This window comes from Seriola aureovittata, chromosome 3 (genome assembly GCF_021018895.1).
Source record: "Seriola aureovittata isolate HTS-2021-v1 ecotype China chromosome 3, ASM2101889v1, whole genome shotgun sequence".
Lineage (NCBI taxonomy): Eukaryota > Metazoa > Chordata > Actinopteri > Carangiformes > Carangidae > Seriola > Seriola aureovittata.
This window is the reverse complement of record NC_079366.1, coordinates 18,086,708-18,204,895: the sequence shown is the minus strand read 5'-3', so window position 1 is coordinate 18,204,895 and position 118,188 is coordinate 18,086,708. Positions and strand designations below refer to the sequence as shown.

Genomic DNA, 118,188 nt, shown 5'->3' with positions numbered 1-118,188 from the left:
ACATTCTGCTCTGCTTGCTGGGCCTTGGCTAGCTTAGCACTGGCACAGAGTGAAAAGATAGGATGAGGAGGAAGATATATTTGACAATGAAAGGAAAAACACAATGAATGATGTGCGATGGTGTGTGTGATGCTTAATTGTATGGTATATGAGTAAATTAACTGCTTGTTTAGACCATCCTCATTAGAGCAGATTATGCTTTTTCATCCTCTCCTCTCCTCTCCTCTTCTCTCTCTTTGTCTGTTTTTACCGTGCATGTCTGTCCTGTGTTGTTTGTGTTGTGGAGGGTGAATGATGTAGGGAAGGTAGAGAGCTTGAGGCCTTTTCCACTTCAAAGCACCTCAGTGTGGATTTGTGTGTGTTTGTGCATGCATGCATGCATGCGACAAGCTTGAGCAAGACAAGCAGAGCCAGTACAGTGAAAACATGCACGTATTTTTCCTGTTAAACGTTAGTGGGGAGAGAGCAAGTAGCCAGGAAAGAGAAGGAAGTCATTAGGACACAATTAGGAAGGATAAAGCTGGGAAAATCTGAAGTAAAGGTAAGAAAAGTGGATGTCAGAAACAGCATTCATGGGGACCTGTTTATATGGACATGCAGCCAAAACCACACAAAATTAATATGCACTGTAGGATTGAACGACATGCAAAAAAAATATTATATAATACATATTGTGATTATTTTTGACAGATATTGTGATTGTGATATGAGTCACAACTTAAGTGAGAATTTCATTTTCACTGAAAAATTGTAAAAAAAAAAAAAAAAATGATGATGATGTGATTATTGCTGGGGTCTGAACCAAAACAAGCATGTTCACCTATGTCTGGAGAATATGATGTGTAGGCCGGTGCATCTCTGTAGCACCACAGTGCTTCATTTCTAATGGTATGTTGAGGCACATTTTACCTTCAGCAAAAAAGCAATTTGGATATTGCATTTGCCATGTTGTGATTTTGATAATATTTTGATTAATTGTTCAGCCCTAATGCACAGTAGCAAATTAAGATGTTAGCCAACAGAGCTGAACACACACACGGTTGTGTATATTTGTGCACATGAGGGGAAAAGTCTGTTATAACTGTGAGGGAGAGAGAGTAACAGAGGTGGAAAGAGATGGAAAGATAAATTGAAAAGTTGCTATTTTTAGCGTACACTCAGGAGGCCATTAGACCTATTGTTGAATTTTAGGTTTTCTGTGGTTTTCGGAAAAGTGGGAGGCTGGTTGCATGTGCAGTGAAGTGCACATCCAGTTATTTGATGTTTTGTAGTGCTGACAGATTCTGGCACTACAGTCAGTGTTGTGGTGTTAAGTTTGTTTGTTTGTAGAACTGTGTGTGTGTGTGCATGTGCGTGTGTGTGTGGATGTGCATATGTGTGCGTTTTGTGTTTTAGTGCGCTTCTGTGTTTGCGTGTATCTGTTGATTCCATTAAGGAATCAGACCGCAAGCACTTTTGTTGTCTTGACTGGTCTAGAGGGCCTGGCCCCATTAATGCAATGTTCTCATTATTCAGTTTCCACAGTCTGCACTGCTAGAAGGGAACCATCCTGAACAGAAAAAAAAAGTACCTTGCTATCTGGCTTTATCTTTGTTAAGTTTAAAAAATACAGGCTCTTTTCTTATTTAGATCTTGCAGTATTTAATGTGCGTAATTCCAAATCTGAAGAGAAGGTACATAAGGTGAGAAAGGGCAGCAATCAAGGACAAGAGGGAGAAACTCATTCGAGCTGAGAAAAAGCCAGAGCTGACCCTTTTCACCTTATAGAGCACAAAGGGCGAGACAGACAGACACTCCTGACAGTTAAAGTCATGCTTTTTGAAAAACTACTAGGCTCCTGTACACATAGATATCCAAAGATCCCCATTAAGATCTGCATAATCAGCTCAGGCTAGTCGAGTTGCGTGTTTTACTGTGAAAAGGTAATATGCAACCTTTCAAAGTATAAATTGAAGAGTATAGATTTTAGATTCAGCAACAGTTAATATGAAATGTTTGAGTCAAGTAACTGTATATGCAAGAAAAAAAAAGAAGAAAGCATGGTTCATTGTCATGAAAAGCAGCTCAGTAACTCTGTCATTGCATCTGTTTCCTTAGCGGGTGACAATACAGGAAACAAACATTACTGAATCTGCACCTCACATACATAACAAGTTCAAGGTCTAAATGTACTTCAGCTTCCTGAGGAAAAATTGACAGCTTGTTGAATAGACAAAAATTAATTAAAAAAACTTGTATACTGTGCAAGACTGCAATGAAGCAATGCAGGAAGATAACTAACCTATATAACCTAATTTCAACCAGCACTGAATCTTTCTAACACTTTGCAGACCTGAGGACAACACTTTAGTTTGCTCCAACATTTATACCAAAGACAATCTGAACTGTACTGAGCAGTATAGTATACTGTAGTATTGCATCTTTATAAATACGTAAACCCCTGTTTACTCACTTAGAACCTTTAACCTGCACAAATGCCCACACACACTTCCTGCCCTGCCAGTGCTGAAAAGTTGAACTTGGTACTGTCACCATCACTTTTTATGGTAGAACTGCAACTGTCATTGTATTACAGGATCCATGTTACGATTGTATCTCATACCTGATGAATTCCGTTTCGATTTACAAAAGTGAAACAAGCGACAACTAAAAGCACTGTTAGGGCAAAGACTGAGTTGTGATTTGAATGATTCACACCTCTATACGCCTGGCTGATTGTTTTTAAGTGTTCACTTGCAAAAGACCTTTTCAGAAGCACATTCAGCTTTGCGGTTCTTTATTTTCTAACTGCAAAACAAGTGACAACTGCTTTATAATTGTTGTTACTATGGCCTCCCTGTGTCGTGACTGATTCACAATTCATATCTGTTGTTTCTACCCACAGTGGCATATACTGTAGCATAAATAATAGAAATTATTGAACCGTACACCAAAGAAAACCAAAGGTAGATGAATTCAGAGCCTCTTGGACAGTGTTCCCACTGCTGCTTCTGAATTTTACCTTTAATTTGCATTTGATACATCCTGTTGGTGGAGATTTGCACAACATCAGAATGTGCAAATCTACAATACAGAGCCTTTATTGGGTGGATAAAACACTCATCTCTGTGCAGACTCACTATGGGATTTATCCTGAGAAGACTTTTTTTCTCCCCCTACTTCCCTCCTTTTTCCTATTTGTTCTGGCATATAGAACGGAATGAGTCAACACACACACACAGTGAATACACACACATACACACACACAGAGTGAATACACACACACACACACACACACACACACACACACAGAGTGAATACACACAAGACAGAGAGACAAATAAAGCTAGAGAGAGAGAAAGAGAATATCTTGTTTTCTGACTTACTATAAATGACTAGTTGCCAAAGCTATGTGTGTGAGCTTTCAATTAGAATTTTGATAATAATAATCTACTACTAAACCAGAAAATTGATAGTAATCAGTGAATTAGGCAAGTAGTTGTGTAAACTTCTTAATTCATTTTTAGGCAAAGTTATTGTACTGCTGACTAGTGTGGTAAGGTAACTTTGTTTTGTCATTTACTTCTAAAGCCAATTATCAGACTGTGGGGACAAAAGTCAGTTGACGCAGGTGTAATGTGGTGATTTGCCTCCAGCTGGGAACTAGGAAGAAAAAAAAACACGAGACCCAAAAGGTTAACCAAGATTAGGGTAAGACTTGGGGTTATAGGCAGGTTACGTGACTGCAAGTCAATGGTATACTTCTTAAGTGGCAAAAACAAGTGTGTGTGTGTGTGTGGTCATGAGTGAAAGTGAATGACAAAAAAGATGAGATAACAGATGAGATATAACAAGAGCAGGTTATCATTGTGATAGAATGAGGAAGAAGACTCTGCGGTGTCTTTCTAACCAGAGAAAGAAATAAGAGGAAAGCTGACGTGAGCTCTCTGAATTCAGACTGAGGGTAAAGCCACAGAGAAAAAGATGGGCGTGTCTCCATCTTGTCCTTCTATTAAAAGATGCCAAATCACTTGGCTCTAATGTATGCATTCCTTACTTAGATTGTGAGAATACATCCATATGCAAGGGACTGAATGGCTTGACTGTGGCAAGGAAGGTTTTAAAACAGTTCAGTTTCAAACCAATGAGGGAATAAAGGAAAGAGCATGGGCCACATTTCACTGCAAGTAATACACATTTTCCAGGAATATCCTGTATTAAGCCACAGTGTAGTTTTTCGATTAAATGCGTTTCTTATTTGGCTCTACAGTATATTTAAAGAAATATATCAATGTTGTGATGCACTGAAGAACTTATTCTCACTCTAAAGCAACTTCTTTGAGCTTTTGATAACTCGGGTTGACAAAGCTTGTCAACTGAACATGAGTTGTTTTAGTGTTAATGGGGAACAGACGCATCTTACAGTAAATTAGATTCCAAAACGTCATATTTATGTTTTTCTGCTCAACTGCACAAAACAGATTTTACTGGCTGATCATAATTTAAATCTTAAAAGGTTTTTGACAGACAGAAGCCTGACATTAAATCCTAGTTAACTTACACTGAAAGCTTTAAACCCTTCACTTAACTGTAAATAGCTAAAGACATTAATTTTTCTTTTTGAAAGCCTGTCACAGTCAGTAATTGAAATCCACTTCAAATTGCATTTTTTGGAACCTGAACCTAAACCTGAAAAGCATTTACTAAAAATTTAAATCTGTTCATCTGTTAAGAGAGCCTCCCTCTGTTGTATGTGCATATGCCATGTGTGATATATACACACAATTCCATTTGGTGGTATAAGGGATGAGCAGCACACGCACACACACACATACACACACACACACACACACACACACACACACACACATACACACACACACACACACACACACACACACACACATATATACACGCCTTGTCACACTTTTTTCACACTTTTTTGCACACGACAGCAGAGTTGCTGTCAACACATCAGCGTTGTCTGGACTAGATATATATGCATGCACCATGTGTTTGTAATTCAGTGTGTTGGTGTGTTTCCATCTGTTTATTTCATTATGCAAAGTTTCCACTCAAAAAGACAAACCTAATGAAAATGAATTTCTTGTTCTCTGTCTCCATAATGCTTTCTCCTAAAGGAAGTGGAGGTTTGTATGACTGCTTAATAGTCTTGTATCTGTCATATATTATTTACTCTAGGTATCAGGTGAACAGTGTTTTCATGATTTCATATATTGGTTAACCCTATTGTAGGAGCCTGGAACATGGACTCCATCCAAGCCCTTCGATCAAGGTGAGTGTGAGTGAGAGAGCTGGTTCTGTTGTGATTTAAAAACACACATACACACACACACACACACACACACACACACACACGCACACACACACACACACACACACACACACACACTAGAAAGGACAAAGAGAAGTTATATCACTTCCAAAGCTGAACAATTTCAATAGAAAATGTTTAGTTAAAATGTTTAATCTACATATGGGTATGTATCTGTATCAAAATATACACAGTGATGGTGATTGGCTGGCTGTGGTCATGATTTTTGGAGAATAGATCAGGGCTGGTTGAGCAAGAGCTGTACAAAGTTTCACAGTGAGTCACACTTATTGCCACTGAGCTATGGCCACTTGAATGTATTATGGTGCCCAAAATGCCGCCCACAGGTGAATTACCTTCAAATTTAGCAGGATTGCTCAAAGTCAGTATGTGCATGACACTACATTTGTTTTTTATTTGTATGATGCATTTAAGAATTATGGAAATTTATTTCAAATAGGTCATGCCAGGAAAAATTTGGCAACCAGTTATAGGAACAGAGTGTGACATATCAAAAAAAAAAAAAAAGTTTCTTCCAAATATGTTATGCACTAAATTCAGTTAAGAGTGGATGAAACAGAAGAGCAGCAGTTGAAACAAAATTTACAAATTTAATGTAAGAGTCATGAGCAAAAAAGTTAAGTGCTTGACGGATGCCACATGATCACGCCATCCACTCTAAAAATCAAATCACTTGTTTCTTGGTGCATGGCCTAACTCACCAAATTTTGTTAAGCATTTCTTTTTACATTAGATTTACTTTCCTCAAACAATCATGTGTCTCACTTAAATGTTGTCTATTCCCTGGAATTTAGATGCTTTAAAACATGTTTCTTGAAATGTGGTGACCAATTAGCATCAAGACTTAGCGGCATTGAGGAGTTCATGTCAAATACAGTACAACATTTTTTTTTTGTGCAAACATTTCACATTCAGACAACTTTACAAAATGTCGTATGTTTATGAACGTCTGTTATTTTGTAGCCATCACTGATTCTTTTCACTTCACCAAGCAGGCGATCTATGTAGCGAACATCAACAAGGCGATTTTCTATTCTTCGATCCGCTTCATTTCTCGTAGTATTACAGACTGTGATAAGCTCATACACACATCCAGACACACCAGGACATGAGCACATTCACTCTCCCTTATCGCTGTATCCTCGAACACACTCGCACATGCCTTCCACACACACACATGCACACACACAGACATGTCGGGGAAACAATAGCATTAGATAGTGCGTTGGAGGATGGAGGCAGGATAATCTGCCAAAGCTGCTCAGGGATTACAGTAAGGTTCTTTAGAGCAGAGGTCATACACAAACTGTTCTGAGATCAGCTGAGGTTCTTAGATCGTGCTCATAGGTGCCGGTCTGGATGCTGACGAGCGGTCAGTAACAGCTAGCTTGTCTTTGACAACAAAGATCACACCCACTGCCTCAGATTCAGATCTTAAATCCGCTCTTACCTTGAAAGCCCAATGTGCCTCTCAGCTGTGGGATCTGATACCAGATCAGTTTGAGGATCTCAGGACAAGAGCACACAGGGGGACTGACACTTAGCGCAGGCTGATGTAAGCTCAGAAGACACCTCTATAACCAGTTCCATCTGTTTTTAGCTGTGAGGATACTTAACGGTATTATGGCTTTGAGTTCAGCGTGAGAGAGACATTGGCAGTATAGTGTGAGAGATTGTGGCTAGACCTAACACACACACACACACACACACACACACACACACACAGATCTCTAACACATGTCCACATCACTTGGATCTGTTGAAATGAAAGGAAATACATGCTTTAACTAGGAATCATCTATCTAGAATTTCAAAGAACAAAAGCAAAATATAACCTGGGGACATTTCATCTCTGTCTGTGTTCATGGGCTCAGTCTTTCTAGGAAGCTCTTCAAATAGGGAGGCTACACCTTGGTCACGCACACATGAGCAGTACACATATATACACTTAAAAGAGTTCTCATACAATATGGATGTTTGGTGTTTTTAGGCCTTGATCCAGCCAAGGACCCATGTCTGAAGATCAAATGCAGCCGCCACAAGGTGTGCGTGGCTGAGGATTATAAGACTGCCAATTGTGTCAGCCAGAGGAGAGTTAGGTAAGAACACAATCACAATCTCACAATCACTTTCCACTTTTTTTTCTCCTCCCTCGTTTTTTCTCCCTCGTATTTTTTTTTGTTTTGTTTGTTTTGTTTTTTTTTTTTGCTCACTTCTCCAGGCAGCATGATAAGCAACAATACCAGAGAGATGGCTGTTTGTCTGTTTTTCCAGCTGGACTACTGGTTGCCCAGCTCTCTTGTGACTGTTGTGTGACATTACTGTTTAGTCCAATTACCCCAGCATTGGCACTGCCTTACAACGGACACAAAGTCCTGCCAAGTGATATGAATGGGCTTTGTATGCGTGTGTGTGTCTGTCTGGGACACTGCAGACTGGACAGAGGACAGTAACGCCATACTGACCTCATTTCCCATTCTTAGCAACAACACAATTATGGCTACACATTGCAAGCAAATCGGAAAATAATCACATATAAATCCTAAATCCTTGTCTCATTTCAGAAATTGATGTAAGAACAAGACAATAAATCACAGCTACAAAATGCTAGCAAAACGTTGGCTTTGAATGAAGCACGGAAGAATAAAGAGTGCATGTCGACGAAGGACACAGCTTCATTTGTAATTGTTCCATATGCATACAGTGAGATGTTTAGTGCTTGTGTGTGTGTGTTTTTGAATCTCCTCTCTAGTTTTAAAGATGCCAATTTGTACCAGAGTCCAGGGTCAAAGTGCAAACCCTGCCCCGTGGTTCACCCCTCTCCCGTTTGTGGAACCGACGGCCACACCTACTCCACCAAGGTACAGATGCTCGCACTATCACATCATCTCTTGCTCATAATAGAAACATCTGAGCCCACAAGTCCGATTTTTTTTTATATCTTGATGAGACACACATCCTGATTTTACTCTCACTTCTGCTTCATGCATTCTGTCTCTGTCTCTGTCGCTCCTGCTCAGTGTAAGTTAGACTACCAGGCGTGCATCACGGGAAAGAAGATCGCTGTAAAATGTTCTGGCATGTGTCCGTGCCCCTCTCAGCCTGAGCAGAGTTCCGCAGAAAAGAAAGGTACAACTCTCGGCACACGTGACTGAACACTGCAAGCAAGAGTACTTTGCAAAATAAACAGCAAATTCTTCTTAATTAAAAAGTCTTCAGTGACAAGTTCCAGGGCAGCCGTGCTGCGCTGTAGCTGACTCTGACTTCTCATCTACATAAGGGAGTAGAGGACAATAAAGCATCACTTTATCATCATTAATCATTACTGTTATTATTCCTCAGTGTGCAGTGAGTCGGACCTGAAGGAAGTGGTGAGTCGTCTGAGAGACTGGTTCAGAGTGCTGCATGAGAATGGCAACCACAAGAGAGTCAAGATCCAGAAGCCAGAGAAGAACAGTGAGTCACATGACATTAGCATAAGTCAAGAAAAAAACAAGAAGATAGACGCATTTCCTCATGCATCAACACACTCACACTTACTCTTCAGACCTTGCTACATTTACCTTCTCTTCTGTCTGCAGAGTTTGAGGTAGGGGCATCACCTATTTGTAAGGATCCTCTGGGCTGGATGTTCTCCCGCTTGGACACAAACTTCGACCTCCAGCTGGACCAATCAGAGATCAAGAGCCTTTACCTGGACAGGAACGAGCCATGCTCCGATGCGTTCTTCAAGTCCTGCGATACACATGCAGACAAAGTCATAACCAGCTCTGAGTGGTGCACATGCTTCCAGAGGTACACAGGTGCGGTATCCACATGCACTCACATGCAAATACACAAACACTTAAAATGCATTCACACCCGGAAATACACAATACATGCAAACACAGCTGCCGCCCAGCTTTCTGGTTTTATTTTGACCTACTATACGTACTATAGTTGTCGTCATAGATACAGTTTTCCTGTCATTATCAACATGAAGGGTTTTGCCTCCATATAAAGTGGTTTAGTTGTTTACAACCTGCCTGATCTTTTTGCCCTGTCAGACTTCACTGTTCCAATGTCACCATTTTCCCAGATTTCAGCAATTACTTTGAGCCCAGTGATGTCAATACCAATGGAAATCATGGCCAAAGTTGAAAAAAGACATCTCAAGTTGCGATACACCAGAACTTTTCTCTCATTTATAAACTTATAAACTTCTCCTGGCATAGAAATAATACCTATAATACCTTCCAGCCAACCAGCATGTCATATTCTCCCTTGACATGTACAGAATACATTACCCCAATCTGTAATATACAATAAAATGCAACACAATACAATAGAATGCACTGCATTGAAACACTATTGTGCGAGACCCAGGATGCGAAATTAGTTTTTTTTTGGTCCTGAAGAAACAGCATTTACTGATGAGTCACCGGCACTGCACTTGTAAAAGCAGAGACAGCAGGATAACAAACATCATGACAAAAGCAGAAAGTACACAAAAGAGGCAAAGTTCACACAAACAGATGCATTCGCAGAACAGCAGACTTCTGCAGTTTGTTACCAGAGTCCCTTGTCTCTTCTTTTCAGATTCCCCTTGTAAAGCAGAGCTGTCCAGTATCAACAAGAAGCAAGCAGGGAAGAAGCTCCTTGGTGAGACACACACAAACGCACGCACGCACGCACACACACACTCACACACTCAAATGGGCGTTACCCTGACTCACTGTGTGTGTGTCTGTGTGCTTTGGCTTGTATGTGTAGGCCAGTATTTGCCGTCCTGTGATGAGGAGGGCTACTACAGGTCCCACCAGTGTCACAGCAGTAGTGGACAGTGCTGGTGTGTGGATCGCTATGGCAATGAGGTGGCTGGTTCACGCACCCATGGCCCCGCAGACTGTGGTAGGTAAAACACTGTGGAGAACAGAGAGTCTATGTGAGAGTTTGTGTGTTTGTGTAAAAGAATAAAGAGATGCAGTGTGATTTGCAGTTAAAGCATCAAAGCATTATTAACTCTCTTTTTTGTTTTGCATGAAATCTCTTACTTACCACAATGTATTTGGATCATAAAACTATTAAATTTAGCTGTTTCCCTGATGCGTTAAGCTAAGCTTACCAGCTGATGGCCGTATTTACTGTACAGGCATTAGAGTGGTATTCATGCTCTCTTCCAACTCTCCGCAAGAAAGCGAGTAACTGCATTTCCCACAATGTCAAACTATTTCTTTAATCATAAGTTTTGGTTTCATTTCTGTCCCTAGGTGTGATTTTGGAGTCTTCTGGAGACCTCGGTAGCGGAGACTCGCTCTTTACTGATGATGATGAAGATTCGTTTGTCCTCAACGACCAGGCTGGGATGGACGATGAGGACGATGAAGATGAGGATGACGATGACGACAATGACGAGTACCTGTCATAATTTAAAAAAAAAGAAAACGAAAAAAAAGAAAAAAGAGAAAACTGTTTTTTTTTGGTCAAACTGCACGTTTCTAGGTGACTCCCCAGGCAGATACTTAATCGTACTAACAGCCTCTGGACTCCTCTCTGTGTATTGTTTGTTCATAATTTAAAAAAAAAAAAAAAAAAAAAAACAATACTCCTGGCAAATGTTTATGATTTCTCTTCCTGTCTAAGTATAAAATAGGATTGGTTAATGGCACTTGTTCACTTATGTGCCAGCCAACCAGAGAATATGACAAGGACTACCTTCGACAACCACTTCGGTGCTTTGGATTTGGTCACTTGTGCAAAGACCTCTCCCTTCATTGGACAGTCCATGTCTTCTAGTGTGTCCTGTCCTTGTGCAGCACTCCGATGCCTGAGTGTGTTGATGCCTGAGGCGCAATGTTAAAGAGATTTCCTCTCCTTCACCCCCCCCCCTCCCCCACTCTCCTTATCCTCCCTATAAAATGCTCCTGTGTATAGGTGGGATGCTGATGATGTAGATAAGAGAATATTGCACTCTTTAGGTTTCTTTTGATCTTGATTTGTAACTGTGACTGTAACTGTGTGGAAAAACAAGATAAGAGTTAGACATGCTTCATTAGGAGAATTAAGGAAAAAAAAAAAAAAGAGACACAGTGTGAGTTGGATAACAATCAGAACAGACATGCTAGCTGTTTTCACTGAGACACAGATCAAGTCAAATCATCTCAAAGGCCCAGCAACAAGGAAAGACAAATTACTGCTTGGTCGCTTGTGTTAGGGGGAAAAAATATTATTATTATCTATTTTTCTAATCCATCGTTGGATGAATACAGAAGATGAAACAGATTTGTCGTAGCATGTCTAATACTGTGTGATGTTGTTTCAGTCTGTAGAACCAGAGGCTAAACCTTTGTGGAACTCAAACAGAGGAACAGAACAGAGCTTGAGGTTGAGAAATTCCCCCAAGCGTGTACAGATGAAACTACGCTTATATAGTCATAAACTGCTTAAGCCACAAATCTGTGTGATAAAAATGTTTACTGACCTTTAATAGGTCAGTGAGCTCAAAGGAGAAAACGTGGTGTTTTTACATTTTCAGATATATAGTTAAGTCTTGGACCTGAGCGCGGTTTGAGCACACAGTAACAGAACAAATCTCTTGCACAGTTATAAAACCACAGAGCCATGCAGACCTGTTGATTATGTCTGGCAGGGGATAAAGGGGAAGGTGTGCCTTGTACTGGTGAGGACAGATGGCAGTAGTAGTTGGAGACACATGCTTACTGGACTGACTTAAGCTTGTCATGACAATGCATAAGAGTGGCTTTACTGTCAAGCTCAGATACTTGTTGGGTTTTGGTATGGCTTGTGTTTTGGGTCTCTCTTACAATGGTGTTACATAGGCCATATTTCAGATCAACATAGGATAGCTAGAATGTAGAGAAGCACAGAGATACTTAGCAGTTAAGTAAACACTTAGATTCTGCTGGATTTGAAAATGTTTTATATATTAGTACACTGGCTAGAGGAAGCTTTGGTTTAGACAGCTTTATATGAAAAAAGACGATCATACAGTGTTTTGCTTTTACTTTGTTTCAAAAGCTTGATTTGTACCTGATCTGCTCTAACTACTTATAGTGTATATCTGTCAGGGTTGAAAACTAAAACCCATCCAAGATTTGTGTATTCTTGATAAGTCCTGTGGCTGGTTATGCAGACCTGGGACCTGCTGTACTATATTAATTTTCAATTATTAATCTGCTGTCAGGCTTCATTTTGAATCAAACATCTGTTGAAATTCCATGTTAAGACCTGAAAAGTGCCATTTAACTGTCCAAAAGTCCTTTTATTATGATTATTATTATTATGATTATTATTTTTTATAATTTTATCCTCCCCCCATTCCTTTTAACTTGGAATTTCAATTCACTTTACGAACTGGAAAACATTTCAGTCTCAAAGTGTGCTGTTTCATGAGTGTGATGACATGCAAATCATTTTAATGACCTCAGACACTGTAGCCACTCTCAGCCAATCACACACTGTCATCACAGCTCTGATAGTGTTTAAAAGTTATGATACAGATGCATTTTTTACAGTGTATGTATGATTTGCTGAAATAAAAGCTATATTGACCAATGTCTGCTTGACTGTGTCATCATGCATGTTACTTAGAGGACAGAATACATGCAGACAGCTCTTGTTGCTGTGCGACCACACACTCCTGTTCTATATCTAATGTTTCAGTTCTCTGTAGCGTGCTTATATTTAGGGAAAGACAGAGAAGTTGCAGGGGGGTTTTCGTGTGATAAAAGTTGAGGTCCATACTTGTCTCTCACTTTAAGGTGGACAGCTGTTGTTGAGGTATATAGTTAGTTGACACAACATCTGCCATAAGTGGAAGTTGAAAGTATTTATGCATGACTTCAATTCAAAAGCAGAGATAGCTGACAGTGGTCAGGAGTGACAAACTCTGCTTGTTTTTTAGGCAATGAGTTCAGTGTGCAAGAACATTACTGCATTATGTAGGAGAAGAACAGGTGAATATTTTATGAGTCACAGCCACACCCACACAATACACCATACATGCATGCATACACACAGCACATGAGAGCTCACGTAAATACGTGTAGAGCAAAAGTCATACACTAAATAAATTAGTACAGGAAAAAGGTACATTCACTGACCTGGAAAAAAGTTTGTTGCCCTTTATTCGAGGTGAGAACTACAGTTTTTCTTTCTTAAATCCACTCCAGTGTAAGCAGGCTGCAGGAACTCACACAATGCGTAAATGTGTGTGTGTGTGTATGTTGGCAAAAGAACCTGTCAGCAGCTCCAGATAGGGAAGTCCCTGGGTAAATATCAAATCCTCCGCCTGTATGTGCTGACCATGAAAGAAATGTGGAGAGATACCATCTCACTGGCTAATTTCCACACACAGTGAAGCCTGTTGTTGGAGACAACCCAACAGTAAAAAGTGATCTGCCAGTGTGTGGGGAGACAGACTGACTGAGCACTGATGGGAAATGCCTCAAATTGCAGGAAGCACTTTTGATATTCGGAAATCAGGTTTCTTGGATAAGCAATGCTCTGTGACGCAGGTTCTTTTATCACTTCCACACTCTGGTGCAGGAGGTATTGTTGCTGTGTGAGGTGTAATCACCTACTGTATGTGTGTTATTAGACATAATATATTATATGATCATAATGATTATGATCCGTGTCATTGCTCTCTAGGGATTTATAACCTCTTTACTCTTTACTGTTTGCACTGGTGGCCGGTTTTCATTGTTCACGTCTTGCTTGTGCACTAAATGTAAACACCATTGAAAAGGTCTGAGCTGAGCGAGCTGCTGAAGAGGCAATATGGCTCACCTTAATGGTTAAGTCACTGTTGGTCAATACACACTCTGGCACAGACACACAGTGGGCTCATGTTACTGTGCCTGAGTCAGCACTAACAATAGACATCCCTATGCCTATAGCCGTGGGACAGGAACAGGTTTAATGGTTGTAAACTATTTAGACCTTCTGTCATGAAGCAAGTGATTATTTCATACACTTCCTGTGCTGAGAACACTGTAGGATGATATACAGTGTGCATTTTCCAAATGAATAAATAAAATGCACATACACTTCAGAATGTGTGGTTTAAAATATCAAAAAGGGCTCTTAAAACACACATTATATTCATTTAAAATTTATTCAGAGAAGCCACAATAAATTTTAAATTTCCCTGCAGATACTTTCTGTTGTAGATTAAAAACATATATATATATATATATATATATATATATAAAATTCTGAAAACCCCACAGAGTACAAAATATGGTGTAATTCAAAGAAATCTAATCTATATGGTATTATTTCAAAATACACAGATGGGGGAAAAATGAAAGGAAAAGAAACCAAAGTGTGTTAGCTGATGTGATTCAGTGCTCCTTGTCATAAATTCATAAAGTGCATTGAACTCTACTGGAGGGATGAACAGTGCTCTTACAGGACATGCCCTCATTTAGTGTTTTGCTGGTGGTAGTGGGAAAGGCTGTCAAGCACATCACCACAAAATCTCTTATAGGAACCTAGAGGACCCCTAAAATCCCCTCAAGACCAGAACATCCTGAAGGCCCACTAGAAACCTTCTGAAGGACTTCCATGACCTCTTTAAAAAACACTGAAACCTCAAAGACTCCTGGAGGAGTCATTGGCCACTAAACCGATCAAATCTACACGTAGAACTTTCTCAGTGATCATTAGAACCTTCAAAAGACCCCTAAAAACTCCTGCCGGACTTCTAGAGCCTCCTCATTGACCACTACAACCTCCTAAAGGACCACTAGATCCTTTTTAACGACTAAAACCCTCCATAGAGCCTCTTCAATGACCATTTAAACCTTCTAAATAACACAACCTAAAGGACCTCTAGAACTTTCCCATCGAACACTAAAACGTCTTAAACAATCCCAAGAACCTCCTCAATAACCACTAAAGCCTCATAAAGGACCCCTAGAACTTTCTTTAGATTCTGTAAATAATTCACTGATGTGGTGTCTTAGTAAGCCTCAAGCCAGGTTGTTCCTTTAATTTGTCACCTTTCTATGTGTAAAAAATGTTATAGAGGATGTGCCTTTCATAAGAAGTGAAAAGTGACTGATTTGGCTCATTAAACTCCAGCCATTAATTCGCAAATGTCTGAGTCTGGCCGCTTTGCTCACAATTTCTGAGTTTTATGGAGGCAGACAGCAGTGCGCAGAGAGAGCTTTCCCATCAATAACCTCTAACTGCTTAGTGGCTTGATTCTTTCCTGGTCAATAGTGGATTGGAAAGGAACAGGAGGGGTTGAGGCAGTAATCTGTACATTAGTAGATTGAGGAGTCACTCATGGGAAAACAGATTTATGTCAGGCCAGTCTAACTCTAACTTTATGTTGATCATAAACATATCTAATCTACAAGGTGACTTTAGTAATTTACCTGTAAATTTCATACATTCTAGATACTGTATTTATTTCAGAATGTGTTTACATACTCTTCAACAGCTACAAAAAAATCCCAATTGCGTATGTACATGGATTTAAAATATGTGGTGAAAAATAAATACCTAGATACCTACAAAAAGATTTGGGTCAGTTGTAACAATACACATACATTTCATCTACTTGTCAAAAGTTTTAGATGTTAATTTTTCCAGCTTCTACTTAAATATACATGATTCAATAACTCAGCGTTTATCAAATTAAAGCACTGAACAGATAAAACAAGATTTTAAGAACAAGGAATAATTTAAGGTTCTTATTGAACAAAATTTTTTATCAAATTTTTGACTCATCCAGCAGCTGAACACACTCATGGTGTTCTTTCTACAATTGAAATCAAATCTAAGTGAGTTCATCCAAAACCAGCTCCATGGGGTGAACTTAAAGGCTTCATTTTCTTCCACTCAAACTCAAACAAAAGTTAACTACCCGTGATGTCATTCAGGGTTTGTCTTTTGGAAATCAAATCAAAATCAAGTCATGAAATATGGAAAGATGTCTAAAAAGTGATGACAAATCAAAATGTCAACCCAATTTATTTCCCATAAGTGGATTCAGAGAACCCTGACCCTATAATTCCTGGTATGAGGTTATAATGTAATTTTGTTTTCATTGTTTTTGAAGGGCATGACATCTGTAGTGCATACACAGTGGAAATGTCAGTCATTTTATGAGATTTGCTGCCCTCAGGTGGTTGAAGTAACACCTTACAGCTGATTATTTGGAGCAAAGTTGCTCTTTTTGTTAATGCCAGCGCTTCATTGTGCAACAGTTTTTCTCAATGAATTTAGTCAGCAGACTGTAATCTCTAATGTTAATACGTTACACTTTGTGTTAGAGTTGAACTCAGCTTAGAATTAAAAAACAGTTAATTTTGCTGAACAGACTGAAATGTCTTGGGCTGCAGTTTAGGACTGTCAATTGTACTTTTTCACACAAGTTAAAAATCCTTACCATGGAATTCTATTTCAGCATATGTTAGTCTCCTACACAAGTGATATTATACAAGTATTATACAAGTATATTATATAATTTTACATTTTATGGCAGTTAACGCTGAGATTTTGGAGCAAGGACTCCTACAAACACTCTTTTGTAGAGTACGCTAAAATCAAAATATTTAATTGGGGTTCCATTTGTGTATCAATTATATGTTGCGCAATATTCTCACTTACTGTGCAGCTCCTTGCAATGAAGATAATGACAAATCTAACATTGTGATTATTTTTAAATGAACTTGCTTCCCCCTGCTGGCTAGAAGTGGGTGATGTAATATGGAGGGATTTCATAGTCACATCAAGGTAGAGATTCAAAGATACGACCTGCAGTAGACTGTGGCTGGAGAGGAAACACTAGATCGTGTTTGATCTATTCTCTACAGGGTTTTATCAATGTGAACAAAAGATCAAACAATAAAACGCTGTGTTTTATTTAAGTATAAAATTTAATAAGTAATAAACAACTTCAACAGCCTTAACAAAACATAGTTATCCATTTCAAAATGTACACTGAGCCATTCAAACTACAGCTAACACTGTTAAAAGAAGGAAACCAAACATGTTAAACCATGTTAAACCATTTATATTATTATTTAAAAGGGAAAACTCAATAAAAGGGAAAACTCAGGTAGGAAAAAGGTGAATCTGTTGCATCCATGTTATTAATGAAACAAAACAAAAACAAAGATAACCTATTGCTATACAACTATTAGTTTCTAACTTTAATTTGCAATCCCTTGCTCAAAAATAAACAATAAAACTTGATGCATCTTTCACAAAAGCTATGTAATGTTTCTATATAAAAAGGTATTGTTATTTTACTGATGTCCCTGGAGTGAAATGCTGGTAAACTCTGAGTTAAGCTTTATTTTTAGTGGTTTTGGCAATCTCTCTTGCACTTGGTCAAGCTACAGTCCCCCCACGTACCTGCAAGAGAAAAAAGAGAAGTATTTTAATCACTTTGTCGTCATCTGATTCTCATTCGCAACAAATGAATGTGGTAACACATCTGTATTTTCACTGCATTTCACAACTTTGTTCTTTATTTACAACTGAACCGACACAGCTTACATCCAGTATACTGATAACACCACAAAGATAGTCCAACTCACCATGGACTTCATTTCCCGTCCATCTCCATCATCTGGCTTGTGCCAACCCATTTTCTTACTGTTCTCAACAAATTCCTGGGAGGGAAAACAGAGTTATTTCACTTTCTCTTCTTGGATATTGTTCAAAAAAAAAAAAAAAAATCTGAAAGAGGCTTGAGGGAAAAATCCTCCTACAAGTTCACAAATGTCCAAGAAATGAAAATTTTTTCCTGAGTTGCCAAATTTTCATATGATTTTAATCAAAATGCCTGCCACGGTTACTGTACATGATTCACTGAGAGCCTATGACCACAACACAATTGTAAAATGCTAATGTTACGAAAACCACTGGGCCACAATAAATAAATAAAAACATCCAATATTCCAAAGGCACATAAGAAATGCTTTAAAAAAAAAACAAGCAATAACAAAAACCGCCCTATACATGATTTCCTCTCACCATTAAGGCCTTGTCCATGTAGTACTGCCGTCCAGGGCTGCCATCATTATACTTTGTGTCCACAGCAAAGCAGAGGAAGAGGACGTCAACCACATTCTCAAACACAGAAAGGAAGCAGTGGGCCACCAGGAAGGCAAACAGACAGACGATGAGGAGAGGCAGCACCCACACGGTGTAGTCCCTCTGGTAGTTCAGAGCCAGGACGCCAGCAAAAGCTGTACAGGAGACTATAAGCACCTGAGAGCGCAGATTAAAGGCTGGTTAGAAAACACTAAGGTGTGTTTGGTTTGAGGGAGTATCTCCTGTGAAAAACTCCAAAGTTGTTTCAATGCGCAGTTGCAGCAGAGTAAGTGTCTGCGTGGTACCTTTCCCATGAAGAGGACAAAGTCGCCCACAGTGTTTATGGCGGCCACTCGGAGGGCATTCTCCACCAGGATAAGGAAAGCGTCACGGGCTGAGGTGCAGAAGTTTGTGCTGTTGATGGCTGTCGCAGTGTAAGCATTCTGAAATGATATGATATGGCCATGTTTACAATAGATGCTTGGGATTTTATATATAGTGTATGCTGGATTTTCTTCTTTCCCCAACCTGAGATTACTTACTTGATTCAAGTATGCTAGACACTTCTCCAGACACCACAAACAGCACACACAAGCTTTCAGCATGCAACGAGCACAGGCATTTTCCTATGAGAAAAGGAGAAATTTACAGGTTATGTCAACAGCAGTATACACTTGTATACATGACAAATGGCAGAAATGTTCACTTACTGGCTTGATGTGAGTGTGATGGAGTTCCCTATTAACTCATAATAATGATTTCACAGCTCACCTTTCCTTTGAGTTGGCTATGGATGTATGTTAGGATGAGACGAGGGATCTTAACAAGTGTGATGATGAAAGAGCCTTTGGCCAGAGTACCCAGGTGGTAGCGGATGGTACGTGCCATAGATGACAGGATGGGAGTCACTGGCATCTGGGACTTATTTCTTCAGTTAATCAGATACAGGGAGATGACATAATTGAAATAAACTAAAAACTGAATTATCAGATTAATAAGACACTAAAACACGAATCATTTTCTGTTACTTTTTTTGTACCTTGTGAAATAGTAGGTGACCACAGCTCCAGCAATGGTCATCTGCTGGAAGGCAAGAATGAACTCACTGATCCAGATGAGACCCACAGCGTGGTACCACACCAAGTACTGAAGAGGTCCTTGCATGTGGTATTCAACCGCACCTGTAGAGTTGTTCTTTATAGGTGTCCCTGTGAGGAGAATACAAGTGTGAGTTTGAGCTTCTAAAATATGTCCCTCTGAATTTGCTTGATATTCTTAACCATTCTACCTGGAAACAAATGCAATAATTGTACTTGACTAACCTTTACTTGTAATTCATAAATATCTGCATCAAGCATCTCAGCTCACAACTGTTTCACCACTGTTTTTCATGAATTCAAAACTCTTCTCTGTCACTTGGTATTGTTGTGACCACTGACCGTCATTTCCTGCTGTTTCTCAACTGGCAACCCAACAACTCTATTAAAAGAATAAAATGCCCAGAAAGGTAACCCCCCCCCCCCCCCCCCCCCCCCAAAAAAAAAAAACCCCACCATAACCAAAATTAACTGGGCACAAATGGTCTGAGATGCACATCAAAATAAACCATATTTCATAGTAGTAGTCTTCATAATAACATTATGCAACAACTTCTTCTTCACACTTGTGAAGGGACGGAGTTTAAGAAAATATTTGATTTAACTCATCAAACCAACAGAAATGAATTGGGAAAGTTTTATTATATATTTATAATACAAAGCTCACTGTGAGTCTGTAATTTATAACTTCACTGCAGCTGAAGTTGTAAACATTAATGTTTACCTATTCCCATACTTACTACAATATAACAGGAAGAATAGTTAACATGGAGGAAGACAATGTGAGGTTTTGACTTCACTTGTGCTGGCCTGTTGTTTTAAATACCACTTAGACAGAAATAAAAATCAACTGTAGAAAAAAGAGAAGTGGGAGATGAAGAGAGAAGTTGTTCTTTGACTCCATCCTCCCACATCACGAGACCGGCACAAGATTCCAGATGTGGGAGTTTAGTCATGCCACAAAACAAAATGTCACAAGTAACAAACTTAATATTCTACTTGTTTAGGAAAGCCTATCACTAACACATCTAATGCTAGAGCAGTTTTGAATCTGACAAACATCTATATAAACAAGCCTCTGTCCTAACCTGCAGTCCCGAGGAAGAGAAGCACAGCGATCCAGTAGACCCAAAAGAGCATGAGGCAGATGAAGGTCCAGAATGGCTGCAGGACCAGCAGGGGAAGATGGATGAACACTTTACCCGCCACATGGAACAGGGAGATAGTGAGGGCCACACGCTTCCTCAGGAAGAACATCACCAGCAGGAGAACTACCTAAAAGATTATAACAAGGAGTTTCTAGTAATCTATTACAATCATTCAATGGAGCTGTGGAGTAAGATGATTACATTTTAACAAGTAGATATTTTCTGTCATATCAGGAAAGTCTTGTACAAGAAATCCCAAATATACGCACACACACAGTACCTGCGCACTCCTACATACCGTGAAAATTGTAGCACCGATCGCATACACAAGCAGGGCCTTGACATTGTCTGAGGCCACTTCTTTCCCGAATGCTGATGTGGTGTTATTTTCAAGGGCAATCCTGTGGTCAGCGTACAGCCACCAGAGGACACCTGTCCCACCTTCAAAAGATCAGAGCAGATACTGTTGTCTTGTATCACCATGATATAATTAAGAGTGTTTTAATAAAACCTGAACATATTCAGAAGATGCCAAAATGAATTACATGGCTACGAGTGCTAAAAACCATACAGACTTGTTGCTGTTGAAAGTTACCTATAGAGCCGATGATTACCAGAACTGTGAGAATCCACACCAGCACTTTAGAGATGTAACGAATGACAACCATCATGATCAGGGACAGAACTGCATCAGAGGAAAAAAACAAACAAAACACAGATCATCATATGGGTTTATCAAACACTGCTAACATGGAAAAAGTTGTATCAAGCTGCATCAACATGCTGATTCAATGGTATCTGTTCATTGTAAGGTTTGATAAAACAATGCTTTATATGCAACATATAAATAAAATTTATTCAAATAGTATAAGCAGTAGTGCTTCATTTAAATAGTACACCATGAAGTTCGGAATGAAAAGAGCCCTAACATCCCATGAAGGGAAAGACTGTCCTGTTATAAATAATGCAGCCTTGACAGATAACAAAGATAAAATATTTAGATCAAAGGTGTCTAAAACTGACATAAGATCACTTTTGTCTTTTTTGCTGTACCAATGGGAGTGGATAGAGCAGACCATAAATTAATGCCTGTGGTCTGAACTTCAGCCTATACAATGGTGTAACCACTCAGACATTTCCTGTTATTATTTTGACAAAAATAGCCTCTCTTCCGACAGTTGCCTTCCTACTGAGTCCTACTCAGCAATTACAGCAGTGCTCTGGGAGCAGCAGAAAAAATAACATAGCCGTATTTTCTCATAGGATAAAAGCAATTCATTATTCACAAAAGATAACCACATGCACATGGTAAGGCAGCTGTAACCATGAGTTGTACCTAAAGCCAGAAGACAAAGGCCCATGATGATCTCCTTGCTGGCCATCACCCCAGCAATGACCCGGCGCAGCACAGTGTTGTCACTGACAAATGTGATGAATCCCTGGGCAAATTCAGCATAGCAGCCGATATCCACAGGAATACAGCGGTGTAATAGCGGGATGGCCTTACTGCAAACATGAAAAACAGGGGTTCATTTATTTTTGCTGAACCGTTCTTGAAGCAGAAGTCTATTGACAGCAGCAAACTATCTATATACTGTATATTTTCGTTATGTATTTGGTCCTTTCTGGTCCTGGAACTTGTATAAATAATGACTGAATAAATAGACTTGAAGACTTGTAAGCAAAATGATAAAAATGGGAAATAAAGCAACGCTACAAGGATAGCAGTTTCCCCTATTAACACCAGAGACACGAACATCTCTGTCAGTTGCCGCCCTGGTTCAAACATATTGTACCCACATCAGCTTCACTAAACCCTTGACAAGCTCTTAACGGATGTTCCCCTTTCCAGGATATAACAAGGATAGCATTACAAACAGGGGAGAAAAACTGGTGAAGTAACTGTCTTGTGTATGAGCTAACATTTTATTAAAAGCTAAAGGATATTGTTGTTTACCTTTGTGAAACAGGAAGTTTGGGACATTTAGTATATCTCTCTGAATGGCTTGTGTATCTTGTAGGAGTAATATCATAGGAACAGAGATGAGAGCCTAAAAACAGGAGAACCAAAGATTAGATTAGATTTCATTGAAATATCCTAAAATCTATCTGCAAACAGTTATGATGTTAGTCAATGTATACCCCATTTATGTCCAACATTTATTATAAATACACAGAAATATGAGTAAACTTAAAGTCTCAGTTAATACACTGGACCAGGTTTTCTCTAAAATGTTTTTTTTCTCACCATTATTCAGAGCAAACTTCTTTAAGTCGTTGTAGGTCAGCAGTTCAGTAGCAGGGCATTTGGAGACACACAGGGCAATGGACTTGATCCTCCTGTTTATGAGGTCAAGGTTGCAAGGCTCTAGAAAAAAGACATACCTGAGAAGAAGAAAAATGTAATTTAAGGTTTATTAACTGTTCAGTATAAACGTGCTGCCACAAATGTCAGTATATCTTGTTATATTACTATGCCAGTTTGGGACTGTTCTGTCTGGCCAGAAAATGAAAGATGTTGACATTTGCTACCCTGTCACACAGATGCTCCTTTGTAGCCAAAACGCCTTTTATTCAAAGCCTCCACGGGCAATCAGCCCATCAATAAAGCATGACCCATTGTTTCAGTAAAACTGGGCTTGCAGGCTGCATGCTGATGGAAATCTACTGCCCAAAAAACGGGAATACAATCAAAGACTCCTCACATAAATAATGACAAGGAGAATTTGTGACATTTCTCTCCAGATGATGAGTGTATCACATTGACCTAGAGAGAAATTATAAAGAGAGAGATATGCTCTTAAACTGTGCTACTCATTCAAATATATAAGAACATAAGCAGCAGAACACAATGCACTGATGGATCAGTTTAGCTGCGTTGGTGATATGAATCTGCATCAACCTCCTGAGTGATAACATCTTATTGCCTTCAATTTATGAAAATTACGTTGCTCGAACAGACCGAGCATCAGACTCTCCCGGATGGAGAAAACACTGAGAATTTTTCCTGACATGTTACCACCCAACTTTTGTGTAAAAGTGAATTATTGTTCTGCTATTTGGCACATATAAGTTTCAGGTAAATACATGTAAATAGGTCATGGTCTGGACAGCTCAACCTTGTCAACCATGGAAGCCAGGAGGTAAACTTAATTGTTTACAAATGCAGCAACCACTTGTTTGTGGCAAATTAGATTAGGATTACCTGATGCAATCCTTGCATGCACACAAGTAATGTTGAATGGCCTCTTCTGTGCCACTAACACTCAACTACAGGGGGCAAAAGAAGTCTCAACGTGTCCACTTTAATGTACAGAATCAATAACTGAATAATCTGGCACTGTTATCAATTTAAACAGGAAATCAGAGCAGATTAAAGTATATAAGAGCCAGCAGGGATTTGATGCATTACATATTTTCTTATTCTATAATTAAGATTAATATGATGTAAATTAACCCCTATGTCACATATTAAGTCATTTGTAAATAATCTGACTAACTTTTTTTCTGTCATGTCCCGGCCACTGAGGGGTACACCTTCGATCTTGGTGTTATTGTGACCGCAGGTGTTGCCATAACTGTCATATCCTGAGATAAGTCTGGAGGCAGCTCCTGTGGCAATGGGGTAGCCACAAATACAGCCCTGCAGATGACACAGATCAGAGTAGATAATGTTAACTATCTGCATGAAATATAAAGATTAACTTCATTAGTAAGCAGACAGCACCATGAACTCACCTTTCATACATTTAATAGTTTTGATGACAAAATCTAAAATCAAATCCTGTTATTGTACACCTACAGTAACTAAAAATAATACAGTCTTGTCCAACAGTCCTGCAATAAATCCTACCTTTGCAATGGTTATAATGTTCAGTTATTGTTGAAATTGAATCAGAAATATGTTTATTCAACTTTGTAATCACTCTGAAGGTTGTACCTTGCAGTGCTACTGCACTGTATTGTGTTATTCTGAGTACAACACAGTGCAATTCACCAATACCGCAAACTACACACCCCAAAATGACCATGAAATTGAATCAGGATGTCTCTGAATCACTTTCAACCAAACCTGAATTTACTGCTGGACTGTTATGCAAAGGTTACCTATTTGCATTAAAGGGCCAATTCACTGATCTCTAACTTTATTGGTAAGCATTCATGGATTCATCAGTATCTACTATAAGCATGTAAGAGACAGACATGCATAAATACACACACTGCTCTTCAATCGAGAAACAGTCCTGCAATAAATCCTTGAAGTGTTGATTCTACTTTATGTTCATTTTGAAGACTGCAGTTTGTAGTGTTATTGAATTGTATTGGGTTATACTGAGTGTAATGTAATACAATTCAAGCCTCATTGATATAAATGGGGTGGGCTAAATGTTAGAAACACCTCAGTGAAAGGCAATACAATTCCACAGCTACACAGCATGCTCTAAAAATAACCATGAAGTTGAATCAACACCTCTCTAAAACAGTTTTAACATTAAACCGATCATTACAAATTTAATGCAGGGCTGATATATTAGCTTGCATCCAATATAAATACTCTTATTCAACTGAAGACTTACCATTCCTATACAAAACAGTATGAATATGATGAGCCATGGGATGTCCGTGCAGCTGCGATCCTCCAGGGGTTTCCAGTCACGTTTACTCTGCCAAGGCATAAATAACAGACAGGAGCGGTTACCCTTGATTCTGTTTATGTTGGGACTGCGCTGCAGTAGCGACTCTGCTGCTCCAACATCAGCTGACAAAAAACAAGCTATTGCGTTGTTGCTGTAAAACAGGCGGCTGCTCCTGCTGAAGCAGAAGTGACGTTAACGTTGCACACGATGAGTAAAGCCTTGTTTTGAAGTTTTAAAGTAGCCATAACTTCAATCGTGTTTCTTTTCTAACTTACCTCTCTGCTGCCACAACATCCCATTGTGAAGTACGAGAATACTACAACTTCAGCTAACCCGAAACAAAACTTTAAATGGCTTTTCTTCGGTCAAACTTTTTCAGCTCATGTCCTTTTTTCTTTTATCTTTCCCTTTATCTTCTTTGTTTTTCCCTATGACCGGTGCCAGAACACAAATATACAATTTTATTTGTGCTTCGTTTATTCCATCGAAAAACACCCATTTGCGAACGTCCCTGGTTAAGAGCTACAGGTAAACACGGAAGGAGTCAAATTTCCCATGCTGCCTTCATAGGTAATCAGAAAAATCCGTTTTAAGCGAAAAATCTGACTTGGGTGAAGAAACAGCATGACCCGAGCTGCAACTTTAGCAGATGTTGACTCATAATGGGGGAAAAAATATATATAATCGAAGTCTCTCTTCTCCATGATGCTTGGAACAACCTACCTATCAGGTACACTGAAACACGGTACGCAAGTGTACCTGGGAGAATTGGTGCTATTTTAAAAGCAAAAGGTGGTCAGGTGGTGTCATTGTTTGATTCAGAAAAAATGTTACATATAGTGAACATATAGGATTTAGAAAGTTACAATGTTTAGTGAAAGCAGCACAGCGCTAGGTTCACAGTTGGGACACACGTGAAGAATTTGGCGCCGTTTGCTGGAGTAAAGCAGTAACTGTACACTGTGAAGAATGTTGGATGAATACAATTAATAGTTGTTGGCAGGCTTGTCTCTTAATGGCATAAATCAAACTAAAAAGACTGTGAAAGCTTAATTGACTGAAATTAGCCGTTCAGGAGGAATTGACGGTTTGCTAACTGTGCCACCTTGCGGCTGCCATATTTAACCCACAAAGGTGAGTAATGAGACCTTTCAGACTCATACTCTGGTTAGTACAGAAACAGTTTGTTTACTGTTAACTATTCCCATTTCTTCATGTACAGTCTGGCTGTTCAGCTTTACGTGCTTCTCCTGGTCCATGCTGTGTTAGCAGTTAAATAAGTTTCACATTGAGGTGGCTGCATATCTTCTTAGTTTTCAACGTGTTAAAATGGCTGACAATATTCTCTATCTTTATATACAGTAACTCCCTACATTGATAAATATGAGATTTTGTCGCCCCTGTCAGTCTGTTTCAGGTTATTACAACTCGTTTCTTCCATCTAATGCTAACTTGTTTATACTGTATATTACAGGCAGTCCCATGTGGCCCTGCTGCCAGGGGACTACAGGACTTCAACTTGCCCAGACACACTTGAGTGGGGATGTATGCTGAAGGACCATCTCCTCAGTCATCCTTCAACTTAACTGCATGTGGTAGGAGCATCTCAGATTTAAAAGTCCAAGCAAAAGCAAAGAGTAGTTATTTAAATTTGCCCTGTTTCTATAGCGCAATTTCGTATCTCTGTAAAACTGGCCCCTTGTGCATTATTTGTATTTTAGGAATAGAGGTTTTTGCACTGATAGCCTCGACCTGAGTGTTTTCTTTTCAATTTGCAATTCATAGTTCATAACTTGACTCAAATGTTTGAGGTAGCATCTTTTCAAGGAGATATCACCCCTGCCTGTAGTTTTTCAAGAGGTTTCTGCTCCTCATAGTGAAGGTTTCCTGACCTGTAGACTTCCTGAGTGGGCTGGAATGCCTAACAGTTTCCTGCAGAAGAGGTGACTTGCTTTTTATTCTCCTCCAGCTCTTATTGCACTATAAATGTTTCTTCTGCATTGCATAGAAGACCAGGAAGGAAGGTAAATGTTTAACTGTAGTAAACTCATCCACTTTTTACTCTATGAAGGCACAGTTATATAGTTGTGCTTTTGAAGGTGCGGCCCGGACTGATGCATAATTTCTGCAGCTTTCAACCTTGTACATAACATTTTTTTAAACATTGTATTCCAGACAGACACACATGCACCTGATTAAAGCTATTATTGTGTCAGTATAGATTAAAAGCAAAACTTAGACGAAGGAAATACAGATCTTGCAGGACCAGAGCATATGATGAGCAGCTGATTGTGTCCGTATGTGAGAGAACAAGCACAGATGTTGGGAGGTTACATTTGGAACCAAAATGCAAACCAACATGGAGTGGAAACATAACTTGTTGAGAGGTCCCTCTCATCAAATGATGAAACAGTTCCTGGCCCTGCATCTCCTGACTCTTGGTCTCAAGTATGTCCTGCTGATGCTGCTGTGGCAACGGTGTCCAAGGACAACACATTTTCCTGGATCTCCACTGGAAGAGTCAATGCCAGCACAGCATATGTTCAGCAGAATCCTGGGTGGGGGGGTTATGTAGTACGTCACTATCTTGGCACTCACAGCGTCTGGTCCAAGCTCAAGAATCATTCCTCATAAACAAGACAAGAGGATAAATATTATGTGCCTATGTCCTCAGATACTTTCAAGATTCAAGCCGTTAGAAAATGTCAAGCATTGGAGGATGTGATGAATTCCAAAAAGCTCATATTTTGGGATTGTGATATTTTACTCACTTTTCAGTTTAACAGTAGGTTCTTTATGAATCACTCGACCTTTGTTGAAACAAACAAATCTTCCAAGACGAGCCATTGAAATCAAATACTGACATTTGTTCTCTCATCATGTGCTTATATGCTCAAGAAAAGTTGTGTAGATTTGTGTTGGTTAAATAACACTACAAATCTGAGTTTGAATTTTGTTATAAAAAAAAAAAAAAGGGTTCAATGTAAATACGTGAACATTCCTGTACACGTTTTAAGGTTACAGAAGTGTGAGAATTTGCTCAGGTGCGGTTGGTTATAGGGTTATGGGCCATGTGTTTAAGCCAGAGTACACAAATGGATTCCAGCTGTTGTTGCCATCTATCCATGCCATGATCCATATGGAACTGTCTGTTTGAGATGCAGGTAGATTGCGTGAGCAGAACATAGACTGCATTTACTTTTCACAGTGTATCCCTGACTCTAACACTTAAACTCTTTTAAGAAACAGATCCTTTTTTTCCTTAATGAGGTGTATTTCCTGCTGAAACAGGATTTTTAAACTGCAAGCCAATTGGATATCTTTTAAGGAATGATAGGCTGTTTGATTTGGAAGGAGAGTCAAGTCAAATCAAATTATTTATAAAGCCCAAAATTACAATCACAACACCCTCAATTCTTGAATCCTCGAATTGGATAAAGAATAACTTCCCTTAAAAAACCTTTTTAATGGGGGAAAAATGAAAGCCAGACAGAGGAAAGGGGTTCATCGTCCAGGATGCGTGTACAGAGGGGACATTAGACAATAGTAAAAATTACGGTTGTGAAATTACAATATTAAGCAGAATGGCTGTATTAGTTGGATAGATTCTAAATATATATGATGAATATGGATCTAGGAAGACAAAGTCAAACAACTTTCAGCTGCCACCAAAAATTTCAGGACCTGGATCACACCACTTTCTCTGGACTACAAAGACCTGATAGGAGAACACAGTACACATCACATACCATTCCCAGATGCCATTCATATAGAGGGAGAAACACAAGAGGTGAGGTTGAGTCTCCTGTGGGACAAAGACCCAGATCCAAGACGTCTGCAATAAGACCAAAGGGAGGAAGGAGGGAGGTGGAGAAAGAGGCGAGAGTTTTGTTAAAAGTTGTGATGGCTTTCTTAGTTGGAGGTTTTTGTTTATTCCTGCTTGTCCAGGGTGACTTCACCATAATAGATTCACTGTTCTTCAGGAGGGGAATTTTCTGGGAAATTGAAGTCTCCATTTCGTCAAGGTCTTGTTTGGAATAGGCTGTTTACATGTACATAAGTATCATATTTTCTAAAAGCCTGTATATAATAGGTGCACTGATTCAAGTTTCTCAAAAGCAGGATAAGTGCTTCTCCAAATATTATTACTTTCCAAATGGCATATCGTGTTTACAAAAATTGGCTTATTAGTAACCTGAATATTAATAGGATATATAATGAAGGTCTTCCCCAGGGAATGGTTCTGGTGGTTTTGTATTAACATTATTATATTTGCTGATGTGAAGTATCATCCCTGATAGGCTTGACTAAATACTATCCAACACAAATGCAGGGACTGTGAATGATGTTTATCTCAGGATGTTTGTTTTCTAGTAAGAGCAATGACTTCTAAAGTGGCTATGTGACGCTGCTGGTCATTCAGACCAATTAACCAGGACTTAAGACTTCTAAAAAACAGAAAACAGATGGTACACAGTGAACACTGATGGGACTTTCTCAGTGTGTGAGACAGTATTTTCCACTGTCGTCATAAAGATATAAGGTCCAGATGACACAAGTCTCTATCTTCTGATTTGAAAAACCAAACAACTTACACACACACACACACACACACACACACACACACACACACACACACACACACACACACACACACACACACACACACACTCACAAATATAATGTCCTCCCTTGTATCATGCACACACATACACACAGGGACCCTCTCACAAGAAGATTATTTTAGCCTGTTATGGTCTGTATCCTCAATAACTTGTACTTCCTGTTCCCACGGTAACAGTCACACTATAACCTATGATAAGTCGCCAAGGACCCCCTCAGTTTCTCCCACGACGACTTCTTGCGTTTAGACTCACACAAGCAAAGCGAGTTAAATCAACAGATGATTAATTTACTTACTTAATTTACTTTTTAATTAAGAGAGCAATGTAGCCCTCAACTGGCTTTTTACATGCATTTAAGCTGCATCATCTACCCTGGGATGTTTCATTCAAGAATATTGTGATTGCTCAAGTTCCCACCCAGGCCTCAAACACTGTTATTTAAACCGGCATGACTCTGGCCTTTTGAAAAAGGGAGTTAACCACAGGGCATAGCGAGTGACAGGAAAGGATTGCTAGGATCTTGGCGTGGTTTGTTGACGTTATTTTTAGAATGTCAGATGAGATTCTGGCATTTTGTTTAGTTTTCTTTTTAGTGTAAATGAACCCAAGATTCGTTTTTGTAAGTTCACATAACTACTAGGCAAGTACAGTAGAAAATAGTTATTTAAAGAAGCCTTAAAAAGGTTGCAACAAAATCTTCTCAAAGCAGTCTTTGTATATGCAAGGACTCAAAATGATTCAGTTATGGGAGGGACTGTTTTTTTTTTTTTGTTTTTTTTTCTCCAAGCGTCACCTACATTTTCCTACATGGGCAAACACTCTGTGTTCTTCAGTGCCCATGATTTAGGCTGGCTTATTTTTCCAATAATAAACTATATCAGTGAGGAATGTGAGGCTGTTTCCTTTGGGCCCTCACTGCTCCACTTAAGAAGCTTGAACAGTGGGGGATTATAGGGTGAATCATGAATAGGTCTTTCTTAACCATGTATGTGACCGCTCTAGACATGTGACCAATGATGCTGCATGCCTATGAGAATGTTCATGCTCGTCCTCTGTGATGTGGGACTTCGACAGAGTCTGGCCTGTAATGATGACTCTTAAGGGCAAATAAATATTCACATTGTAAGAAATAGCTATATACATTAGACATACACAGATTACAGAATAGACTGCACTGCATACCCATCCACACAAAGCACCACAAATGTTTTAGTTCATATTATCTCGGAGAGTTTTTGTGAAGTCATAGTCAAACGTGAGGCTTGCATAATAAGTGGAAAGTTATTCTAAGAGTGAATCATTTTTAGCCATGCTCATGGCCTGACTCTAGGGAAGGCTATGTTGGTCCATCTCTCAGTAGGCGGACCACCACGATGGCCAAGGCTGAAATACAGCATCTCAATAACTTTATACAGACATTCAGGATTTCCAGGTAATGTATCCTGATGACTTCAGTGACCCCCCTAAGTTTTCCTCAAGCACCAATATGAGGTTGACCTTTGTGATTTTGAGTGAAATGTCTCAGCTATTGGATGGATTGTTGTTGAGTTGGCATGAATTTTGATAAACAAATTTAGGCCCCCTCATGTTGAATTGTAATAACATTGTTGATCACCTTATCCTTCCTCTAGTGCCACCATCATTTTACAACCAAATAAATGCAGTTAAGTTTATACATCGTTATCAACCTGAGCTGTACTTTCTTTGTAATGCTAATTAACAAATATTAGCACATTAACTTAGCTTCGATGGAGAACATGATAATGTTTTACCTGCTAAAATAAGCAAGTTAGTATTGCCATTGTCAGCATGTTAGCATGCCTGTTTTAACTCAAAGTACTGCTGTGCCTAGCAGTGTAGCATTCCCGTAAACTCTTACTCTTTTTCAAGCTTAATTTTGTTTTAATGCTCCAATTTTGATGCTTCAGCTTGCAGCTCACACAAAGCCACACATAGAAAGACGTTGCTGATGGGCATCTAGTCTCACATATGCTGATTGAACATGTGTTTGCACAACGTCACTGATGGATCAGATAGTGACGTAGACCAGTTGCCCTGTGGCCGTGCAGGATGGTCTGATTGGCAGGGGGGAGGCCTGGTCTTTTAAATTATAGGCTTGTGTTGGATGTCCACAGGAGGTAATGAGTGGATAGCCTGAGTCATGCTCTGTGTCGGCCTCTGCACTTCAATCATCAGCCATATCCACATGGAAGCTACTGTGACTGAAAAGATCTGCAATTCGTTACACTGCACTCGGCATAACCACAGAGCGCATCATGTGACATGCTGCAGAGGAGTCTTGTTGAACTTGGCTCCTTCCCCTTTGAGTATGACCATCTGTGTCCCTGGAGAGCCAACATTGACAGCAGTACACAGTTTCCCAGCAAGGCCCCCAAGAAAAGACTTATCTAGAGCCTCGCCTCACATCTGGATGACCCAGAGGTTATAGGCCAGGGTTGCAGTGGTGGTTGAAGGGGGCTTCATTCCAGTTTTCTCTTGTGCTTGGATTGTCCCTGTTGTTTTAGTGTTTTGCTCATTTTGTGCAGCTGACCTAGTTGACAAAAAATCGTCTTGATAGATCTGGTCACAGCTTGAGTTTGTGTGAGGTAGGCTCCTTAACTATATGGAGTGCTTGGGTGACAAAAAAGAGAGTATATGAAGAGGTGTTACTGCCAGAGTGTGATTAATGTATGAAGTTCATTTTGGGTGGCTTGCAGGTCTTTGACTGGCAGGCTGTGCAAATGGAAATCTGTGGAAATATTCCGCTTGTTTTATAAACCCAGTCTCAATGGAAGTTTAAAGCCAAAATTTGCTGATTAACATTTGTCTTAAATGGTCTTGGTGACATCAAGTGTAAATATCTCTGGCTTTGCCTTTTCTTTCTGCTAGGTGCCTCTGACAAATGACTATATTAGGAAATGAATTGCTGGCATTTGGTTCCTTAAATGCTTTCGTCTCCTTTAAAACAAAGATATCAGATTCACAGCAAAGTTGTCTCCATTGTTAAACAACGTTTTCTCAGTGGTCATATTAGAAAAATGCACTCTTAAAGCATAGCTACAAAGATATCTCGCCTTGTATTTTCATTAGTGCCAGTGTGTTTGGTTAAGAATGCTTGTAGAGTTACAAGATGACAAATTATTTTTTTTTAAAAAGCATGCCTCAGATATAACTGCCTAAACATAAGAGCAATCTCTCTTGGCCCACAGCCAGAGGTCTTACGAAGCAGCCTGTCTGTTACTAATCAAAACCAACTGGTGGGAGCCTTGCCCAGCTTAGTGAAATAGCAAGCTGAGGAAAAATGAGGACAAAGTCCACCGAGAAGAGGAAAGAGACAAGTTTTGAAAGAAGAAGTCGAGAGAAGGTTTCTAAAATAGTGAAGAGAGAAAGTACATTGGAGGAGGGTGGGGTGAATAAATGCGTATAGTGTGTTGGGTGAGTTCTGAGACGGGGGATGGGGCTCCTAGGATGTGACTCAGACTCCCTGTCAAAACCAGCGGGGAGGGGAGCTGATGAGAAAAGGGATAGAACGGAGGAGAGAGGGGTGGAGTGGGGGAAAGAAAGCCCGGCCCCTCTTACACCACCCCGACTCTTTGGCATTCAGCGTCAGCAAAAACCCTAATGTGATCAAGATGGAAGTTGTCTATGGACTTTTCACTGCTCCCCGGCTTTCTGCCTGCCTTTGGCGGATTCACTGCCTGTCCGACAGTTTTACAGCGAAGATACTGACTAGAATCCAGAAAATGGCTTGCAGGAACCTAGACTAAGGACTGCTTACAAAATAAAGCATATGTCAAGTCACTTGGAAAGAGATGGATTCATGTTACCCAAACGTGGACGGATTGCTTTTGGTGGATGAATGAAAAGGCAACTTGCGAAACATCTCTGGATAACTGTACTCAATAGCAAAAGCTTGATCTGCAACCTATTTGTTGGATTATCACCTGGTGTTTATTTACTAAATATACATCTGCATGGATTATATAGTAAAAAAAAAACTGTGTCAACACTGGAGAATTTACAAGATTGCTTCTCCAACATGAAATATATGAAATGTATTGAGGTGTCAGTTTTTCTGTTGCTGGTTCGAGAGCAAGTTGAAGGAGCAACTGCTTTGGGACATTTTTTGTGACCTCCCTTACTGAACTAATAACCAGGTGCAAGTTCGTGCCAGAAGGTGCAGATGACAGTTGGTATCTCCCAGCTCTACCTCTGAGGAAACAAAAGGTGAAAAGGCAGAGAAAAACAAAGACAAAACACCTGTTTCAAATTTTAAAATTGCTTTTGTTCTTTAAGAAACTGTTAAGAAGCAATTCAGTGAAATAATGTGGAAAATACTTTTCTTTACCACTGACTGTAGTTACATATGAATGGAAATATTGATATTGTAATGAAATAATATGATATAAAAACAGGTTTGTAGTTTCCACTAACTCACTGTAAAATACAGTAGGCATATCCAGGATTTCCTATCAACCTTTGTACCTATGCTTCTATAATGATTTTGGAATATAGCAGATATTCAGGTTGAGTTGAGTGCATCCTGCTGTACATTCTGACCTAGAACAACAGGAAAAAAAAACATAGCCCGGTCTGGAGCTTCACCCTATTCCTGGGATCCACACAATGTATGATGATAATTTTGGATTGCAGAGAACCAGCTGTTCAGGGACACTGACTAACATTTCAGTTTTAGTTTCCTTTAGCTACATCATTCGTTCATTTATGGGCGCATGTGGAGGTGCAGAATTACAGTTAAAAGTTATAAGTTAACCAATACCCTCAATTCTTTCTGACTAGTTTTGCACAGTTAGAATTAATGTATATTGAAGGTTGGCAGTGTAAATTTGGCAAACTGGTATGGTTACAGTTCATTATGTAGAGATGTTAAAAAGTAAACAACATATACATTTATCTTGATGGCTATCTTGGTGTTTTAGAACCCACGCTGCATTTTTGTGCTTTGTTCCTGGACATTTCTTAACAAAGCCACATTAGGATCATTCAGTGTTGCTGGCATGCTCTAATGTGAACTTTGGGACAGCCCTGCAAGAGCCATGTTAGATTAGCATAACAGGGGTCCCTGTCATCTCATACAGACCCAGCTGAGTTTATACTTTCCAAAGAACTGTGAATGCAATACAATTACACCCCTCTTGAACTTCCACCCACTTCTACTAGCTATTTGCTTTAAAATTGAAATATTATTTACCATATTGTCATCTGCACATTCACTTTCTGTAGACGAGTAACTTGGAAACACAGGCTGGTTCTTATCCTCATTTCTCCTCTCGATTGCAGCAGATCGGGTTCTACCTTTTTGCCTGGGGTCAAAATCAGCTCTATGGGATAGCACTGGCTGTCCACCATGCTGGTAGCCATACGGAAAAGAAGCTGGGAGGAGCACGTGACTCACCCTTCAGGATTACAGTACAGCTATGATGATCTGGACTTAGTCTGTTGTCATGGAGTTGACAGTGAGGGGCCTTGGATGGGAGCAGGGGCTTCCAAACAAGGTCGACGGACAAGGTGTGCCTCTATGCCAGAGGGCTGCCATCAATTGTCCACAGAAGATCTGGGTCAGACACGTGAAGTTACAGCCTCTGTTGGGATTGATTATACTGAATCAGAACCGTTGAAGCTAAAGGAAAACAATGAAAAAGTTCTACTGGATTCACAGGAGGGGTCAGTTCATGGTCCTCATGAGTTGGTTGATGTTGACATTACCCAAAGTGTCTCTGAATCAGAGGATCTCCAAACTGCAAACATGGGGAATTCTGGAGAGTTTCACTGTAACTCAAACAGTGGGATGTGTAGTGCAAATATTTCTTGTCCAGCTGATAGCAGCAGTCACATTGAGAAAACTGTCAATAGTGAAGGTGAAGTTGCCACAGAGAGCAGCCAGAGCCACGACATCTGCAATGACGATAATGTCTTTAAAAGGCCACATATCTCTCGTGAAGAGCAACAATGCATCTCTATCTCTGCAAACAATGGGCTTCCACTGTCTGAATGTGCTGGTGAGCAGCCTGGCAAACTTCCAAATCATCAGGAAACAAAGGAGAGCCATACAGAGGGTTACAGCAGACCTCCTGAAATCTCTGAGGCCACACTAAACCGGTCCCCTGCTGCAGAACTGGAACCTCAAACTGACCTCCCAGATGTTGAGGAAGATAAGATTTCCACCTCTGAGCATGCTTGTGCAAATGTAAACCTACCTGTTGGTGTGCTTCACAGTTCAGTTGACATGATGGAGGGTGGTGATGTGATGTCACCGGCTGACAAAACTGTGGAACCAGTTTTGGCTTTAATGGTAGAAGACGAAAGGGACCAAGGAGTAAGTGAAAGCTGGAGCGCAATTTCTGCTGACAAGTCGGAGAGATTAAATGACCTAGAAACTCTAAATGAAAATACAGGACTTAAACATCACTCTGGAGACATTCGAGGAGGAGAGCAAGATCATCATGACTGCACTGGGGTATTGGATCAGCCTCATGGTTGTGAAATATCCTACCAGACTTTGTTGGAACAGCCTAATATTGAAATGACAGGGATGAACGGGCCTCATGGAGAGGAAAGTGCACAAGCAGGAAGCAGCAAGGAAACAGCAGAAGCCAGGTATGGGCCAATCACATCATCTGATATTTGTTTCAAAGGTCAATGTTGCTCTGTGACAGTTAACAGCAATGTGTCATGTGAGCAAGTGGATACTGGATATTCAGAAAAAGACCCCACACAGACAAACAGTACTCAGTGTGCAGACCAGTTTGTGGAAAGTCAACCAACAGAAGACATGGATGAAAGCTCAGTGTCCAAAGAGTTGGCTGTTTGTGAGGATCAAACCGCACCTCAGCAGTTGGAAACTAGTTGTTCAAAACTGGACACTATCCTAGAAGTTGGCTACATTGAGCCAGATGACACCCCAGTACTGGATCCTCAAAAGAACATTACCTTGAATGTCACCCAAAATCCAGATGTTCAGCACTCTCATACGGATGATAAACATGCAGTTGCTGAGCAGCACGCCCAAAACCTGCCATCTTCCTGTGCAGAGGTCAACCATGAGCTCTCACCGGAGAGAATCCATGGCAACCAAGCCTCTGGTCGTTACTTCAGTGAGTCACCTGCCTCTGAGGTGGCAGATGGTCAGAGGGAACACCACAGGCCGGGATCCACACTCTCTAGAATGGAGGAAACAAATGAAGCCGCACATACAGTCACTTACAGCGAAGCACACTTTGCCAGTCCAGTTTTAGATGGATCGAATGAGCCTGGAGATGTGAAAGAGGACAACGTGGTCAAAGTGCGCATGAGAAAGGTAAGGCTAAATATGATAGAGATGTAGAAAGGCTGCAGTGTGACATAACTAACATTTGTTGTGATTAGTTTTGTATTTGTTTCTGTGTAGTAATTGTGTTTCTGTTATATCAGCACCTCAAATGAAGTTCTTTCTTAAAGTGAACTCAGACTTACTGGGCATAAACAGCCTACAAATAATTTTTGTCCCACACTCTGGCAAGCGTCTAGGAAAACAATGACTTCACTCTCACATGCTTACAGATCTGTGAGTGGGGGGATCTGTGAAATGTTTTACTCTTTCTCAACCACTCATTGCAAAACAAGGTCCTATAAGGGCATGAGGACTATGAATGTAGAGGGGGTTGGAAGCTCAAGTAATCTCTAGGGTGGGGGTGGCTGAAACAGCTTTCTCCAGCAAATACTGTATTTTGTGCTATTTACACAGTGCTAGTCAGTGAGCTTGTAGGGTATAGTAAATTGCCAAAAACCTAATAAGCAGTCCATGAATTTGAGCTCAACGGAACAAAGCAAAGGCCAGAGAACTGACATAGAATTTATTAGTAGTTGCAGCGTTAGCCCTTTTGGAATGACAACAAGAAATCCATTATTTATGCCGCAGTATGCATTAAGCAGGCATGTTGTTTAGACAAGTACCATATTGTAGAAAGTTAAATTATGTTGATATGTTCTAGTTGAAGACGTTCACCCTCTTGTAAACAGTGACTCTTACAGATTTTAATATGAAAATCCTATGCTTGAGTTGTTTTCAGAGTTGTATCTTTGAACAGGTTTGGGGTCCTAGTTTTAGAGTGGGGTAACACCCTAATTTGTTTTGTGTTATATAAACATTTAATAAAAGCTGAATAACACTAAAGTAAAATAAAATATACAAATATAAGGAGATTTTTAAGTGTTTATAAATGTACAGTATTTGTCAACAATTAGTTCTCCGGTGAAGACATATTTTATATCATTAAAGCAGTTCTTTACATTATTGTCATTCATTCTCTGTTTATACACCAGCCTCTATATATTGATGTCCACCGGAGAAGTTATATTTGCGGACAAATATGTTAATAAACACTTATATCTGCTTACAACTACATTATAGTGTGTTATGGACCATTCATTATATGTTTATGGTGTGTACTGCTTATACATGCTACAATTGTTACTCAAATAAGTTGTTTGCTGAATATTGGTGATTTCACAAGAAGGTGAGACACTAAAGCACGCAGTTTTTAAAAAAAAAAATGTGACAGTGTGCTGCATGGTGATGACTGTGGTAGTGTTTGGTCATGTTCACTTGTAGAAAAAGTGTTTTGAACTCTAATGTTTATCAGTGTGGCAGATCTGTATGTATCTACACAGATTATCTGCTAATGCAGACCAGCACAACCCCCCTAAAAATGAGCGAGTAATGTATGCAGCCATTCACAGTATTTGCATAATACATTATACACTGACGCTCTGGTTATGTCGATGTTCCTAAAAAAAACGTATGAGTTGTGTAATAGAAATTTTCATGTATTATCATTACATTATTTCAGCATGAACTACGTGTTTGCATAGAGACTGTGGAGGTCTTCTTAGTCATGACCAATGTTGATGTCACTCATATCAGCTGCCAAAAACGAGAGAGCACAGTCCAGTGCAGGGACATGGAAAACCGGTGCTGCACTTTATTACCACTGGATTTAATTTCAGTTTTATGATGACTTTAAACCTTTGTCCAAAAAACCTGGCTCCTGGAACTTAAAAAGAGGAGTTCAGCCATGAAAGTAGAAGGCGCCAAGTCAATCCATCTAGCATATGGTTATGGCTTATCTTCTCTTTGACTGCACCACAGGGTGTATTTACATTCTGTGTGAAGCCAGTTTATGAAGAAAATGTGCTTCATGAGGACAGAAAAGAAATTAGGCAGTAAAAATTAATATTAGTGTATCCCAAGGGAGGTAACATACAATATTTAATGTAAAGAAAAGGGAAAAAATGCTCTTGAATATCATGAATAAAATTACCGAACTGAAGTTATTATCTGTTCTTTGACAATGGCAGCAGCAATTGGGAATTATCCCTGACAAGATATTGTACTAACTAATGAAGATGTTCCCAGTGGACCATGTTATTGTTGCAGATTCAGTTTGTAAAATGAACCCATCTGGTTTGCATAATGGCTTGAGATTATTCTGATATTGGGCTTTGTTACTGTGTTTATTTGTTTTAGCAACAAGGTCTTATCCTGACCTCAGGGCCAAACTGGCTCAACAGCCATTTATCTAACAGTAGACAACTTGGCAACATCACCGTCTCAGTGCTCTTTCTTTTTCTCTTTCTGTCCTTATTTATTCACTTTTGGCTACCGTTTTTTGAATGATATACCCACATTAAACAGAGTGCATGTGCAGTGTTTTGATGCATAATTGTCTGCATGTTATGTTTAGCACGGCAGAGAAAGAGACCCTCAGTTTAATGGACAGGTCTGAGAAATGGGATGCAGGCCACCGAGTGTGAGGGGGGGTTTGAAAAAGAGAGCAAGGAAAGGGGAAGGAGGGGTCTAAGAGTTCAAACAGTGTGGGAACTGTCTCCCATCTCAAAAAACAGGATGTTGAGAGGAATGCAACAGAAACCTCAAAAGATGGGAAAGAGAGAAAAGAAACCTTCTGAGAACACCCAAACCACCAGAATGCCCCCTAAAAAACTTTGCCTCTCTGAGGCGCCTGACATTGGACTGCACTTGTTTTTTACTCTGCTGTTTTGTGGTTGTTATTGCCATCTCGAGCCAGATGCTTTTGTTCATTCAGTGAGGCCTCGTAAAGATGTCATTGTTTTACCACAATACAATGTTTCATTGTGAAACTTTGCCAAAGAGACAGAACGTAACGATGTGTGCTGCTGCTAGCTAGGAATGCCAATGAAGGCATCAATGTGAGACATATTTCCATGACACACGTTGCCCTCGATGTCTATGTGCTCTCTCTGCAAACCCAATAGGAACTGCTTTTGACAGGCTAATTGGGCTCTAACTGGAAAATAAATGTAAGGGCATGTCATAAGACGTTATTAGGGATGCAGCTGGAAGCAAGTCGCAGGGCTGAGGCTGTAGCCTGTTTATCATGATGCAGATTTTTATCTGCGACCCATAAGCCTGTCAACAGCACACATTAGCATTAGTCACAACTCAGCTCTTATGAATGTTGTCATCTGTACACACCCATTGTAAACTTAACTCAAACAAGATTAAGCCACATTAGCAACTTCGCAGGACATGTGTATGATGTGTATTATTGTGTAAGTATTTTATTCATCCTTCTTAACCCGATGAGATTTCTCTTCATTGTATCACACAGTGGCAGCACATGAAAACAAGGCTCACATTCACATGTTAACATTCCTCTGTACCTTTACAGAAATGTACAGTCACAGTGGCTGTGTCCCATGAGCTCAGCCTCATGAAGTGTTTAAACAGGGTCTGTTAGAGCATATTGTAACAAAGTTCGTTTGTGACTAATGAGCGAGCCTTGTGATGTAATTTCTTGGGGGTCCTCTTGGGAGAGAAGCTCAGACAGAGAGCCACACCCGGAGCCAGGATAAAAGACATGCAGAAGGAAATGAAAACATTTACTGTGTTTAGAACTGCAGAGAGGGATTTTAAAAGTTTTTGAACTTGTAACAAGGGCTTATATCGTTTCAAACAAAACAGCACTGAGGGATAACAGAGGACCGAGTGATATGTGGGGTGTGAAGGTGGGCTGGAGGGTTTCTCATTTAGCTTGTTTTACTGGAAAAACACCACCTGAGGTCAGTATGAGACTTGTTATCGCAGTGCGTGGATGGATAGTTTAACAGTGCATATTGGAGGACTAATGGGAAAATATTTAAATTCTTGAAGTCATATGATGAAAGAATTGACCAGAGATGTTACAAAAGGTATGCACAGGATGCACCAAGAACTGTAGGATGGGTTGAGACAAGATTATAATGATGACATTCTTGTGTCTTGCTGCAAGCAGGTGATAATAATCTTTAAAATGTATGACTTCATTACTGATTAAATGATGGAGGTAGTCACCTGTAGTCACCTTCTACAAAATGTATATGTGAGAAAAATAGACTAGCAAAGCAGCTATCCCTAATGTTTAAAATGTAGCCTGAACTGGAATGACTGCAAATAGATGCAGTCTTAAATACTGATTTATTAGTGGTTAGATGACTGCACCACATGAAACACATTATCATCAGAAGAAGAACTTCAAATGGCCCTTGTTCAGATCAAGTAGGAAGTTGATTTTGGTATATTCAAGTTATTTAAGTTTTGCCATCTTCACTTATCTATAATGATATAATCTGCTACATTTATGAGGTCAGTCCAATGGTGATATTTTTTTTCTTTTATTTGTTTCTTTTTTCAGCGTGAGCATGCTCGACTGGACTCAATGGTGTTGCTGCTAATGAAGCTGGACCAGTTAGACCAGGAAATTGAGAATGCCCTCAGTGCCACTTCCTCCATGGGCAGCAACCCTGCCCTTCATCGACGACAACACCTGGTACACACCTGCATGTAGTTTCTACTGCACACCAGAAATTAACCTTCACTTATAGCTGTATGTTCTATGTACTGCATCTTTTGGATTCAGATAGAAACTTCAAGTATTCAAATATTCACAACAAGTATTCGTTCCTTCATTCATTCATTTTTTCCCCTCACCAAAGTAAACTTGTTTGTCCCCCAATGGCCACTAGGGAGCATCATTCATTTGCCTCTTTGCACCAACACTGATAAACTGTTTTGGGTATTTTGCATTTACAAAACTTTTCTTGATCATCTTTAAAGAAATACTGAAATGTTAGAGGAAAACATTATTTTTAGTGCAGCATGTAAGTCTTATATTACCATCTCTGTCTTTTACATGTGCAGGAGTTGGATTTAGGATCTGTACCAGCAGCATCACAAAACCCTCCACATCCACATGTTCCTGCTGCTTCCTCTTCAGGATCTGCACTTGCCCTTGGAGCAAAACCTAAGAGTGGGGTAAGTCCGGGGCAATGTATCATATCCTATCATATAATTAGCAAGACATGAGGTGAAAAAACATGGAAAAATTGCATTTGTTAGAATCTGGTGAGCTTGAAACAGTCATTAGCTTTTCATACCAAAATATCAAGAGCATTTGTTTAGAGACGCCTGAACTCGCTACACGCATGTACACATACACACACACACACACACACACACACACACACACACACACACACACACACACACACACACACACGATCTACCACCATTACCATACGTACCATTTCTCACTATCATTCTTTACTCCCTTTTTAGCTGCTCCTTCATGTTTCAATTTTTAACCTTTTGAAAACTGAAATTGTTTGGTTTGTGTCTCTACATCTTAAAAGCATGGAGGTTATTTATACAATATTCACAGCCTTTTCAAACTATCCTACATATTACAGGAGTTATCAACTGTGCTAAAACTAGACCTTCAAATTGATTTGGATGATTTTAAGACATTGAAATGTTGATTGTACATAGTTGTGGCAGTTTATAGTGGTTTCTGTTTTTTTTTTGTGTGTCCATGATAGACCAATTAAAATTGTTTTCATGGTTTTCAGATTTGCATAGAGCTACTGTTCAGCAACTTTTTAATGTGGCCTGTATAGTACTCTTTTCTCTTGGGATGTAGTTATTTAAACAAAAGTTTAAATAAAAACAGCAAACACAGAGGGCGCACACAGACACACATACTCAAAGTGAATTTCCCAATTGTAGGAATGTCCCCCAGCACTTAGGGTTTAGCCAAGCAGACGTTAAACCTCTATAATTAGCTGGTTCCAAACATCTAGACCCCTTCGCCCCAACAAAGGGGTCAGAAGGGGGGTCTGGGAGGTGAAAAGCCAGGGCAAGGGGGAGGGAGGGGGGACACGCTTTAAGTGAGACATGCGTCTTCATACCCCTTGCTTGCTCACTTAATGACTTTGTCAGCCTTGCTGTGCCATTGCCTTCAGAACGAGGGTAAAGTGAACAAGGCCGGTAGCCAGGGGACTGAGCACTCAAGCAACCTTTTACAATTCAATAGTTTGAATGGAATCGTAAAAAAATACCTGATGTTGAGACACTTTATCTCAAGATAAAGTGATGATAACACTAAATTTCAGATAGGATGTTTCTGTTGTATAACAGTCCTCTTATCTAGCTAGAACGAAACACTACAACCTGTGGAAACATGAGAATTCCTTGACAAAAAGGACATCTCACATTCCTGAATTATCTCTCTCAATTCCTTCTTGACATTGCTTTGTCTTGTTGCACGTCACAACTTTTCTGCCGTCACACAAAAGAGGAACATTTCTTGGTTAATTCAACTGGTACAGATCAACATGAACATACTCTATGATGTGTGATGTATTATGTCTGTGGCCAACTGTTTCCACAATCTCCATTCCTGCAGTAACCCAAGGTAACTCACTAAGCTTGGGTAAACACTGCTTTCACTGCACCTAATAGGAGCCTTTTACAGTGGAGGCCCCCAAGGGGTGATTGATTGAGGCCAAACAGATGATGACTTCATGAAGGGGATTCTCAGTGGTTAATAGTTGTAGGGGTCTGCTGAGTCCTTTCAGACTTAAAGTTTTGTGACGCCCACTTAATCTTTTTAGGTAGACAATGCAAATCCTTTAAATGATGTAAACACAAGGCAGATGTGAAGGCAGAAGAACCAGGGCTGAGGTTAAAGCTATAATTCAACCAGACATCACAGTTGTGTTTTGCATGACAAGAAGTTGATATTAAAAATACAACACGCATAATATGATAGTTTTTTCAAGCAAAGAATAAATACTATTGTTTGTTATTATATAAGAATACTACTCAGTTCTAAATAACAGGAAAGGCTGAGTATAGTGCCAGCATTTTATCATCTGTGTGTAACCTTTGGTTCCCTAAGATGTAAATGTAACCTCACATTATAATGTGAAATAATCTTGTCCTTTCTGTATTAGTATTAGCCATTATGCTGCACCCCGAATGTTAATTCTTTTGATTATTATAGATTATACATGGGTAGACTCAATTACCAGAACTGCTTAAAGTTGAACAATTACACCAACACAATCTTCAGCCTCAAAATTACTATCAAGTTTAATCAACACTTCTCTGACACAGAGTCGACAAATACAGAACATTAAGAATTTATTGAAGGCCTTTTGGATTATATTATTTTGGAAGGTGTCCTTTTTACTTTGGTCACCCCATATGCAGTGAATACACACATCGTAAAAGATTAAGTCATACATTTAAAACATACCTTGTGCTTTGTACAAGGTACTTTACAGGATAAGGTTGAGACTATACAATATATAGAGAGAAACCCAACAGTTTCCACAAAGCATTTGCATATGTTGTCTTGAACATGTCTTGACATCAATCTTAACAAGAAGGTATTTGCACAGGATAGCACACAACATATATCTTTTTGGCAAGCCAGTGATGACTAAAACTATTTTAAAGATATATTAACACAGAAATTGCTACAGACTCTGTAATTAATCAGTCAATGCAGTCAACATAAACAGAGTCATATGTGGAGCTATTACAACACGACCTTGATATTGTATATGTATAGTACCAAGATGAATATCTCCCTGCTCCCTGGAAGGTCAGTGAGACGTTCAAATTTTCTGGAAATACAGTCACTTTATTACACTATCAATTGATCCTGGCCAAATCATTTTGTGTTCACTAAGTCTTCATTGTTCCATTGAAAAGTAAGTCTGTCCTCTAGACTACCAAGAAATCAGTGAAAGATCTGTAAAACAAAACCAAGCAAATCTACCAGTGTGAATGGCTTCAGACTATCAGCTTGGCCAACAGTACCTATGGGGAAGTCACTGTCAGCGCTTGTAACGTTGGCCAGGGAAAGGAAAGATGCTTCCTGGGGTTGGGGGAGAGGGTAGTAATTGTGAAATGGAAGAAGTTTGGAATCATCAGGACTCATCCTTGAGTTGGCTGTCTGAGTAACCAGGCTAGAAGGGCTGTAGTCAAGGAGAACCCAATGGTCACTCACCAGAGCTTCAGAAGTCCTCTGCAGAGGCCTTTCAATCAGGCCTTTATGGTAGAGTGGCTAGACTCAGTCCAGGAGGAAAAAGATCTTCTGTTCTGATGAGACAAAAACTGAACCCTTTGGACAGAACTTTGACTATCTGGCAAACGGCAGGCACTTCTCAACTCCTGGCTAATACCATCCTCATGATGAAGGATGGTGAATGCAGCCAAATACAGAGAGGTCCTTAAAGAAAACTTGCTCCAGAGTGCATGAGACCTGAGACTGGGGCCATGGTTCACCTTTTAGTATGACAATCACCCGAGCATGCAGCCAGGAAAGTGCTGGACTGGCTTCAGGACAGGTCTCTGTCTGTCCTTGAGTGATACAGCCAAAGCCCAGACTTAAACCCCACAGGACATCTGTGGAGAAACAAGATAGCAGTTCACAGGCGCTTCCTGTGCAATCTGACAAAGCTTAAGACGATCTGCCAGGGAGGATGGGATGAACTGCCCAAATCCGGGAGTGCAAAGCTCGTGGAGACATACCCAAGAAGACTTGAAGCTGTAATTTTATTTTGTAAAAGCTGTTAAAGGGGCTTATACAAAATACTGAATAAGGGGTCTGAATACTTTTGTAAATTAGATATTTCAGCAAATCAGGAAAGATTTCTAAAAACAAGTTTTCACTTGGTCATTATGGATTATTGAGTGTAGATTTATGGGCAAAAATCCACATATCCATTTGAAATAAAAATATGCATCACAGTAAAGTGTACAAAAAGAAGAGATGTTTGAATACTTTCCACTATAGTTGTTGTTAAAATGATGCATGCGTGCGTGCGTGTGTGTGTACATATTTTGATATCAGTTATGATTGTAGAGCCTGTGTGAACTGTGAAGTGTTTATCATTGTGCATTTACATTCCTTCCATCTTGTGGTGGGTTATGCAAGAGGTATTTGTTATTACTGTGCACCTGACACCTTCTGGCATTTAGTGTCACACTTTGGTGTGATTGTTCCAAGCACATACTCATGCTGTCTTTTATGTAACCATCATAAATGTTGGTACGTGGCTGTGTACAATGGTGATGAGAAGACATTCACTTGGCATATACACTATCATTCACTCACTGCTGTGGATAAGACATTGGGTTCAAGTGAATAGATTGTTGGCTCCTTGTAGCTTAGTTGGTGGCTATTGTTAGCCTCCAGCAGGTGGCTGTTATTCTTGCATCGAATGTGGGGCTCATGTCTAGCGGATGTTGTGCCACAGCAGGTGTTTTTTTCTTATGGTGGAACTGCTATTCTTTGCCCACAGTGTTTTTGTTGGCAGGTTTCTATTACTTACTTAGTGTAGCAGGTGTCTCACAATGTTGTTTGGCTTACATTGTTGTGTTGCAACAGGTGGGTTTTATTTGGTTTATTGACTTATGTGTATCCACTGATTTGGCCATATATTATATTTAAGGCTGCAACTCACAATTGGGTTCATTATCTGCTGATTAATTTTTCAATTTTTTGACTCATTTGGTCTATAACATTTCCATCAATACGGCTCAAGGTGACGGCTTCAAATGTCTTTTTTTGTCAGATGAAGAAAAGTAGAAAATATTCGCACTGCTGAAACCAAATCTGAAACGAATGAATGATTGTTATAAATATTTAAAGAATTTTTATTATTGCAGTGTTAGCCTTAATAAGTGTTATCAGTATGACAAACTTAAGTTATGCATGGTGCGATAGCCCCTTGTTATGTGACTCCATTTTTAGAGCTCTGTGGCTGCAGAGGATGTGCCAAGCCACAGAGGCGGGTGGAGGCTGCTGACCCCTGACCACCTTCCTCTGAATGTTACAGTCGGAAACAACATATCAGTCACCTTCAGCTCTTAGCGTTCCCACCAGCAAGACATATACTCAGAATCCCCTAAAGACCTCAGTTTCTGTATGAGGCTCAGAGCATGGATTTCTGTTAAATTTAGCACAGGGGCGTTTTTACATGTCATGCATATGGTGACAGGGAGGTCTCTGCCCTATACCAGCCCTCGTCCTCTCAGTCTTTGGTAAACATTCCATAACAGGGCAACCTTTAACCCTTTGTTTGGATCTGTATTCTGTCTCCACGGCAACAGTGATACAAACACAACTTCTGTCATCTCTTTTGGTGGTTCAGCCGCAGTGTGACACTGAATTCAGAAGTGAATCTCTGAAGTTTCCATGTCTGGATTCTAGGGATTTTCTGGGAGATGATTGATTAAGAGGTATTTTTATTTTAGAAAGACGGAAAGACTTTATTCCCTGTCACTTGGTTATGTATGTACATAGCTCTTTATCTGTCTGTGCTTTGGTGGACAATAGAAGTGCTGTGGTTTGCGTGCTAAGGTCACTAGCAGATCTCTGCTCTGTCCTTCCTCTGTGTTCCGCTTTGGCAGCCTCACAGTCCCCCAACATCCTCTATCCAAACCACACCTTCCCAATGACCCACTCGGATAAAAGACTAAAAATTTTGCTACTTTTACTCCCTTTCGTTTATTTATACATTTGCGCCCACTCTCTCTCATTCCCATCCTTGGTCAATCATCAACACCATGTGCAGCAGGCATAATTATGTTTGCCTACATTCCACCCACATATTTGGCTTAAAGACTGTAGTAGGCCATAATGAGTCAGCGAGCTATGAAACCAACCGCCATTCAGTCTGACAAGGGTTGCCAGTAGTGGCTCTGGTCATGGCCACGCTAGCCGCTTTGTGTGGTGTCATTGTCCCCAAGGTCACTCCTCTGCTGAGCACAGCTGTAACAAGGAGACAAACACAGACCTGCTGTGATTTTAAAAAAGAGGGTAAGAAAAAAAGAAAAGGCTTGTGTTTGGAGCAGGATGTGGAAAATGAACTCCTCCTCCACCCCCTCAAGGAAATCTTGTTTTTCCTGTCAACTCAAGGCTATAGCCTTTGCATAAAGCACTCCAAGAACAGAGGAGAGAAGGATATACTGAATAAATATATTTCTCTTTTTTTGCTGTTGGCAGAGAATCAGCAGAAAACAAAATCAAAAACAAAGCAGAGCACACAGCCAAAACACGCTGTAATGAAATGTTTTGAAATTGTCCACATGTATCAGCGTGACTCATTGTGTGTACTGAACATTTTGTCAAAATGGATTTGGGCTCTGATATGCTTAATTGTTTTGCAGAATGAATTTTCTGTGTTAGCATCTTTGTGGAAGGCAAGTGTCACATTAATCTTCATGTCTACACCCTGTGCTCATTGGCAACTCTCTCTGTATTTGTTTTTATGACAACTTTCTGTGTCATGCCGCCTAAATCACATCAACTTAATCACCAGTGAGATTTATTGACTCCATATGGTTTTTGGTACTTTTTTTTTTTACTTAGATGAATCGCACTTTGTCATCCAGCTCGAAAACATCACTCCACTGTGTTTGTTGCTGGCGAGTATTAGTTGATACTATTATAGGCACGCACTGACTCAATGAAGCGAAACGCACACCTTTTATGCAAAGGAGAGAGTAAAAAAGTGCAGAGAATAGTTGTAGGATGATGGTACTTGTTAACTGTAAATCTTAGGGATGACTGAAAAATACAGGCATCTGGAAACACCCCTGCAGCCCGCTGATAATGAAGAGCCATAAATCACATAACAAACAAACTGGATGCACTTTGACAAACACACACACACACATATTCACAGATGCTGAAACATGTACACAGGAATGCATTGTAAAACCAGGTGCAACAATTATTCAGGCTTGTGGCTCAGGGTTTTAATTGTGTGTTTCCATCAATGTTTGCCTTGAAGTTACATTACCTCAGCCAAAATACACCTTGCGTGAGTGTCTTGCCCAATTAATCGTCAGTTTTAATGTCTAAGGAATGTGGCCTACTCCTTAAAGATGTTTGTTTTTCATTCTTTATTGTGGCATTTCAAAACCGTACCTGTGCATGATGTGTGTTTACTGTAAAGTTACCCAGAGTTCAATGCTCTGCTGACTCGGTTTAGTCAAATGCAATACTCTCCAAAGAAGATAGTCAAGACTATGCATTCCTCAGCAAATGATTCAAAACTATGACCCAGCAAGGTCTCGCCCACTGGTCCTTCTGGTAAGTCAATAAGCTGTGTGTCTGCCACAGGACCACTGTGGGGCCACCACAGTCTTCTACATGGGACAGTCTAATCCCTGAGGGTTGTTAACCCACTCTGCTTTCTCCCAAAAATGTCAGCAACTAATCCACAGGCGAGCATTGTTGATGCAGTTGGAATCATAGGGTTTATCCCTATTAACTTTGGTCCATAAGCCACAAAATCAACGTGATGAGCGAGAACAGGTGACACATTTTGTCTCTTAATCAGTCTAATAAGTGGGCAGCGGTGTTTTTGTTATTTGTTTCCAAACATGTTACTTTTAGCTACTTGCTAACATAATAAAGACAAGCCTGTTTTTGCCAGAATAATCTTTAATGGTCAATGTATTGATGAGTGGGTCAATATGTGTACTTTTTTGCTTATATGTTTGTGTGCAGAGAGAATCAAAAGAGGCAGGAAAAGAATCTTGAAACCAAGACACTTCGAATAGCAGATATATGATTGATGATGAGATGATGACTTTTTCCAACACCAGTACTTCTCTTGCGAGTATCGTGCTTCTTCTTTACTCATTTTAAAGTATATACAAAAATCCATTCATCATTTCATCCACACCTTGCAGTAGTTTGTTATTTTTTTGTTTGCTAGATAAACCAGTCTGCTTGCACTGTGCAGGCAAAGTACTATACATGTGAAACCAGCGACCAAAAATCTTTTTAAATTGGGATAAATGGTGTTACTGACAAGCAGGATAATCCCCTTTAAACTGAACCATAGTTGGTTTATTTCATTTTATTAAATCCACTGCAGTATGAGTAATCTGAATATTGCGGTGTCAATATTCTTATTCTTATTTCAACCTGCCAGATGTATGAGGAGGATTCTTTTGAATTTTTCAGTTTCCCCACTGTAATTGCAGATTGCATTTTGTTTTATTCATTAAAAGTGAAGCATTTGTCATGATTTATAAATCAAAACATAAAGTCCCACACAACATCCTCAGACTTTGGCTAAGGCTAATGTTTTCTAAAGACAAACTGTTTTCATGTATGCACAAGTATCATCAGTAGTACCAGGATAATCCACCTGTAAGAATGACCTGAGAAGTTGAATTTGGGGACCGTTTAATCTGCCTTTTGGGAGGAACAGTCAGACAAGTTAAGAGTTACTGTCTCATCCGGTGATGGATTCCAAGGGCCAGTCAACAATTCACAGTTTATGCTCCAGGGGCCCAGCACTAAATCCCACCAGACACTGCCTGAAACCAGAAGCCTGTTGCTTTGGCGTACTCTTGTAAACAAAGGAAAATGTGTGTATCTGTATGTGTGTGTGCATATCACCCCATACAGAACATGTCTCATGACTCAAGGCTGAATGAGAGAACGAGGCCTCAGCTATTTATCTGTGCGTATGTACAGTATGTGTGTGTGAGTGAGTGCACAGTGTGTATGGTAAAATCATTAAACTCCTTACACAACTGAAGACTGAAATTGCACCCATTCCCCTGGGCTTTTAGTGCTGTACAAGATGTCAGTGCATGTTACTGAGACGTTTTTTAGAGTGTCACCAATTTTGTTCAGAGCTGTTTTCTTTTCAAATAGCTGTTAAATCTGGCTGTTAAATAAACATCTGGACACTAATATACCTCCTATGCAGGAAATGTTCCAACGCATCATTACACCAAGTCCTCGCATCACTTCCTGTTGACACACTCCAAGTGTGACATATGGAAACTATTAAAATGTGGAAAGGGGATGTGGGGGAGAGAATATGAGGGGTAGTGGGGGTTAGACTGAAGGAGAAGGCTAAAATGAAATTGTTTCCCACGTTTCCCTGCATACGTGCACCCAGGGGTCGACAGAGCATGGAGAAAAAATTCCTTTACAAGTGCAGGGCAGAAAGAGCACATTCGTGCTAGTCAAAAAACAGAAATGAGCTCCAGATAACATCTCCAAAGGCCCTGGACAGGCATACACGTGCGCGCACACACACACACACACACACACACACAGTCTGTCTTCTCTCTATCACAAATAGCTACCTTATACATTTAGTGCTGGAGCCGCCAGCTTACATGACCATAAGCCATCTGCACCAATTTAGCCATTTGTGTTAAGTGGTGGAGAAAAAGGTTTGGGTTAGCTTGAGCCCCCTAATCCTTGGTCAGCACAGATCATGGGTGGTCACACACACACTCTCTCTCTCTCTCTCTCAAAAACACACATACTGCAGCTGCATTGCAGGAGGGGGCTGGGGTTGAGAGAGGCAAAGCGAACTGCTCAGGTTAGGTGTGCAAGCGCTACATGCCAGTGGCTTGCTTAACATCTCTAACTCACTCACACAGAAAAGCTTGTGCATATTGCCACACAAGCAGGATCCATTACTGTAAAACAACAACAATTCGTTACAACAGTTTTCAGTCAGAACGAACTTATGCTGTGCAGCAAAACATTGTTCAAACCCTCAGAACGGTTTAAATTTTAGAGGAGATCCCAAAGATAACTAAATTTGGCTGTAATGTGGCTAAAATGATGCCCAAGACATGAAGAATATTTCCATCTGAGGGAATGGTAAAGCTGAAATGAGGAAAAAGAGAGAGAGGAATATGACATTGCAATCAATAAAAAGGATTTTATAGTATATACAGTAGAAATTTCAAAGAATACCCAGCCCTACTTGTTAATTTCAACACTTCTCAAGATAGATAGATAGATAGATACTTTATTTATCCCCTAGGGGAAATTTGTTCAAACATCACAATAAGTGATCTGAATTATCATGGTGTGTCACTGATGTCCATTGTTAAAACCAGCCAAGTATTTTCACCAAGAAAAAGTCAACTTTTTCCTCAAAGATTTCTGAAACAACAACTCTTTCTGTTGGTAATAGTAAAATCCTCCTAAAACAGACACAGTTTGTGGGAAAACTTACTTGACTAAGCGTCTGGCTATAGTAATGACAATAATGACCCTACAGTGGCTAATCATGCAGGCACACATGCTTGTAGGCCCCTACACACATACACACATGTGTAAAGCAAACACATACCATACCCCCTGTGCCCCCACACAACCCACTTCCAGTAAATTAGTGGCAGTAAATGAGGCAGCTGATGCTTGTGTGCTGTGCAGACTCCAGCTCTCCAGTGGACACCTGACACGGCCCGTACAACCCCATACTGGGACAACCTGCACTGTGGCATGCCAGGGGGAACACAGGCAAACATGGGGAAAATATGTGACCGTGGTGCTATGAAAACACTGGTACTTACTGGTACCCATTCATTCACATTCTTGTTAGGCTCCGTGGTCTCACACTCACATTTATTCAACTGTAATTGCTATTATGAGGGAAAACACAGCATTGTGTGAAGGTGAGATTTACACTGCGTGTAAGTGACTTCATGGGTCATTGACAGGAACCCGTGGTGTGGTGTTTACACAATAGGAAGGGCGCACACTGGTGAACTGAAATGTCTTGTTAGTGGTAAGCAGACCTCCCATATTGATTCCGTTATTCAGGGCCATTCTCTCTGCGAGTAAATACAGAAAGTTATTTAACACCCCTGTGCTTCAATATAAAGTTAAAAATGTTTACCACATATTGTGTGATGCTATTTTTTAAAGTATCACAGCAGAATTAAAAGAAAAAGCTGGTGTTATTTTATATTTTTCTTTATGACAACAAATCCTATGAAAAGCCTTGATATTTTTCAACTTTCCTAATTTGTCTTTGACTCTCAGTCCCAAACCCATTGTTTCCAACGGAAGATGTAAATCTCTTGTCCCAGATGGATAGTTTCATTTTTTGCTGGACTGCAACATTAGAGCCAGCCCTATAAATGTGAATGTCACTGACTGATTGACTGAGTGATGAAGTTACAGAATTAGTCAGCCGCATGCCACATGACTGAGTGATAAGGTTATACCATCCACGAGTGTTGGAGTTTCCCCATTGGTCGTTGCTCTTTCAAAACGATTTAAGCAAACAAGCGGTGTTGACAACTTAGTGCTTTTGTCGCTAGATTTACTGACTTTTCAGACCCCTTGAGCAATGTTATTTTATTTCATTTTATTTTATTTTGTTTTATTTTTTCAAATCTAGCAATTTTTTGGACAAACCTTAGCTGCTTTTTCTTGAAGACAGTTGTCGAATGTGAGGTCGAACTTTCCTTCCACAGGGTGGACAGGGCATCACGGCAGCTGACGTGAATGGGCTTCTAAATTTCTCTCTGAGTGATCATTTTACAAGTAAATATAGCCGACTTGTATATTCAGTGATTTTGTCAGACAATGTTGCAGTTATAAAGTCAGGATTTTAGCAGTGCAGAGCAGCAGATTGGCTTGAAAGTCACTGCTGGTTAACATGTACGCTCAATGGGCCACATTTCAGTGACTATTTCATACTTGTTCTGTTGTCATAAATGAGAACAGCTTTATTGGGAATTTGCCTGTATTAAAACGCTGTATATGTGGGCACAGAGTGGGAGAGAAGCAAACATATAAAGGGCTGAAACCAGCTGACATTAGGCAGAATGCAAGTAGGACGCGGTCCAGCTTTATACTAGGTTTTGAACTAGTCTTGTTAAAAAAGTAATTTCTAAAAACAGGTGGGCACTGTAGTTATTAACAAATGTTATTCCATAGGAGTAAATAGTGGATTTGTTCAGGCAGTATGTTCACATGTGAAATACTACACTGAGCTATTGAGTATTTATGTAAACAGGGTGAAATAAAAACAAAATAGTGGAGGTCTTTCAATTTAAGTGCTTGTAAACAAAAACAAAAACAAAAACAAAACCGGCTGTTACTGTTGTCTTGGCTGAGTCTAACACCATGCACAGTTTTTCGCACACAGGGGCAACACAGCGACCACACTGCTGTGACTGAAAAAGCAGAGCTAATATTACTTGAGTCCAACAGCTGAAACAGCACTGAATATAAATCTATCTCTGATTTCACCTCACTGTTGTTGTTCTGTTTGTGCTGGTGATTTAGTGACAGTGGAGTGAGTGGGAGTCTTCGGCTGTGGCTTGTCCTTGGTGTCTTTCTGAGGTCATTAATGTGCAATAAATTGTAAAGCTATTAGTCCAGAGGGAATTTTACCCACTATGTGTTTGAAATGATTAAATGCTGCTTCAGCCCACACATTCATATTCACAACCACAATAATACCATAAGCACAAATACATGTTCACACACTTATACACACACATGTATGAAGGAATCCTCGGCAGACATGCCTTTAGTGATGGACTTGGATTTTAGATAAAGTATGTATGTGTAGACAGCTCAACCACTGGATACTAAAAAATCTGAGTAAGACAGATTGAGACCAAGACAACACTTTATCCAGCGTTAATCATCCAACATGCTAGCAAAAACAAACCCGCCTATGAGAGCAGGCATTGTATTCTCTCTCCAGACCAGACTGTGTCACACCTGTGGTGCTTCATCATAAATTATAACAGCTCCCTTGACGGACCTAAAGTGACATTTTTGCTTATAATGATTCATTCTGTTTCTTTCTCCTATTAGATCATGCTCTACTGATTGTGTACAAGTTCAAATGAATAAGAATGAAAGTCATGCTCTTATCTTATATTCTCTCCTGCTTATCTCCCACAGAAAATAAATCAAAGGAGAAATCCCCAAGAGCTGAGGAACTTCATCAGATTTGTAAAGTTTAGTGTGTAGTCACAGTGGATTCATTTGGGGAAATAAAGAAATTGCACAGTTACATATTTATAACACCTGTGAGTGTAAAGATCCTGTTATATACAAGGTGTGCTGAGAGGACTTTTTGGTTAGGTAAAAATTATATTATTCATCATGCCAAGTAACAGAAACATAAACATACCTTCAACCAATAGAAGTATGCAGATTATCTGTTAATGAAGAAGATCTGTGAGGCAGTGTACTGAACATTGGCATACAAGCATGTTTCCCAAGCTGAGGGATGAGAGGATAAGGTGATAGCTGGGTGATAGGTGATAGGTGATTTTGTCAGGAAAGAGATACAAGAGGAAGAGAGAATGGACAAGTTGTGTAGGCTTTAAGGGAAAAGTGAAATGTTTAGCTGCATTAAAGTAATGTTTTCCATTCTTTCTGCACCCTTTTTGTTATGCTCCATGATAGGGTGTGTAGAACAGTGTAAAGGAGCTCTGTCCTAAGTGCTTGTCGGATGGTCGGTTAGTTTCAGAATCCCTGTTTTGAAATTTGTTACACTAATGTATGTCATTTTTCCAGACCAAGTGCAACACAATGAAAATTTGACATGTTATCAGCATATGGAAACAATGTCACATCTCCCCCTTCTTTATGATATCCAGCTTTATATGCCACCTTTCAGTGTGGAAACAACATACCGTACAAAGTAGTTGTGATAGAATAGAACCAAAAATGTCACCAGTGCATGAAAAAATCTTAAGCTCGCCAGGAAGTTACTTCTCCCAGCCAGGAAATAGTTCGGCACATAACCCTCCATACAATCAAAGAGACAAGATATAATGTTTAAGTTAAAGTGAACTTCAGAGGTTCTTTTAGGCAGATTTTGTTGACTTTGGACAGAGCCAGGCTAGCCCCCCCCCTGTTTCCAGTCTTTGTGCTAAACTGAACTAAGCTACAGGAGGTAGCTTCATATTTACCATCCAGACATGAGACTGGTATTGATCTTTTCCTCTAACTCTTGACAAAGAAAGCAAATATCCCAAAAGGGTTTTGATTGTGCTTGTAAGTAGCTGCCAATGAGTAAACACGTTTTAAAATAGTCACAGCAGGACATGGCTAAGGATAAAAAATAAGTAACAAATAAGAAATTGCACACAGAAAGCAATGTAGACAAAGTGGAGATATTGTATTATGAAAGTACCCTGTCCTCCTTGCTGTGTCTGATCTGTTCCAGGGGAGTGTGGATTAAAACAGGTCAGGGTGTGGAGGTCAGCCAAGGAACCTGAGGTCAAAAGTCAGAGGCAAGAAAGACCTCTGCATTCCAACTGACTGCTGCCCACACACCCACACACACACACACACACACACACACACACAAACATACACAAACATACGCAAAAAACATACACACACACATATAACTGCTCTATTTTTACCAGAAAGCCTGTGTTGATGCAGAAGTATTTTCTAAAACCCACACCAAATCCAAAGAAGGAAATATTACATAGTCAGAATGATGAGAATCTACTGTGGCTACAAAATGTGTTTTAATTTTATCAGTAATGTCTCTCCAGACTAAACCTACAAGAGGGCTGAATCAACATTGAATCAGAGGAGAGTGATGTGATATTTGTCCAGAAGTCTCTGGTGGGATTGTTATCTGTTGTGACCATTTATTAAGACGTGTGCACATCAGAAAACTATGCATATGGTCTTTTAGCAAACACATTCCTGGTGTGTGTATGTGTGTGTGTGTGTGTGTGTGTGTGGGGGGGGGGGGGGGGGGGGGGGGGTTTCTATGATTGTCTTAATGGTGTTCCCCTTACAGCAGCTGTATGCTTTATTTTTGTTTGATTAAAACCAGGGTCCTTGAAGAGGCTGAACAGACTATGATGATATTATTGGTTGTTGTGCACAAACATGTCTTTGTCTGGAATGACATACAAGGATTATTGTAGCCACACACATGGGCCAACTGAACTGGACAAAGATGCACTCAACACACATACAGACAAGACGCTGCTTTATTCTTTGTTCTTGTGTAGATTCTGACTCATAAATCAGAGCATGCATGAGGAACCACAAGGAGAACATGCAAATGGGTTAAATCTGTAGCTATCACAATATAGCGACAATGAATAAGTGCTATTATTTTATGTTTCCCTTGTAATGTTTTCTTCATTATATTTCATCACACAGACATGTTACATTCTTAAATTGTATTTTGGAGTGTTTAAAGGGGGCAAGATTTCACAAGTGTTTATGAGTTTGAATCATTGAATGGCTTCAAATATCACAAAAAATGCACCATAACAAATCTATGTCAACTATAACATTTTTTTCTGTCTTTCCCAGAGCACCTCTGCTGTTCCTGAGAAAGAAAAAGCTGGTAAGTCTTCCCTGTTTTTTCATTCTCATGTGCTCAGTTCACTCACAGATTACGGCTGACTAGATGAGAATCCTGATACTTGAATTGAAAGTAGTAAGCGTTTGTCTGCAGTTGATCTGGTGTGGGCCTTGTCTGGAATCACGTGAAGAGGTTCTGCGATGCAATGTGTGATTGATAGCCTTGTCCGGTGTTCACAACATGGGGCATGGACAGGAAGGAGGGAAGGAGTATTTGAGTGGAGGAGGACAGGCTCTGGTTCGCTGGATGCCAGTCTAGATAAGATCCTAGACTCATCTACTAAACCATCAAGTCTGTTGCCTTTCCAAGATAAGAACCAGACTGGATGTCGAGTCTGATGCAAAAAAAAAAACAACTTTGATGTGTATTTACTTACCTTTCCCCTCATTTCTCACTCACCTTCATCACTTGTTGGGAATCTAAAAAAAAATTCCAGTATTCAATGCAACTCAAAATAAACTGCATATTTTGCAAATCTATCCAAATACACACCCTCACAGACTTGCACACACATGCATTTTTGTGACTGGACTTTATTAGTATTTGTTCAGCAATAGGCCTATCCTCCTGATGCATAGCCTTCTCTGTATTGACATGTTATGTCATTACTTTGCAATGCTTGCTGCAATGTGTCATCTACTTGGCACACTTTATTCTGAATCGATCTAAAGAACAAACTCAATCAGTAGTGACTACTCCCTCCATTCTGTCTCTGACCTCGCTGCCAGCAGTCTGCCGGTAATGCACAGGGTCATCAGGAAACTATGGATGGGCAGACCTACTTTCAGACAGCTGGCAGGGGAGCAGTGTTCATTAAACACCCCCCTGTGTCGTCAGTCCGCTGGTAAACAATACAAGAGAGGTAGTTCGACGTAGGGACGCGGCTTTCATATTGCCCCCCACTGTCTCAAAGCCTGCTGGGAGTCTTCACTCACTCTCGCTCTGTCTCTCCCTCTAATTACCGCCACTTGCTGAAAACCTTTCATGGGAAATGTGCAGAAGCTGTCAGTATGTTTGCTGCTGTGTGTGTGTGTGTGTGTGTGTGTGTGTGTGTGTGTGTGTGTGTGTGTGTGTGTGTGTGTGTGTGTGTGTGTGTGTGTGTGTGTGTGTGTGTGTGTGTGTGTGTGTGCGCATATGTCGGTGCTATCTTTTGGCAAAAGGCCCACTCCAAACATTTACAAGAAGCCTAAAATTTGCACCACATATCCACTAAAATGCACAGTGGCAACTTCAAAGAGGTCAAGCACGCTTGGTCATCTTTCTTCATTTAAATCAGTCTGACTTGCTGTAAGCAAGTTATGTAACCTCCATCTCTGGGTCTGTGTGATGGAACCCAGCACTCTAGAGGGGGGTTGGGGGCAGGATGGGAGTTTTGGGGGACTTGATGAAGCACAAAGCCCAGTGTTCATTGTGACACTTCAAACCCCCCTCTGTATCTCCACAATTTAAGCCCCTGGGAATGACACATTTGTGACAGTGTTACATCACACAATGCCCTAAAGGCTCCTGCTGCACTCCAGTGAAAGACAGCTCATTCATGGTTAATTTTACTATCTCTGTGACAACGGAAGCACACCAGTGATCAACACGAAGGTTGCATAGCCCGTGCTCTGTAATGGCACAGTTGATGGGCCTCCCTGCGGCGCTGGGTGTAACTGAGTGAGTGGTCAGTGTCACGGCTTTCCTGTGCACAAAGAGGATGTGTCTACATGCTGCAGAGTTACAACTGACAACCTGTTGTTTAGAGGAGTTCTTTTATGGGGCTCCTGTAATGCTGGTTACAGCCTGAGCTTCACAGGCGAATGCACTGGGATGGCAAGAAATTATATAACTCATACCATACTACATACCATCAAAAGATGACAAGGACATCATGCATCAACTTCTCATGACTGTCCTTATCACTGGTTGGATATGGTCTAAGGAGATGACGCATGTGATGTGATGAGATATGGTGTTATATAATTGAAATACAACTCAAGAAATGCTAAACAGGACATAAAGACAAACATAAAACAAGTCTATTTTCATGCTGTCAAGACACATTACAGCTAATTTCATACATTAAGCCTCGCAGTTAATACATCCAGGGGGGAAATCCTTCTGCTGTGTAAACCTCTCAAATGAACCATTATCGTATGGCTGACTGGATTTGTTAATGTACTTGTTTTGACAAACTCATAAAATATTTTTTTTAAATGATGAGTGGGCTTGACAATGTCAATGTGACTGTCAGAAATCAAACATATTTTTCCGAGCTAGGTGTCTCTCCTCAAGTGTATTTTGGGAAAATCATCGCTGTTCATATATTGAGAAAACAGATTCATCTGTACCATGGAGAAGTGGAAACTACAAACATCACACAGTCTCCTCTCTGGCCTACAGGGGGTGAGTGTTTCATACCAAAAAAGTGTAGTTAAAGTTGAACTCACAACTGACTGCACAAGAACAAATGTGAATGAAAGTAATTGCAGTGGTAGCTCTGCATGATAATGTCATCAATGTAAAGGGGAGATGGCTGAAAGTTTGAACTATTGAACTGTCTTTTACGCACCTGTTACATACACAATACATTCATTCTTCAGTTTAGTGGGCATAGCCACTGTTGTATTTAACCAGATTTATATGGAGGCACTTTGTGTTTTATGAAAAAGACAATACTCCAAATCAGTCAGTACTTATCTTCAGAGGCAGCTTGTTTAGCTGAGGGATCTCACATCCTCTTATCCAGGAGGTTGACAGGTTTACCTTGTGTGAGTGCAAAAACGGAGTAGGACAGATTAAGAGGCAGGAGAGCAAAGGAAGAAAAGAGTTCTGCTCTGTGGTGGATGAAATACTAGATTGAGTTTGTATGTGGCCTTCAAACATCACATATTTATTGCCGTTGGCAGTGCTGTCTACTTATTATTTTGATGAGGCATTAGTTCATCTGTAGGGTTGAGGTACCTTTATTATCAATTTCTCACTTGAACATCCAAGTCATAATTGCAACTAGGAAACAAATTTTCCTGAAACAACTTACCGTTAAATAAAGGGCCTGAAAAAGAAACCCAACATGGATGTGTCAACATAATTTTTTTTAGATTAAAATCGAGTATTCAATCCACTTATTGAATCTTAATCCCTTTAAATCCTGTATTGAATCTTATTAGGTTTACATTTAGATTAGCAAGTAAATGAATGTTAAAATAACTGCAACTTAAAGATGTCCAATCCCCTTTTGTTGGCTGCAAAGACAGACCACAGTTTTTAGTGGCCACTTCATAAATGTTCACAACCTGCAGCTACAACCTGAAAATGAGATGGGCAGCATACTAATTTATGAAATTTTAATTAAATGTTATCAGCTGTGGCCTACTGTACTTAACCAGCTACTTACTCCAAATAATAATATTCAGATTTGATTTGATTCAGATCAGATTAAAATGGTGAAATGATACAATTCAAAGTTTAACTGTGGGATTCCTAAATTGAAATGATGTGATCAGATTGATTATTTCTCTAGAGAAGAGACATCACTTTGTTGATCCCTGTTGAACTACAAAAACACTTAGTCAACTCATGGTCATATAGTGGTGTTACAGAGTAATGTGTTTTTCCACTCACAGAGCACATTAACCAGAGCAGTGACAGAAACTGCTACCTAGAGCTTATGTTTTGATCGTTATTTCCTGAATGTAACAAATCTGGGTATTTGATCAACCAGTTTGAAGTAATTGAAGGCAAATTATGGTGTTATATTGATCAAGCAATATAACAAGCAAGCAACACTTGCAAGTTGTAAACATGGGAATCTTGCTTGTGCCATGCTACCTTTCGTGCCACATAACGTAATTTTTTTTTCTCTAAAATAAATCAGTTCAGTGACTGACAGTTTACCTAGTTTTAAAAGTGATTACAGATCTGAACTTGAAAGCACATGGCACTGTTTTTACACAAGCTACAGGAAGTGATCTCTCTCTCTCTCTCTCTCTCTCTCTCTCTTTCATCAGAGCTTGTCAACACCACACTTTAGATACTCCTGGTTCTAAGAATGGTCTATCTTTTTTTCTTGATTGTAGCTGTGGTTAGTGGCACCATGCTGTGCCTTCCTGATCTAAATATAAACCAGTGGGAATATATAAACAGAACACAATGATGGGCATCCAACCAACAGCAGGGCTAAAGCCTGACCTTTTGCCTGGACTCACAGCCCCATAATCTAAAGCACGGAAAACTGAGGAAAAAGGAAGTGGTCTAGCACCCTGACTGGGGTCCTGTATGGGAGGGGTGCTCTGACATTAGGTAGTTGGAACTTCCTGTGAATAACTTGTCTCATCATTTCTGTCTGTCTGGTCTGTCTTTTTGCTTCCCTTTCTTCTTTTTCCCTTCCAGTCACTATTTGTCCTTTCTTGGAATTCCAGTGAGAAAGTCATTTTACTGTAAAGTACAGTTGTGTTTTTTTTTCCATTTTGATTCACAAAATTACGCCAGACCTGAGCGATATTATGTGGGAATCCCAGTATTAATCATCATATTGTTACACACTCCAAAACTCCCCTCCATTGGTGCTTTTGTCTGATCATTGTGTACCTTTCTTTGACCAGAGGAATTTGTTTGTTCATATATAGTAAAATGTAGAGATTTGTGCTTAAACCATTTAAAGAAACACTTCAGCATTTTGGAAAATATGCTTATTTGCTTTCTTGATGAAAATTTGATGAGAAGATCAACACCACTATAATGTGAACCAGCAGAGTTATTGTAGGTTAGAATAAAGACTGGATTACTAATAATCATGTTATATCTTATTTGTTTAATCTGTGGCAAGACATGGTGGTTTTAGACAGATTTCAGATTTTTTCTTTTATTTGAACAGAGTCATACTCACTTATTCCCCCTGCTTCCAGTATTTATGCTAAGCTAAGATAATCACCTGGTTCTAGCTTTATATGTAGCAATGAGAGTGGTATAACGCAAAGCATGTTTCCCAAAAGTTGAACTATTCCTTTAATAAAAAAATCAGCACAGATGGTGTCTGTTCATCTACAGATCTTGTGACTGAGCCTTTTGGCTCCAACACACCAGCACACCTGCTGTCCTCAAAATGGGAACATTTCCACACCAATTTTGACATAATTTGGAGAATGTCACAGTGTAATCAGGGAGCATTCGTTCTGAACAAGGCGCTTTCATTTGTGACCTGTACTACTTTCCTCTTGTTTACAGCCTGAAGCTGGATGCTTTGAGGATATTTTTGTCATCTGAGAAGGTACTTGGACAGATGTAATGAAGCTCCTTTTGCCTTGAGCCAAGTCTATAATAGCTCATGACTGATGTTTGTTTTTCTCTTACATGTTCCTGCTCTTTGATTGAGTCTGCCTTATTCCACTTTCTTTTCTCTTTTCTTTTCTTTTTTCTTTTTTTTTTTTGCCGTCCTCTCCATACACAGTGCACGAGTCGTTGTGTTTGTGTAAGGTCACATTCCGGTCCTCCCTTGTCAGTCTACACCAGCCTCAACACCTCCCCGCCAAACAGCTCATCCTCTCCCCTCCCATTTGACACTCTCTCTCCCTCACTTCCTGTGTGGAGACTGGTACTGTACTATAATATACTGGAGCTCATTCCATTTATATTTCACACGTCCACTTCAGTGGTGGATACATTTTCAAATGCAATCTTGACTTTTCCCCTTTCAAGCAAAGGATTCTACTTTTACATTTGCTATGATATTTTATTTGACACTTTTTTAATTGTTTTGTGTTAAAGTGGGCCAAGGTATGCTCAGGCTTCATCTTGAATGATCTTGAATTCCATAAATATACTTTCTAAAACTGGATTTAAGTGTAATTTCTCAACTCATTTGTGTCTCTTATTTTCATATGTCAAAGGTCAGAAAGCCCCTCATACCTCTGCAAGTTTTGAGAGCTCTGTCTTTGGGCATCCATATCCCTAGTTATGGTACTCTGAACAGGAAACCACTGTATGAAGGGAAATTTACAACAGGACGTCAACTTGTGAACCCCCAGACTTACAACAACAAAAGTCCCTCCTATACCAAAGACAGAAGCCTAATGAGCAGTTATATCATTATTCTTATTTTAGCTTTATTTTGCACACTGGTATTTCATCACCCACTGTGTATTACTTTTTATAGAAAATAGACCATCCTGATTTTCTTTGTATATGGTAAATATAGTCAATGAGTAACCGTATGGACGGTGAGAAACTGGGTGTCTGGGATTATTTTATAGTAGCAGTATACTTAATATAGTACAGTGCTTCAGATTTATCGCCAGACAAGAATTCTGATTCTGGATGTTTCTGCAAAACCTTTTTTTATGCCATTTGTTAAGTGCATTTAAACATTTTCAGGAATTCTTTTTTTCAACTATTTCTAAACATGACAACTACAGCCTAGTTAAAGTAAGGGAAGGATTACAGTTGTGGCAAAGAAACAATGGTTAAGGTATGGTTAGGCAACAAACACACTATGTTGAAGTTCGAGATCACGGTGAAAAAAAAAAATGCTAACCTTACTTTAATACCGGCTGTGTTATTTTTGGCAATGGCACGGAAGTAAATCGTGAGTGGTGGAAGTTTCCTATGTGGACACAATTCCTAGGGTTGGGGGCTTGAGGGATTTGTAGTCGAACATAATACAGTACAAGGAAAATACTAGTGTGGCTTGTACATACAAAGACTTCCCTCAAAGTGATCAATCCCGTCTAAAGGATATTCTTTTTCTGTATTTTGCCACAAATACCTTTTCTCTGAGTAAATCATATTCTCCAAATAAGAAAGAAGAGGGAGGTAACTAGCTAAACAAGTGGTGTTTTTCTGTACGGATCCCTCGCTCTCTCGTGATTATGATTTTCACTGAGGTTTGTTACTGCCACCAAACCTATGCTTCATCTGAAATGACCCATCAAGAATTTCCATCCATAACCAGGGGACGGTAAACCTCCCAGTGTTGATGGTGTGAGATGCACACGCTGTCCCCAGGCTAATGAATCAGTCCTGGCTCAGCAGGTTCTGTCTCTCCCTGGCTGGTTTATTCCCCTTGTCTGGATGTCAGGGCGAGAGATCGTCTAGAGCATGGAGGAGACTGAGATACAGACTGTTTGGATATTCTATATATGGGCTATTTTGTGTTTTGATCATTTAAGTTGTCTGGTTGTCTGAGATCTTGTTGTAAGCATAATTTTTATCCCTTGGATCAACTGGAGTAGAAACACACAGAAGGTGTGAAGGTATCAGATAGTGAGAATATGAGTTATATGAAAGTAGGGCAGACAGTAAGGGTAAGAGAGTGTATGTTTGATAGCAGACCAAGCCCTCGTGCAGATGGTCACATCAAAGGGACTCGCACACAATTACAATCACACTCGGGCACACCCACACATACATGCTTCAACATACCGACACATTTTTGGCTGTGCTGTAAAGAATAGAGTATAGTGCATTGTTTTTCGCGAACGTTTTGATGATAGACTCTAGCATACTGTTTATATACACTGTTTGAAGTCCTCCCAGAAACACCCCCCGCCCTCATTTTTCACCTCCCCTGTCTCCATTTCTGGGTCAGTATGTTGGCAGGTAACTGTGTTCTGTGGAATTAGACGTAGGTACACACTACTGGCACGCTTTACTCTTGTTTGACAGAGGGGGCATTTGGCAAGACTTTCCTTCCTGAGGTATGAGAACTCCATTGTTTTCCTTAGTCCAGCCTCTCTCACCCCCCTCTTGACATTTTCCCTCATATCCAGGTTACTGTCTGTGTATTGCCCCCTTATCACAGGTATACCAGAGAAGCAGAGAGGGAAAGTACACTGATATGTTGTTGTGATACGAGTACTGACCCAGATGGTTTGCATTTGGCTGTCTCTAAGTGTGCTCACATGCATGCATGAAAACGATAATTTGATTCATATGTCATGCGAGTCGAGCAGGTGTGTAAGGGAGGATATTAAAAATGTGATACTTTTATAGGATGTTTGTTTTTCTGCATCCTATCCTAATCCTTATTTACAACATTGTTAAAGAGGTCATCGACAATCACAGAAGCACAGACTATAGAGTTGTGGAAAAGCAAAGGCGTGGGAATCCAGCCTTATCAGTCTCAGCAAACCTTGAAAGACCATAAAGTCAATTGGCCGTGATGAGCACAATGCTATCAGCAGACTGCAATAAGACAATGCTGAGTACATTACCTTCACTTGCTGGAGCAATCAGCACGATTGACTGATTTTCTTAAGTGTGAGCTTAGTGTGGAATGTAATGGAGGGCAACCTGAACAACACATACTGCTCACAACTACACGCTACAAATATAGTCACACTCACGTAATGGCTAACTTAACCTATACAAAAAAATATGGAGATTGATCTAAAAGACACATAATCACATATAGAATTTTTAAGTTCAGTGAATTGTGAGTAATATATTTCAAACTAACTTAAATGCAGTTTTAATTGATTTTACAGACCTATTTATTCATCCAGCACACACTGACATTAGGAATCATTTGGAGTTTGAGTCACCGAGCGTTCTCCCTCCTTCTAGCTCTGTCTTTGGTCTACACCAACTCCTGAGGGAAATATCAGGCTGTTCAGCTGCTAAACGCTCCACTGTATTCATCAGCGAGTTGCTAACTTTGTCCATCTGCTGTTTGGTGCTGAGAAGGTGGTGTACAGTGAGTTTAACCTGTCAAATCTTTTCCTACTGAAGACAGCTTCCTGCTGTGGCCAAATACAGGGTGAATAAGAGAGATTTAAACAGTAAAGATGTGGGAAATAAAACACAGTTCATATGAGTACATAGGCCCCAGAGGTCCTTCATGTCTTTGACTTTATTTCATCTTATCTGCACATAGGTAGTTGATATTTGAAAGAGTAATAATAATCTTGCACTCCTCTTTCCAAAGTCTCAGAGGTAATTCATTTATCTTCTAAAAACCTACAGTGTAAAAGTTACCATCAGCTACAGATACTAGTGTTACAGTGATGCTACAGCTACTGTGAAGTTGCTGTTTTTTATTTTTCACCCAGTAAGTAGCCAACAATTAAGCTTCTTCACAAACCGCACAGCATTATGCTTGCTTAATAGAAGCTAAATCAGCATTATCCGATCAACTCAGCAGCAGTCTAAGTAATGGATTCCATTGTGTTGTTTTTGTCCATCTCAACAGCTTATGGTTTGTTACATAAGGTTTACAGTACATTCCTGTTTCTCGATGACTATCGGCATTCACTTGGGTTTGTGTTTGCATGTGTTTGTTCGTATGTGCGTACTGCTTATTGTTTTCCTGCCATAATGAAGTCATGTCATGAGTTGAACCATTTTCCATGGCTGAATGGCTGAGGAAAGTGATTATTGGCTGTGGGTAGTAGAGGTTTCTGTTGTTCATGAGTAGTTACAACACAGTGTTAAATCCCATATTTTTTCACCCATTACATCTCAGTGACCTTTTGGGAAATCCCACTTATCTTTTCCCTATCAATCATTTCTGGGAACTATTTAATTGTCTTGCAGCTTTATCTGAATGACTCAAATGTTGACTCCTTCATCATTTCACTTCCTGCCAGGACAGGTGGAACTTCATAAGAAGCACTCTGCCTGGGCAGTGGGTTATATAACTGGCATTGATGCGCTCTGTGTCTAGACAAAGTGGGGCAGGTATAAAGAGAGTGGATGAGAGGAAGAAGGTGATGGAGAAGAGCGGCAAAAAAAAGATGTGAGATTAAAAAAAAAAAGTGAGAGAGAAAGAGAGAGAGAGATGTGAGCCGTGACTTTGAACCACTCAGATATTCACGGAGAGCTCTGGAGCTTGTGTCAGAAAGCACTTACTCACACTTACACACATACACACGCACATACACTGGCAGAATAGAATATGAGAGCATTGCAGCATTGGTTGGATGTGTCCCAGCAGTTACCGCACTGATGCTTGCTGCAGCAGACGGGAGTGTACGGTCTTGCCAGGAGCAGGAGCAGAGTGAGATAGAGAGGGAGGCAGGAGACCAGACCAGCGCAGAGGACCAAACAGAGCCAAGCAAATGTAAAAACTAGTCAGATTCTGATTGAATTGTTGAACATAGATATCATCCAAGCTATTGGAAAGAGGCAGGATTGATAAGGCACACAAGCACAATAATCGACCTGATCAGGAACAGGAACAGGTGTTGGGACAAGGTCGGAGTCTGATGTAGATAAGTTGCAGTGGATGCTAACTGGGATGTCTCGCTCCATGAGGCTGCTGCTGCTGCAGAGGTCCTTCAGTGACCACATCAGGTCGTCTACCTCCAAAGCCCTAGATATGCTCAGCAAGACCGCTCGAGAGAGTCGACTGGCAGGTGAGTGACTAAGGCAGTGACTGGCACAGCAGGTGTATGTGTGTGTATATATATATATATATATATATATATATATATATATATGTAGCTGTTTGTGCAGTGTGTACATGTTTGTTGGCCTGTGTTTCGTTCTGTTTCTGAGTGCATATGCCCATGTTTTCTTCCGGAACACACAGTTGTAATTTAGCACAAGCATGTTACAGCAGGATGGGAAAACTGCATTGTCATTGTCTCAGAGAGAAGCCAGACTACACTGTGAGGCTTCTGTAAAGTGTCTCTGACGCATCAGATCAATAGACAGCATTTAATAGATGTGTGTGCATGCTGCAGCTGAGATGCAGATGTTTCTTGGGCCATTTTCATTTTTCACATTTAGCTTTCCTGCTGTATGTGACTGCAGCTGTATTTTTTGGTGGATGTCTGGGTAAATGGATGCATCTTGTTGTGTGTATTAGACTTGCAAATAGCACAGTTGGCATTTCTTCCCTTACCTGCTTCTACTACAGTTGCTTGGGTACTGGTTTGACCTCATGTATAACTAATGAGCTGGTTATGCACACGCTGGACTGAGTCCATTAGAATAGACTTCCAACTCCCTGGCTAGCTACTCCAGCAAGCTTGTCTCTAAATAATACAGATAACCCTCTATCTTATAAGAGCAGCAGCAAAGAAAATGGATCAACAGAGCTGCTCTTGAGGAATGTTGGCCACAGATGGCTGATATCATCCACAGGTTCAGGCCACTTCAAAGTGTTTTAAAGAGGTGTGATCATCTTTAATGGTTAAGATTGACATTGAAATCTTGACACCGTCCAAGTCAGTACAGGTGCTGGTGTGCTTCTTTTCAAAGAAGGTAACCCAGTTTTCCCACTGAACCCAGAGGTCAATGCCCTGTGGCCTAACCTCTCTATTGAAGTAAAAAGCACCAGGTAACAAATATCCACTGACAAACAGTGTCCAGGATGTTTCAGGCTGTTGACACATTGCTCACTGTCCCACATGAAAGAGGGAAGATTTAAAAAGTGGGTCAAAGAATTATGACAGGATCTAATTACAGCTCTCCAGGTATGTCACTAATTTGTCTTTTTTTCTCTTTCTCTTGCCCTCTTTCTTCAAGAAGTAGTCGAAATGGTGTGGCTTTAACAGGAAATGCATGTGCAATTACAGTTAACATTATGATTGTGTATGAACTCATGATGAGTGTGTGTTCCTGGCCATAAAGTGCAGGAACACATTGTACTGTACCAAGAGAGTTCTAGGCGATCTTAGTCAGCGTGTTTGTAATCACACAGGCTTGACCTGCCATCAACCTCTAATGAAACTCAATCATAAAAAGCTTTCAGTGTAGAGAAATTGTTTTAAATTGTGAATCAAAGTGTCCTCACTCCATAACCTTTTAAGATGTATTTTGTATATTACTTTTTACTATATTACTTTTATATTTTATGCAATTCGAGACTACACCAATTTATTATGAGTCATGGTCTTGAGCTGCATTGGAAACATCTATTAGGATCCTGTAACTTTATATCTATTTACTATAGCACATGAAGATGTCAGGATTCTGTGGCACATGTGCATTAGCTAATACACCACACATCATGCTCTCAAGGACTTCATGTCAGTTCTGTGCAGCATCACACATCCTGAAACCTAATAGCCGTGTTGACATTTCCCACCCTTGCCATGCCTATGATCACATCACATATTTAAGCATGTTTACAGCTGAAGGGGAAAACATGTACCACAGAATACTGAATTTGTACACTGACAAAAACCAGCTGTCACTCAGTCTTTGTGCTCACTGTCAATTGGAGACGTCATCAAAAAGATCACTGCCTTGTCGGGCTATTGTCTTCGGAAGCCCCCTTAGATCAACCCCTCTTTTACAGGACAGAGCGTCTTTAGGCAGTGAAGGTGTAATGAATGGAAGTTCAGGGGCCAGAGCTGCAAGCAGACGTCCTCTTTTTCTGATCTCTCCCTTTAGGCCAAAGGTATGAGATTCCAACAAGACAGTAACAGATACTGTAACATTGAGGCAGCACACAAGTGTGGATGACCAGCCTTTTCATCAGCTCATGATTAATAGTGAGAATTTCAGTTTACCGTAGAAAAGGTTTCTGTGGACTTGACTCGTTCTGTGATTAATTTAATGCTGCTAGATTCAATGCTTCACAACCTTGGAAAAGGAAGTATAAAGTGGCCTATTGATTTGTAGAAGGAAAATGTTTAATATTGATTTGATTAATTTGATAATATTGATATTTATCTCAGCACAGAAGAACAGAACAGAGCCTGGAATGAGTGGCATGCCTTCTGCTTTGTTTTAAATGGTTTTTGTGAGGTTCAAAAGGGTCAAAGGGCATCTGGAATCAGGGCAGATAGCACAAGAGCGAAGGAGTAATGACGGAATCAGTCATCATACCTGCCAGCAAAATATTTCCTTTAGTTCACTCAGTAATGACTCAAATCAAGCTCAAAAGTTTATTGTCATGCAGATTTGACATAAATCATATTCTATAGACATGTCACTTTGATACATGACCCAACAAAAATCACTTCATCATCTTTTTTTCGTCAGTGAATATGAAATACAAAAATTACCATTCCAACCGAGATCGTGATTCATATTGCGATCACAATATCTGCCAAAATAATTGCAATCTGATTTTTCTTTTTTTTTTTGCGTATCGTTCAGCCCGACTATGAAGCGATTTTGACCATTTCACAGCAATCTCTCGGTCCTGAAAGTCTTAAGTAAGTGGAGATCTTCATGTTATAAGATTGATAGGATTTTAATGAATGCCGAGGTGTCCAAGAGGCAGCTTTGATCAGTCAGAGAAAGCACAGCTCTCAGCAGCGATTGTACAGTAACTGCTCAGTGAATTATGTCAACAGCTCTCAGAATATGAAGTATTTTTCTCCTCCATTCCACTTATGGATGTGCTCACCATCCTGCACTTTAACGTCATGTTCACAGAAAATTTTCATTTTGTGAAGACTTTAATTTATAATGAAGGGCCACTTTGGTGTATTTGCAGTGTGATGTAATTGTGAATTGCATCAAACTGAAGGTTATTTCTGCTCTCCTTTTTAGACCACTTTTGGCTGCGTATCTTAGAGGCTTAATTAGTTTATTATGCCTATCATAATGCTACTGGCTGATGCTGTTGTATAACCACCAGAGCTTTGCCAATCAATCTGTTTTCCAAAGTCATGTGAAGGGAGGTAATCAGGACTGTTAGGTTGGGTAATTTCATCTCGGCTTGTCCGGATATTGCATAATACAATATATTCTAAGCTTTTGCTTTATGTAAGTGAAAATTTATGTTATTTTATTTTCTACTGTCTCATTCAATGACAAAAGCTGTTTTTTTTACAAAGATTCAGATACATCTCTGAGACTAAATACTTTGTTGAGAAAACGGAACTAGTTGTTTTGTTTAGAAATGTTCATTGGTTTAACGATTTGCACTTAATAAGAATGTGCATAAAACTTCTGCATTTATGTAATTAAACACTAATATTTGCACAAATAGTTTACACTTTTTGTCCTTTAGCATAAACACAGAAACCATTACAATAATAAGTGGATTTTCTCTTATTAGCAAGTCAAATGTTCACCCACACCTGCACCTTCAAATATCCGCTGTGTGCTGTACTATAATGAATGTGGGCACAGGCACAAACCTCAAGCAAACAGTTCTGTAGTGGTCTGTAAGTTCAGCTGGTTTCTCCTAAGAGGAAACTGTGGTGTTGTTGTGTGGTAGGTGGAGAGTTTGAGGTGCAACCATACCCTTTGTGTTTGTGAAATGCAGTGTTTTCTTTAAATACACCTAGCATGAAGTCCTACTTTCATAATGTGTTGCTGCCAGAGTAAAGCAGAATACTAACTACATGTAGACTGCAAGTGCAAGCTGAGTGAAATACACAGCTCCAAATGTAAACTGACCCTGAGTACAAATTCGTGGGAAAGATGTGAGTGAAGTGAACTGAAGATGGAAGTTTCAAATATCTTTTTTATGTATAAATAATGTGTCTGTACAAATCAGCCTACGTGTTCACTGAGAATTAGCATTTAATGGAATTTGTTAAGTTTATTGGCATCCTAGTGATCTAATTGTCTAGCATGCCCACAGCACTTCTAATTCAATTCTAGCCAGGTAATTCTTGTAAAATGCTTAGCCAAAAAATGTATTGTGATGTGCATGAACAGGTGAACTGCAATTTTTATGGAAGTCAAAGTCAACTTTCATTACAGGGGTTTGTGTGAATTTACAGAGGCCTGTATGTTTTCCTTCGTGTACTAAAGCCAAAAAGCCCACACTGACTACATTTGTGCTAATTCTTAGTGGAGCCACAATTTAATGCCAAAGTGAATACCAAAATTGCACTGCACTACCAAATCTGCATTACCACACCCTCAGCTATGCCGCTCCACCAATCTTGGCAGGCACAGGTGGATCCTTTTTAGACCACATAATGACTGCACAAGCACAGGCAGACGACAACCTGCCTTGAACCAGATGAAATTGGCAACGTGTCAGCAGGTAACCAGCCCAACCAAAGAGCTTTGGACCGAATGACCCCCATCCATAAAGCCTTGTGTGCTCCCAGTAAGGTGTTTGAAAACAGGAGTGCATGCACTGGTTTGGTCAAGGTTAAAGACTTCGCTATCAAAGCTGTACTGCAGCTGGAAGAGACATAGAAGGTCATAGTGCTCTTTTGCCCAAACACACTCGAATACAATACATAAAATGTTAGGTCTCTGTGTGGATTTAGGAAAATATATTTGAAATCCCTAAGTGCCAATGTGAGTGTGTATTTGTGTCCTTGTGCCCCTACTTGTGCATGAATGTGTTATTGTTAAGTGGCAACCAGGCTTTTGTTTGGGGCTCAAGGGTGAGCCAGTGGGAGGTCCATAGACATGTTCCGGTTTACTCTGGCCCTGCCTACTGTTAAACCACACAGATGTGCTGGGCCTATTGTAGCCCTACAGGGATCCAGAGGGACCCAGCAGGGCCATTTCACGCCTCAAGGACGCCCAAAGAGGAAGTCAGAAAGGGTGCACCACTGTGACATCAGCAGAGATCTTTTTCAATGGAAATGCAGCAGGCAACCATGTAACAAATTAGCTTCAACAAGATACTTTCACACAGGAATTGGCAGTGATTTCAAAGTTTAATGAGTGTTAAAGCTTGAAAATGTCAGTATTAACTACAGATGTACACACATTTGAAAAGTGGAAAATTTTGGTTAAATAAAATACAATTTCTGGGTATTTTCAATACAAAGAGCATTTTAACTGCTCAGATCAAACTATACAATACAGATCTTTGCTCATTTTGTGTCACCCCCACTTTAAGCACCCGTGACTGCCTTGCTTTGCTGTTGATCTTTAACTCATTACCCTTAGTTTTTTGGTTGGTTGCATAGTTACATTTGTGGTCCCAGCAACAATTTCAGTGTCTACATTTTGCTATCAACATGTGCTTCAAGCCTGGTTAGAACTCCTAAGTTCTCATACCACATTTCTGTCCCTTAAAAACAGAGATTTTCCATCTATATCTTTACGTCAAAGTTGTTTGAGACCACAGCCCCACATTAATTGTTGAATCATTTCTTGGTGTCTTTCATTTCCCACAACAGATCTGTTTACGATATTTTATCATGTGGTCATGGCAATTTGACCACATTAAGCTCATTCTGTCAAACAGCTTGTGCTGTTCCTTCTAGGCACCAATTCCCTTGTTGACACGTCACGTTTCAGTGTGCCTTCACATTTAGGTCAAGCTGCTCAATCTCAGTGTATAAATAGTGCCTCCTTATTATTTTATCAAGGCACATGAACTGCTCCACTGTTTGCTTTTATGCCTGCATCCCATCCTAGTCATGAGGATATGAAAAAGTAGGCCAAGAGCAGTTTCCTGTCTTCTCTGTTTGTGCTTGAGATTTTATTGAAGTCCATGTGCGTCTCATGAGAGAAGCGTGCTGTACTTGAACCACTGAAAAGAGCCATAAAAACACAGTGTTTGTGTGTGTGGGTGTGTAAGTGTGTGAGTAATTCAAAGCATACCTAAAAACATGCACAGACTTTTACTGCGTTAGCATGCATAGGTGTGCACTATAAGATTACAGTCAAACTCGACTAGACTTGACTATGGGACATGTGCCAGGGACGTACTGTATGTTCTCTGTGTATGTTTCTCTATTTGTTTTGCTTCTTTTTTATTAACCCAGCACTTGACTTCAAAAACATGCCAGTCAAAACTAAGTTTGTCTTGGTATAGTTCCCTCAGGAAGGAAGATATTAGAATTAAATATTATGCAATTGTGATTTAGAAAAGTCAGAATTAAAAAAAAAAAATCACTATGTGGAGTCATTGTATCTGGGCATGGAGGTTCAACTTGACCTTGGACATAGTACTTTGGCAAAATAATCATAACTCATGGTCACTTACTATTTTTTTCCAGAGATTTCAGCAGTATCACACGGTTTTCAAGCTCAGTAGCTGTTATGATTTCATCCATAGCACTTCCTCTTGCCTACATTGGCATCCTTGTCTTAACATTTATTAAGGTCACTGTATGAAAAATATTCGGGGCAGTGTATTCGTAGCGGTAGCTGTATTTGCTGCATCTTGGTTGTTATGTCAACAAAGTTTTTTGGATCTTTAATGAATTATTTCTTTAAAAAGAACACGTCTGTCTGTACTTAAGCTATGTTTTTTAACTTCTGTTTACCTAAACCAGTGTATGATATACATGGGATTTATGCACAATGTAATTAGATGTGATTTCTACTTTAACAACAACCTATACCAAGATATTGAATAATGCTATATGACCTTTTGACAAACATTAAGAAAATGTAGAATGCATCTGACTGTTTATAAGGTTTCCAATGTCTTCAAATTTCTTCAGTGCAATAAAATCCCACATTATTATTAGCATATCATTTCTGCTCCAGTTCGTTCAGGTCAATGAACCATATTTTCCTCTCTCAGTTTCTTTTAGGTTTGTTCAGATTTTCCTGCTGTTATATAGGTGACTGGTAGTCACTTAACTTGACATGTCGGTGTGTGAGGGTGAATACTCTTGAGATATTTATGATTGAATTAGTGTCCTTCAGCGCTGTGCCTGTTCAGTGATTTAAAGCCCCCTTGTTTCTGCCCCTGTGCACTCACAAGGCCGCTTGTTTCGAAGACTCTGGAATGTTTTGCTAAACCCAGTGACTCCAGAAAGCTCACGCCAAACTTGTTTACTTTGCTTCTTCTACCGCGCTACCTCTCCTTCAGTCTTTTCTCACTTTCTCTTTTTAACACATGAACTCACTCAATGCTTCTTTTGACTCTCTCATTACAAGATGCTTCTCTGTTTTATTGATCCAGCCATCTCTGATTTGTTCTGTCTTTAGTAGAAGCCTGAAAAATGAAGAGATGTTTGAACCAGGGAGCAGCCCTGGAGCTTGCAACATAAATGCCATCTAGACCATTTTTTGCATGAAATACAAACAAATAATGATCATCTCTTTTTTGTGTTATATTTGAATTAGTTTTTTTCTTTCTTTAAACCATTAGAAGAGAGAATGAGATGAACACACAGTGTAGGGCCTAAGACAAATCTGAGCCATCAGCGTTATGAGCACGTAGCTACAGCCTCGCTCTAATGATCCGTGAGCAGAATGCTGATCAGCGTATTCTTCTATTTCTGACTCTCTTTGCCTTAATCATCACTCAAGTGGGACGCCAAGCACCTCACTCGATGCACACTCTTGATTTCTCCTTGTTCCATTTGGCTGCAGCTGGTGGGTGATGTGATTTTTCAGCACAGAACCTGGGCAAACACAAGGCTCCTTCACAGACTCAAACATCCAGGTATGGCTGAGCTGGAACAATGAGCTCGCTATTTCAAGTGTCCACTGACATTGTACGGCAACTGGGTACAGATCCTTGCAGAGCCGACACTCACAGAACTCCTGATTTGGCAAAGCTTGGGATTCCCAAAGTGGTGTGCACAAATATTTGCACACACTGTGGAATTCACTCCTGCCTCGGCACTCGAGAATGTCTGATTTCACACCGCAGACTTTCAGGCCGGTCCACTCCTACACCTTTCCTCCCTCCGTCAGCAGAAATGGTGTGAGTGCTGTCGTGAGCGGTGCCGCTTTGTTGGCAGAGACAGAGCTTTCATTATTAGCTTTAGTCACTGTGTGCGGTGTGCCTTCCCAGCCTTAATCGAAACTGCAGGGTCGATTGGTGGTGCTGTGTTAGAAGAGAGCTATGTTCTGTCAATAAAAGCACTAGGGAGGGAGAAAAACAGATGAGGAAATGGAGTGGAGGGAGCTGAGGAGAAAATATGTTTCAATTGACCGTACATGGTTTAGAAACATCTACAAATAATGAGGGCTTTTGCACAATAAAATTATATACAAGCACAATTGGGTCTTCAGTCCATCCAAGGGCAGGGGTTTCCTCAGCACACAACACACCACATTGGTAGCCAGTACCCAGTGTAGATTGTGGCTTGATGGTGTGTGACTTTGTGGTTTGGTGATTTGTGGTTTGATGATTGCTCCAGACTGAATTAAGTACAGTTTCTCCACAAGTATGAGATGAAGGGAGGGAGTCAGGCCAGTCCTGAAAAATGGCAGTTACAAAAGGCTGCAAAGGACTCTGAGCATGGAGGAAAAGATTTGGTGTTCTGATAAGATGATGTGTGCACCTAATGGGTGTGCATTCATGTGTTTCAGGATCTTAAGTGAAAATGCTGAGAGCAAATACCAGTATATGATGAATATGTGCTGGATATTTTAGGATGATTAATTAACACAAAGTTAAACTTTGAGAGTGTATGAAGGAGGTGTGGGTACCTCCTCCGTGCACATCCATCTGTCTTCACCTGTGAGGTATGAGGGAAGATGGGGGGCAGAGGTCAAAATATGGCATCTGAGTAACAGTGAACTAAAGTAAATGTCTGTAAGGAGACGTTGAAGATGTTTATAGAATGACAGAAGGTAAAAGAATTTCTTTAATACTTGGTGTTCAAGGCCTTAAAAGGTCAGAGTTTTAGTACCTGTGACTGCTAGTTATGCAGTGTCTAACAAGACATGCGATGTTCGACGAGAGGAAGATGATGTGACGACTCGTCACTGGTCATTAGTTGTAAAACAGCCACATTCCGGAAGAATCTATTCCAGATGGGTACTTAGAACAAGTTTTGTTGCCCCATTAAAATGGTCTCATCCCCTGTGACTTAACTGCCTCTCGGGGTCCCTGATCTCATGGTATGTTGTTTGTTTACTCTCCAGTGGGCCTTCATTTCCTGTGTGTCTGCTGCTTTTTGCGGCTGTAGCATGTCTCAGTGGGTTGGCCATCTTTAATTTACTCAGTCAGTCCACAGGGGATTGTGATCTTATTGCTGTCAGTTTTTTTGACCCTTCAAATTGGGGCGTTCCCTTACATTTTCTTAGCAGTTAGTCATGACGAATTCTTCTATTTTGCCTGTTAATTGTAAAGAGACGAATAAGAAAATAGACATAAAGATTGCAGTTGTGTGAGAGTAAGTTCTGATACAAACAGCAAGGAATACAAATGAATTAACCTTGATACATGTCAGTTTAAAATAGTGCCATGTGATTCATAAACACAAGCAGATGTCCCTCAGCGTGAGTGTGTGTGTTTGTGTGTGTGTCTATTGGTCAGGGCACAATAAACTCAATTGTCAAAATATGTGAATCCCAAGAATCAAAGGAGAATTATCAAAGGCTAATTTAACAGACAGAGCAGTGTGATGCAAGCAGATATCACATTAAATAAAATTAAATGAAATACTCAGAAATGATCAGAGGTGAGGATGTTGTCCGAGACTTCACAGAAACACAAACACAACCATGAATCATTTTCTCACGTGTCACTCCAGTCCCGAGCACAAAACACCCTGTGATTATCATCATCCAGTTGTCCTTGCAGCATCCCACTGACCTGTTTGTTACATTTAAGCAAGATTGTATCATTTTGTGAGGGCATGTTCAGCACGTAAATAAAATGCCAGACAGCATACTTTACTGGGGGGGATGATCATCAGTTCGCACAGCTGATTCCAAATATTAATGGAGATTTTTATCTTGTACTCAGAATACATGTCTTTCTTTTCCATGCTGGTCACAGGACAGCACGAGTCACAGCAGCTGTTGCAAAATAAAGCTTACACACACATTTCAGCCTGGGTAAGGTGTTAGACTCATCAAAGTATCATGTTTTCAAAAAAATTATGTTAAAAAAGTGAAATATCTTAAAAGTGGATGTACCAAAAAAAAAAGAAAAAGAAAAAAAGGAAGGTATTTGACTAAAGATGGATTTCCAGAATCAAGAATGGCATTTGAGGAAGTTCAGTTGACAGGCCACCTCCGTCTCATGTGTGACCTCGTTCTTGACTCTTTATTTTCTCTGTGTCGGACAGTGGCTGGTATTTTTTATTTATTAGATAGGTTGACAGCAGCTGTGGGTCCTCGGGCTAAGATATTTTCCTTTTTCCATCTCCTCATACTTTCCATTCTGCATTTGTCACTGTGTTAGGAAGGACTTGAGGATCCCTGACAGTGGCAGTGGAAGGGTTGAAGACGATAATCTGATAAAGCGTGTCGTAAATGTTGTGGCTATGACACAACTAAACAATTTCCGCTTATTATAGTTGATATTTAACTAAATGTAAGCCTCAGTCATTCTGAGAACAGTCTGATCATCAGTCAGGAAGAATTTGGTTAGAGGTCTGGCAAAGCATCTAGAAAAATGCATTAACTCTTCTTATGAGCTTCTGAGCAAGGAGTTATGGATGCCTTTGGGCCCTTGCTGCACTTTCAAAGGCCTTTTCTCAGAATCTGAAGTTTGTGTTAGGGCAACATTGTGATCCATCACAAGTTGTTTTCTGGACAACCACCAAGTGGCATCAAGCTTTAAATGATCTGTGGATCTATTTTCTATTTCAAAGACTCCTGAGGTGAGTGACAGGTCTAACACTGACATGGCCAAGCTTCATTTTGTGTCACGTTCCCTACTTATCTCAGCAAAGACCTCCACAGCACTTCGACATAATCTCTCTTTAGAATGAGCAGCCATTTAATGTCCCTTTCTCCTTCTGATCGAGAGGTGTTGCCGGTGACCTTTCACCTTATAGTCACTTAGGGATCGTAACCCCTTTGCCACCCTGAATGGGTGAACACAAGGCCACTGGCTGAGTGTTGTCACCCTCTGTGTTCAGGCCAACCTCAACTTTAACTCCTTACAGCTGGTAATAATACAAGCACTGGAGCGCTTAGCTTTAGCATGTTGGCTAAGTGACACTTTGACAACTTAATGTCTTTTGTGTGTCTGTGCTTGAGGTCAGGGTCAGTGAGCATTATGTGTGTCCAGCATTTCTTGGGCTAAATACCCCAACAGGTCTCAAAGTTTCCCTCTGCTTCCTCGAACACAATCTTTTTTTCATTCACTGGTTGTAAAACAAAGCAGCAGGTCAGTAATGTTCTGAACCAGGCTTTCTGAAAAAGTTATCCAAAAGAGGGTTTGATTGATTTTACCTGAGGTGATGTTGGACCTGCAGTTTTTTGTTTTTTTCTTGCGTTAGTTTCTGCCCCTTTCTCAAATAGCTTTCATTTGAAACTTAATCAATGGTAAACATGTTGGGCCTTTTATTCTCTTTGCCTGTCTTTCTGCAGGGTCAATATAGCTGTCATGTGAACCACTTGAGTGGCTCTTACCACTATGCGCGCACTGAAACGTGAGCTAGAAAAGCCTGGCTCTCTGAAGCCTCATGAGCATGACAGTTTTGAAGATCGAGTTTAAAACCTGTGGTTGAATAAAGCCAGAACACAGTAACCCAGCTGCCTCTTCTCTTTATTTGCTTGTCCTTTGCTTGCCTCATTGCCTTAAAGCCCTTAGCACTAAAGGCGAGGAAGAAAAGGGCTATTTGTCTTGTTTTTTATGGTTTTTAAGGCCTGAAACATTTTTCTCTTCAGACAATGACGTAGTTTGATCCTGCTGCTGCCATACCATCACAACACAAGTATTATAAGCACTCTATTGTCCTCTGAGAAAACAGGGATCATTGTTTGTAGAAATTACAGTTGTTTGTGACTTGCATTAGCATCATGTGATTTTCATTCGAGTAAAATGCAAAAAAGTCGCTATTTGAATGAAGGAATGACTGTGTTTTTTTCATTTACAGAATCAGCAACAGTTACTTTTTTTTAAAAGAGATCAAAGGTCTAGTCCATAGCTTTACAGAGGGTGGAGTCTATCCCAGCATGCACTGGAAATGCCTTAAAGCACTCAGGTTGCTATCCTAAAGTTTTTATGATATAAACCCCTTTCAGCAGTGCTAGTTGCATGCTAGTTGCATGCTAGTGGCTTGGCTCTTAGATGGCAATGTTGATCAGTAAGTATGTTGGTTGGCCACTTTGGTCCGGACTGAAATATCTCAATAAGTATTAGATTGATTGTAATTCCTGATCCCCTGAACTTTTCTTTTAGCGCTACCACGAGTTTTGCAAATTTTTATTATGTTTTTTTTTTTTTTTTTTATGGATTCCCATGACATTTGGTACAGATAAATACGGTGCCCACAGGATGAGTCTTATGGATTTTGATGATAACTCACCATCTAGCGCTCCCAGCAACTTATCCTGCAAAATATCTCAACATCTACTGGATAGATTAGTAACAAATAAAGTTGACATTTGTTTTGAGTGTAATGTCATTTATAGCCCTAGGTACTTTGTGTTTAGTGCCAATTAGCAGTTTTTAGCATGCTAATGTACTTAAGTAAGATGGTTAACATGGAAGCGTTGTTGTTGTGAGCATACTGTTAGCTTGCTGATATTAGTATTCAGCTCAACGCACCACTGTGTCTAATTGCATCCTTACAGAACTATTAGCATAGCTGGAGACTCTTGATCTTGTTTTTATCTGGCACTAAATATTGTCATGTGTTGTTGTCCGTGTACATAACTCTCTGACTGCTGAAATCAATTCCCTTTTCAAAGTAGGGATCAAGTGTTTAGCCAGCTCCCTCTCAAAGTATTACAGCTGCAGTGCACTTCAAAATCATCGTGCTCTGGCCCATTGCTTTTCATCACACCTACTGCTAACATAATATTTAATTCTCATGCAGCTGCTATGTGGATTTGGACCATTAAACCGTTAATGGCAGTGTCATTCAGAGCGTTTTCTCGCCTCCCTGCCCCTGTCTCTCCTCAAGTTTCCTGTCCACTCCTTCATTTTCGGAAAGATGAGGGGACCGGGTAAATAGAGAGGGGTCAGCGATGAGAGCCATAGCTCAATCTGTTGGGCATATGGAGGTTCTGTTACTGCTGCCAACCTCCAGCTGGATGGTATTAGTCCCCCTCCATGCTCAGGAGTTGAGCTATCATCCCCAAGGGGCTGATGAGGAGCAGTGGGACGAGGGGGGGACGCAGGTCGGACTTCAGCTCCTGTTCATTAACGAAGCCCCCACCCTCCCCAAACACATCAGTGCTGTCCATTAGCTCCTAGAGTAAATAAACCAACTATGAGGAAGAGTGGGTGGATGAGGGCTCAGGCCATCAGGGCTAATCACATAAAGTGTTTAAGTGACCAGAGAAAATGTACCAGAGACTTAGGCATCAGGCATTTAAGGATATCTGCTATTATAATTGATGCTTGTGAAAGAAACACTGAAAAGAAAACAGACGATCCTGTATCAAAAACAGAATTTACCCCCAAAGCTGTTTAAATACTTCATACTCTTAGTTAATCATTTTTATTAGACCATTAAAGTGCTTGAGCCTGCGTCCTACTTGGCACATTTTCTCGAAGAAAACCAGGGTACCAGTCCATTCACAATGGCTTTCTGTCCACTGCATACCTACAGGGATGCTGCCTTCTCCCAGTGCAGCTAAACACATACACTAACTTGCTTCTGTGTATTTGTGTTTAGCTTAATACTTCAGATTCCTTAGATTCCTGTACACTGAAATTGGGTCAGCTATGCATAAAGACAAATATTTAGATTTTCCAGCTGAACTAAGGCCCTTCATAATAATATCAAAAACCTTCTTTGTTGGTCAGTGCTTACAGAGGGCTACCTTAAAATATGTCAAACATCCAAATAAACGTCTGCACATACGCAGGTTTGCGCAGGAGTTCACAGAAACTATTTCTGCCCAAATCTTCTTAATTCCTGCATGCCCAAGGCATTTGTTATATGACTCTCATGTCCATCTCTAGTTTAGTAGGTCAAGGTTGTCACATGAGAAATTAGTTAATATTCACTGGCTGATGTCCGCCTACATGGAGTGATTTGTCAGGCTGGAGCTGAAGGGCAGAAAATTACCATCACACAAAGCAAAATGAGAGGTGTAAAAAAGCCCTTTAATCTCAAGTGAAGAAGAAAAGACCAGCAATCATTGGAAGTAGCCCAGCACTGGGTATTTTTGTCAATATGCAAATTTCAGTGCCAGAAGTATTTCTCTTATTGTGTGAAACATAAAACATAGTAAGACATCTCTTGTCCTCAGTATCTTTATAAAAATAAAATCATGTGTCAACATACAATAGGCAAAAGTTACCAAATGTATCCTGTTTGGTTCGACAATCCTTTCCATGTCCACAAAGTTACAATAAAATATGACAGAACATGTGTTTTAATCACAAGTAGATTCTTGGCTTATTTTCAAAACTTCAGTAATGTTTCAATCATTATATCAGTTTCATAAAGTAATATTTTCTACCTAGATAAAGAGATGAGAAATTGATTTCAGGCACTTGTCATGTTTCTGGTCCTGGGTTATAGCATTTTGTCACGGAGTGTTTGACCTTTATCCCATCTCTCTTTTATCTGCATCGGAGCTCTCTCTCATCTTATCTTCTGAAAAATGACACAAGATTCAGGAGCTGTAAGAAGTCGGGAGCTGGCAGAAATCACTCTGAAATTCAAACCTGCTCAGTGCACTTTGTGCTAAAGGACCCTCTGGATCAGTGATAATCTCCCGTCTGAACCTGGTTTGCGTTTGTCATGACAGCCCAGATGTCTGTATGGTTTGTCACGTGGCGTGCAGGAGGTCAGGGTTCAAAGGAGGTCATGGGTCAGGACAGGGAAGACTAAAGCATCAACTTCCTGCGTTACTCACTGGCTGATTCTGCACAGAGAGAGAATGGACATATGTTACTGTGGAATTTCATGTCTACGATTCCACGGCAAAAGTCAAAAACAGGGGGCGTCGTGTAGCGTAGTGGTTTAAGCAGGCGCCCCATGTGTAAAGGCTACAGTCCTCGCTGCAGTCGGCCCCGGTTCGAATCCCGCATCGGACGGCCCTTCGCTGCATGTCATTCCCCCTCTCTCTGCCTCCCTGTTTCCTGTCACTCTCCACTGTGCTGTCCATTAAAGGCATAAAAGCCCAAAAAAAAAAAAAAAAAAAAAAGTCAAAAACAGGAAAGAAAATAGAACAGGGAAGAGAATCGTGCATTTTCTATTGTAAAAAGTGTTATTGGACACCTCTGTATGGACGTGCACATGCAGGACACACAGGCATATCTTTAAAATAATAACATACCACTAACACAAACAAAAAAACAGGCACACATCCACAAAAACACACAAGTGCACCCATATTTTCACCCTGACGTCGTATATCTTATGTCTCCCTGGTACATCGAACATCCATCCATGCCCACCTTGTTTCTCATTAAAGCACTCTTAACCCTCCAGGGCTCGACGTCTCATTTCAATTTAAATCTTGCACCCGGGGCCCCATCATTCACTGCTGCTGAAAATTAGCTGGCATACATTTGACACCCATGCCAACTACTCCGACTGTATGCCAACTGCACCGGCGTCCGGAACAGTTCATCATGATGTCAGACGATACCAGCAGGCTTTACATTCCTGTGGATCCCTGTCATTACATTTTAGTCTAAGAATAATTATTTTAATCCTGTCATCACTTGAATGAGCCAAATCCATGCAACAGCCTGCGGCCGTGCACAGATGACAGCCAGCAAAGCCGAGAGGATGTTGTACTTGTCATATAGGATGAATAAGGCATCAATGTGTTTGAATTATTTTGTTGTAATCGATGAACGGGTGTGTTCAGTGTAGAAAATCAGGGACTGTGGAGCTGAAAATAATTCCGAACAGTAATTATTATACCTCACTTGGTTTGGACAAGGAATTCTGGAAATTTCCAGGCATTACAGCACAGCTCAAAATGTTGCTATGTGCTCATTGCGCAGCCATATGGTTGGCATCATTAACCACTTTCCAAGTATTCATATTGGTTTCCTAAGCAGACCTCCACCTCTTTTAATTCTTAGAAAAATGTGGTCTCTCACACACACAGTGACTCTTTATGTGTTGAAATGCTATTTCTCTAAGGTTAGAGCCTGTAGAAATAAATCCAGCCAACTTGTTTCATTCACTTTAGGCCAATAACAACTGCACTTTACCAGAAATGTTGTTTTTAAGTCTTAGCAGAGAGTTTATAATAATCAACCAGCGTTCACAGAAAAAACGCTGCAGTTTTTACAACATCTTTAAGTTGGAGCAGAGGTATCCACTTATTTTACCTGTTACCTGTAACATGAATAACATTGAAGGATAAATAACAGCCCCTGATGTTTGTATCCTTTTCTCTTTACTCTCACCAATTTTTTTTTGCAATCTCATCTCAACCTGTTTAATGCAACTTTTAATCTCATCTTTTTTTTCCTTAATACCTCTCTCTCTTTTTCCAAAACCTCTGACAATTGCATCCTGGTTCTGCTCTTCCTCTTCCATCCCTCTCACAGCCTAAAGCAAACCATCACTAATCTGCTTTCCCCATGCATGTCTAATAAGAAAAAAATGAGCAATAATCTGAAGCTGTGTGTGTATATTTGTTTGTGTGTGTTCTTTTTCGGGCTTCTTTATCTCGATCAGGACATTACAGAGGGCTGTTGATGAGTGGATTTCCTGTAGATCCAGAGCTTCTTTTGTAAAGAAAATAAACGTGCTGAGACCATTTCGCTGAATTGCAGTTGTAACAGAGTGTATAGGTGTACATATGTGTGAGTAAATTCAAACTTAAACACTGTTTACTTTAGCATTTACACATTAGTGTTGGCCAGTACTTCTCCCTGCCATTGTCTAAAAGCCAAGGTTGAGCAGAAGTCACATATGGTAGTGCTTTACAGGGAAACAGTGATTTAACTCCTTTAAGATGTCAGTGGTGCTCAAAGCACAAGATTTACAGTCGGCTGAGTAAAAGAAATTTACCTTATCAGCAAACTCTGGGCACTAACGCACTACGGTCATTCTGTTGTTACAGTTTGTAAAAGTAAAACAGTAATTGGCAAAAAATACATGGGATGTGTATAATGGTGTCTGACACATGTATTGTAAAGTTAGCAATACGCTTTGTGTTGTTTTAAACCTCCAAAACATTCAGAGCAAAGTTTCATGTAGCACTGTCCAACAATGCTTCATATCTCAGCTCACTGAGTAAGCAGTATTTTCACATTTGAACAATGACAATCACTCCCAGTCTGAGTTTTTCTTGATAAAATGGAGATGAATCGAGCACAGATTCCGTCAATAATTCCTCAGTTTTGTATTAGAGCTGATAGATAGATCCACTCGTGTATCAGATGTGTTAACACACTGTCCCTAACCTAAATGATTCACAGGTTTGTGGTGTACATCACAGGTGTACATCTTATATACCTATTCATCTGTACTCTCTACTGTAAACTGTAAAATAAAGTCAGTTTTGTTTGGAGCAGGAAGCCATTATCCAGGCTATTTTGAACCTAGCACCTAGCTTAGCTTCATCAAATGTGAAAGTTAGTGCTTTTTTTCCCATCTTCTTTCAGTTTAGTCACATTCATTTAATTTGTGAGATGCTGTGCAGGCTTTAACTCTCCCTGAAATAATGTGTGCGAGTGTATGCATGTAAGTGGACATGCAGACAAAACCCCACACAATGCTCTATCACTTAAAAGCCTCTTATCCCTGCACAATTCAAATCTTCAGCAACCCTCCTTCAGTGGTTCATTTTTCCTGCTTTAGTGTTTAGAACTTCAATGATAATGGATGATCCAACATAAAGAACAACACCATCTGGATGAAAAATATATGGTAGTGCAATACTTATTCAATGTTTGTTTAAGTGTGTGTGTCAGCCTCCTGCCTCTATTGTGATCGTGGTCAGTCCATCAAAGTCCGGAGAGGGTGTCGGCGAGGCATTTGGCCCGCTGTCTGCTTCACACTTCCTTTGTTTGTGTGCGTGTTTGTGTGTGTGCTGGTCCAAGCCTCTGTCTCCCTGCATTTCCTCCCCACCATTGTGTGTGGAGGCACATGTTCTCTCTCTCTCTCTCTCTCTCCCCTTCTTTCTCTTTCTCTAATCAGTGTCTTATTGGGCTGATCCCCAAGACTATGGATGAGCTATTTATGGAGATTCCTGTTATGAAAAGATTATCCCCCACCCTCTCTCTCTCTATCTCTGTCTCTCTCTCTCTCTCTCTCTCTCTCTCTCTTTCTCCCAATCTCATACACACACACACACACACACATACACACACACACACACACAGCAGTTAAAGTCATTATCTCAGACTGCATCAGTGGAAGGCAGAGGACACACGCTTATCATCTGAGGCATTTAGATTCAAGTTTCAAGGACAGTGGCAGTTGTATAGATCCAAAATAGCAGTCACTATATGTCTATCTTGCCTCTGAATAAAAGACAATCACACACACACACACACACACACACACACACATAGAGTCAACTGACAATGTAGTGACGTAATAAATAAATGCTCCTCTCCTACCTTTTTTTAATTTCCTGTCGGTGGTGAAAAGCATCTTTATGGACTTTTTTTTATCAGAAACTCCATAAAAAAGTCAGTCAGATTACACGTGTTTATAAGCATTTGCACACACACACCTAACATATTCATCTTTATTTCAGGAGTACCACTATGACCTTTGCAGACCCATAATTTGGTTATCTCTTTTGTGAGTCTTTGTTGACACAGCCTTGGGTGTTTGTGTGTGAGTTGGACTGACACGTCCGTCCACTGACCCTCACCTGGCCCCGCTGTTTGGGGTTAGGAATGGTAGAAGAGGGAAGCGTAAACCCCAAGGCGAGCCCAGAGGACACCTCTCCATAATGGGGGAAAATCTTTCATCTTTGCTTTGCATCATATTTTTATTCTTTTCTGTTTCGGTTTTACCATTTTTTCACTGCCTTCTCTTCATTTCTCTCCATATCTGTCTTAGTAAAGGGTTTCTTTTATTATTTTTTTCTCTCTCACTTTCTCTGTCTTCCTCTTCCAGCCCCTCCCTGCGTCTCAGGGTCAGAGGTGACACTGTAAAGTTTACAACCTACAACAGTAGCTTCACCCAACAATCCAGCAGCAACAGGTTGATGGGGATTTACTAAAATAAAATGTCTGTGGTTTGTTTTATTTTTACACCTGGGCAGTCAGAGACAGTTAGAGACATGAGTAAAATTTACTATGAATCATGATATAATCCACTAAAACTTCCCTGCCTTAAATATAAGTAGTTTTTTTTTTCCTTTTCCAAGGAGAAGCTACATTTAATACCAGCTGTAATCCCTTGTGTCGGCCTATTATAACACTGATGCTTCTCCTCATTTCCTCTCTTTTGTCCAAAGCCCTTATTATGCTGGCGTGTATTTGATCTGTATCTATATCATAAGCCAAACAAGCGCCTAAGTCTGACGAGCTTTGATGAATGAAAATTGTAGACACTCTAAAGAGACACACTCATCTGCCCCTGAGCAACTGGCAGCAGCGGCAGTCTGCTTGTCTGATCTCTCTCGCTTTACCACACACATTCATCAACAACCGCTGGTATTATTGCGTGTTTATCACCACAAAACAACTTGATAGCGTGAACCCCCTCAATCTCTGCGCAGGGTTATTGACCCATCTCAGTCGAGGGTAGCTTTGGGTTGGGGGTTTTGGGTGCAGCCTCTGGGTGGTCGGGTTTTGTGGCTCGGGGATTTGGCCTTGTTTGGTAATCTCTCTTCATCTCTCCTTCCTCTCTTCGCTCTCTCTATCCTCCAATATCACTCCTGCTCTCTTTCTCACAAGCACATTAACAGTCCCTCATTATCTCTCTCCCTCCCTCCAGGTTACAGATTTAAGGATAGAAATCACAAGAGGTTTTCCATAATTTTATGAGCTCATAAGCTCACATGTTTTGTGTTTACTTGGATATTCATACACTGATGTTACTGCTGATCTGTTGACACAATGCTTACAGTATGCTTTAGCCTGGTGTACCTATTGGTAGGAAAACCTTAAAACCTTTTGAGTACGAGCTGATATGTGTCCCCAGCAGAACAGTGTGTTACCCTACATAGTGAAGTTACTCATGTTTGGGTCAGATGATGAACAAATTGTCAAATGCGTACCTTTAATAACAGAAATCCATTTGAGATTTGTGTTTTCTAGTGCCACATAAAAATTCTTGCCTCACCAATTACAGATATAGATAATAATCCACTTAACCAGTGTCTGAAACATGTTTATTAGCACTGCTCCTATAATGGGCAAAAGTATTTAGTACAGGCAAAAATTTCAAATGATTCTTCACCCCTCTCATGAATGCCTGTGCTGTAAAGACTCATGACTTTGCTGGCAGGATTTCTTTTGGGTGAATCACTTGTGACTCCTCTGTCAGCTGGGACCGGTATGGCAGCCAACAACAGACTGCACATTAGCCAGCCCTGATTTTCTGCATCATCCTTTCCCCACCCTGGCAGCCAAAGCTTTGGATTACATGTGTTTCTCTGCCACATGGTGACTCCTCTGGCTTTCCCCCTTTTTTTGCGCCACCTCAGCGCCTGTTAGTTGCCATGGCAATAACACAGAGCTGGCTGATGCCAAATGCTGACGTCGTTAAGGAGTTCTTGGAAAACTGTGGATGAAAAGTCCCTTAGGATCAAGAGATGGGGAAAATATGAAAGCTAGAGGGGCTGTTTTGAAGCAGAAACACATGGCACATGAATATGAGCACTGCATCATGTCTCTATCTGAATGAGAAAAGAAACACTGCTTCTAGTCTAACATTTAAAAAAACAGAAATTTAAAACTAGAAATCTTTGGTTTTAAATGAACAAGCATTGTATGCCCTGAGGGTATCAAGGAATTCAAACTTTATTTTGTCTTTTTGTTTCAGTGATTGCTGCCCTAAAATAATTGCATTTGTAGATGCTTAAAATTGTTATCAAAGTGTCTTGGTACTCTGACTTTCTAAAATCTGCCCTGCCTGTAGGATCTGGAATGTGTTGTTGCAGACACAACCTGAGCGTGGTGTACGTGCATCAGGGACAGAGGCATTACAATACCTGCAGCACTTTCTTTTCACTGCGCCACTTGCGCTTTTCAGACTAATCTTGCGTTACAATAGAGCGCCTCTCAGTCGTCTCCACTATTTTCTAATGATATGCAAACTGGCCTCCAATCTCGGAGTCAATTGCTGCCTGTTAGGGGAGGTGGTCGAGGTTCAGACGAGGCAGGAGCTTAAATGAAGAAAGGGGAATCCTGGTGAGCCAGTGAATCACTTTCCATTTTATATGGGTAATATTCTTAAAACTAAAACACATCTTAATGACAAGTAAAATCACTGGAACAATGGAGAAACAAACAAACATCACATTAACAGTAGTCACCAGAGTGCAGGGAGCAAATTAAAACAGCTGCTTCAGTGTCATTATCAGAGCGGTTTTTTGTTTTTGTTTTTGTTTTTTTCATAATCGTCACAAACTCCTTCCCTCCACATTATGAGATGAAGGGTTTGTCCTGAGTGGATCTGTGTATATCCTCCAGCTCCTTATCAGGTGGGGAGCAGCGGAGCGGGTGGGGGGGTGGAGCCACGGCAGAGCTGCCCATTCCTAAAGCTTGAATCACTATACTCTCCATTCACATTCCTGCTGAGGGACCGCTTCATTCAGTGACTCACGGTGGTGGAAGTAGTTGAATATCTTGGACTTCTGTTTAATACAAATCAAATTATAACCATGGATTTACTGTCTTGCGCAACGCTCAGAGGACATTTGCAGCCGACTGTATAGTTATTTTCTCTCCTCTGGATTTATCATGCGGGCTTCGTCCTAACAGTGGAGTAGACCTGACCGGACAGCCGCAGCCTGCCGGGGCGCAGCCGGGAGCAGGGGTTTATGCTGAAGCTGGTCGCGACCGAGACATTGAAAAATGATATTAACACGTAAGTCCGCCCCAGAATCATTACCTTCAGCGTTAGAAAAACGAATTACTGTTGCTGCTTTTTCTATTTAAAGTCATATTGTGTCCATACATTCGAGCGGTTTCCTGTTTGTCCAGGAAAACACAGCTTACTGGTGGGCATAATTAGTACTGTAGTGCACAGTGTTCACTCAAAGTAACTTTCAGTATTTAAGAGTCTGCAGGTTTGCTTGAATTTTACCTTCAAGTAAAACTCTCTTAAAGGCGTCTTTAAGGCGCAACGCTGCGGGCTGTCAGATAAGAAATCTCCACGCGTTGCGCTTATCTCAGCGCCTCCAAATGTCCTCACTCCTGCTCCGAACTCACTGAATGTCTCGTTTGAATACTCTGTGACTTTTCCCAAGTTACCCACGACCCTATGAAGGATGCTGTCCTGATCCTAAGACAAATCTTTGTCTAAATTATCGTCCTTTTGCGCTCAAAGCTCCAGCAGTCTTTTAGCAGACCAGGTTTCAATAGGGATTAATTGAACTTTGATCCGCGTGTGGAAACAGGGTCATGAACCTGCTTTAGTGGTATATGGTGTCTTTTTAAGATTTAAGATCAGGAGGTTTCGTACCAGTCTGCCACACTTCTGCCATTTCACTGCCCTCACAGTTTGTTTAACTGTCTGTGCCTTTTGCCTGACTGCCGACCTTTTGCTAACAGGGGAATTTGGGGGGACTTGTTGTGGCTGTATAAAATCCTGTTTTGTGTCCTGTACTGGCAGGTTTAAATTGATTTGTGGGCTTTGGCCCTTTGTCTTAACTGTTTTAACTATTTGTTCCAACACATGGTTCCTTATCAGCTGGAACAGATATGAGCACCATGAGGTTCAGTGGAGCCATAAAACCATTAAGAAAGATCTCAAAGATACTCATATCCAGCCATGATGTAAGGTGGATCTACAGTATTTACAGTAATTACTAATGTGGGGATATGACACTGACACTGTACTTCCACACCGTCCTAGTTAGTTCTCTCTCTGGGATAGGTGGTGTTGGTTTATGGTAACAGGTGGTGGAGCCGGGAGAGGAGTAAATGAACACAAACATGCTTCACCCGCACTCTTTGTGAAACAGGAAGTGAGTAGAGGCCTTATCTGAAAGATTTACATCCAGATGGTACACTGTTTCTTCATGTCCAGTGAGGAGACACGTATGTTCATTTTTGCTCTTATACCTCCCCTGTGTTGAAGGTACCAGGCTGTCCTGGGATCTGTTTATGAATGGATAGCCATTAAGAGGGAGCCCCGGCAGGTAAGCCATCGTCTGGCTGGTGGATAAGTTATCAGAGGTTTTGAATATGTCTGGTCACCTGATCCACGGCTAGGGCCCTCTGTGTGAGGATAAATATGTCACCAGGGTGCACAGAGGCCTTTGGGGTTAGCTCTGCGATGATCCATCTGGGCCAGCTGTGTGTTTGCATGTGGCTGCTGGTAGATAACTGGAATGGGCCATGGTAGTAACCTCATTATTCTATTGTGTGTGTGTGTGTGTGTGTGTGTGTGTGTGTGTATGTGTGTGTATGTGTCAACGGGGCATAGCTTGAGGCCAGCCAGATGGCGATATTCCTGGCACGATCTCAGTTAGCTAACAGCCAGGCCCTCTCAGCGAACAGCCAGCTGTCTCAGCCATGAAATCAGAAAACATGATACCCATCAGGAAAAACATCTGTTATCGTCTCTCTTTGCATTCCAGTAGAGTAGAGAGGGATTTTACATTGGTCACATAAAAAAAAGTTGTTATCTCCAGTTGTTCTCGAAATGTTCATACAGACACAATCTGTTAAGAACATTGTGATCATTCGTGAAATAGTTTCATAAAGTATTAGATCATGAATCAATCAGTAACATGTTCTTCAAGTTCATGAACACATCAGCAGTCCGTCCTTGTCACTGTTGAGGTGAAGGACAAACGCTGGCAGCATCCAGGCTCCTGGCTTTGCTTGTTGTAGATTACAACTGAGCCTCAGAGTCTGCCCTGGTTTATCACATCACCTGTCTAGACCCACTTTGCAGCTCCTTCAGAATGAGCCACTCAGACCTGCAGTTGATAAGAACTCTCTGCCTGCCTTTTGGGCTGTTTTACAGTCGGCACTTTGGGACCCAGCAATGATCGGGTAATTCCAGATAAGCCACCTCAATTCACAACAGTTGTTAGTCAAGCATTCTTCTCAATCTGCCTACTTCAAAGCCCCAGCTCCTGTGATAACTGTATTCAGGCTCTTGACCTCCAGTTTGCCGTTTGTATGTACCAGAGCCTTTGAGGTGGGGAGCAGCATCCTTTGTTTGCTAGCTGCTGACAAACTCCCACTGGAGCTGAGCATTCAGACTCGGCCAAGCCAGACCCCACTGCCTCCTGCGATGGAGGGAAACTTTGGCCGGCAATTGTGAGAATTTCCTGCCACAGGAAAGGAGAGAAGAGAAGGGGCGAGCAGACTTGAAATAAGCAGAAAGATCAGAGGAGACGAGGGTGAGAGCAGGGGAAAGGAAAGCAAAGAAAGGACCATGATGGATAATTTTAGAAGTCAAAACTGCCAGGCAGAGGGTGAAGCTTAACCCTGACAGGCCGCTCACCAGCTCAGCTTTGGCCAAATTCCAAAAGAAAAGCCACTCGTGATCCATATGAAATCTCTATTAGCATCTGCTTGGCTCTTATTAGTCATGTTATCTGCTGATAATCGCTCTCATCTCCACTGAGATGTAGGGTGTCTGACTGCATTGCTTTTGCTCATTCATATCAGCCACAACTAATGTGTGGCAAACTCTTTTATTCCAACTTAGAGGTTTTCTCTGCATTTCTGTCTGTATAAAATATATCAAAAAAATATAACATATATTCCATCTGTTGTCCTAATGAGGCCAGTACAGTTTTAGCCACATACCCACCTGCCTCAGACATCCTGTGTGGCTCCCTCAGCAGGTCACAAGTTTTGGGCTGGTCTGAACTCAGATTCCTTGACAACCAGACAAGCAGCGATGGTAATGAGATGACCAAACAGGAAACAGGTTTGGTTTATGTACTGGCAGAAGGTTACCTTTTGCAGTGAAGACACTGCTGCTGTAGCTCATCGTCACCGGTGTCAAAATGACAAAAGACTGACAAGGCTTTGGACTTGTGTGTATTTTAGAGTAACTACATTCATCTGTGCTTACTTTAATTCTTCTTAAAAAGTGAATGTGAAAACTAAACATGAAGAGGAATGTTCCAGAAATTACACTGCACATAAGGAAATATGTGGTCAGCTGTAGAATAATTAGTTTGCCGGGGCGTGCTGTATTTTCAGTGCTGTAGTTGGCTTTGGAAATCATGGTGCTGGTCTGACTCCTTCCACATTTCTAATCTGTTGTACTTAAGCCAACGTGCCACCTGTAGACCAAATCTCAGCATCATTATCAACTTCACTTTTCTACATAAGGGTAACTCAAGTAGAAAATAAAGTAAGTTATATCCAAGTGCTAAATGTTTGCTCTACGCCATGGGTCCAGTGTGGCTTTGAGGACGTTTGGTAAGTACACACAATCAACAGAGCCCATGTTTGTCTTGGCTGCCTCCCAGCCTATTATCTGGCCAGGAACAAACGAAGGCAGGGCCTTACAGCCGGGTGGTCGGCGGCCACTACAGCGCCGCTCGGCTCTCTTCCTGCGAGGGAAGCAGGAAGAGGAAGTGAGGTAGTTCCCTGGCGAGGGCTAAGGAATTAGGGTGGACAGTGGGGAAGACAAAAAATAAAATACACTCACGAAACTCAAGTTATCGGAGCAAACAAAAATGCAAAGGGTTGGGCGGAGTGTTATAGGATGACATTTTATGACCAGTGCCTGTGATATTCTTGTTTACCACTTTCACGGCTTTGTTGATCCAACTTTTTTTTTTAAATTCCAGATGCAGATGTGTTGCTGCTCTGTTAGGTTGTTTGTGCCAGATGTCCACATCCTGCAGCCAAACAAAAGATAGAAACATTTTCTAGCTTTACTCTGTGAATGAATGGAGACACAATGTGGTGCAGTGACAAATATTATTCAGTTTGGTGAATGTGGCTGTCATTATTTTATTTCCTCTGCACACTGTCCACATTATGTCACTGTAAAGTAGATTTGACACACATTCTAGCCCAACGGGGTGTGTCACTGGATAGCTTCCCTCCTAAGGCACTTATTGGATCCCCTAGCCCCTTTTGGGGGGTTTGGGGGTGGAAAGCTAACCATGTGTTTGTATATCTAATTTGCATTTCAATGGCTTTACTGTCTTTTGAGTGGTTTGTCTTTAAACATGAGGTTGGTCTTTGCAAACACACACAGAATTGCTTGTGCACACTCACACACACACACACACACACACACACACACACACACACATAGATGCGCAAGAAAACACAAGAATCACAAAGTGCTTGCATTCAAGAATAATAACCCCTTAGTTCCTACGCTCCTCTGGGTTCACTGCACTTCAAAAATACAAGGCTCAACCCACAAACTCAAGCACACAGAGTCTGAGACATGCCACTTCACATCCACAAGGAAAGACGGAGCTCAATTGTCAAATAAATAGTGTTAAAACATAGTTGTTAATGTGTTATTTGACACTTGGTTGCACGCTGGTGTCGCAGTGGTTGCCTGAGCAGTTCCTGGCCCCTGCAGTGGCAGAGGGGGAGACCCTGTCTTGGTCGTGTCACACCTTGTTGTTAGTGGGTTTGTCTGCCGTCTAGGCTTGTTGTTGGTATGTAAATGCTCATATATATTGTGGAGCCCAGACCCTTTGCAGCACTAGTCTTCTTCTGACCTCTCTCTCCGTCTGACAGTTACCTTTCTTTTTTAAGTTGATAATGTCTCACTTATGTCACCTATTTATCTCTGTATTTTCTCTGTAGGGACCAAAATACTATAAAGTCTTCACTTCAGTTTAGTCATGTTCTGTTCTTCTTTTATGTTTGTGTTCATGAGCTTGAGCTAAAAAAAAAAAAAAAAAAAAAGAGCAATTCCTTGGTTCAATTCAGCCTGGAAATGAGGCGGAACTGCTGGACTGGTCCTTCGAAGATAAATGAAACTACTCTGCATCACTTTGCCAGTGGTTATTTTGAATTCCCTGACACAGCCAAACACAGCACCCATACTAAAAGTGTAAGGGGCATTATGTCTGATTGCAAGGATTGTAGCATTAGAAATGGAAACCTTTAACTATCCTGCCTGAACTTCAGAAATCACACAGTTTTCGCACTGGTGACACGATTAGCAAGTATTTCACAGTCACTCTATATGTTGCTTGATGCTTTCATCTCTGGTTTACCAGTGTCTTTTCCTGCCTTTGTTCCACCGATTTCATTTACAAGTATTTCTCAAGGTTGTGCAACATTTGTACTTGCTGTCATTCTGCTAAAGGGGACATTGTAAAGTCGGCTTCTTAAGGTCTGTAGACATGTTTCTTTCTGTCTTCTCTCTTCAAACTGTCGACGGTGGGGGTGATGGAGCAATTGAGGACGCTGTGGTGTGGACAACCATTTGGCATATGTCATCTAAAGGCCATTCGCAGATAATTGGGAGACATCCCCATGGCTCCTCTGACACACGGCGGACCTCAGTCATAGTACTTAGCATAACAAGCCCAAATGTCACACCTTGTGTTTAAAGGGAGTTATGGAAGACTTTGTTAGGCAGTGTTGGAGAAGCGTTGTAAACATGATTCCTGACCAATAGAAGTTTGTGGTATTTTCTATATTGGCATCACAATGTAACAAAAATTATTTTCATCACAGTAAAATGCTTCAAAGAACGAGTCACGTAATGGCATACTTATGGGAACAGTCACATTATATGGGAAAAGCTCAACACTGACATTTTCTGTCTGAGATCTCTGTGTGAACAACGGAAAACCACCGCCTTACCTAGATAAGGAGCTTAAGTGGCACACACTTGGCGTGTGAGGGGGTTAACACAATTTGCACGAATGATGCTTTGAGCTGTAGCTTTAGGAGCATGTGAGAGGAGAGTGACCGAGTGTGAGATAACTAGTAGGGTCAAGGGGTTTTCATTTGATAAGCTGCTCGCATGTTGGAGCGCTCAGTTCCAGACATATGTGTAGTTGTGATTTTGTTCTGTAATTTTGTTTGTGAGGTACACATTTAATACATCTTGTGTTCAGGTGGGTTAAAGTGTCTCCCACAACACCTGACAAGCCTTTGTTTTGTTCCACTTTTTCTCATCTGCAGAGATTGAAGCCAAAGAGGCCTGTACCTGGCTCCGGGCAGCAGGGTTCCCACAGTACGCCCAGCTTTATGAAGGTAAGGACCACTCTCATTCATCAACTGGCAATACTAAGGACAGGAAGGGCAAAAAAGATTCAGTTCTTGTGGATGTTGGTATGAGAAAGCCACAGTTACAATGAGAATCAGGGTAATCAGAATGATTTTCCTGGGATGTGAGTTTTTTTTTTTTTTAATGCTGTTATTTTACCACACCAACTTCTGCAGCCTTAAAAAAAAAAATCATAATTGTGTATACACACCCCTTTGGTATGTAACAGCTAATGGTGTTAAGCTCATATAGAAAACCACGACGTCCGTTGTCAAGCACACAAGGCATCAACATGCACACTTGCGTCTGAGCATGCATATACACCACACACAACATTCCTGAGGAGTAAGGGGTGTATTTTTTTCTTTGCTCTACTTAAGTAAAGTCACACAAACCTAGGTACACCAAATATTAACTATAATGTGACCTCTATAGTTACTCTTTTGGGACCAAAGGTCTTTGCTAGCCTGTTAAAACAAACACAGAGCAGGTTTTCTATACCATCTAAAGATACTCTTACAATTGCAAATGGTTGATAAAGAATTCTCTCCCCAACCTTTGTATTTTAAATACACACTCACCAAAATACATCACACATTCTTTACAGTCCATATAGCTCCTCCAACTATACTAAGGCATACCATGGGCATACCAGCTGCCGTTATGTAACTACAGGACGATGACAGCAGAACTAAGCTACCATTGTCAACAGGTCATTGCTTCTTGCCACTTATCCGTGGTTGAGTTCCTATTTCAGTGGAAAACTCATTGTGTTTCAGCACAGGTGATGAGACTGTTTTCATACATTGCACAAAAGTGCAAACCACAATCAATCACTGAGCTCGCTGAGCCCCACTGGTTGGTCTCTTGCAGCCGTCTCCACTCTAGTAGGAATTTGTGCCAACGCATGACACATTTTTCCTTCCCTTGTATCCGTGGGACAATCACTATTGTCTGTGCTGTTAAGACTATTGCCCCACTAAAGATAAGCAGACTGATAGGCCTGTTTCAATACAGTGGGCTAGAGGTGCTGGCCTCTCCTGAGTAGCATTTTCTTATCATCATTGCCCCAGAGGATTTAAATGCAAGATTCCCGTTTTGGGTTGGGTCGACACATTCCAGAAAACATCTTAGTATCTGTGCATCCATCCCTACTCCAGAATATGTTGCTAAAAAAACCTTAATATGGCAAGCCACGCTTTACCGATGCTGTGACTTAGTCGATAAGTGATCCTGTTAATGAGGTAGACTAGAGAGAAAGAACGAGAAGTAGAAAAGGAAGTGGGACCTCTGAGCAGCGCTGGAGTACCTATTGTCATTCTTCAATCAATCCCCTGTTCTCTCCCTCTGTGCTCCACATCCCCCCTGCCTGCCCGGTCTGAAAGCTGCAGCTGTGTTTGTTTGGTCGGCTAAGATGCTACTTCCTCTTTTAGCTTTTCATCAAGGCTGTATGGGGTGGGGGAGAAGGTGGGACAGAAGGTCCTGGTGGGTGTTTGAGTGGGTGGGTGTTTCTCGAGGCTACGGGTTGTATCTTTAGTTTTATCTGAACACACTGATCCAATCAATGGCAGAGAGATGCCAACATTAATCTGACCCTCTCTCTCTTTAGATGCTCAGTTTCCCATTGACATCTCCTCAGTCACCAGAGACCATGACTTCCTCGATCGGGATTCGATTGAGGCTCTCTGCAGGTGAGATTATGAGACATACTGAACCTTCTGTACTTATTTCCTCTTTCTCATGCACCATTCTTCTTATTCCTCCTCCTCCTCTTTTCTGTACTATCTCTTGCCCCCCCCCCCACACACACACATGAAACCATGAGGGCATGACTTCAAAAGGACGCATGCTTTGGAAAGTTTCAGATGAGATGAAAGAATGACATGATAAGCACCCTGGAGCCATGCGCTGTACCTTTCACGTTTTCTATAACCATATCTTCTCCCTTTATTTTGTTCTTTCTCTGTGGCTGATAGTGTTTTCCTCAGTCATTACAGTCTGTTATATCACCCTGGCAAGCACATTATCTCAGTTCTACCTTTCACTGCTAGGTGCTGCAGTCACGCAATGCTCAGTGTTACTTTCCATGTTGTTGCGGACATAGGACATACTGTCCCATTTGCTAGCCACAGCTGAGGAATAAATGTTTTCAGAGCTTTGTTTGCGTGAAGTTTTGGAGCTGTCTTGCATTGGTTTGTATGTGTGAAAAAGAACTGAATGGCAGGAAAAATAAAGTAGCACTGGAGAAGATTGGGTTTGCATTCTAGTTGGTGCTCCAGTCATATTAATTAGGAGGTTAATGGCTCTTTAATGGAGTCGGTTCCATCATCAAATTCCAACTCTCAGTAATAAACCACAGCAGGTGTCCCTCCATACATCTGGAAGCTATCATCTCAGTGTCTCCTCTCTTGGCAGCCTTTCACCCCCTCCCCACAACCCCAACTATCCCTCAGTCCCATCCCTTCATCTCTCCATTGTTACATGATCTGCTCTAAGAGCTCTCCGGAGGGTGGACACCACCACCACCCTCACTCCTCTTCTCCAGGTGGCTGGGGGGATAAGCTTTCTGCCCCCTCCCCAAGTTTTCCTCGCCACTCCAGCAGATTTCATTCTCCTCGCTCTCTGCTTTTCTGTCTCCCTCTTATTCTCTTCACGCTCATGTGGGGATTATCATTCAGCAGCTCATTAGCCAGCGTTGGTGCACCCATGCCCCCTTTGTCTTTCTCTTCCCCTCATCTGTTTTTCATCTTGTTTCATCCTTTCTTCCATTAAACATCCTCTTGGATCATGAGAGGTTGGTGTTTTAGAGAAAATCAGAGAGCTCTATTATTTTAAAGCCCATTTTAAATGTAACCAGTTTTGCATGTGCTTTGTTTGCAGGAGACTGAACACGCTCAACAAGTGTGCTCTAATGAGACTGGAGATATCACCGCAAAGAAAACGAGTAAGTGCACATGCATACACATGAACTCCACTCCTTCCTGCATGTCTCCTCAACCACAATTGCATTTCCTCACCTCAACCATCAGTTCACTCTTGGCCACAGGGCAAAGCTGTGTTTTCTCTCATCCAATTTAATGAGAAGGCACCTGTTGGGTTTATTTCTATATCAAGTGGGCTGTGCAAACCCTAGGGGCAAGGAGGGTAGCTTTAATGTCTAAATGAAGGGGTTGCATTCACCAGGACCTCCCCCTACTCAAGGCGTGCTCCCCTTCTTTCTCAAACACTTCCTCATACTTCTGGCTCACCATATAAGAGTTTGCACGGTGCTTTGTAACACTCCTGCAGAATGAACCACCATACATCTTTTATCTGTGATCATACTCATAAGGGTCTGTGAGTGTGTGCATTGTACGTCTTTAAGAGAAACTTAACTCGAAACTTCAAAATCACACTCATAGATTTCTCTTTCAAGGAAACAGGCCTCCTGAAATGCTTTTTATCCTCTTCAAAGAAAGTTGGATAATTGTGTGAATATTCCAATTTTAAACCATGCTTCAAAGGAACTAGGAAGCCTAGAGTGACATACACTGTCACTTTGTGATGAGAATTACTCCTTTTTATACAAATTAACCTTAACTTCCTAATGGCCTCAAATGCTACATAGTAACATCCTTGTTCCGTGCGTGGTGGTATTCATTAGGATGACCCTTTCTGTGTCACCTTTCATTTCAGGAGTCAACAGAGAAGAGTAGAGGAGTCAAAGAGATTATTTACCATCTTTGTGGGACGACAACCCCACCCCCCCACCCCTTAGACAACTTAGGAATGCATTGATCTCCTCATGTCTTAACATTCCCTCTCTCTTAAATCTCCATCTCCCTGTCTCTCATTTTTTCTGGTTTGTTCCTTCTGTCTGTCTTATTGTAGTGATTAAATAGTTTTCATTCTGCAGACTCTTTGTGACATTCAAAGTGGCCACCACTGCAGTGAAAGCGGGGGTGGTTTGATGGCTTGAGGATAAGATATCTCCAGAATGTTGACAGAAGTCACCGTTCTCCATGCACAACAAATAGCACACCATGGTTATCTCACATTCCAACCAGCATAACTGGAGAAACAAGCCACAATGGCATCCAAAAGTGTCTCAAAAAGCTCCATTATCCTCTTTAAATCATCGACTTTAATAAAAGCCAGATATAGATCACACTCTTAGTTAATTTTTATTTGAAATTACGTCATTTTCCACTGCAAAACATATAAATAATGATGTCTGTATGTGGAGCCCATGTGACCAGTGGAAGTGGAACACTGGCACACAACTAGTGGAACATGGATTTTGAGGATTTGATCTTTTTCTTCTGGAATTCTTTATTCAAAGTGCTAATTTCCTGGCACCTTTATAAAGGGTTAGCTGATTATTGCTTAACAACCTCTCTCAATTCAATTTCTCTCTACTTTTAGCTTTTTATTTTTGGCAGATTTAAGAAAGTTTTCATGTTTTGGTGAAGTCAGATTATAGGTAGGGCTTTAGAAAGGTGAGGAGAAGGCGGTGGTTAAATTGTGGCCTGTGGTTTGGTTTTATGGACTTTGGTCCTCCACTGTGATTGGTAACTGTGAAGAAGTCTCCTCTGGAGTCTCCCAGCTCAGTGTGTGTATGTGTGTTCGTGTTAGACAGAGGTCGAATATTTCTGTCATGGATGAGGAATAAAGATTGAGTGTAGCAGTGTATCAGTGACACTGTCTCACACTCAGTGTGTGCGTGCATACGTAAAGACAGAGGGGATAAAGAGTATGGGGTGAGGGGGGGTGACCCCAGTCTGGTGGGCTGCATTGAGAGCTATGGGGGTCATAATGGAATTTCCTGAACTCCCTCCAGGGCCTAAGATAGATTAACCAAACTGGGGGAGGTGTGTACATTTTGAGAAGGGGCATGTGTGCTGTATATGACTGAGTAGTGGCCACTTTTCTCTTTGTCTTTTTGTATTTATTGTCCCTTTATTAAGTCCTATGGTCAACCGCAAGGCCCAAGTTTAAGATAATGTTATGCAAAACTTTTGCTTTTGTTATATATCTATACTATATATATATATATATATATATATATATATATATATCATTCCTACTTAGACGTTCTTATGTTAAGTTTCATGTGTTGTGAAGCTATCCTATCGGTATATTTCATAGAGTTTACAATTAGAATAATTATAAAATAAATTCCATAACTCCGGAAAGTTTCCTGGATCAAGGTAAGGAATGTTGGAAAAGGAATGGAAAATGAAGCAGTGCATAATGTTCTTCTCTCTCTTCCCCCTTCCTCTCTTTTTTCCCTCTCTTCTTTCTATTTCTTTCTCTCCATCTCCCTTATCCCCTCCTTCTCCTCTATCCAGAGTGAGGACTCTGACGAGGACGAGCCTTGTGCCATCAGTGGCCGCTGGACTTTCCAAAGGGACAGCAAGCGCTGGTCCCGTATGGAGGAGCTGGAGGTTTTTTCCACACTGTCCACGGATGCCACCCAGGCCCCATCATTCCCCAAGGACCAAGTATCCCAAAAAGGCAAGCTGGCCCTACGTGAAGGCAACAGTTCAGAGAGTGTGCTGACTGACCTCAGTGAGCAGCCTGAAGTGGGCTCCATCCACAGCAGCGGGAGTGGAGGACAAGGAGAAGAGAAGGGCCACGGTGCTGCCCTGGTAAATGAGGCTATACCTGCTGGGGCCACTCGAGCCAGCTCCGTAGCTAGCATGTGTTCATCCTCGGGTACAGGCGGGTCAGGATGCGCTAATGAAGACTCTTTGTCTGATGGGTTGCCCCCATCACCCCTGGAGACACTCGGACAGTTCACATTTGATGTGAAAACAGGGATAGGAGGACTAGGAGGGAGTCTGGACAGAGGAGGCGGAAGTGGCAAAAGCACACACTCACGAGCTAAGAGCTTTCTAAAACGCATGGAGAGTCTACGTTTGCGCAGCGGCACCTCCTCCAAGAGGAAGAAGAAGGGGAGCACCAGTGGAGGAAAGATAGAAATCAGTGGCCCTGTCATCAAAGAGGGTCTAGATGATGACAAGTTGAGGAGCCTCAACTGTGTGGACATCTCCAGCATCAACCTCAACCAGAACCTCAATCACCACCGCAATCCCACTCAGACTATGACACTTAACCGGAATCGCTCTGTATCATACTCCACTCAAACCAGCAACGGCAGCACTGGAAGTACTGGGAGCAGCCAGTCAGAAGCCAGCAGTGGCAGTGCAGTGAGCACACCAAGCCCAGTGACTCGCGCTCGCAGCCACAGCACAGCAGCGGGCTCGAGTAAGAGAGGAGGAATGTATTTGGAGGGTTTTGATCCTTTCAGCATTGTCCAACAAGCTTCAGATCGTCAGCCAACACCCCCATCCAAATCTGCCCCACCCATCCCCTGCCAAGCCAGTAATGGGATGACAGTTGATGAGCAGAACCGCAGGAACAATTGCAGTGTTCGAGACAATAGCAGACAAGCGGAGGAAGAGGAGGAGGAGGAAGAAGAGGGCATGATCTTCTTCTACTTACCAGAAGGTCATAAGCCTGGGACTTTCCCCAAAGCCCTGCAAGACGGGAGCTCGCGCAACAACAACGGGAACGATAACGGAAACTCAGTGATCCTCAGAGGACGGCAAAGTAGACGCCAGCGTCGTGCCTCTTCAGGCTCCGTCGACAGCCGGCTCAGTTTTTATGACAACGTCCCCTACACTGAGAGAGAGGAGGAGGGAGAGGAGGAAGAGGGGGATGAACGCAAACTGGAGGAAGTGCTACAACATGTCAGCGGTCTGCAGCGTTTTAACGCCTGGTCGGAGGCTGTGGCTGGTGAAGAGGAGGAGGAGGAGGAAGATGAAGAGGAAGAAGGAGACTCAGACTCAGCACTGGACTCCGCTTCCCCATGCCCATCTTCTCCTCTGCAGAATCGACTGGAAGAGACCGAGAATGGAAGTGACCAGGACAGCACAGGAAACCCGCTGGGTGAGGGAGAGGAAGGGATGAGAGAAAGAAGAGATTCTGGTGTTGGAGCATCTCTAACCCGAACCAGCAGGTCAGTGAAGAAAATCTAAACTCTCTTCTTACTAATGCAGTATAACCATTAAAGGGTCAGTATACCCAAAATAACAAACAAATATTTTCTCACTTCATTCTCGTAGTATCCAGTAATGTAGATAGTTCTGGTTTATTTGTTCAGGTTAAAAAAAAAACAAAATCAATATCTTGTTACTCTGGATAATCCACAGACCACACTCTTTTTTTTGTAGAAAGTAGTTTGAGTGAGAACTTTTAATTTATCGATCTTATTTATCTATCTATCTTAACTTTGTTATTTAGGTGAACTGATCCTATCAGAGAAAGTCATCCACAAAGCTGCTTCCAAACAGACTCATGCTCTCAGTCTTCGTCTGTTAAAGTCCTGCCAAGCATTGCCTTAGTGCACGAAAATCTCAAGGACAACAAAACAATAGAAAGACAAACACTGAGGTACCGACAAAAAGAGTTTTCCATAGAAAGTGACAGCAAAGGATAAACAGGGGGACACGCTGAGACGTCTCTCCTTACGTAATGGTGCTGAATACTCTGGAATGCTGCTTAGTCTCCATGGGGACTGTTTCTGTTCCTTCAGGAATCCACAGGCAGAATTACATTTGGGGTGTGTGTGTGTGTTTTTAGTCCTTTAGACAATCTCTTGATTGATGTGTAGATAAATCCATGTAATCCCAAAACTGATTATTTGGCACATACAACTACAAATACTGTGTGTTGCTATGTGTTATTTTCTAAATTTATGTGTACACAAAAGCATGACGCATATCCCAAGAGTTAAACTTCTCTTTTTCAATCAACATTCTTCTTCTCACATCTCAATTTGTGCTCTCTCCTTCTGTCTCTCTGCACTCCAGGCCACAGAAACTCCGCTGGCCGAGCTTCCAGAACTCCCATCGGCCCAGCCTGGCCTCCGCCCAGCTCCAGATTAGCTGCCAGTCTGTGTTACAGATGAATCTGCTCCAGAAGCTCTCCCTGCTGCAGCTCACTGCTCTGCTGGAGAAGCATACCCCGACAAACAAACATGGCTTCAGCTGGTGAGTGGACTGGAGGAAAATGGAAGGCTTAAGTAAGGGAAATACAGACTATGTGTACTGAGGAGAAGAACACACACACACACACACACACACACACACAGATTTTTAAGCTTGTTTTTCACGTAAAAAGCCTTCTGCGTCTGGCTAATTGTTCCCTGTAAGCAATGCCCTTGAATTTATCCATTCAGCAAGCCAACTGCTACCCCTCCATCCCACCGGTCTCCCAATCCCTTCCATCTGCAGGTTGTTGTATAGTGTGGTGACGGCTGTCCACAGAGGTTGGGTTTCACATTCTTTTCCCAGGCCTGTAATTGCTGGGAAGGGGCGTACATTGTCTTTTTCTCAACGGGGCAATCATGGCAGTTCACACGCATGGCGTTACAAGAGCTGGAGGCTGGAAAGATCTGCTCTCAACAATAATCACTCCACCACTACCTTCTCTCTACCACCTCTAGAGTATTGGTTTCAGCTCACTTTTTATACTGCTCATGATTATCTAATAGTACCCAATATTCTACTTGTTACTGTATCTGCTTTAGAGATTTTGCGGTCGCTACTTCTACATTTTCTTTTTGTCTGTATTTCTGCATTTTTGTGTTCAAGTCAAATATTGGGGGGAAAGTCCCTTACATATGTAATTTGATAGAGAAGGCCTGAATAAAGAGCAGTGCAAAATACAAGTGTTATAAAAGACTTAACTCTGTTGACCAGCAAATATATTACAGGACATTCCTCAGTCAAAATATCAGTGTAACACAGTTACCTGTTTTCTAACATCTGACTTTTTATACCACTTTACAACATCAGATGAGAAAAATGAACTAAAAGTGAAAAATCTAATCATTTCTACTTGAGGCCTTTCTTGGACAGGAACAGATGACATTATGACAGTCTTAGAACAGGCAGGGTCTCACTGAAAGACAGAGGCCACTTGTTGACCGCTGAAGGCCCACACATAATCAGAATTCTGGGCCGGGATCATAACATGCTCCTTTACCATTTATCCCAAACTGTGGTTCTGAGAGGCGCTCTGAGTCATGTGAACGGCTCTCACAAAGACAAGCTTGTCCCGAGTCGCGCATAGCGTCTCTCAGCTAAACACAGATACACAGCCCTAAATCTGTGGGCGCATTCTTGTGAAACAGTCGGAGTTGCATGTTTCAACTCTGGGTTTGTGGTTATAGACTCACTGTTCACTTTGCACCCAAGTACACGTGCACGCACACTCACACACACACACACACACAGAGTAACAAATAGTGAGACAGACACTTTGTGCGGATGTATAAAGCAGTGGGATCCTCCCCTTTTGACAGCCCAGCATACCCCCCCATTCTCCCCTCACCCTGTTTATCCACCCCTCTCATAAACCTGGAGACAGGCTTCTGCAGCAGCTTGGGTGTTGCACACACATAAAACACAAACACACACAACTAACAACTAATTGAAACATGTAGATGAGTGACAAATTAAGGGAAAACCTGAAAAAGAGTGGAAGAACAGAATGACATTACCCCCATGCATAGAGCATGAGGGGTCATTAAATGGTTTGATAAGAGTGAAAATGATGTGAATCATATGCTACGTCCTGCTTTTCCACCACCGCCATCAAAATACCAAGGAGGGAATATCTTTTGGAAGAATGGTGTTCATTCCTCTGGTAGAGTCCAGGGACTTGTAGAGTCAATGCAGAGGAGCATTGAAGCTGTTCTGGAAGCACATGGTGGCCCAACACCTTACTAAGACACTTGAAGCTGGTTTTCCTTTCATTTGTCACCTGTCTGTATTGACTCATGTCAATATCAAGATCCATGTCAATATCCTGCATTGCACATATTAATGAGTTCCTTGTATGTTGTAGGGCTGTGCCAAAGTTTATGAAGCGGATCAAGGTGCGTGACTATAAAGACAGGAATGTGTTTGGTGTGCCACTACAAGTCATCGTCCAGCGGACAGGCCAGCCCCTCCCTCAGGGAATCCAACAGGCCATGCGCTACTTGCGCAATCAGTGCCTCGACCAGGTAACATAAAGTACACAAAAAAATTACATATTTGGACAGATGTAATCATAAACCTGTGCTTATACTTTGATTGCATGTGTACATAATGTCACAATTCTTGCCAGCCTGACATTTAGTTTAAAGTTGTGTTTTCAGTTTTCACAGTAAAGAGAAAAGGCTTTTTCTTTAACATGCTTGAGTTACATAATAACTGCATTGTAGGACATCTGCAATCAATCAAATGTGGATCCATGATTTGATTTGAATTTTTTTGACTGGTTGTTACATAAGATGGAGCAGTGAATCGGAAAAAGCCTGATGCCCACCTAGTCAGTGTGTGTATATGGTTTCTGTCTTTCCCCCTTTTCTCTTCTCACTGTCATACATAAGCTGAAGTGTGGAGGCCTGGGGAAAGTCTAAGTGTGCAGCTGGGAAGTCACCTGTGTCTGTCTGTTTAATCCCCAGACAGTATGAAAGATTTATCTCAGAGTATCTCATGTGTATATTCGTAAAGGCAAGAAAGGGGGAATGAGGACAAAAAAGCATTAATGGAGGGCGAAACAGAAAAGAGAGATGGTGTTCTTTTCAAAGCAGAACAAGTCGCCTCTGTTTGGAAGTGGTGAAAGCTCATGGAAAATATTCAGGCTGGACAGGCCAACGGCCTTTTTCTCTTTTCCTCCGCTACATTGCCATTTCATAAGGCCTTAAAAGGCCACTGATGAGGTCTTTCACAGCATTCAGTACAAGAATGTCTACTGGGTGTGATGGGTCCTTCTCATAAATACAGTCAACATGATCTGTTATGATGTAACCATATTGACTGTAAGCTTTGGATTTGTGGATAAGACTAGAATATATAACAGCCTGCAGGTTTAGAAGAAAGGCACATGAATCATCTTTGATACACTTTAATGATAAGATGTAATAATGTATAAGTAAATTATAGTTCAAAGCTGAATTATCAAGTATCTGTGCGTTTATCCATGATGTAACTCGTTCTCTCTGTGTCCTTGTCTCTCTGTGCAGGTGGGTCTTTTCAGGAAATCAGGAGTTAAGTCTCGAATCCAAGCTCTGCGCCAGATGAACGAGGCGAGTGGCGCAGATGGAGGGGGAGTCAGCTACGAGGGCCAGTCTGCTTATGATGTTGCAGACATGCTGAAGCAGTACTTCAGAGATTTGCCAGAACCCCTGCTCACCAGCAAACTCTCCGAGACCTTCCTCCAGATCTATCAGTGTAAGAATACACACGCATATACTGAGAGTATGAACATAATCTTGTACAGACATCCACATACAGCCACACATCTACAAGAGCATTGTGTGCAGGAATACACATCACTGTATTGTTTTAGAGCTGCAGATGCTTGCCTGTCATGGAGTAAGAAATTGTGAAACTCTAAAAAGAAAACAAACAAGATGAGTGCAGGAAATACCTGTGGAATGAGGTGATATATAAACCGTAAATGCACTCCTATAGTATTGGCTCATTCTTCAGTGACTCACTTCAAGCATGGACATCCTCTCAAGTTCTGCCACAGTATGATTGTAATAGCTGCATTAGGAACTGTTTATATAAGGTAAAACAAAAACCAGTCCTGTGCAGGAAGTATGAAGCATGAAGCGTATAGTGTACACACACATATAGGCTTATATAACACACTTAGCTCGACACAGATCCCATCATAGCTCACTCTTGGCAGGCAAAAGAAAGCCTACTTCCTGAGTTAACAGGCGCACACACAAAAAAGATGATGTGATGTAGAGTGACAGTGGTTTTTAGCCCTTTTCTGCATGTGATATTAAAAAGGAGCCATAACATCTCCCTATTGCTCTCTAGACATGCCTAAAGAGCTTCGTCTGCAGGCAGCTCGTGCCGCTGTGCTGCTGCTGCCTGATGAGAACCGAGAGGCGCTGCGGACGCTGCTGTGTCTGCTGAGCGACGTGACAGCCAGCGTGTCCGAGAACCAGATGACTCCCACCAACCTGGCTGTTTGTCTGGCCCCGTCCCTCTTCCACCTCAACACCCTGCGCCGCAAGGAGAGCTCCTCGCCAAGGTGTGTGTCTGAGAGTGTGCTGTTGTAATCAGTGCAGTTTTATGATATCACTGACACAGTTATTGTATAAGCAGCGTACATAACCTGTTATATGCTGTACATTCTGAAAACAGGAAAAGGTCACTCTATAGAAACAAAAGAGCAGGATACTGTATATAGAGGACAGAAGAAAAAGGAAGAGAGCAAAGCTTGTGAGAAGAGGAAGGGAGAGAGACAGAGGAAATAGAAGGGTTACATAAACATTTTTAGCTAATTAAGAAACATTTTGTTCCAGATTTGGCTTTGTTAGAGGGGGGTTCATCAGGTGTATACCGCAAAACACTTTTGTTCTTTCTTTCTTTATATCTTCAACCTCCTCTGCTTCCTCTGCTTTGTCCTTCACCCACTTTCTGGATGATGGATACGCTTACTAATCTTCTTTCCCTCCTCCTTGGGCAAAGGGTGATGAACCGGAAGCAAACGCTGGGAAAACCGGACCAGAGAGATCTGAATGAGAACCTGGCTGCCACTCATGGCCTGGCACACATGATCCAGGAGTGCAGGAAACTCTTCCGGGTCAGTAGTCTACAGCACTGGAGCTGAATGTGTACTCTAACGTAGCAAACTCCTCACATTTTAAGGTTAAAGTTAGCTTGAAAATTGATGGCAAAAGGGGTCAGAATGGTTTATTGATTGAGGTTTTAATGGCAAACTGCCATTTTAGGTGATGAAGGTGTGTTTGCTGACCAAATGAATGTCACCTCTGGCTCACTGTACCATGTTTCTGCCAAACATCTTGTCTCCCTGTATTTGTCCTTTAAACAAATATAGTCCCAGTTACATAACTCGTTAATCCAATTCATGCTGTCATTTGCTCAAGCAATGTTATGATTACATAAAGTAAATACACCAACTGGCCTTCTGTTTTAAACGCCCCATTTGTAGAGAACAGGACTTTACTTCATGTTCCTGTCCTTTTAAACCCAACTCGAGCATTTGTGCAGAAAGGTAAAAATATAGCATAGCACTGGTTGAGCACCCATGAATCTATTTCAACCAGTGTGGTTATGTGTGTCCTCAAGGAGAGCACTTGATGGGATAAATAGGAAATAATCAGCAAACTACACTATAACTAATCCAATTTCATTGCCATTCGGCCTAAATCGTTCTCTGCCCAGCAAACTCTTCTCTGACATGCCATAGTAATTACTAAAAGCCTGCACACTGTGTGTGATTACTGTTCAAAGTTTTATTAGATTGTGGGAGAGCTTCCTGGCTTCCTGTCATGGTCACGTCACACAACAAGTAAACTCAATTACCTCCCGAATTATTTTCTTTTAATTAGATTTCTACTTGCTCGTGGAGATTGGTAAATGGAAGATGACCTATGAAATAATTGACTGTTATCAACATCCAATTAAACCCTCCTATCCTTGTCTAATGAGAATCCTTTTCTTAGACATTAATATTATTAGGATACCATTAAACCTCAAAAATGCCACATACAAGTAAGACGGAGAGAGAGAAAGATGGAGAATAAGCCCGGCAAACAAGGAGATGAAAATAGGATGTTTTTGTTTCCATTTGAAATTGTTTTCCACAAGTTACAGTTAATACAGTTTCCCATTAATGTAATCAGTACCACCTCCAGACATGTTTTAAGACACAGAAATATCCTGCTTTGAATAATAAAAAACTCAGTTAACTAGGTAAAGGTTCTGGTTCAACATGCCCTCTAGTGTCAAACTTATACATCACTCTGCACAGTGAAGCTCAAACATCCAAACAATATGCAAAACACGCTGTTGAGTGAAGGGAGGCTTTAATTTATTATGTTCTTACTTAAGCTTTCACTCCTTACTATGTCTGAGTGTTGTATGGAACAGCATTGTGGTAGACATACATCGATATTTCTCTTTCAAATAAGAAACATTAACCGTCATATACCTGAGCTGCTCATGGCCTCCATCCACACAGTGAAAAGTAATGACATATTTTCTGACTCTCCTCCTTTCCCACAGATACCAGATGAGATGAATCGCTGCAGGAACTCCTACGTGGAGCAGGCGCTGCTGCCTCGACGTTTGGAGGATCTTGCAGGTGAGGAGGCCGGGCAAGGAGGCTACAGGACGTACCTACAGGACAGCCTAGACGCCCTCCTCAAAGAGGCCAAGGACAAGTTCAGAGGTTATGACAGCTGCTCCACACCCGAGCATGCCGAGCTGGCCTACAGAAAGGTGAGCCCACCTTTTGTTTGCTCTCTGCAGCTTGTCTGTTCAGTCCATCTGGCTGCTTTCACTATGTTTGTTTGCAATAGAAGCTGAATACAGTGATAAATTTGCCCGAGTGAAAGTAATGGGATTCATGAGATTAATTAACAAGAGATCAGTCATCAATCAGTCATTAGTGTGTAAACAAGCCTCCATTCATGAAGCACACATTCTCTTTTCAGCTATCTGTTTCCTGTCTTCTCCCTCCCTCTTCATGTTCGCCTCTCCCTCTCTCCTGCTTCTCTAAATATCTAGTGGAAAACCAGCAGTTAGGGTTTCCTGTATAGAAACACATCCGTGTGAAACTGGCCTGGCCCTTGGCCTCCCATTCCCATCCCATTACTGGACTCCGTCCCAGAATGACATCAGCTTGACTTGCACATACACACACAAACATACGCAACCTCAACACTATCCCAGGCCTACATTTCCTGTGTCTACTCTGGAAGGTTATCTTTTATCCAGTTTGAGAGTCACAAGGCGAAGAGTGTGTGTGTTTTTTATCATCTTATGGTCGAATGAAGCAGCTGACTTGGCTTAAGGGCAATGCGAGGTTTTGAAACACAGCCCAACTGTTATGCATTAAATTTATGGCTTAGTTTCCACAACACAGCCTGACTGTTTTGCATTAAAATTTTGGCTCGATTGCCACATCTAATTTATGTGAATATCACTGATAAGATTAGATATTCTACAGGAAGCCTACAAAAACTTGCACAGTTGAAGTAAATGTATTTATCACATGAACCCTTACAGTCCACTTTAAAGTACAGTTTGGCAATATGGACAAAATTAAAATAATCATTTTCAAGCATTCTTATAATATAAGTGTGTTGCAATATTTATTTAAATCTTTAAAAGGTTAAACTCACATCCAGCCTATTGAATCAAATTTCTACACTAATACTCTGCTTTGGTCTCCCTGCAAAGCAAGCGTGTAAAAATATGTAAATTAAATATGTAAATTGACCCAGCCTTTCCGTGTCTTCTTCCAGGTGCATGATGGGTTTCCGCTGCGGCTGTGGAAGGTAACCGTGGAGATGCCTGCAAGTCCTGAAGAGGTTCTGACACGGGTTCTGCGGGAGCAGGGCCATTGGGATGAGGACCTGCTTGAGAGCCGTGTGGTGGAGACCCTAGATGAGAGGACGGAGGTCTACCAGTACGTCAGGAACACCATGGCTCCACATCCCACCAGAGACCATTTGGTGCTCAGGTAGAACATTTTCCCATCTCGTCCTCCTCATCTGTCCTACTTCTCGCTTTGTCTGTATCTTTTTTTGCTGTTGTGCTTTGATTCACTGTTTTGTTTTTAAATCAAACTCCCTCTGCTCTCTATCTACCAGAACATGGGTAACAGACCTGCCAAAGGGAGCATGTGCACTTGTGTGCACGTCTGTGGACCATGAAGGGGTACCTGTTGTAGGTGTTCGGGCCAATGTCCTCACCTCGCGCTACTTCATCGAGCCCTGCGGAGCCAACAAATCAAGAATCACACATATTTCCAGGATCGACTGCAGGTTAGTGGATGATTAACTGGAGCAAAAACAAATTGGGGATTTTATTAAGCGATACTTTTGTGTTAATTCAGTGTCGTTTAGCTTATGACACAATTAACTAACACTGTGTCTCTTTCTTCTTTTTCAGGGGTCGTTTTCCAGAGTGGTACAATAAACTGTATGGACACTTGTGTGCTGCTGAGGTGGCGCGGATACGTGACTCATTCACTGCACCCATGGACAAATGAGAAAGCAGTGTGCAATTTGGGCAACAACAGTCTCAACAGCTTCTTTGAACCCTGGCCCGTTGGACCACATTTTGGATCCTACTGGGGACTTGAAATGACTAATTCCACCCATTCTAACAGAGAGATAGATGGGGTCCAAACCTCTTTATACACACATTTAAAGGACAAACCCTGGATCCTGGATTGAAGGACGTTTCTTTTTTCTTTTTTTTTTTGCTCTAATCATGTCACAGCAAACTGATGTTAACATTATAAACTATTTTATTGGAGTGTGCTGTCGAGGTAACTTGTGTCACACAAACATTTATCTGGGCCAAAGGACATGATGTCTCTGATACAGGATGTGAGGTTTAACCAAAGGGTGCTATTGCTTCTGAGAAGCAAGGGGGATTGAGTGTGTGTGTATGTGTGTGTGAATGTGTGAACGCGTGTGTGTGTGTATATATGGGTGTGTGTAAAGCAAGAAACGGTTAAAAAATACATATACTTTGCACTGGTTTCCAGTGGCAGCATAATGTGTACATACAGTATTGTGTTCACAGTAATGGTCGGTGTCTGTCTTGTGTTACCTCTGTCCCTTTTTCTGTTACAGCGAAGCACAGGAGAAATAGCAGACAATATTATGGTCAGCTGATTGATGAATCCATGGGTGAAGAAAGTTGCGAATGTGTCAGTAATATGCAGACTGAGTAGAGACAATAGACGGGATATTGTGAGATAACAGGTGGCTGATAGCACAGAGGGATTTTTGTGTTGTTGTAGAGGAAGCCAGAGACAGATGAGTACGGTGGCTGGCTCACCAAAAAGAAAGAAATGATCGAAGGAAGGGGCTCATTGACTAACATACAAATACATGTCATTCCCTAAAGAAGACTTTAATTCAGTGAGGCGCACGTCGCGAGTTTGACATCTGATATGTTTTTGTTCTCAAAGATACATGGGCAAAATTTGTGACTATGCTAGTACATGTCGCATTGTGCAGTTATTCAGTGACTGAAGAACATTAAGGAACAGTTTGTGACTGAGGCTCTGGTAGAGAGAGGAATTGTTGCATATTTTTGAAAAACGAGGCAGACAAACTAAAATACAAGACCAATAGATTTAATGGACCAAATTTAGTTAAAGCTGAAAGAAGTAGCTTCCCCATTTTGAGCTTTTCCTCACTATTAAAAGTGTTAACACAGCACAATTCGCAGCTTTTGAAATTGTTGTAGGCTGGACATCATCAACATAAAAAAAAAAAGAAAAAGAAAAAAAGGTCCTTTTATAAAGGTGGAGGTTTTACAGGTTTTACTGTAAAGAAGAGGGAGGATTGAATGTTTGTGTGATTTCAAAGGAAGGAAAAAAATATATATATATGCTTCTTCCTCTGTACTGTCTTGTCAGTGTTTAAAAAGAAGTAAAAGATCTATGGTCCTCGTAACAAAGTTGACCTTCATAACATTCACGCTTCAATCTGAGGGCTCGCTTTTGTCATGTTGAACTGTATGATTAATTCACTAAGCCATTGTTCATATCATCAATGTTTGTACCTTTAACTGTGTCTCTGCCAAATAATAACGCATGACAATGACGGTTAATTTAAAACAAATATATTTATACCTCAGATATATGTTTGTTTTGTATCATACCATTTTATTTTATTTTATTGTAAATGTTAAGCTTTGTGTTACGGAAATGAACAAATGTTTTATCTTTTTTATTAATATTATTTCTGTACAGGTTAATCAAAGTGCACTATTAAATGTATTAAAATAATAATCGTGTGTCTTGAGAGTTATGTCACAATGGGTATAAAAGGAGACCACACTATAGACAATTTTTCAGACCAAAAAGTTGTGGCTTTGTTCTGGTTTTGCTCTTTAAATCCCTCATAATCTCTCCAGTCATTTGTTTACACTACAGTTTGTTCCGAGTGCTTACACCTTCTTAGATCCAGAGCTCAGACTAACTCTGGATTTCCCTACCCGCTTCCCCGCACCGCCACATCCCCCCTCACTCTTGCCTTCATTCCACACCAGTACACCCATGACTGGGCCAGAGAGGCATGAGCTGCATGCAGGCGGGTATCAACTGGCTTGGTTGAGGGTGATCTCACTTCTTGTCTTGTTTCTTACATAACAGGTTCATATAGAAGAAAACAATGGGGTCTGTTGTACCACAGCTGGCATGGTCTAGACCCAGCAGACTCAACGGGGGGGGGGGGGGGGGTCACGCGGCAAATAATTGGGGGAGGGGGTGCTCCAACCAAGGGGCAGAGCAGTGGCTAATGTACCCCTATATGGTTTTAATCACTTGGCAAAGCGGGAAGTGGCTGTCTGTAGGAGGATCTTTCCCGTGCACATAATGTACGAAGGTGTCGCATGCTGCACTTGTTTTGTTCACGCCTTGCTTTTATCCAAACAGAGGAATTATTATGATCCATTAACTTGGATTGTGTATTTATATAGCTAGGTACTTTCCACACATGTACAGTGTGACGGCAGAAACAAGTGTTAACGTGATTAGCCCACAGCCAAGACAATGGATTTACATTTGGTGCCGGCACGTTAACTCACTTTTCTTCTAGTGGACCGTGAACGCCTCGTGTACTCTCCTCTTGAGTGCAACTCAGGAGCTAGAGATTAACCAGAGCCTCCCAAAGACTCACACATGTAACCACATACATATGCATGTGCTTGCCTTTGAATTTGCCGTGGCCCTTAAACAGACTTGTCGTTACTTTTTGTTCAAATAACGTAAACCTCTATAGGTCTATATTCTGTCATGCTTTCTGTTTCTCTTCTCCTGAGTGCGTGCCTCACTCTTAAATGTTGGTATGTTTTTGTATGTACATGTGTATGTATTTGTGCTTGGAATGCAAACTCCTCTGGGAGATTATGCAGGGCCAGATAAGACTGACCAAAGAGTCAGCAACAGTACTGCATTCCTGCACTGTTTGAGAATCAAGCGCAGAAGGTTTCCCACATTGATAAATGAATGCGAACGTGTGCAAATGTTTGCGTTATGTGTGTGCATTTTTTCGTCCAGTTTGTCAGGCAATTATCAAAGATGCCGTGTTCAGTTTGCAACAGAACAGTGCGAAAGTTATCACTGGATCAATACCAGGTCTGATTTTATATTTCATTTTTATACTTGGGGTCTTCACATTCTATGTTCCCCCTGAACCCCAGAATATTACAGATACTTGTCCTGGTTTTTAAAATAAACCCCCACCAGTGTCATCAGTGAGTGGTTGTGTTTGTTCACAAGAAATCCCGCGGGCGTGGCAAATGTCAGACAGGAACTGTGGGTCAAATACCTCCACATGGACTGGCATGTTCTGATGGATCGCTTGTGATATTGTTGTGGCAACATAAATGGTATGTCATCGCGATAACATTGTATTTTAAGAGTCAACATGGACAATGACAAAGCATTTAGTCACACGATGTTGCTACAGTTGACCTCATGTCGCTCTCAAAATATCTCACTATTCCAGAGATTCCAAAGACTGGAAGTAAAGGTTTTAAGCGGGAAACACAGATCTGTCTGTCTGTCTGTCTGTCTTTCTGTCTGTCCTCCAGAAAATCAGGCTGGTGTATAGGTAGATATGAACAGACACCTGCAAAAAACACTTTCTAGTTGTTTCAATGACCTAATCATTTGTGTCCCATATGTGGTAGAGTCAAATCCACATCCCACAGTGGGGGTGTCACAGTCCTGACATGATGTTGCTGTGAATTTTCATGTAGGTGTGCACATGTGAATGCGGCATGACAGAAACAAAAGGAAAGAGATGCTCACTCTATATTTTCAATGGATACACTTGAAGCAGGATCTGAAGCAGGTCAGCAGAGGTAAAAAAGGAACAAAAACACGCAGGACTGGGTTAGTTGAGGACACAAAGACAATTTTGTACTTTTTTTCCCAAGTCTAAATCATGAGTTGAGCACCAGTGAAACTCTTCTATGTCCTGGGTTCAAGATGTCCATTTGTCATCTTTCAAGTATTTTCTCAAGTAACCTGTGTGGCTCACAAAAGCTAAAGGCACTGACCAGTTGATGCCTTATAGAAATATCTCTGACCAAACACAAGGGGTCACTAAACTGATTAGTTTATTTCTGTTTTACACAGTACAACTCTGCCCTCTAGTGGTTGTATGGATTAAGATTAGTTTGTTCTTCTATAACACTTCTCTGCATTCTTCTGCCCATTTGTTTACTGGGTTGATGCTAATTAATCACATAGAATTAAAATAATACACCAAGGCAATAAAAACATATTACTTCTGTAAGAGCTATTGGGCTAAAAACATGTGACACAAAGGAAGGAAATACTAGTTTTGTGTCAAGTAACAGGTAAAGCCTGTTTCTTTTTTCTTATTTGTTTTTGTATATAAAACACAGAAACCCATACTTTTATTGTTCCTATGCATACAATGTATGTTTTAATTACATACATTTTTTCCAGTTGTCTCATACACTTGTTCAGGAGACATTTTATAAATTGTAACACTTTTCAATTTCGCCTGTCTTATTAGAGTAATGGTTCACTTTGACCACTAGAGGGAAGTGTCGCTCCACAACATACAAAACTCCTTCATGTTCACGCCCTGTTTGGCCTCATATAACCTCAACTACATTATGCAAATGTGTTTCCAAAGTTTCTCCAAACAGTTATTGCACTTCGTACTTTAATATAGTTGAATGAGCTGCTATAATGGTGGAAATAGTGATAATTTTTTTTCCCACAAATTGTCATTATAGACAGTTTGCCTGGTTTAAGGTCATGTCACAACTCACCCACAAATACTCTACAACATCCTAAGTCTCTGTCCAGATATTCATGAAGGCTAAAAACCCATTTGACATATCAGAGCAACATCGTGTTTTAACATACTTTGTTGTATTTGTTATTTTTGCTGCTTGGTCTGTTTCTCTGTTGGCCGATGTTTGACACGAGAATGTCATAACAACACTGTTTTGATTTTGTTGCATTAAATTTCATACTTTCTTTTCCAGTTGGTAATAACTACAAAAAACACAAAAAATGTGACGCACAGCACATCATGTGTTTCCTTAAGACCAGAGTTGTTTTTATGACATCAAATCAGTGACAAAAGGACAAAAGGATCCTGTTTGATAGCTGTTATAGTATTACTATCATCTTGTAAGCTGTAGTGCTATTGAGATTAGTACTGTTTGTATATATATGTAAAAAAAAAAAAAGCTAAATCTGTTTTATGTTTGTTTATTGAACGGCTTCTTAAAATTATTGCAAGAATAACTTTTTTTTTTTTTTTAAAGAGAAGAAAAAATTGAAATGTATTTATATCTCCAGCCTGCTGGCGGTGGTGCTGGTCATGTTCTTGTAAGGTCATTTGCTTTAGTAATTTTCACTTTTTATTTGACATGTTGCTAACTTTAGCTTCTGTGTGAAAAGCACCACAGTGGTTACAGAGCAGCGGTGGCCCAGGCTTCAGGAGATGACAGGTGATGATGGGAGGTGACAGACAGGGCAACATGGTGTGACAGCAGATCTGCAGAAAGGATCTGTGTCAAGCGACACTGGGTTTGAAAAGGTGGATGGGGTGGACTGTATTTCTGCTATGAGGCTGGAAATACATGCTAAAATGATAAGCCTGAAAAGTAATTTTTGAGCTTTAAACTATAGGCATATATTCACTCATATACAAGAGGAGGGTCTGAGTTATAAATAGGTATTTTGTGTGTTCTTCAGCTGTTCTGACCTTCTCTTGGGCTACTGGGAATAATGATGTGCC

At 40.8% G+C, this 118,188-nt stretch overlaps 3 protein-coding genes across 7 annotated transcripts; 2 read left to right on the top strand and 1 right to left on the bottom strand.

Annotated features, from left to right (window-relative positions):
• The first annotated feature begins 4,145 nt into the window (after positions 1-4,145).
• Positions 4,146-12,889, top strand: spock3 (SPARC (osteonectin), cwcv and kazal like domains proteoglycan 3). The gene is made up of 10 exons (XM_056366876.1): positions 4,146-4,166; positions 5,236-5,275; positions 7,326-7,434; positions 8,088-8,196; positions 8,356-8,464; positions 8,678-8,791; positions 8,917-9,138; positions 9,914-9,976; positions 10,088-10,225; positions 10,585-12,889. The coding sequence occupies exons 1-10, from the start codon at positions 4,146-4,148 to the stop codon at positions 10,740-10,742; spliced, it is 1,083 nt and encodes a 360-aa protein (XP_056222851.1). The 3' UTR covers positions 10,743-12,889.
• A 4,301-nt stretch (positions 12,890-17,190) lies between these two features.
• Positions 17,191-25,823, bottom strand: LOC130166958 (choline transporter-like protein 1). The gene is made up of 16 exons (XM_056372828.1): positions 25,552-25,823; positions 25,217-25,303; positions 24,140-24,282; positions 22,888-23,024; positions 22,597-22,690; positions 21,976-22,145; positions 21,235-21,324; positions 20,938-21,080; positions 20,580-20,766; positions 19,434-19,602; positions 19,166-19,322; positions 18,937-19,020; positions 18,700-18,837; positions 18,335-18,571; positions 17,896-17,970; positions 17,191-17,710 (listed from the first exon to the last, which is right to left on the bottom strand). The coding sequence occupies exons 1-16, from the start codon at positions 25,573-25,575 to the stop codon at positions 17,687-17,689; spliced, it is 1,959 nt and encodes a 652-aa protein (XP_056228803.1). The 5' UTR covers positions 25,576-25,823; the 3' UTR covers positions 17,191-17,686.
• A 7,699-nt stretch (positions 25,824-33,522) lies between these two features.
• dlc1 (DLC1 Rho GTPase activating protein) lies at positions 33,523-114,190 on the top strand. Of its 5 annotated transcripts, none has more exons than XM_056371391.1 (18): positions 33,523-34,128; positions 35,206-37,219; positions 41,613-41,747; positions 42,119-42,232; positions 57,378-57,411; positions 96,257-96,328; positions 97,951-98,032; positions 99,222-99,285; positions 101,672-103,344; positions 104,198-104,377; positions 106,239-106,398; positions 107,404-107,611; positions 108,215-108,431; positions 108,872-108,986; positions 110,432-110,647; positions 111,676-111,893; positions 112,024-112,197; positions 112,325-114,190. In XM_056371391.1, the coding sequence occupies exons 2-18, from the start codon at positions 35,270-35,272 to the stop codon at positions 112,422-112,424; spliced, it is 5,712 nt and encodes a 1,903-aa protein (XP_056227366.1). In that variant the 5' UTR covers positions 33,523-34,128; positions 35,206-35,269; the 3' UTR covers positions 112,425-114,190. The 5 variants fall into 5 exon arrangements, with proteins under 5 accessions (XP_056227366.1, XP_056227363.1, XP_056227365.1 ...); XM_056371388.1 differs by having other exon boundaries at positions 35,203-37,219; XM_056371390.1 differs by lacking the exon at positions 33,523-34,128 and having other exon boundaries at positions 34,737-37,219.
• Positions 114,191-118,188: the final 3,998 nt, after the last annotated feature.

What these genes read in the sequence shown, in the direction of transcription:
- spock3 (XM_056366876.1), top strand. Translation starts at nt 4,146, where the DNA reads ATGGGCCACATTTCACTGCAA. An exon ending in GTCAGCCAGAGGAGAGTTAG is followed by an intron (nt 7,435 to 8,087) that starts GTAAGAACACAA and finishes TCTCCTCTCTAG; the next exon opens with TTTTAAAGATGCCAATTTGT. An exon ending in AGCAGGGAAGAAGCTCCTTG is followed by an intron (nt 9,977 to 10,087) that starts GTGAGACACACA and finishes TTGTATGTGTAG; the next exon opens with GCCAGTATTTGCCGTCCTGT.
- LOC130166958 (XM_056372828.1), bottom strand. Translation starts at nt 25,575, where the DNA reads ATGGGATGTTGTGGCAGCAGAGAG. An exon ending in CGGGACATGACAGAAAAAAA is followed by an intron (nt 23,025 to 24,139) that starts GTTAGTCAGATT and finishes TCTTCTTCTCAG; the next exon opens with GTATGTCTTTTTTCTAGAGC. An exon ending in CCTTTGTCTTCTGGCTTTAG is followed by an intron (nt 21,325 to 21,975) that starts GTACAACTCATG and finishes CCTCTGATGCAG; the next exon opens with TTCTGTCCCTGATCATGATG.
- dlc1 (XM_056371391.1), top strand. Translation starts at nt 35,270, where the DNA reads ATGCTGGTAGCCATACGGAAAAGAAGCTGGGAGGAGCACGTGACTCAC. An exon ending in AAGGAGAGCTCCTCGCCAAG is followed by an intron (nt 108,432 to 108,871) that starts GTGTGTGTCTGA and finishes CCTTGGGCAAAG; the next exon opens with GGTGATGAACCGGAAGCAAA. An exon ending in AGTGCAGGAAACTCTTCCGG is followed by an intron (nt 108,987 to 110,431) that starts GTCAGTAGTCTA and finishes CCTTTCCCACAG; the next exon opens with ATACCAGATGAGATGAATCG.